The sequence below is a fragment of the Buteo buteo genome, chromosome 3 (genome assembly GCF_964188355.1).
Source record: "Buteo buteo chromosome 3, bButBut1.hap1.1, whole genome shotgun sequence".
In the NCBI taxonomy this organism is placed as follows: domain Eukaryota; kingdom Metazoa; phylum Chordata; class Aves; order Accipitriformes; family Accipitridae; genus Buteo; species Buteo buteo.
Genome location: NC_134173.1, coordinates 78658868 through 78767452, shown reverse-complemented (window position 1 = coordinate 78767452; position 108585 = coordinate 78658868). Strand labels below are relative to the sequence as shown.

Genomic DNA, 108585 nt, shown 5'->3' with positions numbered 1-108585 from the left:
GCAATATGCAGCATCCTAAAAGTAGACATAGAAGGAAAATTTCAAAAGTGATGGGGTACAGGACAGGAAAGAATTAAAAAATAGGGACAGAACTGGTTATCAGAGATAGAAAATTTTAAAAAGTGACGGAATAAGGAAAAATGGAAAATAATGAAAAATAGGGACAGCAAACTAAAAAAATGAAGATGTAGAAACAAAATCTAAAAAGCAACAGGCTACAGGACAGACAAGAAAGTATTAAACAATAGTGACAGCAAACTACATCAAGAAATAGAAAGGAAATTTAAAAGTGATGGAGTGCAAGACAGGAAAAAGTGAGATGGTACAGGACAGAGGCTAAAATTAAAAAAACAAAGACAGTGAATAGGTTAAAGTAGGCATAGAAAGCAAATTTGAAAAAAGTGACAGGTGTCATGGTTTAACCCCAGCTGGCAACTAAGCACCACCCAGCTGCTTGCTCGCTGCCCCCCTGCAGCGGGATGGGGGAGAAAAATCAGAAAAAAAAGTAAAACTCACAGGTTGAGATAAAGACAGTTTAATAGGTAAAGCAGAAGCCGTGCACACAAACAAAGCAAGACAAGGAATTCATTCCCTGCTTCCCATCAGCAGGCGGGTGTTCAGCCATCTCCAGGAAAGGAGGGTTCCATCCTGTGTAACGGTTATGTGGGAAGACAAATGCCATCGCTCTGAATGTCCCCCCTTCCTTCTCCTTCCCCCAGCTTGATATGCTGAGCATGACATCATATGGTCTGGAACAGCCCTTGGGTCAGTTGGGGTCAGCTGTCCCAGCTGTGTCCCCTCCCAGCTCCTTGTTCAGCCCCAGCCTGCTCACTGGTGGGGCAGGGTGACTCTGTGCAAGCACTGCTCAGCAATAACAAAAACTTCCCTGTGTTATCAACACTGTTTTCAGCACAAAACCAAAATGTAGCCCCATACTAGCTACTGAGAAGAAAATTAGCTCAATCCCACCCAAAACCAGCACAACAGGGTATGTGACAGAGACAAAAGAATTAAAACATGGGGACAGCCAACTAAACAGACAGATATAGGAAGAAAATTTAAAAGGTGATGGGCTACATGACAGACAGGAATAACTTAAAGACAGTGAATAGGTTAAAGTAGACATAGAAAGAAAAAGTAAAAAGCAACGGGGTACACAATAGTGAGGAAAGAATTAAAAAACAGTGATACACACCTCGATACAAGTAGACATAGAGGAAAAATTTAAGAAGTGATTGGGTACAGGACAAAAAAAATAAAATTAAAATAGCCACAGTGAACTAAAACTGAGAAATATAAAGGAAATTTAGAAGTGACACAGAATATTTGCAACAGCTGGAGCCCAGCAGGAACAGGGGGGCACGGCCTGACCCCCCCAGCGCCTCACCTTCTCCTCCTCCCCTGGGCTCCCTCACGGCCCCTCGCCCCGTGCAAAGGGAGCGCCAGAGGGCTTTGTGCCAGAGGGGCAGCTCTGTTCAGCAGGAAACGCCGCATCCCGGCGCACCAGATGCCAGTGGCCCACCTGCAAGCGAGCGATACCCTGGGGCTCGGTTGGGGTGGGCGCACCTTTCCTCACCTCCGTGCCGCCAGAACTCCGCTCTCCCAATCCTGCACGCACGCAAGGCTTCTTGTGCGGGGCTCGTCTCTTATCGAAGAGACGCTGCACGGTGTTCCTTACCGCCCCGCCCCCCGGCGTGCAAAGCAATTAGACGCGAAGCAGGGAAAGCAAAGAGGCCTGTCGGGATATTAGATGTCCTCAGCAGAGGACCATAGAGCCCTCGAGGTTCCATCTTTGCTCCCTACAGGAGCGTGGCTCCGCACTCCTTGCCGCTCCCGCCAGCAAGCGACACAATTGCCCTTTGCTGCCTGCAACAGGCAGTACCTGCACGGCCCCAGTACTGCCGCTTACAGAGCGAGAGGCGCTCGCTATAAAGCGGCAATGAAGAACAAGGACGGCCCGTCAAGATGGCAGGACGAACATAGAGAGCCTCCAGCATTAGCCAGGCAGGGCTTGCAACTCACCTCGTGTCGTGGTTTAACGCCAGCCAGCAACAAAGCCCCACGCGACCGCTCACTCGCTCCCCCGCCCCCAGTGGGACGGGGAGACAATCGGAAGGGCGAAAGTGAGAAAACTCATGGCTTGAAACGAAAACAGTCTAATCATTAAAAAGAAACAACAACAACAACTTGCAAGGAAAAGAAGAAGAAAAAATGACAGAGAATGGGGTGCAGGCAGCATGCCAGGGGTCTGGAGCCTGACGGATGATGGGGGGGGGGTGGTGGTGGTGTGGAATATGGAGGAGGGAAAGGAAGAAGGGGGGGACGGGGGGGGGGGCGGGACAGGAGACAGAAGAGCAGGGGATGCAGGGGGAAACAACTCGCATGGGTTAAAAAACTCGCATGGGTGAAGGGGGCGGGCTGGAGCAGCAGGGGGCATATGGGGGAGAAACACATGCGGGGGGGGCGGGTAGGTGAGGGTACAAAGGTGCATGGGGGGACACGGGTGGGGATGACCTACCCCAGGGAGTCCACCCAGGATGATCCACAGCAGGTAACTCGCCTGGGATAACCCGCAACAGAGCATCCACAGCAGATAATCCACACTGGGAGGACCCCCAGCAACACCCCTCAAACTGCCTGTGCTTCACCCCCAATCTTCCCCAAACTGGGGAGTTTTCTGCTTTTTCAAAATACTCAGTTTGGGGTGTGTTTCAGTGCTTTTCCACAACATAAAAAGGGGTGATCTTTTGGTTGCGGTTTTGTGCATGAAAATGGGGTGGGTTTTTTGCTTTCCAGCTGCACAAATCCAGGCGGATTTGGCTTTCCCAGGACTCCCAAATTTGTTTGTTTTTTTCCGTTGCAGACCCAGAATCAGGGGGTTTGGGGTTGTCCTGGTTTCGGCTGGAATAAAGTTCATTTTCTTCTGACTAGCTGGTACAGGGCCATTTTGGATTTAGAATGAGAAAAATGTTGACAACACCCCGATGCTGTAGTTGTTGCTAAGCAGCGTTTAGACTAAGTCAGGGACCTTCCAGCTTCTCATACCGCCCTGCCAGCAGAGGCTGGGGGTGCACAAGAAGAGCCGCTGAGCTAAAGGAGGATTCCACGTAAACAGGTCAGCTCGAAATACACCACCTCCTTTACAAGTTTAAGAGCGATTTGAGCACTTAAAATCAGCACTTAGGCTAATCGATACCATTTTGAACACCTTCTTAGCATACAAGTAAACACTCTCGCCGGTGTTGGAAAACGTCTCCTCCCTTCCTTACAGCACTGCTGCAGGGAGATAACCCTGGGAGGCTGCGGGACGAGGTCGTACGCAATCAGAATCTACGCTTACGGATCCACCGCAACAGCTACAGCCCTTGCACTGCTGCTGCTGCTGCTGCTTTGCATCTTGCTTGTTTGGTGAATAAAGCTGAAAGCGAAGTGGAAAACTTCAAAGAGCAAAATGAAAAATAAAGAATAAATCTCAATCATTCACTTTACACTAAAAAGGTGTGCCCATGTTTATATACATCCAATAAAAATACTTATACTGGTAAAAGTATTTGATTTTCCTTTTCCATTACCTTAACTTGCACAGCTCTGAATTCATACCATTAAATTATCTCTCTCCAAAGTACACGGTTTTAATGGGACTAGGGGTTTTTGTCCGTGTTGCGTAACGCGGAGGGACACCTGGCCAGCTGAGCTGCCCAAGAGAGGTGCTACTGAACTGCCAGGGAAACGCACCATTGAAAGCCAGACAGAAAGAAAGTACTTCAGAGCACTCCGTCAAAACATCAGAAAAAAAAACCCATAACATTCAGTTGCCTCTCTTTTTAAATGTTTAGACAAAATACCTAACTGCTTACATACACCTAACAAATCATATACTACAGCTATTTGGCAGTTACAGTTTAAACAATGCAAGTCAATTTGTAAAATCCCCACTGCTGCAATACCTCAGACTACCAAAAAGGACTGGTGGGTTTCCTAATGCTTTTGGCAGTCCTGAAGCATGCAGAGCAACACGTTTTCATGTTATCTCGACTGTTACAACTGAGAAACCAAAGACCAGTGATGCCATCAACTTTAGGAAGATGGGCTGTGCTTGGGTCTTTGGAAGGAAATTGACTTTTTTTTTTTTTTCCCCCTCTTTTTTTAAAGAGAGTGAAAAGTCTTGTTACTGATGACTTCTACTGTCAAGTCAATCACCTCTGAAGATCCACTCTGATGGGAAGTTCATAAAACAAAATTTCTTTGAGAGAGAAAGACTTCCCTTTTGGAAAATCTCTTTCCAACTGAAGTCAAAATTACACACTGTAGGTTAAAGGAAAAAATACATTACTGAAGCAGTAACTCATCAAAACCACCTCAGGACTCACTGTCACTAGTTACAAGGCTACTAATGCTTCCTGGGAAAGCCTGGAAAACACACAGATGCGACGCCCATTTGTCCTGTTTTGCCCGCGTCTCTTCTTTGACCTTGACTGCTTTTAGTACAGATGCTAATTATCTCCGTAACGTTTTTGAGTACTACTAGAAGATATTTAAAAAAAAAAGAAATCATTGACTGTAAAAGCATAAAGGTTTTATCATGAAAACAAAGTCTGTTTCTTCTGAACAGCTGAACCCTTACGAACAGTTTCTTCCCTCTTTTAGTACAAAATTAGTTTCACAGTATCATTTACTAGCAAGCACACAGAAACAGAAGATTATGCTTTCAGGAAGAGAAAACAAACTGCGGGAAGTAAACTTTGTATAGGTGTAACATGCTCCAGAACAGAACTTATTTTTAGTATTTGTGTTAAAATATTTCATGTAAAAAAAAGTAGAAGGAGAGCTGGCACACTCTCAACGTTAAAGTCCGTACCGCAAGTACCTTTGGAAAAACGCAGACACACATCGTAGGCGTACCTTGTACTTGCAGGCCACTACGGAATCTTTCCATCTGTCTCGTACCGTCATGGCAGAAGAAAGGGCAACCACGGCAAAACGGTGCCAGCTGACATCCAGCTGAGAGAAGAAAAAAAAAAAAACATTAGCACAAAGCTGGGTAGGAATCCAAGCTGCCTTTTTTTTTTTTTTGTGAAGGTTTGTGAAGACAGTACGACTGAGCGGAGGAAAAACTATTTTTGCGTCATCTTCGGTACGGTTGTTGACACGGGCCACTAGAGCTTTTGCATTTTTCAGACAACTGTGCCTTTTCTTTTTTTTTCCCTTTCTTTTTCGACTCACTGGCAACTTTACTTTCACTAGAACTCACTTTCCTAGATACACGCAGGTGACAGACATAGAGACCTACCTACATTTTCTCAAGCCTTAGTATAGCCGAGCCTTCATCACCCTATACGTCCCAAGCTGAGTATTTTTGCTAAGGAGCACAGCAACACATCTGTCCTTGTGAACTGCCTCGTTGCAAAAAAAGAATCCTTTTTTCCAGGCCGTTGCTCCAAACGGGCAAGATCTTTTAAAACCGCAGTTGTGCCACCAAACCCGCTCAGGGTCCCTCCTAGCTTTTGACCGCCCTGAGATTTAACAGGCACACGCTCCATTCCATCTTCCAACAGCAAAAATACGTTAACGCTCTCGGACCCAGAGCGCAACCCTACGGATGTCCACGCACACAGCCTGCCGTTTTGATGAGGAGCCACCGAGCACCCCTGCGAGCACAGCTGCACGCGCCAGATCGGTTTCCCCTACGCCGCGAGTTACCGGTTCCGGTGAACGTAGTTTCTGACGCTTTAAACCGAAAACCGTATCTCGACGCTTCGCCACAGTAGAAACGACCCATCGCTAGAACGCTACAAAAACGCAGTAACACCAATTGCAAACCCACAGCAGGAACAGCTCCAGAAATATTTAGACCAGGAACAAGGGAGAAAAATAAAACAGCTTCATCTCACGCACAGGGGAGCGGCAGGCAGAGAAAAGGGTAGGCATTCTGAGCCCTTACAGAAAACGGGCATTCTCCTTCCATTCCTCAGACCGTCCGTGAAGGTCTAAATACCGCAACACTACCACGGCAACGTCGAGAGCAGGGAACAGCAGCCCGGCCGCTGGACTCGCCACTGACCCACGCTATTTCCGTAGCAGGACGCGTACGCAGAGGGACGCGTTTTGCCACACGCAGCCCTGAACTTCCTGAAAATTTACGTTTACCAAAAAAAGCCACTTGGAACATATTGCCAAACAACATTCGGCAAGAAAGCTTTGATGCCTTTGACACACGCAAGTTTTTGGTCACTTGCTATTTGCTTCCTGTTGCTGCTGCTGTTCTTCCTTCAGAAATTCTACTCGTAGCCCAGTTATTCACTACCGGTTCAAGCATTTGCCTTCCTGGTATTACCAGCACATTCACAGAGGCAAATAACTTACTTGCTCTTCTACAGTTATCCAAACGACAATTACAGCCATGAAAGAGAAGGAGAGGTCAGGCAGCAGAAGAGCTCTGCAGGCTGGCACCAGTCAATATTGCACTCTCAAAGAACAAACAACAACAAAACAAAACCGTGACCCTGTATCCTTCTTTCCCCCCCCCCCCCCCCCTTCTTCTTTCAGAGCTCATCCCTGCCTCAGCATTTTGTCTTGTCAGAGCATGAAGCGCAGGTGATCCGTACCCTGGCGACTTTTGCTTGTGATGAATGCCTGTTCAGAAATAGTCCAGATCTGCAAGACTGGTGTCATTTCTATGGTTTTAATCATCATAACTCACATTTTATTTACTCACGCATTTGTGAGGAAACTAATTAACTTTTAGACACTGCCTCTCCTTTTTTTGAGGGGTGGGGGTGGAAATGTGTTAGAGACTGAAAAACATTACGATTCAGAGCTCCCAACCACGAGGGAGTGGTGGAGAAATCAATGAAAGCAAAGACCAACAGCAGCAACATCAACTGAAAGTTGGCTTTCATTCCGATCACGTACTTAAGCGACTCTCCTTGCAAGTCTATGCCTCGGTCCTAGGAATGACTAGTCCCTTTTTGGAAGGACAAACTTTTTCACTTAAAAGTCCTAGACTGAAGACTCCGCTGAACGGAATGGGGATTGTGCCACGGGACAACATGCCATCAACACTCTTAATGGGGAAGGGAAAAAAAAAAAAAAACAAAAAACCCAAATAAAAATCAAGTACCAGTTCCCATCATGTTTCACTCATTACATTTCTACTGGCATCTAGGTGCTCAAAAATGAACTACAGGGACACCACATATTCCTAAAAATTCAGTTATACATAAAAAAGTAAAAGGCTATTTCCAACTTGCCCATAAAATCAGTATGAACAGAGAGAAGAGAAACACTCGACCCCCTAAAGAAGCTAACAGGCAGCTCTGAATTTACCAGACAGGACATTTCATTCTTTCACCTGAAACAAAAACACATCAAGAGACCAGTTCAGGAACAGGGCACGATCTGCTAACAGCAATTTTTCCATCAGCTTTTCGGCACTAGCAGCAAATTTGCCTTCTCTGTGGGTTTAACGTGGAGCATCTGTAGTGCCCTCGAACTCGCAAGTGTTTCTCTCCGCTCCCCCAGCCCGATACGTGCGATTACCTGAGCAGCAAGCGGAATTAACCAGGCAGGATTTTCTTCGTGTGACGCGGAAGGTGATGCTGCGAGAAGAGGAGACAAAGAAATGAACCTGCTTGTCACACCCAGCCAACGGTGAAAAGACAGGGGAGGATTCTGCCGGAAGGGCTCTGCACCCCAGGATCTCCCGCCGGCCGGTTTCTCTCCCCTTTGCCCGGTACCGAGGGGACGACGACACCTCGCCCGCGCCCCCTCGCGGTGGGGGGGGGCGGGGGCTGCCCCAGGTGAGCCGGGGGACCCCCACCTCGCTTCTGCCCGCGGGAACGGACCGGGAGAGACACTCCACGCAGAGAGAGGAGCGTGGCGTGGATTGCATGCCCGAGGGAAGAGGCCGGGCTCCCCGCTGGCAGAAGGACAACTCACCTCCCTGCTGCTCGGAGCTGCTTGCTGCGGACAGCCCTGCCTGCGCCCGGCCGCTCTTCCGCCGTGCTGGGAGCGCAGTCCGGCCGACGGACGCTCCAGCGAAAAGACGCTCCAGCTAATCGCGCCCCCTGCTCGTTACAGCCGCAGGTACTTTTGCCTCTGGCTAATGCACGCTCCAGACAGCGGACACCCCGCCTCGTTCCAGCTCCCGCTTGCTACAGTTCTGGCTCCTTGAAGCCCCAGCTCCGCACTGAAGCTCCGCCTGATTTCAGCTGCTTCTCCTTACAAGCTCCAGCTACGTGCAACGGTCTGGGCTTTCCATAAGGTTGCATATCAACTGCTGTCAGAACTGGAGCATTAGGATTAAACATCAGAGTTACACGCCAAGTAAATATTCGTTAAGTTTGGGCGATTAATTACTTAATAACTATTCTGAGCGGCGCAGAAAGAAGAGCTGGACTCAAAGAGGGCACGTGGGGTCTGAAAAGCGCCTTCCCCCCCCACAGACCATCGCAGATGTTGAGCTCGGCCGGCTGCGTGCCGGCCTCCCGAACTTCGGCGTCCGACACAACCAGATCCCCATCTACGGGGAGGGACCACGCACCCTGCCCGCCCCCCGCTTCCCCCAGCAGCCCCCAACACCCTCCCACCCACCTGCAAAACCAGCCAAGCCGGCTCCCGCTTTTGGCCCCCACACCAGCTGACTCGGGGCCCATTTGGGAGCCAAAAAACCCGGATGCTGAGCCTGTTCTCAAGGCCCAAACACGCAGGGCCGGACCTCTGTTTCTGGGCCCAAAGCCGCGCAGCTCGGTCTGTTTCCGAGCCCCCGAATCAGCCACGCGAGCCTGCTGTCAAGCCCCAGGAACAGAAAACTTGTTCTCCACTTCTGACCCTGCATTGCCCACGGGCGACGCCGAGCGTAGCCACCCCACGGCCCTGCACCCCCGGGGCCCCACGCGCAGTTTCGGGGAGTGCTCAGGACCTGCAGAGGGCCCGGCCCCACGCCTCTGCAGGGCAGCCCCAGCACAGGCAGGGCGTCGCTTCTCGACTGCCGTTTCAGGCTTTATTTCCCCGCCATCACCGGCACGGCCAGGCCCCCCACCCCAAACCTCCCAGCCAAAGCACCCCCGCGGTTAGCCGGGCCCAGCCACCCGGAAAACAAGAAAACCAAAGAGGGAACAACAAGACAGACAACGTGGGGAAAGGCAAGGAGAAGGACACAGAAACAGAGAGAGCGCGGGAGGGATAGGGAGCAGGACAGAGAGATGGAGAAAGAAAGGAAAAAAGGACGGGAGGCAGAACCAAGGGAAAGAGAGACAAGGACGGGGAGCAGGACAAAGGGACGGAAGAGGAAAAAAAATTAGCGACGGGCTGCAGGACAGAGAGGAAGGGATTAAATAGACACAGGGAGCATGACAGAAGGACAGAGAGGAGACAGACAAAAGGGACAAAGAGCAGGCCAGCAATCGGAGGGGAAAAAAACCAACTGCGAAGGGCAGTGGGAGAGAGAGATGGAAAAAAGAAAAAAATACTGAGGAACAGAAAAAAGAAAGCAGCGAGAGCTAGCTGGACAGGGGGACACAGTCAGAAAGGGCGGGAGAGGGAACCGGGCAGAGAAAGACAGACAGAAAAGGTAGCGAAAGAAAGCAAGGCAGAGTGACAGCAAGGCGGGGCGGGGGGGGGAAGGGACAGGGGTCTGGACAGAGATGGAGAAATAAGCAGCAGGGACAGAGGAAAAGCGACAGAAAGAGGGACAGGGAACATGGCAGAGAAGGAAAAATCAGGACAGCGGCAGGACGGAGATCAAAAACTGGGACGGTCCTCAGGACAGAGAGGAATACGAATACGAGCAGGGAGCGGGACAAAGGGATACAGCGAGAAACGACGGGACAGGAAGCAAGACAGAGCGACAGACAAGAACGATGACAACGAGAGAGAGCGCGCGAGAAAGACAAAGACCGTGAGAAGCACGGGGCGGTGGGGAATTTAGAAAGAGAGGTATCAGGAGCCCTGCAGAGAGAGGGAGGGTGAATAAAAAAGGGGCAGGAAGCAGCACAAAGGGTCACAGAGAGTAAGAGATGAACGGGAAGAAGGACGGGGACAGCGAGATCCAGAATGACAAAAATAAACAGCAACAGCGAGCAAGACAAAGGGAGAGAGAGAGAAACACAAAGTAGGAAGAAGAGAGATAGGAAGGCAGGGACACAGAGCAGCACATAGAGGCGCAGAGAGGAAAAGAACGCCAGGGGAACAGGCCAGAGAAATTGGGAGGCGGGGAAGAGGCGGATGCAGATCAGGACAAGGAGATGGAAAAGGAAAAAACAGCAACTGGCTGCAGGACAAAGACGGGGGTGGGGGTGGGGAGAGGAAGAGGGAGCAGGACAAGAGAATAGACAGAAGAGGAGAGGTACAGGGAAGCAAAATAAAAAAAAACCAAAACAAAAAAAAACCCCAAACGTCACAGCAGCATGAGAAAGCGAGGGGGAGGCAGGGAGGGACCGGGACGCACAAGAGGAGCGACAGGGCCCCGAGGGCCCAGGACTCACCACAGCTCTCGCTCTTGGAGCTGCCAGGAGGCCTTGCCAGCTCAGAATCTTCCTTCTCCTTCTCTCCTGCCTTCCTCTTCTGTAACTCCAGTCGCTTGGCTGCCCCCCACATAACGGAACACGCGAGCGCCTCGCAGCTCTTACGAGATGAGGCCCCCTAGACACGTAGCCTCGCTCGCTCGCTCACTACGTGGCCGTACCGCGCTGCTGGTCATGCATACAGACCCTGGCGGTCTGACCTGCTGTGGACTACGAGGAGGGATCCTCCCACACCCAGAGAGGCAGGCTCTCTCTTGCCTGCAGCGGGAGGCAGCTGCCAGCCAGATGGCCTTCCGTTTCTTCTTGTCTACCTTTCTGTGGCCTCTCCAGCTTCAGCAGCTCCCGTCCACAGCCAGCAAGCGCTCCGCCTGTCCCTCTGTGCTCCCGCGCCGCGAGGAGAGGGAGGCCAGGCAGAGACAGCCCACGCGAGCCTGAGGCTGCTGCAGTCAACGGCATCCCCGGGGACGAGCGGACAACCGCACTCACAGCGTGGCCTCTGGGAGAGGGAAAGAGGCAGCAGTGACCGTTATTAGCGTAGCTCGACCCTGGCCGGAGCCCCTCCTTCCGCAGGGGCTTCCGCAGACGCCGCTCGTTCCCCGCGCCGCTGCTAACGGCGCCCACGTTCAGGGAGACTCGAGAACATCGGAGGGCCAACTTGCTGCCCTCACGACAGGGCTCGGGGGCTGCCTGCGGCTACAGCACAGGCTTCAGGGGAGGGGCTGGAGCTGGGGGCAGCCGCACGGGCCGAGCGGGGCCGAGCGGGGCCGGGGAAGGCGCCGGGGGAGCTCCGGCGATTCGGGGAGGCGCCCGCCGGCCGCGCCTGGGGTTGCCCGCCTCCGTCCCCTCTTCCCTTCTATCGGCTCTCGGGGAACTGCCCGGCGCTGCCCTGGCCCGGCTCGCCTCCGGCGGACCGGGAGCCTGCCGCAGCGGCCGCTTTGCAGCTTCCCGTCCCGCCAGCCCCGGGCGGCCGGCGGGCAGGAGGCACCCCCCCGCCACCGCCACCGCCCCGGCCCCCGCCGGAGGGGATCGCTCGCCTCACCCGCGGTCTCGGCGACCGCCCGCCGCCGCCACGCTGCTCCCGGACACCGCGCATGCGCCGGAGGGGCCGGAGCCGGCGCGCGAACGCCGGGCTGCCCCACGCGCAGGACGGCGCATGCGCCCGGGAGGCGCGTCCGCACGGCTGGTCGGGGAGCGGGCGCAGCGGAAAGCCCCCGGAAAACCACGCGAAACCGGCAACGCTCCTGAGTCTGACCTGGTCGGACTCCGGGGGCCGCGGCGGCAGCGAGGACTACGCCGCGCCCGAGAGCCGCGCTGCTGCCCGGCCGCCGAGTCCGCGAAAACTACAGCTCCCGGCATGCCCCGGGAGGCAGCCCGCCCTGCTGCCTGACCCCGAGGGGACGCCGCTTCCGCTTCCGCCCACCCCCACGCCGGCGCAGCCGCAGTCCCCGCCGAGCCCCCAGCGCCGGTCCGGGCGGCTCCAGCGCGCTCCCGCCGCCGCCGCCCCGGCACGGCGCGGCCCCCCCCCGCCCGGCTCCAGCTTCGGGCAGCGCCCGCCGCCGCCGCCCCGGCACGGCACGGCCACCCCCCGCCCGGCTCCAGCTTCGGGCAGCGCCCGCCGCCGCCGCCCCGGCACGGCACGGCCCCCCCCCGCCCGGCTCCAGCTTCGGGCAGCGCCCGCCGCCGCCGCCCCGCCACGGCACGGCACGGCCCCCCCCCGCCCGGCTCCAGCTTCGGGCAGCGCCCGCCGCCGCCGCCCCGGCACGGCGCCGCCCCCCCCCGCCCGGCTCCAGCTTCGGGCAGCGCCCGCCGCCGCCGCCCCGGCACGGCGCCGCCCCCCCCCGCCCGGCTCCAGCTTCGGGCAGCGCCCGCCGCCGCCGCCCCGGCACGGCGCCGCCCCCCCCCGCCCGGCTCCAGCTTCGGGCAGCGCCCGCCGCCGCCGCCCCGGCACGGCGCCGCCCCCCCCCGCCCGGCTCCAGCTTCGGGCAGCGCCCGCCGCCGCCGCCCCGGCACGGCGCCGCACCCCCCCCCCCCGCCCGGCTCCAGCTTCGGGCAGCGCCCGCCGCCGCCGCCCCGGCACGGCGCCGCACCCCCCCCCCCCGCCCGGCTCCAGCTTCGGGCAGCGCCCGCCGCCGCCGCGCCGGCACGGTGCAGCCCCGCTGCCGCTCCGTGCGTGCGACACGGACCCCGCCGTCCTCCTCGGGGCTTTCCCCGGGACCCGCCGGGCGACTGCGCAGCCCCGCCACGGGGCCCGGTGAGCACCCCCCCCACGCGCACGTGCTCCCAGCCGCCCTGTGAGCCGCCCCCCCCTCCCCCGCGCGCACGTGCTTCCAGCCCCTCTGTGAGCCCCCAGCTCCCCCCCCCGCCCCCGGCCTCGGCACAGGCGGCCCCCACCTCCCCCGGGCCACCCCCGCCTCCGACGTTCGCGGTCCGAGGGGCGCCCGGCCCCGCTCACCTTCTCCCGAGGGGCAGCCGCAGCCCGGCCACCGCTCCGCTCCGCTCCTGCCTGGGCTCCCACCGGCCCCGCCCCGGCCCCTCCCCCGGCAGCCCCCCTTTCCAGGGAGGGGCCGTCGCCATCAGCCTCACTGCCCGCACCTGCGGCTCCTCCAGCCCCGGCCCGCAGCTGGGGGACCGAAATCCGGAACAACACTCCTCAACAGCCATGGGAAGTTAAGCAGCAGGCACTTCCTTGATTGAATGAAAGATGTCAAGAGTCACCTCATTTGGAAGAGGTGTTAACTGGGGTCAAAATACAGATTTGAATACCCATCATATTTTAGTTCTAAGACTTGGCGATTGCCAGGTATCATCTTTTCCATTTACCCAGGTCCACCAGCGAGGCCACAAGGGAGATTTCTTCCAGAGAGAGGATAGAGTTATTAAGTCTAAAGTCCACGATTTGCTTTTCTCCTTCATGAAAAGATGAGTGGATCATATATCATCACTAGTCCCCCAAACTGTTAACCCTGAACTTTTCACCTGTCCTTTAATACAGTCAACTCCAAGCTAAATTTTTTCCGTCATTAAGAGGGGACCAAAGATCATGTAAAATATTATTATACTTTCTACAAATACATCCCCATCTTAGAGCTTTAGCTACTAGAGAAAGTCGTTGGAGTTTGGGGTCAGAGGAGCTGCAAGTATAAACTTTCATACAGCTCTGTTTAGGATGTGTGATTTTTCTCTGGTTGTCTAAAGCAGTCTAAATTTCCGTAGACGGTCCCGACTCTGGGTGGCTCTAACAAGGATCCTGGAACTCCAGTAAATTCTAAACAGCGTTTTATATTTCAAATATGATCCCGAGTTCCTTTTTGCACTTGTCTCTACGGTTTTGGCAACTGACAGCCCCAAGGGGTGCCTGTACAAGTTTCTCCCGAAGGGCGATTAAATTAGTTCTTTTGTCCATGAGGTGGATGGTTTGGTAATGTTATAATTCACAACGCTATAACTCCTTCTTTCAAATTTAAAAAAAACAATTGCCTTTTAAATCCATCCCATTTAATTTGCTAAAATGATTCTCATTGTTCTACATCTGTTCTCAAGTTTTGGTTAAATTCAATGTCAATATTCTCCACGGAACTCGATTTTCATCTGACTTTGGAATCAGAAGGCAGGCTGTTACTGAGGTTAAATTTTGTGTCTTTACCAAACTTTGAATCAATTACAAAACTAGATTTATTTTTTTTTTAATCCAAATTACAAAAACGGTTAACATCAAGATTAATAGCTCAAACAATAATTGTTTCATTTTGTTTATCTCATGTTTAGAACCCCTCAAAAAAACCCACATAAACCCTCTAAACACACAAAAAGATTACTGCCCTCGACAATATTCCTAATAGCAACCCCAATAGTATAAACTTTACACAGCTGTTTTCCCAAATAGATAACGTGAAACTTACTTATAGATTTTCAGGTTTAAAGGGCCAGTTTCTTTAGACTTCCAATTTCTTGTTGGTGCTTTCTTTATTCTTGAATAATGAAGCCAAGGTTCTTCTCCCAGACCTTTACTGCTATAAGGGTTGTTAAAATGACTCGATACGGTCCTTTCCACTTCTCCGTGATTTTATATATATTCAATCTAATCTCCTGGTCGGAAGGGATGCGCTGCTACGTCCAATTCTAAGGGTCCAGCTGTGGAGACATACTGACAAAGTTCCTGAAAAGAACTGCTTAAAGAATTCATAACGCCTTTTAAAAACCTATCTCCAAAGGCACTCAAGATACTCAGAACATAGGACTCTCAATATGGTCTTTCATACAATATTTCATAGTGACTTCAATTTTCTTTCTCTTCTGGCTATACTCTGATTCTTAATAGAGCCATGGGTAATGCTTTAACCCATGTGAGTGAGGTTTCCTGACAAATTTTACTCGACTGTTGCTTAAGGGTATAGTTCATTCTCTCCCCCCCCCCCCCTTGCTTGTGGTCTATGTGGGGTGTGATAGTCTCAATCTATAGATAATACTTTGCTCAACTTGTCTCCTAATCTTTGCTATAAAATGAGGGCCATTGTCAGATGACATTCTTACAGGCACCCCATATTTTGGTATTATCTCTTTGAGCAAGACTTTGACTTCTTCCCTTGTGACAAGGGAAAGCCTCGAGCCACCCAGTAAAGATATCAACTAAAACTAGGATAGATCCTTCTTTTCAAGGCAATTCTATAAAATCAATTTGCTAATATTCTCCTAAAAAAATTTCCTTCTTTAATAATCCCAAAGATGATCTTATTACTGATTCGGGGATGATTTTATATATAAATTTCACATCCGCTTATAATTGTTTAAGCAATCTTTGTCATATTTCGCTTTCTGTTCCCCAGTATACTTTGTGAGGTTCAGCTCGGGCAGCTTCTCTTATTATTGTGGGTGGGACTATTATTTGACCTGTCGGTGTTACAGCCTATCCTATTTCATTTTGTTAGCCTGCAATCTAATAATTAATTCTTCATCTTTTTCATTATACTTTGGAGTTTCTTTAGGCAACTTTATACTTTCCTCTGGAACTAGTGCTAGGATGCCTTTTTCTGCAGCCTCTTTAGCAGCTTTATCAGCCAGTCGGTTACCTGCGTTCAGACCGGTCTTACCTAACTGATGTGCTTTACAGTGCATTATCGTGACTGCTGCTGGTTTTTGAATGGTTTCTAACAATTCCGGTATTTGTTCTGCGTGCTGAATGGTGGTTCCTTGCGCAGGTAACAGTCCTCTTTCTCTCCGCATCGCTCCATGTGCGCGTACTGCTCCAAAAGCATACTTTGAGTCTGTCCAAGTGTTGACTCGCTTTCCTTGACTTAGTTCCAGAGCTCGAATAAGAGCTATCAATTCAGCCTTTTGGGCAGATATCGTCGAAGGCAAAGCTGGCAACGCAATTACCTCCTCAGTAGTTATTGTCTATCTTGATAAACGTTTTCCTTCACAGATGGAACCGCTTCCGTCGGCATGTAGTTCCCAATCCGTTTCTTCTAGCGGCACATCTCAGAGATCCAGTCGGCTGGAGTAAACTCTTTCGATTGTCTGCAAGCAGTCACGTTCCAGTTCTCCTTTAACTTGAGCAGTTGTTGAAAATGCAACAGGGTTAACGGTGGTAGTAGTTTTTAGGTAAACATCATCTTGTTCCAGCAACACCACTTGGTATTTCAGCATCCTGCTAGGGGATACCCAATGCCCCCCTTTCTGTTTTAGCACAACCGTTATCATATGGGAAACGTACAGTAATCCTTTGTCCTCAGGTTAAACTTACGAGCTTCCTGGATCAGTAGCACAGTTGCAGCGACGGCTCTCGGACGACCAGAGCATCCCAGACTCACATTATCTAAGCGCTTCGAGAAGTAGGCCGCAGCTCGCCCACTTGGCCCTAAATATTGGGCCAGGATACCCAGAGCTATACCTCTTCTTTCACAAGCAAAAAGTTCGGGTGTCTTTGTGAGATCTGGCAGGCCTAGGGCTGGCACCCCTATTACAGCCTGTTTCAATTCTTGGAAAGTAGCTTTCTCGGCATCGGTCCAATCCGTTGTTTGAGGTTTTGAGCTGCTCCTATAAAGGTCGGGCCAGCAAGCCACAATTTATCATCTACAGGTGACACCACTCGACCATTCCCGGAAATGCTCGTCATTAATTTTTTTCGTCTTAGGTTCGGGGAGATGACAAATTGCCTCTTTTCTCTCAGTTCCCAATTGTCTCTGCCCTTTTAGGATTTTAAAACTCATTTACATAAGTTTCTTCTTTCTGGGTTATTTGTTTTTTTTCTTTTGACGCTCGATATCCACTGATTCCCCAAAAGTTCAAAAAGTTAATAGTTAACTTTGTGCATTGTTCTTCCGTCTCAGCTACAATTAACAGATCATCCATATATTTCAGCAAGATTTCTTGATTATTTTCTTTCTTCCATATCTCTAATTCTCGTGCCAATTGATTTCCAAAAATGGTAAGACTATTCTTAAAGCCTTGAGGCAAGACTGTCCACGTATATTGTGTTTTTCTCCCAGTCTCAGGATTTTCCCATTCCAAAGCAAAAACCTCTTGACTATTGGGATCCAAGGGAATACGGAAAAAGGCATCTTTTCGGTCTAACACTGTGAACCATTCTGGTTTCTCCGCTAGGGTTGCTAACAAAGTATAAGGATTTGCTACTACCGGATGAATATCTTGTACTATTTGATTTATTGCTCTGAGGAGGTCTTGAACTAATCTATCATCTTTTTCATTAGCCTTTTAACAGGCAAGATCGGGGTGTTATATCTGGATTCACATTCTGTTAACAATTTGTATCTTAAAAATGTTTGTATTACCATTACTAACCCTTTCTGACTTTCCGGTTTTAGGGGGTATTGTTTAATTCTTACCGGATTCCATCCTGGCTTTAAATCAACTCTCACGGGTTCTGCTTTTCGGAGTTACCAGGAACTTCCCAGTCCAGACGATTGGAATTACAGCATTAGACTTTGACTGGTATAATCTTCTGCTGTCGGTAACCATCCTGTTAACAACAAAACCAATGCTTCGATACGTTTAGTTTCTGGAATTAAAATTTTAATCTCTCCATTTTTAAATTTAATTTCTGCCTCTAAGTTCTCAAATAGATCTCTCCTTAACAGGAGTTTAGGAGAATTTGGCACATACAAAAACTGCTGAGTGACCCGTTGCTTTCCTAATTTCATTGTTAAAGACTTAAAGAAGGGTCTAGTTTCTCGTTCACCTGTTGCACCAACACCACCAATTTCTTCAAAACTTAACTCTCCCTCTAAGGTATTTAAAACTGAAAAGGTGACTCTAGTGTCAATGCAAATTCAATTTTCTGTTCTCCCAGTTTAGCTGTAACCAGAGGTTCTGCTGGGAGACTCCCGTCCGGTCCCCGTCAGATACGTTCACTTAAAAAGAACAAATCTACATATGGCACTTTATTCCAGTTACTCTCTCTCCTACAAAACGACAGTAATTGCAATATAGTATTGTAACTCAAAGTTCTGTTTGTTTACCATTTTTCCTGCAACTCACCCCAACATGCCGATAAACATCCCGACGCTGATGTTTTTGGTATCTTTTCATCAGCAGTTCCATTTCCTGCACTCTCATTCTTAAACAATTTTGCTAATGCCATTATACTTATATACATTCAAATACCAAATACCAAACAAATGCAAATGACAACTGTCCCAAATAATACACAAAGTCCAACCCAGCAATAGCTTTCGCTTATGACTTACAGGCAGACGCCTAGGCTTCCACTGCAGACGGGTACCCTCCAAGCCCCAACCCTGCGAAGCTTTCGCCACGCCTCACGGGCAGGCTTTCCAGACAAATTCCAAAGCAGCAGCGCCTCACCTTTTTTGCAGGGAACGCTGCAAGGAGCTTTGCGAGTCGAGGGTGACGGTTCTCCCCGAGAATGCCTCGGTGCCGGCCGGAGTTCGATCGACACTCGATCTCGTCCAGTCTCACTCGCAAGGTCCCATCTGGGTCGCCAAAACCGTTACCAAAATCCAGAATAAAACTCCTTAACACCAACGTGAAGTTAAGAAGCGGGCACTTCGTTTATCGCAGCGCTGGGGACACGGGGGATCGCTCCTCCAAAGGCGTGCCCCACGTAGTATCAAAATCCACCAGTTTTCACAGACTTTTTCTGTCAGGTCATTGTTACCTAAGCTCCTTCTGTAAAAATGCATACTATGCTCGTTCTTAAATTTAACCTTTATAATGATCGGTCCTTTGATTATATAACCTTATCAATAGCCTTATTTAAAAACAATCATTGGTCAGTTACACTTAGCTCTGCTGACTGGCATCTTCGATCCTCAAATCGAGATGGGAAGGGTAAGGGGGTTTCCAAGCAGCAAACTGGTGTCCACAACAGTTTCCTTAGTTTCCTGAAACAGAACGTAGAAAAGCCAGTAACTTCCTGGTGAGGTTTCTAGGGTTAGCTCTTTCAAACTTTAACAATATTAAGGTTCCTAGAGTCACGCGTAACACAGCTCCTAAAGTTTCTATGGCTACGTTTCAAACTTGACAATCCTATACGTTATGCTTCACAATTTTACTTCTTAATCAAACCTAACTCTTCTAAGTGATTAAATTTTGATTTCTTTACCGGAATATTTGCAACAGCCGGAGCCCAGCAGAAACGGGGGGACACGGACCGACCCCCCCAGCGCCTCACCTCCTCCTCCTCCCCTGGGCTCCCTCACGGCCCCTCGCCCCGTGCAAAGGGAGCGCAAACGCAGCCCGGAGGGCAAAGAGGACGGACGGCCAGCGTTTATTCAGTCAGTCGCGTGCCTATCGAGTCCCGCCAGCGAGTCTGCTCCGGGGCTCGGGGCGCCCCCCCGGCGCTCCCCCTGCCCCTCAGACACCTCTGATAGCATATTTCCATACATTCTGTATGGCCCGTCTAAATATTGGGATGGTTTTAGTATTTTGTACCAGCTGTGGAAACTGGTTTGCTGCTAGGTGACTGCAAAAGTGAGATTTGGTAAATAATTATTAGAAATCTTATACTAACACTACGATTGAAACCATAGACAAAAGTATAGCCAAGCAATCGACTAGCAGAGGTAGGTACTCCTAAGTTTTGCAGTTCTTTGCTCTTATGACTAGATGTTCCTGTACGCTAGATGAGAACAATGCTGAAACTGACCACACGTGATTGAAACTGCGTTAAGCTTCAAGATCAAAGAACAAGGACAAGAATAAAGACTTCAAGGACAGCCAGCAAGAACTTCAGATGGGTCGGTGGTCGCAAAAGCAGCCCTTCGACTCAAATGGATCCTTCATTGCGCGTGATCGGATGTAGGCAGTACTATGCTAATCGGTTGCCATCGTTTTTACGTATATGTATTCTAATCTGATTAACATGCAATTACTTATTCTGTATAACCTGTTTGTGCTAAAGCTGTGGCATGCACGCTAGGTGGAACTATCCCCCGTGCATCCAGCGCTGCAATGAAGAATGCCTGCTTTCTAAAACTCCAAAACGAGTCTTAGGGAGTTTCTTCGACCGGCTTTTCAGTATCAGAGGTACAAGGGAGGAAAGAAAAAGAAAAAAAAGAAAAAAAAAAAGGCAGCAGTGTGGGAAAGAGAGGGGACCAGGGGAGGGGCAGGGAGGGACCAGAACGCAGAAGAGGGGAGTCAGGGCCCCGAGGGCCCGGGGCTCACCACAGCTCTTGTTCTTGGCGCTGCCAGGAGAATTTGCCAGTTCAGACGCTTCTTTCTGCTCCTCTCCCGCTCCCCTCCTCTTCTGTAACTCCGGCGGCACGGCCGTCCTCCCCCTAGGAGAACACGTGTCTCATAGGTCTTGCAAGACGAGGCTTCCCAGGCACGGAGCCTCGCTCGCTCGCACACTACGTGGCCGTACCGCACCGTCGGTGCTGCATACGGACCCTGTGGCGCACCTCGGCGGTCTGACCTGCTGCGGACAACAAAGAGGGATCCTTCCACACGCGGAGAGGCAGGCTCTCTCTTGCCTGCAGCAGGAGGCAGCTGCCGGCCGGCTGGCCTTCCATTTCTTCTTCTCTACCTTTCTGTGGCCTCTCCAGCTTCAGCCGCAGCAGCTCCTGCCCGCAGCCGGTAAGCGCCCCGCCTGTCCCTTCGTGCTCCCGCGCTGCGAGGAGAGGGAGGCCGGGCAGCGACAGCCCGTGCCAGCTTTCCTTGCCGGCGGCGTTTCCTTACCGGGAGGAAGCAACGAGCGCGGCGGCACCTCCCGCCGGTGCCGCGTTGCCGTTACCGTCGGACGGCACGTGCAGGACCGGGGCAGCCGCGCGCACTCGCAGCCTCCGAGCTGCAGTACCGAACATTGGTCGCGGGGTGGCAGCGGCGAGCGCTTGGCACAACGCGCCAGCGCGCATGCGCGGCACCCCAGCCGCAGTACCGAGCTCTGCTCAATAGGTGGCGGAAGAGAGCGCAGGAGAAACGCGCTGCTACCGCGCATGCGCGGCTCCCGAGCTGCTGTACCGCGTTTTGGTTGCCAGGCAACAGCAGGAGGGCGGCAAAAGGCGCCACCGCGCATGCGCGGCTCCCGAAAGCGAGTGCCGCGTTTCGGTTGCCAGGCAACAGCAGGAGCGCCGTAAACCGCGCAGCCGCGCATGCGCGGTGGCCGAGGCGTCGTGTCGCGCTTTGGTTGCCAGGCAACAGCGGCAGGCGCCGTAGAAGGCGCACCGCGCATGCGCGGTTGCCGAGCTGCCGTAACGCGCTCCGGTTGCTGGGCAACAGCACGAGCGCCGTAAACCGCGCCGCCGCGCATGCGCAGTGGCCGAGGCGTCGTGTCGCGCTTCGGTTGCCAGGCAACAGCGGCAGGCGCCGTAAAAGGCGCGCCGCGCATGCGCGGTTGCCGAGCTGCCGTAACGCGCTCCGGTTGCTGGGCAACAGCACGAGCGCCGTAAACCGCGCAGCCGCGCATGCACGGTGGCCGAGGCGTCGTGTCGCGCTTCGGTTGCCAGGTAACAGCGGCAGGCGCCGTAAAAGGCGCGCCGCGCATGCGCGGTTGCCGAGCTGCCGTAACGCGCTCCGGTTGCTGGGCAACAGCACGAGCGCCGTAAACCGCGTTGCCGCGCATGCGCGGTAGCCGAGGCGTCGCGTCGCGCTTCGGTTGCCAGGCAACAGCGGCAGGCGCCGTAGAAGGCGCACCGCGCATGCGCGGTTGCCGAGCTGCCGTAACGCGCTCCGGTTGCTGGGCAACAGCACGAGCGCCGTAAACCGCGCAGCCGCGCATGCGCGGTGGCCGAGGCGTCGTGTCGCGCTTCGGTTGCCAGGCAACAGCGGCGAGCGCCGTAAAAGGCGCACCGCTCATGCGCGGTTGCCGAGCTGCCGTAACGCGCTCCAGTTGCTGGGCAACAGCACGAGCGCCGTAAACCGCGTCGCCGCGCATGCGCGGTGGCCGAGGCGTCGTGTCGCGCTTTGGTTGCCAGGCAACAGCGGCAGGCGCCGTAAAAGGCGCGCCGCGCATGCGCAGTTGCCGAGCTGCCGTAACGCGCTCCGGTTGCTTGGCAACAGCACGAGCGCCGTAAACCGCGCAGCCGCGCATGCGCGGTGGCCGAGGCGTCGTGTCGCGCTTCGGTTACCAGGCAACAGCGGCAGGCGCCGTAAAAGGCGCATCGCGCATGCGCGGTTGCCGAGCTGCCGTAACGTGCTTCGGTCGCTGGGCAACGCCAGGAGCGCCGCCGCGCATGCGCGGTTCCCGCCACGCCGTTTCGGAGCTCCGGCGACTCGGGGGAAGGCGCCCGTTGGCCGCGCCTGCGGGGTGCCCGCCTCCGTCCCCTCTTCCCTTCTATCGGCTCTCGGGGAACTGCCCGGCGCTGCCCTGGCCCGGCTCGCCTCCGGCGGACCGGGAGCCTGCCGCGGCGGCCGCTTCGCAGCTTCCCGTCCCGCCAGCCCCGGCCGGCCAGGAGGCACCCCTCGCCACCGCCCCCGCCGGAGCGGATCGCTCGCCTCACCCGCGGTCCCGGCGCTCGCCCGCTGCCGCCGAGACCCGCGCCCTGCGCGCCGCCACGGTGCTCCCGGACGGCGCGCCGGAGGGGTCAGAGCCGGCGCGCGAACGCCGGGCTGCAGTACCACACTTTGCCCACAAGGCGGCAGCACCCGAGGCGGTGGCGCTGCTGTTCCGCGCTTTGCGCGCTGAGCGCCCGCCCATACCTCGCGCGTGGGGCGGCAGCGGCGTTTCCTTACCGGGAGGAAGCAACGAGCGCGGCGGCACTTTCCCCCCGTGCCGCACTGCCGTTACCGTTGGACCACAGGTGCCGTTACAGGGGCACCACCGCGCCTTTGCAGCCTCCGAGCTGTAGGACCCCATTTTGGTCGCCGGGCAGCAGCATCCCCACAACGATCCTCTTCGGAGCAGCGGCTGGATGAGGGATGACTGACAGCTCAGCCCAGCAGAGACCAGACACAGGCGGCAACTACTTACTGGGGGCACAGGGCTTACGTTGCCCTGCCCTTTCCCCACTCGCAGCCCGGGCAGTCATCTTCAGCGCCTCCGTTCCAAAAAGCACCCGAGTGGCTGGAGCGTTTACAGCAGTCAAGTGCAAAGAACAGACCATTCAGGTGGTCGCTTCTGCCCCTGCCCCCTCACCCCATTATCTAGAGAGGAGAAGCAGCACAGGGAGCCTGCAAATGGCAGGGGGGAGCGGGGGGTGGTCCCCTGGGCCAAGCCCCCAGGGACTGCTGTATCCCTCTGCATGTGGCATCAGCGTTGCGGGAGTGACAGCAGCCAGTCAACAGATGCTGGCGACAGATTTTAAAAACAAAAAATAACGCCTGGTTCCGGTGACAGCCTGAAGGCAGGCCACAAGAGACCCAAAGCTGCTCTGTGCCAGAGGGGCAGCTCTGTCCAGCAGGAAACGCCGCGTCCCAGCGCACCAGATGCCAGCGGCCCACCTGCAAGCGAGCGATACCCTGGCGACCCTGGGGCTCAGTTGGGGTGGGCGCACCTTTCCTCACCTCCATGCCGTCAGAACTCTGCTCTCCTACTCCTGCATACACCAAAAGCTTTCTGTGCAGGGCTTGTCACTTATCTAAGAGACACTGCACAGTGTTACTTACCACCTTGCCCTCCAGTGTGCAAAGTAATTAGACATGAAGCAGAGAAAGCAAAGAGACCTGTTGGTATATTAGATGTTCTCAGTAGATGACTGTAGAGCCCTGGAGGTTCCATCTTTGCTCCGTACAGGAGCGTGGCTCCACGCTCCTTGCCGCTCCTGCTAGCAAGTGTCACAGTTGCACTTTGCTGCCTGCAACACGCAATACTTAGTAAGCTGGACAGGCCGTTCTGCCAATGTGTCAGCAGCTCTGTTCCTTTGGCTGCCTAATTTGCCTCCTTACACACTTCAACACTCGGTTTCTTTAATTCAGACCCCTCTAAAGATCGCCTGGCCTGCAAGCCATTTTCAGCTAGCAACGCAGCTGAAATACACTGCTGGTAGAAATCTAGCTGTCATCATGCTTTGATATCAAAAGGCTTTTGTAGAACCCGATTGTTTTGGCATCAAGACTGCAAGGCAAGAAATATGCCTCTACTTGAACAAGCAAGACGCCTGCCAAAAAGCTGTGCAGAGTGATATGTGCCTGCCTGTGACCGACACCTTTTTCTGCTAAAACCAGAGCATGGTTCCTTTGTGACGAGCCATTGGCAGTGCAGAAAGTACCTCATCATTCCCTGCACTGGGTCCCCAGAGAACAGCGTCTTAGGCTGACTGGAGCAGCAGCCTGTTTTCATCCCAGCCACTTGCCCTTGACCAAGCAGCTGCCTGTAGCAGTGGCAGGATTGCTGCTGCCAAAGGGGAAAGGAATGACTTGGTGTAAAGCGCTCCAGGGTGCCTGTGTCCCATGCAGATGTTACCGTAAGTTGGCACTTCAGAAACTCTCTAAGACTCAATTTTGGAGTTTTAGAAAGCAGGCATTCTTTATTCCAGTGCTGGATGCACAGGGGATCGTTCCACCTATCGTGCATACCAATTCTTTCAACAGTTGAGATTATATACAAAATGGATATACATATTCATGATTTTTCCTAGAAATAATTAACATACTCATCTGAATTCCAGGAGCTCATTAATATATGTAAATGTCCTTGGCACAGGCGCACTCGAGATCTTTCGTGGTCTTCAAGGGTCCTCTGGTGGTCTTCAATAGTCTTCCTCACTTCTCTGCTAGTTGACCCTCTTCTAGTGATTCTCCGCAGTGGGACACTTTACATGTTTGATACAACTTATCCTAAAGAATGTTTGTTAGTAACTCTGCTACCTATCTTTTCTTGATTTACATTATTTTGTCACAAACCATATTGAGACTCTAAGCTAAGTTAGCTGAAAAGGGCCTAAGGGCTTTATCTTCTCAGGGAATTTGCAAGGTCAGCCAGAAGTAACTTTCTCTGGTATCTTACACATTTTGCAACATACAGGATTTCTTATTCACCACTAGTCAGTATAACAAAACCACCGTGTTCTTTTCTTAACACAAGATGTAAAACATCTTGTATCACAGACCCGATGACCTCAGCAGCCTGTACACAGGGCCAAGCTAACAACCTGAGAAGGAGGCACAGGGCATAGCAGTTTCTGCAACAACCGTACTTTCCAGCCCAGCTGGACAGAGTAAGAGGCGAGAGAAAGGGGCCTGCTGGGTTCCTCGAGAGGCAGAATTGCTGTAGATTGTGCCGTGGCTGTTTTGCTCTTTGCCTTTGGCAGAGAGACTTCCCAGCGGCTGGGAGATGGTAGGCTCCCACGGTGCGAGTACTGCTGCTTACAGAGCAAAAGGCACCCACTATAAAGCAGCAACGAAGAACAAGGACAGCCAGTCAAGATGGTAGGAATAACATGGAGAGCCTCAAGCATTAGCCAGTGTCCTGGTTTCAGCTGGGATAGAGTTAATTTTCCTTCTAGCGGCACCCAGATGGGACAAGGCTTCTGAGACTTGATGGACACGTGATCGCAGGACCTCCAGCCGGCACTGAGATTTCTCGGGCAGACCTTTGATCCCCCATTCCCCGGGCTCACAAGCCAAGGCCACTGGTAAGATTTTATTCAAAGGCATTCTTTTGATTAACCTAGTTCTGGTATTCTGGTCTGATATTCTGTCTGGTACTCTTACCTGTAAGCCTGACTAAGAGAAGACAGCAAGGAAGAAATGTAAAAGGATCCTTAAAAATCTGGCACTCTGGTAGAAGTACTTTTCTGATAAAAGGTAGTTGACTCACTGATTGAAGACAGAGATACCCATCTGGTTTAGTTTCTGAGAATTGCTCTATTCGGTACTTTGATTAAGGCTTTGGGATTTGATTATTGATTTTGGATTTGACCTTACATCTCTGATTAACTCTGCTTGGTACTTTGACTTAGGCTCTGATATTTGACTTTCCGATTTTTTATTTCTGTAAATTGAAGGTATTGATAATGGGAACAGGGCAATTGAGTGAAATCCCTAAAAAATCACCTTTGGGGTGCACTTTGAAACACTGGAAACAGCTGGGGGGTGTTCCAGGTGGCAACATGCGGAGAGATTTGATTAAATATTATAATCATTGGTGGCCTCTGTATAAGCTCAATGAAGGGGAGAAGTGGCCTGTGAATGGGATGCTAAATTATAACGCGAGGTTACAACTTACATTATTCTTGAGATGTGAGCAAAAATGGGATAAAGTTATGTATTGTAATTTGTTCTTTACCTTAAAGAATCATCCTGAGCGGCAAAAGGATTGTGGAACTAATATACCACCCAGCAATCCTTTTGTGTTATCTTTAGAAAAAGAAAGAAATAAAAAAGTTGACAATAAGCTCAAAAGGTGTTGTTCTGCATGTAGTATTGGGCAAAGAAGTTTAAAGTTATACAAGCAAGAATGAGAGGATGATACTGAAATGATAATTGGATCTCAAAGGGCCCCACCTAGAGCTGTTCTCAGAAGTAGTGATGAAAGAGAGCCCGTGAATAGTCCTGTCGCAGGGCAAACAAGAGCTAAACAGAGCGAAGTTATTCAAGCTCCTCGTCAGGCGCTTGGGACTGACGGTGTGGCAACTATTAAAGTACCCTTTTCTATTGTGGATTTAAATAATTGGAAAATAGAAGCTGGGAGCTATCCGGAAAACCCTGATCAAACAGCCCATGCTTTTGAAACAATGATTCAGACTCAGGATCCTGATTGGAAAGTTATATAAGTAATAATGGATGTCCTTTTTGATAGTGCAGAAAGAGATATGATCCGGAGGGTTGTTAAAACCCAGGTAGAAGCACAAGTAGCTTCTGGAGTATTACAAGGAACAGTGGAACAAAATTTTCCACCTACAGAACCCAGATGGGATCCTAATAATTTGGCTCAGAGAAGACTGTTAGATCAGTATCAAAAATGGGTTCTATTCAGAATCAGAACTGCTATGCCTAAGGCAATTAACATGTCTAAATTATATGAAATTAAACAAAATAGAAGAGAGTCTCCCAGTCGATTTCTGAGTAGATTAAAAGAAGCTGCTAAGAAATATACTAATCTGGATCCTGAGTCTGAAGAAGGAAAAGCTCAACTGGCTCCATTATTTATAGGACAATCCTCTGATGATATCAAAAGAAAATTACAAAAATTACAAGGAGCAGATTCTCGAGATTGGGAGAAATTATTAGAGGTTGCTTGGGTGGTATACAGAAATAGAGATGAAGTACAGAGTAAAATGAATGCAAGGTTAGTGGCTGCTCTAGAAGTAGGAGCTGGCACAGGACAAGGCAGAGGAGTTACCCTCTGAGGAAGGGGACATGGTCGAGGAATGGGGCGAGGAAGAGGAACTGGATTGGGCTCGCCAGTGGGATTAAATCAGCCCCTTGGACCAAATCAGTGTGAATACTATAAATAAGAAGGACACTGGAAATGGGAATGCCCCTTGAGACCTACAGGGTCACAAGTGATCCCAATTCCAACCGCACAACCTCAGCAAGTTCCCCCATTCCTGGGAAAGTTGAGTGAAAGTATTTGACGGGGACCGGAAGGGAGGCAGAACCTTGGGTTACAGCTAAACTGGGAGAGCAGAAAATTGAATTTTTAGTTGATGCTGGAGCCACCTTTTCAGTTTTAAATACCTTAGAGGGGGAATTAAGTTCTGAGGAAATTAGTGTTGTTGGTGCGACAGGTGAACGAGAAACTAGACCCTTCTTTAAACCTTTGGCAATGAAATTAGGAAAGCAATGGGTCACTCATCAGTTTCTGTATTTGCCAAATTCTCCCAAACCCCTGTTAGGGACAGACCTACTTGAGAAATTGGAAGCAGAAATTAAATTAAAAAATGGAGAGATTAAAATTTTAATTCCAGAAACTAAACATATCGAAGCAGTGGCTTTGTTGTTACAAGACAACTACTGAAAGCAGAAGATCATACCAGTCAAAGTAAATAATGCTGTAATTCCAATCGTCTGGGCTGGGGAAGTGCCTGGTAAATCCAAAACAGCAGAACCTGTGAGAATTGATTTAAAGCCAGGATCGAGTCTGGTAGGAATTAAACAATACCCTCTAAAACTGGAGAGTCGGAAAGGGCTAGTACCGATAATACAAAAATTTCTAAAGTACAAATTGTTAATAGAATGTGAATCCAAATATAATACCCCAATCTTGCCTGTTAAAAGGCTAATGGAAAAGATTATAGACTAGTTCAAGACCTCAGAGCGATAAATCAAACAGTACAAGATATTCATCCAGTAGTAGCGAACCCTTATACTTTATTAACAACCCTAACATAGAAACAAAAATGGTTCACAATGTTAGAATGAAAAGATGCCTTTTTCTGTATTCCCTTGGATCTCAATCGTCAAGAGCTTTTTGCTTTTGAATGCGAAAATCCTGAGACTGAGAGAAACACACAATATACATGGACAGTCTTGCCTCAAGGCTTTAAGAATAGTCTTACCATTTTTGGAAATCAATTGGCACAAGAATCAGAGATTTGGAAGAAAGACAATAATCAAGGAATCTTGTTGCAATATGTTGATGATCTGTTAATTGCAGCTGAGACAGAAGAACAATGCACAAAGTTAACTATTAACTTTTTGAACTTTTTGGGAATCAGTGGATATGGAGTGTCAAAAGAAAAAGCCCAAATAACCCAGAAAGAAGTAACTTATTTGGGTTTTGAAATCCTGAAAGGACAATTAGGAACTGAGAGAAAAGAGGCAATATGTCTTCTCCCCGAACCTAAGACTCTAAAAGAATTGCGAGCCTTTCTGGGAATGGTTGGGTGGTGTTGCCTGTGGATTGCAAATTATGGCTTGCTGGTCTGACCTTTATACGAGCAGCTCAAAAAGTCAAACAATGGGTTTATAGATTGGACTGATGCCGAGAAAGCTGCTTTCAAAGAACTGAAACAGGCTCTAATGGGGGTGCCAGCCCTAGGCCTGTCAGATCTCACAAAGACATTTTAACCTTTTACTCATGAAAGAAGGGGTATAGCTCTGGGTGTCCTGGCCCAATATCTGGGACCAAGTCGGCAAGCTGTGGTCTGCTTCTCGAAGCAATTAGATAATGTGAGTCTGGGATGGCCTGGTTGTCTGAGAACCGTTGCTGCAACTGTGCTATTGATCCAAGAAGCTTGTAAGCTCACCTTAGGACAAAGAATTATTGTGTATGTTCCCCATATGGTAATTACTGTGCTGGAACAGAAAGGGGGGCATTGGTTACCCACTAGTAGAATGCTGAAATACCAAGTGGTGCAGCTGGAGCAAGATTATGTTTACTTAAAAACTACCACCATTGTTAACCCTGCTGTGTCTTTAACAACCGATCAAGTTGAAGGAGAACTGGAACGTGACTGCTTGCAGACAGTTGAAGAAGATTACTCCAGCTGACCGGATCCCTGAGATGTGCCACTGGAATAAACAGATTGGGAACTATATACCGACAGAAGCAGTTTAATCCGTGAAGGAAAATGTTTATCAGGGTATGCGGTAACCACTGCTGAGAAGGTAACTGAATCATGAGCTTTGCCTTTGAATGTATTTGCCCAAAAGGCTGAACTGATAGCTCTTACTCAAGCACTGGAACTAAGTCAAGGAAAGCGAGTCAACATTTGGACAGACTCAAAGTATGCTTTTGGAGTAGTACATGCACATGGAGCAATATGGAAAGAAAGAGGACTGTCATCTGCATAAGGAACCACCATTCAGCATGCAGAACAAATACTGAAATTGTTAGAAGCCATTCAAAAGCCAACAGCAGTCATGATAATGCACTGTAAAGCACATCAGTTAGGTAAGACAGTTCCTGAAACAGGTAACCAATTGGCTGATAAAGCTGCTAAAGAGGGTGTAGAAAAAGGCATCCTAGCACTAGTTCCAGAGAAAAGTGTAAATTTGCCTAAAAAAGCTCTAAATTATAATGAAAAAGATGAAGAATTAATTATTAAATTGCAGGCTAACAAAAATGAGACAGGATGGGCTGTAACACTGACAGGTCAAATAATAATCCCACCTGCAATAATGAGAGAAATTGCCCAAGTGGAACATAACAAAATACATTGGGGAACAGAAAACCTTGTTAAACATTTACAAAAGTGTATTTTGAATAAAGATATGATTATTCAAACAATTACAACTAGATGTGAAATTTGTATACGCAATAATCTCCAAAGCAGTAATAAAATCATTTTTGGAATTACAAAGCAAGGAAATTCTCCAGCAGAATATTGGCAAATTGATTTTACAGAATTGCCTCAAAAAGAAGGATATCAATATATCCTAGTTCTAGCTGATACCTTTATTGGGTGGCCTGAGGCTTTCCCTTGTCTCACCAAGAAAGCACGAGAAGTAGTTATCATCATTGTTATAATCTGTGTCGCTTTTGGCTGTCTTAAACGAGCTGTGACATGATCTAGTTCAAGTGAAACTACTAAAAGAATTAATAGCCTCAAACAGAAAGGGGGGAATTGATAGCATATGTCCATACATTCTGTATGGTATGTCTAAATATTTTTATGGGTTTAATATTTTGTACCAGCCGTGGAAACTGATTTGCTGCTAGATGACTGTAAAGGTGAGATTTGGCAAATAATTATTAGAAATCTTACACTAACACTATGATTGAAACAGTAGACAAAAGTGTAGTCAAGTAATTAACAAGTAGAGGTAGTTACTCATAAGTTTTACAGTTCTTTGCTCTTATGACTGGATGTTCCTGTACATTAGATAAGAAATAATATTGAAACTGACCATATGTGACTGAAACCATGTTAAGCTCCAAGATCAAAGAACAAGGATGACCAACACAGACTTGAAGGTCAGCCAACAGAATTTCAAACGGGTCGGTGGTCGCAAAAGCAGCCCTTCGACTCAAATGAAGAACCATTGCGCATGATCGGACGTAGGCAGTACTGTGATAAACAGTTACAGTAATTTTTATATATCTATACTAATCTGATTAATAGGCAATTAGTTACTCCATATAACCTGTTTGTGCTGAAGCTGTGGCACGCACGCTATGTGGAATTATCCCCCGTGCATCCAGCGCTGCAATAAAGAATGCCTGCTTTCTAAAACTCCAAAGAGTCTTAGTGAGTATTTCTTTACAGGCCGTGAATTTCAGTATCACTAGTAGCTGGTATAGTGCTACGTTTTGGGTTCAGTATGAGAAGAACGTTGATAACAAACACTGACGTTTTCCGTTGTTGCTGAGTAGTGTTTGTACTAAGTCAAGGATTTTTCAGCTTCTCATGCCCAGCCAGCAAGAAGGCTGGAGGGACACAAGAAGCTGGGAGGGGACACAGCCAGGGCAGCTGACCCAAACTGGCCAAAGGGGTATTCCACACCAGGTGATGTCATGCCCAGTATATAAACTGGGGGGAGTTGGCCTGGGGGAAGCGCTGCTCAGGGACTAACTGGGCATCGGTTGGTGGGTGGCGCGCAATTGCATTGTGCATCCCTTGTTTTCTATATTCCAGTTCTTTTATTATTATTATAGCCATTTTATTATTGTTATTATTATCATTATTTGTTTCTTCCTTTCTGTCCTGTTAAACCGTTCTTAACCCACGAGTTTTACCTTTTTCCTTCGATTCTCTCCCCCATCCTACTGGGTTGGGGGGGAGTGAGTGGGCAGCTGTGTGGTGCTTAGTTGCTGGCTGGGGATAAACCACGACAGCCAGGCAGGGCTTGCAACTCACCTCGTGTCATGGTTTAATGCCAGCCGGCAACGAAACCCCACGCAACCGCTCCCTCGCTCCCCCGCCCCCAGTGGGATGGGGGAGAGAATCGGAAGGGCGAAAGTGAGAAAACTCGTGGTTGAACAGCCCCCTCTGCCAACCTCCCCTCTAGTTTTATTACTGAGCATGATGTCAAATGGTCTGGGATATCCCTTGTGCCAGTTGGGGTCAGCTGTCCCAGCTGGGTCCCCTCCCAACTTTCTGCACACCCCCAGCCGCCTCGCTGGTGGGGCAAGGTGAGGAGTGGGGCGAGTGCAGGGAAGTGTGGGGGGGGTGAGTTTGGGGAGGGGGGCAGAGTTTGGGGAGGGGGGCAATTTCCACAGTGGTTGCTTTATTTTTTATTAATTTTTAGTTGTTTTTGCTGTTAATGTTGGACCATTTTCTATAGTTTTGGAGGGGTGCTGCCACATCAAGTGCGATTCCTGGAGGACCAAGGGGCACTCCTGGGCCTTAGGGCGGCTTTGGCACGCACGGAGCGCCTTTTCTGGCACGCGAGCAGGAGGCCCCGGTGCCAAGCGCCAGCCACTCAGCCGACCGAGTCCAGCCACTGGCACTTGTGGGTTGGCCGTCGCTCCGGGACGGCGGGAGCATCCATTCGTCGCCGAGAAGCCAGCCCGTGTGCTGGGGAACCCGCCGGAGCCCTGGAGGTGCCGGTTAGTCCTCCGGGTGCAGGTCTCTAGGACCCGGCGCCCGCTTTCCTGCGTGATTTCGTTTCCCCACGCCCGTGGAACCTCTGGCGCGGGCTGCAGCCATGACAGCCAGCGGAGCACGGGCGCCATGGTGGCGCTGCCGTGGTTGCGGTTCTGCGTCCAGGTCGTTTCCCTTCGGGATAAGGGCTGCGGCCCGTGATCAGCAGGGGTGTTTGTGGGGAGGGCACTTAACTAAGGGGTGGGGGTGGTTTTTAATTAGGAGGTGAGACTCAGGCGGTGTGTGCTGGGGGGTATAATCGCGTTCCTTGCATATTTAAGCAATAGTTGTTATTTAACCAATTTTGCTAATTGCAGGTTACAGTAACCTCCTCTCATGATTATTCTGACCAGTAGTTACTCCAAGTTATAACAGCAAGTACTAGTATACGAAAGCATGACAGTCTAGTAAGAAAAAAAAAAAGTATAAAAATGACGAGTATTAGCACTGGTGCAGTAGTATTAAATGGAATACTCGTTGGCTGCAATTAATTAATTCCTTATATTATCTCATTATTCAATTGGCTAACATTATATTATCTAAATGGCCTAATTAAATAGTTTAATGTTAAAAAATACAGTGAATGAGTGGCTTGTACCCAAAGAGTGTTCCATTTACTACTGCTGCAAGAAAAATGGAAGAGGAGATAAAGCACAAAAAACAAGGGACTGACACAAAAGAAAAGTTTAATTACTACTCTAAATCGGGATTTCAGATTATGAATTAGAAACCTAATTAGGAATGCTTTAATTACCATGTATTGGCTTTGTATGGCAAGGTTTTGGTAGCACGGAGGGTTACAGGGGTGGCTTCTGTAAGAAGCTGCTGGAAGCTTCCCCTATGTTCGAGAGAGAGCCCATACCAGCCAGCTCCAAGACGGACCCGCCGCCGGCCAAGGCCAAGCCAATCACCGATAGTGTGGTAACACCTCTGTGATAACATTTTTAAGAAGGAAAAAAAAAGTTAGGACAGACGGAAACAGCAGCCAGAGAGAGGAGTGAAAACATGTAAGAGAAACAACCCTACGGACACCAAGGTCAGTGAAGAAGGAGGGGGAGGAGATGCTCCAGGCGCCAGAGCAGAGATTCCCCTGCAGTCCGTGGTGAAGACCATGGTGAGGCAGGCTGTCCCCCTGCAGTCCAGGGAGGTCCATGGTGGAGCAGATATCCACCTGCAGCCCGTGGAGGACCCCACGCTGGAGCAGGTGGGTTCCCAAAGGAGGCTGTGACCCTGTGGGAACCCCGTGCTGGAGCAGGCTCCTGGCAGGACCTGCGGATCTGTGGAGAGAGGAGCCCATGGAGCAGGTTTTCTGGCAGGACTTGTGACCCCGTGGGGGACCCACGCTGGAGCAGTGTGCTTCTGAAGGACTGCACACCGTAGAAAGGACCCATGCTGGAGCAGTTCATGAAGAACTGCAGCCCATGGGAAGGACCCATGTTGGAGAAGTTCGTGGAGGGCTGTCTCCCGTGGGTGGGACCCCACGCTGGAGCAGGGGAAGAGTGCGATGAGCCCTCCCCCTTAGGAGGATGAAGCTGCAGAAAATAACGTGTGATGACCGTAAACCCCATCCCTGTCCCGCTGTGCTGCTTGGGCGGGGGGTGTGTGGTAGAGAATCCGGGAGTGAAGCTGTGCCCGGGAAGAAGGGAGAGGTGGAGGGAAGGTGTTCTGAGATTTGGGTTTACTTCTCATTACCTTACTCTGGTTGATTTGTAATAAATTGAGTTAGTTTTCCCCAAGCTGAGTCTGTTTTGCCCATGATGATAATTGGTGAATGATCTCTCCTGTCCTTATCTTGACTCACAAGCTCTTTGTTATATTTTCTCTCCCCTGTCCAGCTGAGGAGGGGGAGTGATAGAACGGCTTTAGTGGGCACCTGGCATCTAGCCAGGGTCAACCCACCACATACCATAATTACAATAAGATTATTTTAATAAAGGTTTTATTTAATAAAATCAAATAAAAGATATTATTATAATAAACTACTCCCAATTAGTATTCTACTTCTACTTTGTAACTGGAAATTTTTATTGTGGTAATACTGTTTGGGCATTGTTAATGCATACATTTTAACATTCCTATTATTAAATAAGTAACAAGCATTAATGATGCCCAGTTAGCAATCTGTATGTTTTTAAAATTCAATTTAACTTTTTATTAATCAAACTTAATTTGCATTATTTTCATTTTAGCTCTACTTGGGACCCTATGATTCCAGCCCCCCCACCAAATGGCTCCTGCCAGGAGCCTGCTGCAGCACAGGCTCTTCATGGGGCTCACAGCTTCCTGCAGGCACATCCACCTGCTCCAGCATGGGGTCTTCCACAGGCTGCAGGTGGATATTTGCTCCACTGTGGACCTCCATGGGCTGCAGGGGGACAGCCTGCCTCACCATGGTCTTCACCATGGGCTGCAGGGGAAACTGCTCTGGCGCCTGCAGCACCTCCTCCCACTCCTTCTTCACTGACCTTGGTGTCTGCAGAGTTGTTTCTCTCATATATTCTCACTCCCCTCTCTCAACTGCTGTTGCACAGCACTTCTTACTGCTTCTTCAATGTGTTATTACAGAGGCACTACCACTATTGCCAATTGGGTTAGCTTTGGCCAGCCATCCAGCTCCAGTCCTTGGAGCCATCTGGAACTGGCTCCATCCAACATGGGACCAGTGTCTGGTATGTTCCCACAAAAGCCAACCCTGCAGACCCCCCTGCTACCAAACCCTTGCCACATAAACACAATACAAGGGTGCTTCACTTTCACACATTTTCATGTGAAACAATCAACCACTGCAGCAAACAAACAAAGGAAGTAGTGTAGTCTCTGTTATTATTGTATTCAAGCTTAGCTGCCTTTCTAGAAAGTTGTAATTTAGTCACAAATAGCCAGGCTAGATGAGTAAGTAAACCAGTGAAATTCCATGCCCTATGCCATAGAGATGCCAAGTCTATACTGTTACACACCTAGAGAAACAAAATTTCTTATGTACGAAGATTAGCTTGTTTTCCCTAAAAAATGCAGGAAATGCCACCCAAACTATTCCTTTCAAAAACAAGAAACCCCTCCATAAGTAAGGACTGCATTTGCAAAAATCCTTTCTAGCATCTACCTTTCAAATGTCACAAACATTCCCATGTATACACACCCCTTCCTAACTTTGTGGGACATGGGACTCCTTGCCAACCTGTTGGAAAGAAACCCCAAATATATGAACCAGAAATGCTTGAGTCGATATTGGCACCTAATTCCCAAGGAGGACCATGTCTCAAGTCACACCTTTTCCTTCAGTACATCCTAATAGCTAGCTTAGGCTGTTTCCCTATTAATATAGCAACCACTATAAATCATATTCCTATAAGCCAAACTGCCTTTGTGTTTCTGCTTAACTGACGCCAATAGGTAACAAAGCACATCACAGTCAGGCCTCACAACCAAGCTGGGAACTGAAATGGGTCTGAGAATCTCACTGCAGAGCTTCCCTTGTGACTTCACGTGTTTCATCACCATGGAGACGCACAGCTTACAAACACCACCATTCTTCAGAGATCACAGTTTGGCTATCAACAAATGCTGTCCAGGAAAACCAGGAACAGCAAGCCAGAAGCAGTTATTTGGAAAATCTGTGAAGACCACAGGAGCAGGAAAGGTCAGTGTTTTTTTTAAAAAAACCCACACTTTGTATAATACCATCTTTAGCAAGGCCTGTTTTTTCCATGCCGATTTAGTAATTTCTCTAACATTCATACAGCTCTACAATTGCCTTTCCCCTATAACTACACAATTAGTATTAAGTCAGTTCTACTACTTGTCCATTGTGACACCCTTCTACCTCTTCAAGTCTGTTTTCCAAAACAGAAGTGCACAGATTTCTGTACAGATTCTTATGTCTCCCTATACCCACTCTATTTCTGATGCAACTGCCACATTCCCAGCTTGAAACCTGTTCTGCTATTACTATGACAGGCGATTTCAGTATACTTATTCTATCTTGTTCACCTACCTACTTGAATTTTGCATATTTTCTTTAAAAAAGGGCCACCAGCTGTATTAGGATACAACTTTTATTAGGATGTATTAGGGTGCAACTTTTAGTTGCAAATGTTGATTAAAACCATTAGACTGAGCAGACTTCTCTCCAGTTCTAAATCCTTGATTGCATTGTTCCTCTTTTGAGTAAGTAGTTTAGAAATTCAGCACACAAAGTACTACTCACTCCTTTATTTTCTGATTATGTCTGCAAGAATCATTAATACTGATGCATTTTCCTTCCTTTAGTATCTGTTGTAGACTGAACTGTGCCTCTTATATTGCAGGTATCTCAGCACTTTTAAAACATAATGTTACATGTCAAAAAAAATTAATCCCCTCCTGAAATGAATGCTTAAAAAAAAAAATTAGCAAATTCTTAATGTAGGATTGTAGGCATAGTGCTCACACTGCCTGAATATATATTCAAATAATTATATTACCACTTACTGTTATTTCAACAATTCCTTGCCTCATTCAAATCACAAAAATTATGTCTAATTACTAGACACCCCTTTCCTATGATGTATTATCTTTTAATAACAATATATACTGAAGATGGATTTTTAAAAGCACTACATAGGCATCGACCATTATTCCGTCACCTTCACTTGGTGATCTCACAAATGTTTCAAAACATGTATTAACTTATTTCTCAAATTCAGGAAGCATCTAGCTGTATCTACCAGCGTGAACCTGTGCCACACAGACAACAAGACCAACAAAAGCAATATTCTGAACCTAAAGGAAAAAGCGTGGATTTCAGACATGTACAGCTTCTATCTTGTTGCTGCGCTTCATCATTTGTTATTCAGTAATGTTTGACCCTTCCGAAAAACAATCCTGTGCTCTAAACTTGCATCTTACTGTGGCCAATTTTACTAGCAACTTGGTAAGTTTTACCATTATTTGCACTACACGCATGTTTTCTCATCTGGGATGTTGTTCTCTTACCATGGAAACCTGGGTGTACATCTAAGAATAAGCACAGAGGTCCTATCCTCATGTATATGGTACCTAGTCCAGAGCTGGCTCTTCCTGCCACCTGCAGTCCCAACCTCTCTGATTGGTCAAAGTTATCTCACTGAGTCTTTTGCACTCCATTACAAGTTACCCTCATAATTTCCTGCAGAACAGATAGCTCTGGCACACTACAAATTAGCTTCTATCTTTTGGCTGCTATGATGAACGTACATGAAACAAGGATCCAGGGCACCATTATCACCCTTTCACAGAATCCCAGAGTCACAGATGGTTGAGGTTGGAAGGGACTGCTGGATGTCATCTGGTCCAAACACCCTGCTCAAGCAGGGTCACCTGGAGCAGGTTGTCCAGGATCATGTCCAGACAGCTTCTGAATATCTCCAAGATATTTCAGTATCTTTATTCTTGCTCTCTGGGGCCACTGAAGTTTCCCAGGATCCAGTAGGGGTATCCCTTCCATAGATGTTCAGTTTTCAGATGTAAAATAAGTGGAGATTTATATAAGGCACTGTGGGGGTGGGGGGTGCCTTTGCAACTGAGTTCACTTCCCTCCTTCCTCTCCCAGTCTACAGCTGTTTATCAGTACAGACAACTCCTAAGGGGATGCACACTGCTGGGGAGGGGGGGAAGACAGGATAACTGGAAAAAGGTAACTGCCTGTGTGCACTAACACTAGCACTTGCTCAGCACTGGTGAGGCCACACCTGTAGTGTGTCAAGTTCTGGGCTCCCCAGTATGAAAGACATGTAGCTACTGAAGAGAGTACCAGGAACATGGTTAAGGGACTGGAACATCTCTCATCTAAGGAAAGGTTGAGAGAGCTGGGACTATTTAGCCTGGAGAAGAGAAGGCAAGGGGGGATCTTATTAATGTATATTGATAACTGAAGGGAGGGTGCAAAGAGGACAGAGCCAGGCTCTTTTCATAGAATCATAGAATTGTTTAGGTTGGAAATGACCCTTAAGATCGAGTCCAACCATTAACCTAGCACTGCCAAGTCCACCACTAAACCATGTCCTTAAGTGCCGCATCTACACCACTTTTAAATATCTCCAGGGATGGTGACTCAACCACTCCTCTGGGCAGCCTGTTCCAATGCTTGACAAACCTTTTGGTGAAGAAACTTTCCTAATTTCCAGTCTAAACCTCCACTGGCGCAACTTGAATCCATTTCCTCTCGTCCTATCACTTGTTACCTGGGAGAAGAGACCAACCCCCACCTCGCTACAACCTCCTTTCAGGTAGTTGTAGAGAGCGATAAGGTCTCCCCTCAGCCTCCTTTTCTCCAGACTAAACAGCCCCAGCTCCCTCAGCTGCTCCTCATAAGACTTGTGCTCCAGGCCCCTCACCAACTTGGATGCCCTTCTCTGGACATGCTCCAGCAACTCAGTGTCTTTCTTGTAGTGAGGGGCCCAAAACTGAACACAGTGTTCGAGGTGTGGCCTCACCAGTGCCCAGTACAGGGGAACAATCACTTCCCTGCTCCTGCTGGCCACACTATTTCTGATACAGGCCAGGATGCCGTTGGCCGCCTTGGCCACCTGGGCACACTGCTGGCTCATATTCAGCCAGCTGTCAACCAACACCCCCAGGCCCTTTTCCACCAAGCAGCTTTCCAGCCACTCTTCCCCAAACCTGTAACGTTCCATGGGGTTGTTGTGACTGAAGTGCAGGACCTGGCACTTGTCCTTGTTGAACCTCGTACAGTTGGCCTCAGCCCATCGATACAACCCGTCCAGATCCCTCTGTAGAGCCTTCTAAGCATCGAGCAGATCAACCCTCCCTCCCAACTTGGTGTCATCTGCAAACTTACTGAGGGTGCTCTCGATCCCCTCATCCAGATCATTGATAAAGATACTAAAAAGAACTGGCCCCAAAACTGAGCCCTCAGGAACACCACTTGTAACCGGCCACCAACTGGATTTAACTCCATTCACCACCTACCCAGCAAAGAGTACGCCTGTGCAAGCCATAGGCAGCCAGTTCCTCCAGGAGAATGCTGCGGGAAATGGTGTCAAAGGCTTTACTGAAGTCTAGGTAGACAACATCCACAGCCTTTCCCTCACCCTCTAAGCAAGTCACCTTGTCATAGAAGGAGATCAGGTTAGTCAAGCAGGACCTGCCTTTCCTAAAGCCCTGCTGACTGGGCCTGATCACCTGATTGTCCTGTACGTGCCGCATCATGGCACTCAAGATGATCTGCTCCATAACCTTCCCCGGCACTGAGGTCAGACTGACAGACCCATAGTCCTCCAGATCGTCCTTCTGGCCTGTCTTGGGTGTCACATATGCTAACTTCCAGTCAACCAGGACCTCCCCGGGTAGCCAGGGCTGCTGATAAATGATGGAAAGTGGCTTGGTGAGCACTTCCACCAGCTCCCTCAGTACCCCTGGATGGATCCCATCCGGCCCCATAGACATGTATGTGTCTAAGTGGTGTAGCAGGTCGCTAACCACTTCCTCCTGGATTATGGGAGATTCTTTCTGCTCCCCGTCCCTGCCTTCCAGCAGCTCAGGGGGCTAGATACCCAGAGAACAACTGGTCTTACTATTAAAGACTGAGGCAAAGAAAGCATTAAGTACCTCAGCATGACCTGATAGGACAGATTCACAGAACCACCAAATAGTTGAGGCTGGAAGGGACCTCAGGAGATTGTCTAGTCCAGCCCCTTGCTCAAGCAGGGTTAACCAGAGCAGGTTGCTCAAGACTGTGTCCATGGCACACATTCCATAACCGGATCTGGGAGGATGTTTCTTTAGCCATTATCCCCTTTATGGTCATTCTTTGACTCTCTCTGTATTCATAAATACTTAGTTATCTGTGTCATATCTCAAATGACATTATAGTCAAGACGATGTCCAAGAAGATACCAGTTTATGTTACCTCAGGCAGCAGAAGGATAAGAATGTGGTCACTCTCCAAAGTGAGTAGATGCCTTGATTGATCATTGAAGCCCTAGGTTAAAATTGGTGGCAACATTTCCTTTTCTGCTCTCATTTTGTAAGACAATACTGACTTAACTTTCTAAATCCAGGAAAAGGATGCAGCTATCTCTTCAAATACAAATACAGGAATCTAACATTGATGGAGGGACAGGGCTTAATGTGTACTACTGTCCATAACATTTTCTACAGGTAGCTTCCAGTCCAGCATGATGACTTAGCAGTTGTATTTTAGAATTTGCTTTATGAATTTCTAAGTTTCAGGCATGTCTCTGTTAGTACTTCAGTACTTACCTGCTGCTGAAGTTTTATGGACAAGATCTACTGCCTACAGAAAGACAGTACACAATACACAGCCATAATAATTCACCAGTGGAATTTGACTTTGTACTCCAAACTACAGAAATAACACAACTTTATATGACAAAAAAGAAGTCTTAAAAAGATGTGTATTTTTAGATTAGCAGAACTACTCCTCCATTAACTAGGAATGTAAAAATGCACATGCACATGTGCATGTGTGCTTCAACTCAAGACATAGACCAGACATGAAAAATTTTAGGTGAAACATTTTAGCTGCCAAAATGATCAGTTGAAAACATAAGAACATAAGAGGGTATGACTGGGGAAAAAAGCAACAGTCAAACATGTGGCATAAATGCTCGCTTAGAATTTGTAATTTTTCATTCTGTTACAGCTTGCCAGAGTTTGATACTCCCAGTGTGGAATATGGCATCCAAGACAAAGCAGATGAAACAAGATACCACGCGTGCTGGGAAAAACAAGCAAGAAGCAAGAACCAAGAATGGAGATATATCCAAAGGAATAAGTGACATGGAAACACTTGTCAAAGAGAGGAAATTGTACTTGCAGAAGGAATACAAGATTCTCACTGAACATATGAACATATACATGGGAAGACTGGAGCATTTCCTGCAGGAGAACAAATTTCTAGAAAAGGAAGCCCAACGGAATCAGGAAGAGAGCAATGCTTACCTCTCTTACATAACAAAACACAGCCAGAAGTGCCAGAATCTGATAATAACACTAAATGACCAGAATCACACTGATCTGTCTCAAGTTCGGATGCAGAAAGAGAAGGTAATCTCACAGTATACAGAAAAAGAGAAGGAGGTAAGGAGCGCTCTGATGAACATGGAGACAAAGTACTCTCTTATGAAAAAGGAGGTTGAAGACCTGCAGCCTTTCAAAGATCCATCTGTTCAGCTGGAACAGATGAAAAAGATTAAAGAGCTGGAGAAGGAATTGTTGGTCACAAAGATACAGCATTCAGATGAAATGCAGAAAATCAAGAGCAGATTTCTGCACGCCAAGGCTGACTGTGAGATGGACTTTCATCAGAAGATCCAAGTTCTCACCAAGAGAGCAGAAGAAGCAGCAATACAATCTCTAATTCAGTATATCAAACAAGTAAAAGCAGAGAATTGGCATCTGCACCAGGAATTGCTCAGACTCATCCAATACTCAAAAATCCTTAAAGAAACCAAAGTTCAGCTGAGAGAACAGCAGCAGCAGCTTCTTCGTGAGAACAAATACACTCAGGACATGGCACACATGCACCACTGGTTACACCAGCATGAGGCACACAACACAAATGGCGAAACCTCCAGCTCTCACAGCCTGTTCAGATGTGCCCATTAACCTAAAAAAACACTTCTCCACTCCTTGCTCATGCCAATATATCAGTAGACATAGCTGGACTGTCAGCTGTTGCCACTATTAGTTAGTTAGCAGAGTATACAGAAGTAAGTGTTCTGCAGGTGGATGAAAGGATTGATTTACATAGCTCATGCTCAGCATGCAATCCAGATCTTAAAAGTAACCTCAGCTTTAGCTTTCATGACATCTGTATTAAGACATTTGAAACTGCAATCCTTTCACATCCCAAAATAAACAATGACATTTTCTCTTTGAGATCAGACTTTGATGTTTCATTAATTAGTAATTTACCATGGGCAAATTATATTCTTAGACATAGTGAGGCAATCTCTATGTTACTTTTCACTACAAACTACATCTACTGATACCATAGTATGAACCAATGTCGGCCAGCTCTTCCTTTCAGCAACGTTCATTTTCCCAAATCTTCTACATGGCAAGGACTTTATTTTACCTTCTGCTAGTCTCCAAAGGACAGAAAATAAATATGCAAGCAACCAAATCCTTTAAACAATATAAGCAGTTGAGGTATTTGACCGTTGGTCATAACTATCAATAAAATACATTCACTGAATATATTCTTAGCAACTTTTACTTTCTTCTCATTCTTTTCTTGCTTTAGTGTTTCACTTGAGAAGCAAGACGTAGAGAGTTCTGTTTCTAATAAGCTGCTGCTACCTTCACTTTCCAAGTTGAACACTTCTGGATTTTGATTACCTCATCAACAATGACACCAGAGGTCGCCCTTACTTTAAGTTTTAACACTCACACAGGGATCTTTCATAGAGAAGCAGACCTTAGCTGAGATTGGAAGAGACCTCAAAGAAGGGTCAAGCAGAGCAGGGCCACTTTCAGTGGCTTTTGAGTATCTCCAAGGATGGAGGTTCCACAGCCTCTCTGTGCAGCCTGTTCCAGTGTTTGACCACACTTAACAGTAAAACAAGTTATTTCTTACATTTAAATGGAATTTCAATTCCATCACAAATTTCAATTTCAGAACAGTCCGGCTCTGTCTTCCCCCCCTGCTCTACCTGATATTTAAACACTTTAGTAAGATCCCCTAAGCCTTTTCCAGGCTAAACAATCCCAGCTCTCAGCCTCTTCCTGTATCACAGATGCTCCAAGCCTTAATCATCTTTGTGGCCCTTTGCTGGACACAATCCTGTATGTCCACATCTGTCTTATACTGGGGAGCCCAGAAGCATACAAGATACCCTAGGTGTGGTCTCTCAGTGCTGAGTAAAAGGGAAGGATCACCTCCTTCAAACAGCTGGCAAGGTTCTTCCTAGCACAGCCCGGGATGATGTTTGCCACCTTTGCTGCAAAAGCATATCTGCTGGCTCATGGCCAACCTGGTGTCCACCAGGACCTCCCGGTCCTTTCCTGCCAAGCTGTCTTCTAGCGTGATAGCTGCCAGCCTGTACTGGTGCAGGGGATTATTCCTCCCCAGCTGCAGGACTTGCCTTTTTCCAGTGATGAAGCTCACAGGGTTCCTGTTGGCCCATTTCTCCAGCCTGACAGGGTCCCTCAGAATAGCAGCACAACCATCTGCTCTGTCAACCACTCCTCCCTGTTTGTGTCATCTGCAAACTTGCTGAGGCTGCACTCCAGCCCACCATCGAGCTGATTAATGAAGAAACTAAACAGTACTGGCACCTGTATTGACCCCTTGGGTACACTACTAGCAACTGACCTCCAGCCGGACTTCACGTCACTGATGACAAACCTTTGGTTCCAGCAGTTCAGCAAGTTTTCAGTCTGTCTAACCATGCACTTAACTAGACTGCACTTACTCAGTTTGTCAACAAGGACATTGTGGGAATCAGTGTCTGCCAGAACACGCTGCTAACAAGAAAAGGTTTGCATTGTTGGCATTAGCAATAACGATTGCTAGATTAAAAAAAAGTAGGAATTTTTTTTACAGTGCATTTGAATGATACCAGGTGCTGAGAGCAATGTCTGACATCCCCTGCTGACACTAGCACACTTTAAAGTTATCATGGTTCAGCCCCAGCTGAGAGCCAAGCACCAAACATCCACTCACTCAGTCCTCCTGCTCCCAGTGGGATGAGGAGGGGAAATGAAAAAAAAAGTAAAACTCGTGGGTTGAGCTAAGAACAATTTAATAACTAAAGTAAAATAAAATATAATATTAACAACAATAATAATAAAATATAGTAGTAATAGTAATGAAAAGAAATATAACAAAAAGAAAAAGAAAAAAAAAAAATAAGAAAAGACAAGCGATGCACAATGCAGTTGCTCATCACCTGCCGAGCGATGCCCGAGCAGCGATCCACACCTCCCGGTCCACCCCCCCCAGTTTATATACCGAGCATGACATGCTATGGTATGGAATATCCCTTTGGCTAGTTCGGGTCAGCTGTCCTGGCCGTGCTCCCTCCCAGCTTCATGTGCCCCTGCTTGCTGGCAGAGCACGGGAAACCGAAAGATCCCTGACTTCGGATAAGCGCTACTCTGCAACAACTAAAACACCAGTGCGTTATCAACATTATTCTCGTGCTAAATCCAAACCACAGCATTGTACCGGCTACTGAGAAGAAAATTAACTCTGTCCCAGCCGAAACCAAGACAAACGCTTATCAGATGAAGGCAGAGGACGCGCGCTGGAGAAGTTTTACCCTTGTCCTGCGCCGCTCCCCCGCCGCGCTCCTAGGAGCGGAGAGCGGCAGCGCGGTCACGGCCCGCCGCCGCCCGAGGGGAGTCGTCCGGCGGCACGGTGCTCCCCCAGCAGCCGCCCACGGAGCCAGCAAGCGCGGCCGAGCCCGCGGCAGCACCTCTGGCCGCCCAGCGCAGCGGAGCGGAGCAGAGCGCCCGACGGGGAAAGAGAAGGAGGAAAGGCCGCGGTAGCGCCGCCAGCCGCCGCCTGCGGTAGGCCCAGCGTCACGCTGTGCGCCCGCGCGGCCTGGGGCCGCTTGGCGCACGCGTTGTGCGGCGGGGCTGTTTCCATAGCAGCAGAAGGCAACGGGAAGAGCGCCGCGCGCAGTCTAGCGTGCCGTGCGGCGGGGCGCTCGTCCGCTCGGCGGGCGCGGCGCCCGCCGCCTCAGCTTGCCTGCCATGAGCGTGCCGGAGGTGGAGGCCCTCGTCTCCCAGAAGTATGAGATCAAGAGGCGCCTGGGCAAGGGGGTGAGTGCCCTGGGGAGGCCTCGGGAGCTCGGGGAGCCGGGCGGCGGGGTCCAGCGCTGCCCTGCGGGTCGGCCCGGCGGCGCCTTTGTCTGCGGTCTCCCGGTCCCTGCCGCGGGCCGCCGACCGCCGACCTGAGCCGCGTCTAGTGCTGGAGGTCTAAGAGCTTATAGAGCCGAAGAAAAACTGGACTCTGAAATATTTATTATGCCTAATAGAGAAAAAAGATCGTTAATCGTAGCCTGATAACTTTCTGTGACTTCTTATAGTTGCTTCGCAGCTAGATTTCAGAGGAAGGTAAGTGTTACAACGTAGTATGTGGAAATGAAAATACCTTTAAATTCCCCATCAGTTTTTTTCCCTGTAATTTACTGGAGAGCTGCCACACAAAGCACCGACCTTGCATGTACACCTGGTTTATAGCCAAATGAATCTGAGTCTCAAAGTCTATTCTGTTTGTGCCTGCCAGATTCTTTCACATTTACAGTAACCCCATTACTTCAAGTATTGTGCTGCATCAAGTAATTTTTCCCCATAAAATCATGTATTTTTATATGTGAGCCAACATTAATTTCTAAGATCTTTTTCCTCAGGCAGCCTCTAAACCCTTCCTGATTATCTGCTTTTCTATTCTGGCAGCTCTTTGCCATTGTTTAGTTGTGTTAATACTAGTAGTTAAGTATTTCATGTGCAATTACAAGGGGCCACTTGAGAGAGGCTCAATTTCTTCATTATCCTCTAAGACAATGTTTTGTTTTTCTCCTTTTGAATTCACACTGATCGTTCTTATGGCTATATTTAATTCTAAGTTTGGCTCTGACTTGCAAGGTTTGCTGCCATCTTGTTACTAGTTATCAGCTTTCTCCCTTTGACTGAATGTAATATATTACATCTTTTAACATGCTAGGTTCTTTGAACAGAATGACATTATTCTTTCATCTGAAATATCAAATTGAGAGTTCTATTTGGAGACTGTTTCACAAACATAACTACATACATTCAGGTCTTGAAAGGACTTTAGTGGCTTCAGGTCCATCATGTAGGCATCACTGACATTATCAAAACTACTAGTCGAGCTCTTAACTCAAGTGGTTCCAGCCTCCTAAATACCTGTGTTTTCTGCCTCTTGTATGCAGAAAGTTCTGTATGTATTGTGTATGTACACAGCTGATGCGCGTACCTGAGCACTTAAAAGGCTCTTGGAGTCCCTGAAACATGTGAGGACTGCCCAAAAAATAGAACAGAGAAGTGCAGCAGCAAAGGAGATAAGCTGTTCCTGTATAGTGAGGGAATTCAAAGAGTTCTTTTTTCACTAAAGGAATGGGAACTTCTACCCGAGTATTCCCTATTCAGATGACTATGTGATACTTGCAAATGGTGATTACTCAGTCTCCCTTGTGATACAGATCCAGTTTTCTTATTTTTAGGTCATAGATTTGAATCTTAACTTTCCACATTCTAGGAGATGCCTTACGTCTGCACAATGGGATCATTTCTCACTCAGAAATGCCCAGTTAATGTTTAAATACTCATACAAAGTAAAACAGCTACAATGTGTGATATTGAGTGATTTTCATGCTTAAATACTCAGATAGCGACATCAAGGCAGACTTCCCAAGAATACATGTGATCCTGGAGTATGGGTTCAGGTCCTTTGCTGTGCATCAGGAAGTATAAACAGTTGGCGTATAAGTGTCTCGAGTAAGTGCTATAATACTACACTGTTGGCAGTTGGGATGTCTCTTTTCTTTTTACCCAAGTAACAAGTAATAGGACGAGAGGAAATGGATTCAAGTTGTGCCAGAGGAGGCTTAGGTTGGATATTAGGAAAAATTTCTTCACCAAAAGGGTTATCAAGCATTGGAACAGGCTGCCCAGGGAAGTGGTTGAGTCACCGTTCCTAGAGGTATTTAAAAGACGTGTAGATGTGGCACTTAGGGACATGGTTTAGTGGTGGACTTGGCAGTGTTAGGTTAACAGTTGGACACCATAATCTTAAAGGTCTTTTCCAACCTAAATTATTCTGTGATTCTATGATACTGTCACTACAGGCCTTGGTAAAAAGTCTCTCTCCATCTTTCTTGTAAGCCCCCTTTACGTATTGAAAGGCCGCAGTAAGGTCTACCCAGAGCCTTCTCTTCACCAGGCTGAACAACCCCAACTCTCTCAGCCTTTCTTCATAACAGAGGCGTTCCAGGCCTTGGACCATTTTCGTGTCCCTCCTCTGGACCTGCCCTAACAAGTCCATGTCTTTCTTGTACTGGGGACCCCAGAGCTGGACGCAGTACTCCAAGGAGGGTCTCACCAGAGCGGAGCAGAGGGGCAGAATCGCCTCCCTTGACCTGATGGCCATGCTTCTTTCGAGGCAGCCCAGGATACACTTGGATTTCTGGGCTGCAAGCACACATTGCTGGCTTGTGTCCAGCTTTTCATCCACCAGTATCCCCAAGTCCTTCTCTGCAGGCCTGCTCTGAATCCTTTCATCCCCCAGCCTCTGTTGATACTGGGGATTGCATCAACCCAGGTGAAGGACCTTGCACTTCACCTTGCTGAACTTAATGAGCATGTACATCTGCTATTGGCTGCTTTGGGGTCCAGGATGCTTGACCTTGTGGACCTTTGGTCAGACTCAGTGTAGACATTCTTAGTCCGTGACTCAACCAAGTATTGCTCATTGGCCTAACCTCTCTTTCTTCTAGGTAGCTGGTAATTACCTCTTCCTTCAGTCTCTCTACTTAGTATGTTCTACTTCCATACTTGTCGTGGTTTAAGCCCAGCCAGTAACAAAGCACCACAAAGCCACTCGCTCACTCCTCCCCTCCCCAGCCGTGGCGGAATGAGGAGGAGAAAATACAAAGAAATGTTCATGGGTCAAGACAAGGACAGGGATGGATCACCCACCACTTATGGTCACGGGCAAAAGACAGGCTCAGCTTGGGGAAGAAACAACATCAATTTAATTTACTATAAATCAAATCAAACCAAGGATAATGAGAAGTAAACCCCAAATCTTAAAACACCTTCCCCCCACCCTTCCCGCCTCAACTCTGCTCCCAGTTTTCTCTACCTCTTCCCCTCCAGCAGCGCGCGGCACAGCCAGACAGGGAATGGGGGTTGCAGTCAGTTCGCCACACATTGTCTCTGCCTCTCCTTCCTCAGGCAGAGGACTACTCACTCTTCCCCTGCTCTAGTATGGGGTCCCTCCCACCGGAGACAGTCCTTCACGAACTTCTCTGGCATAGGTCCTTTCTGTGGGCCGATCTTCAGGCACAGGCTGCTCTAGCACAGGCTTTACCATGGAGTCACAGCCATCTGCGGGGGCATCTGACTGCTCTGGCATGGGGTCCTCCATGGGCTGCAGGTGGGCATCTATTCCCATTCACCTCCATGGGCTGCAGGGGCTTTGCCTTCATGGGCTGCAGGGGCACCACCTCCTCCAGCACAACTCTTCCCCCTCCTTCTTCACTGACTTGGGTATCCGCACAGGGTTTTCTCTCACATTGCAATCTCCTCTCCCACTGCAGGTTTCCTTTCTTAAATGTGTTCTCCCAGAGGTGCTACCACTGTGGTTGATCGGGTCGGCCTTGGCCAGAGGCGAGTCTGACTTGGAGCCAGGGAAGCTTCTAGCAGCTTCTCACAGGAGCCACCCCTGCAGGCCCCTCCCCTGCTACCAAAACCCCTCTACGCAAACCCAAAACAACCCTGAAGGTCTGAACTGTGCTTAAGATGTCATAGTACACTTCATCTGTCCTTTTTTCTCCCTAGGCTTATGGCATTGTATGGAAAGCAATCGATCGCAGGACAGGAGAAATAGTTGCTGTTAAAAAGATTTTTGATGCTTTCAGGAACAGAACAGATGCTCAGGTGAGAAATCGTTGTTCTAACATGTCCTGAAAGATGTAGTGGGTGTTCATAGATATTTTCAGGATTTATATCTCTGAAAGATGTTAGTTATTTGACAATATGCATGTAGTAATACAGTCTACAGCTATATTAGGATAAAAGGGAGTAATAAATGTCAAGCTTTGTTATATCATGGCATCTACAAAATACTGTTTGATGTCCCTGAGGAAAAAGTGTCTTTATAGGCATGCACAATTTGATTCTCCCTTATGTTGTTATGCTATAGTGCCTAAGCACACAGAGCACACTTGTGACTCTCTACTGAGCAACTGGGTTTTTGCTAGCCGGTCTACCATGTAAGGGTTTCCTCTGCTTTAGAGATTAGAATGGATTTAGCCCTCTCATTGGAAGTCCATATTCTGTTCAGTCATTCTGTTGAGGTGACAATAAACTTTTTTTTGTTTATTTCCAGAGAACATTTCGAGAGATTATGTTCCTGCAGGTAACATCCATTTTTCCCCTTCCTCTGATTTTTAATCATCTCTGATAGTGTTCACATATTTTCTTCCCATTCTTTTTCAAAATGTGCCGATCATTGCTGACAATTCGATTCACTTCTTTTCTGCACTATCTTGGCAAACTGTCTTTCCATCACTGAGCAAAAACACCTGAATGAAATGGAGAGTTGGTCTTATTTTTTCTTTGAGACATGCTCTGTCCTTTCACCATTTTTAGCAGTATGTGTACTCTAGGATACTGTCGCTTTTTACATCTTTGTGGACGGAAAGCATTTTTCTTAAATTTTAAATGCCATGATTGAGAGGTGGGACTGGGGTGTAGAAGAGAATTTACATGCCAAAATTTTCTTCCTCTGTCATGTGGGAAATAACTTGACCACTTGAAATAATCAAAGCAAAACTAAAAGAGATGTTCTGTATGGAATTACTTAAGGCTGCTTTTGTTTTGATATAATTGACCCCACACTACGCCTTATTACTTTATCAGTGGCATTAAGATTACCTGTCCATTACTCCACAGACTTACCATGTAGAAACATCAATGTTTTTGAATAGTGATAATGTTGTTATAACTATGATTTTCTAAGGACACAAGGAAGGCAGGGCTCATAGGAAGAGGTATTTCCTAAGACTGTCAAGTTTAAGTAGGAAAGAGATGGGGTTTTTTTACTTTTTAATCATTCTTTAAGCCTGAAATAGAAGCTGCAAACTTAAGAGCTAAAAACGTATGAGAACAATTCCTTAGAAGTTAATTACCTGTAGGTTAGATTGTCTCTGAAGGTATAGCAGTTGTGGAGTAGATGGGTGGAGGAGGAGTTGGGAGAAGAAAAAGAAGGATATTTCTCCTGAAGGAAAGGATGAGTCATTTGGGGGGAGGGAGGTTAATGTGCCATTAAGCCCTTACTTTCATGACTTTAGATGCTCAATAGACTTAAGAATTTTAGTTCCCCCCCTATTTTTGAAGGTATTTTATAGCTCTTTCTTGAGGTTCAGGACTGAGAGATCAAAAAGGGAAAGACGTAAGAAATACTCTTTCATTGGTGACTGGATGTTTGTCTTAATTTGCTTGTTTGTGCAAATTCCTTCCTGTGCATAATGATTGCTGAGTTTAATCTGTGTGTTTATCATAAGGGCATTTCATGGACTGGATGAAGTTTATTTTAATTGAGAAGTGTTGATGTAGAATCTAGGCATTTTGATTATTTTCTTCTGCGTAATACATAGTATGCTGCTCATTATGCTGCTTGCAGTTTTTATGCTTATAGTTCAGTATGGCTGCAGATCCATTTGCTGTATTTTGGACCACATTTTAGAATGTTATTTTTGGTAATTACTTTAGTGAGAGTGTTGTTCTGTAAGCAAAGATAAGTAGGACTGGCTCTGACAAGATTTTTTTCAAGGTAGGATTTTTTTTAGTATAGGTTGAAACTTTTTCATAACTTTCCATTATCAGTTCCAGGGCAAGACAGGGTGAGACAATGGGGTTTTCCTTCGGTGTGAAGTAAGTTCTGAAACAATACTCAAGTAACACTGTCAAGACTGACCTGCATCTCTGGAAAAATATCCCTTTTGGGTAAAAACTTTCTTTAGATTATTTGGATGGGCATTCTGAATATTGTCCTCAGAATAAATGCAAAGGTATTTGATGGCCTGGGTGTATATTACTGCTTTGCAAGTATATTTTCATGAGTCGCTGCAGGCAAGCGTGTTGGTTTGTGGATTTTTCTAGACGATGTACATTATAACCAATTCTTTTCTTGGCCTCAGCATCTAGGAAAGTGATGGTGTTGTAAGACTCTGCTGGAGATAGCTTGATATTATGATTTATGATACTGTTTATAACTGAATTTGTGATAGAAATAGATAAAGAGTCTGTATTACTGGTTCAAATAACAGAAAACCCATTTATGTATTTTAGATACAAGCATAGGTTTTATGGTGCAGCTATTTATAATTTTATACTTGGGGTAGTTCATGAAAATGTTGGCATATTGTGAAGTGTTCACAGTGCCTCTAGCTGCGCAGAAATGTTAGCTATAGGAAATAAAAGTTGTTAAGACTGAGGATGAAGTAAATGATCTTGACAGTATCATCAGTCTGCAAATGTGAGGATAGAATTCACCTACAGTTTAAGATACCTGTATTTAGGTATCTCTTTGTATGCTGACTGTCTGATCTCCAATTACAGTCAGTTCAATCAATGCAGCCTGTAGTGTTTCAGCCTACCCTCAGATAGACACTTCCTGGTTGGTTGGGTTTTTTAATTATGAACGTTGATGGCAACTTTGTTCTATTTTCACTGCCACAATATTTCTTTGCGTTCAGTTGGAAATATGAGGTGAGTAAAGTTGACTGGATTTTATTCAGACAATGGTATGGAGGGATTTTTAGAACTAATGTCTCAGACAACAGAGATTTTGGGTTTTTAGATTAACTGGCTGGTTTCATGCTGTGGAGCAAGTTTAAATCCTTTTTATTATTATTTATTTCATTAGAAACATAATGAAGGAAATAGCATGTTAACATTTGTTCTAGACAATAATACAAAATGCGATAGGTTATTTTCCTTTTTTATGATTCACAAGCAAGACACTTGATTTTGACAGTTGGGTCTCTTCCCTCCGCAGGAATTTGGAGAACATCCAAATATCATCAAGCTGCTTGATGTTATCCGAGCTCAGAACAACAAGGACATCTACCTCGTCTTTGAGTCCATGGGTGAGACTTAGCATTGCATCAGCCATTTAAATACAGTCTGTCTTATGAGTTAGTTACCTTTGTTCCCTACTTTGATAGTAGTGTGTTGATAATTTACATGAATATTCATGTAAGTAGACATATAAGTAGGAGCAGTACAGGTTTTTTTAATATATATCGGTTGTGATTAGATGGGAATAGCAGTGAAACTTTTAAAGGACTAATAATTACATGAAAAGTGGCTGGTTGAGATGAAGATGGCAGAGAGCAATAAATTGGAAGTCTTGCAGAGACAGAAGAGTTGCATGTGGAACAGACTATGTGCAACTTTATTATAACAATAGTATGCAATAATAGAACAGTAACTGTAGCATGAGCTGCGAGTCAAACTGATAATATAGAGAGATTGCAGTACTATTAATAATTACAGTGTTAACTTCTGTTGAGAATGCTCTTGAAAGATGACAGTTTCGACTATGATCTATTCTGGCCTTGCTTTGAGGAACTTATGTTCACAACTGGGTAATCCTTTACTGATGTAAATCTATTACTGATGTAATATATTACAGAGACAGATTTACATGCTGTGATTAAGAAGGGGAATTTGCTGAAAGATATCCACAAGTGTTACATTCTCTACCAACTCCTGAAGGCAACTAAATTCATCCACTCCGGAAATGTTATTCACAGAGATCAGAAGGTATATTTCAGTCATAGTCTTTATCCTTCACTCAAGTTTTCTGTTAAACACTAAATTTCTGTTAAACACTAAATTGAAAAATATGAAAAGGGAGACTAGCAAAAGAACCTTGATAATAATCTTCTCCCATTCAAAGAGTAAAAAGCTTATTAATTTTCCTTTTTTCAATTCAGCCTTCAAATATCTTGCTGGATGCAGACTGCTTTGTTAAACTTTGTGATTTTGGGCTGGCCCGTTCTTTATGTCAGATGAATGAGGACCAAGGCAACCCTGCTCTAACAGAGTATGTGGCAACACGCTGGTACCGAGCCCCTGAGATCTTACTTTCCTCTCGGAGGTAACTGCTTAATATGAGTGAAGGGATGGGTTTCTATAATTTCTTCACCACTGGGAAGATTTATTGTCTAAAAGTCTTAAGTCTTTTCATTTTAGATGTCACCAGATGCAATGTTATGTCAGCAGTCCATTTTCTCAATATGCATTTAAACTTTAGTTCTGCAACATAAAAATCTCTCATTACATGTACATTTCCTTCCTGGCTTCTTAGATTGTCCATTTACATACATTATCAGCTCATCTGTTTGTCATCCTTTCTCCCCTTAAATCTTCATCTTTGCAAAATTTGGTTGAGTACCTTAGTCCTCTTCTCCAAGTTTAAGGAGAGTTTTTTGATAGACATTCAGAAAATATTCTGTAATCAAATGTTAAATCAGCTGTCTGTTGGTCAGGCTTAGTCCTTTTTTTGACTTAAATATACAAAATCTTATTGATCAGAAAAGAAAATAAATATAGGTTGGGTTAGTATCCCAAATTTGAAATGTGGATGTTTTGCAAACTGTCATTTACCCTTTGTTTGGCATTTACTTTGCTTAAGTAATTGTAACTACTTTCTAGATACATTATGCCCTGAAAAGTCAGCTGTTTCCAAACAGCAACTTGTATCTTCACTGTTGGTCATATGAAAAGTATATGTTACCTTGTCCTGGCATTTATCTTTAATATACTTCCTTTTATGGTTTCCTAGAATAGGCTTCTAGTAGGATAAATCTCCTTTCTGTTTTATGATTGCCAATTTCATGATTCCCGAATCTCATTCACTTTATAATTAAAACCTGTGAGCATTCGTATTCAAGGAGTCATCAAGCTTGTTTTTCTAGCAAAATAAGCTAATGTAAATGATGTGAATACCAGGTACAGAAAAATATTTGATTGATTTAGTCCTAACTCTGTTCTATTCTTATTTGTAGTTACACTAAAGGTGTAGACATGTGGAGCATTGGCTGTATTCTGGGAGAGCTGCTACTTGGAAAACCTCTTTTTCCTGGAACATCAACAGTGAATCAAATAGAGCAGATCTTGAGGGTCATTCCTGCCCCATCCCCAGAAGGTAGGACTCTTCTACGGGAAAAGGTATTTAGAGAAGAGATTAAAAGAGTGAAAGAAAGCAGCCCAGCTGGATCAGGGAAGAAGGTATCTCTTGTGAGTCATTCTAACATATTTTCAAGGAAATTAAAGACTTAATTGTGAAATGTTAGTGTCAGAGGAAAATAAGCCCATACTTGATTACATGAGAAACAAGAACCAGGCCTTCAAAACATTTTTGAGATTTATAAGAGGATGACAGTTTAAAACAGAAGTTTAATACTTCTGTGGGATTTGCATAGTAAAGGTAAATTGGACTTTATGGTCTGGAAATCTAAACACAGAAGTGAAAGCTGGAGTAAAAATTTGTTAAATCCAAAAGAGGGGATGATGATGATTATTAGTATTGTCTTCCATGAGTTCCAGTCTAACAGCCCATACACTTTATAAACTTTTACAATATTCTATGTTCTAACATATGCTCTATGTTTTACAATATTCAATGTTCTAACTGAGCTAGCAAATAGTTTTTAGAAAAGTAACTACCTTCAGTTTAAGGACATCACAGTTTTGGAGATTTCCATTTGAGCTTAAAGTTACTTATAGTTTTTATTAGAGATTTGGTCACTGTGAATGAAATATGAATGGAAATGTGTGCGTGAAAACACCAAAACAGGAGTTAGAAGAACAGCCAGCACTAATAACAAAAAATGCTATTCCATTCTCAGCAATACAATTGAGGAATGTGTTGATAATGTCAGAACCAGAAGGTCTGCAGTCTAAGACAAGACCACAGGACAAATGACGCAGTAGCAGAAGGTCCTGTATACTTACCACAGGACAATGGCTGCAAGGTTGCAGCATATCACAGGCACAATTTCTTTTTCTTTTAGCCAAACAAGTGAAAACAGGCACTTGTTCAAAACATTATTGCAAACAAGGAAAACCAAACTATGAGCAGCAACTTTGCCTAGGATTTATGGGGACCAAAGAAGCAAGATTCTGAAGCAAAAAAAAAAAAAAAATTCCATAGCAACTGTTGACTCTTTGAGAGTATGACAGATATGTTCAGAAAAGAATTCATCATCACCAGTCACCCCAGTGGATGTGATGAGGAAATCAATAGCTGGTATTCCTTGTTCCCTGTGTCCCACACAAGTGATCCTGGCCAGATCATTTGGCCTCGGATATCTTGGAGCTTCTGCTTATGTGGGTATAAGAATGCAAGTTTATGAAATCTATGATAGAATGAATAGGAATTGAGAAAATCAGCTTAGAAAATTTCTAAGTAAATATTCCATCCCCCCTTCCATAGGATCTCCCATTGAGTTTTATTAGCATGATTTCCTATGTTAATATCAAATATTTGCTTTCCTTCATAAACTGTGTAGCTCTGGTAATCCTAATCTTGGCATTAACAGTATCTTTTCATTATTGCAGATATTTTGGCTATGCAATCAGATTACAGGGCCTCAGTTATTAACCGCATGAGTTTCCGGTAAGCCTTGAATGTTCAGTGTGTCTCAGAAGTCAACAGTCTACTGTATGACGTTGACGAAAAGTTCCCCTGAAGTTCACCTTCCAGTGTTCACCAGTAGAAATTATTTCTGCTCTCTGCAGATTCAACCTACCTCTAGGGAAGGGATGTAAAGTTTAAAAAAAAGAAAAAAAAAGAAGATGAGAAGACCAATGACAAAATCAGGGAATAACAAAAAAAAATTAGGTTGGGCCTACATTCCAAGCTATTGTCATGTTTACTTTCTCAAAATTAGAATATTTTCCTATCCTGAGTCATTTGGGTATCTGCTGACATTGGTTCACACATGGAAGGCCCGAATCTGTTCAGCCTGACTGCCTCATTCCAGCTGCTTAATGACTCTCGCTGTGATTTTTTTTTTTTTTTTTTTTTTTCCCCCTCCTTATATCTGTCACGGTTCTTTCGGATCCTCCAGTTATGTACACAGACTACCACATAATTCTGCATTTATTACATATCTAATTAGTAAACATTAGTAAACTTAATGCTTTTACACTATCTTATAGCCACAGCAAATTACTCACCAGTCTCTAAGTATTCTCCACTTGTATCTGCCATGGTACTCAGTGGGCATCCCTTCTCACTGGGGAGTCTGCAATATGCATAGCCCAGCTATGTGTGCTATGAGTTCTCTGAATGTTTACTGATAGGTTTTTATAGGTTTAGCTTAGGGCGGCTCAAACCATAAGCTCTAGCAGGTCCCTTGCTGTTCACATGAATAGCATATGCCTTTTCATGATGACTTTTGCTGACTTTTTCAGTTGGCATCCTGGAGCATTATTCCCTTTCATTCAGGGATGCCAGGATTCCTGTATCAATCTATGCCAGGTAGCTGAGGAACTGAGACCCTTTTGTCCCTGCTGATTCAACTGTCAGCACAGCATGTGTGTTTGACCTTGTCAGCAGGAAATGGACGGTCACAGTATCCCATAGGAATTTCCCTTGATGCACTTGGGAATGTTGCTTCTCGTCCTTTTGCTGTGCACCTGTACTGGGTTTGGTTGGAATGGAGTTAGTTTCCCTCACAGCAGCTTGTATGCTGCTGTGTTTTATATTTGTGACCAAAACTGTTGATAACACAGCAGTGTTTCAGCTGTTACTTAAGAATGCTTGCACAGCAGCCATCAAGGCCATCCCTGTTTCTCGCTCTGCCCCCACAGTGAGTAGGCTAAGGGTTGGCAAGAGACTGTGAGGGGACACAGCTGGGACAGCTGACCCTTCTGACCAAAGAGATATTCTATATAATATAGTGTCATGCTCAGCAATAAAGTGGGTGGGGAGGAATTTCTCCAAAGTAGCTATTGCTTGGACACTCGCTGAGTATCAGTCTGCTGGTGGTAAGTGATTGCTTTTGCACAGCTTGGGGTTTTTTTTCCATTTTTCCCTTTTTTTCCCCTCCACTTATTGAACTGTCTTTATCTTGACCCATGAGGTTTTCTTGCTTTTGCCCTTCCGATTCTCTCCCCCATGCTACTGAGGGGGAGAGAGTGAGTGACTGGATGAGGTCTTAGCTGTCAGCTGCAGTCAACCCACCAGAGTCCTTTTAGGTGTCCAGCATGGGGCCAAAGTGTCGACATCTTAATAGATTTGATTGGAGTGTACTAGACAGGATTTTATAGTAGTTACACCTGTTTAGCTGTTGTTGGTCATAATATTGATGTATTTGTTCTCAGCACTGGTTTATTTGTTCCTTTACCTGCTCCATGGCATGCTGCCTCTCTTGCTGTACATCAAATTTGAGGGCTTGTAATGGCTGCTTTCAGCTTTTGCAGTTTGCTGTGCTGTTTAGCACTTTTTTGTGTTTTGCCTGGGAGAGTTATGATAAAAGCACTAGCCTTGAGCCTAATCTGGTATTTAGGCCCTGCATTGGTTCTGTCCCAGTACTTTGGGAACCATCCCATGGAGAAAATTAACAATTTCTCCTCTTCTCATCTGAGAGCAAGTTTGTAGAGGAAATGAAGAATGGTACCCCCCCCTTCCTCTCTCCTGGGATAGATTGTTCTTCTGTCTTGTTACAACAGCTCTTCAGTTTCTTGAACATCCTTGGGTAACTAGAATGCTTATATTGGTATATGTCAAGAATCTGATTCTGGCTTTTCCTAAGGATAACCAACTATTTGTGAATGCCACACAGGGATGTGCCCTGAGGTAGTCAGGTCATGGGTCACAAGTTGTGTAGGAGAATTTGTGCAGGTACCTAGACCAATTTTCACATCCAATGGTGTGAGACTTCACACCTGAATAAGCATGGCATCCTGTTGAAGTGACAAAACACCTGAAGAAAGAATGCCTTGTCTATGTCAAAGAGACACAACTTCTCACGCTGTGCTGGGGCCTGGCCTACACCTATCTCAGCGGGGTGAAAGGGTCTCTGGATCTGAGGACATAAAAATGGACACTGTGGCTAAGTCAGAGAACCAACCCTTGAGGATAACAGTTGCTCCTAAATAGTGGGAGAGGAAGTCAGTTTGGTTTGTAAGAGAGGAAGAAGCTTCTAAGAGGGAGCAGGAGGAAGAATCAGAAGAGGCAAACAGTTCTGCAGTAGAGCAGCCACAAGGACAAGAGGGGGAGGAGACAGAAATCATGAATGAGTGTAGAAACCACCCAGTCCCTATCCCTGAACAAGCTGCAAAATATGCGGAAAGATTACAGCTGTCATCTAGGTGAGCAAATTATCACTTGGTTGCTATGATGCTAGGATACTGGGCCCAGTGCTGAGTCAGGAATTAGAGGGTAAGAAAGCCCAGCAACTGGGATCTCTCGCTAAGGACCGGGGAACTGGTGAAGGCATCAGAAAAGGGGCAATGATCTGCGGCTTCTGGAGGCAACTTCTGTCCAACATGAAGGCAAGGTATCCCCTCAAGGTAGATCTTATAAACTACTGAGGCAAGTGGATCACCATTGAGGGAGATATCCAGCATTAGGGAATTGGTGGTGGAGGTGATCTACAGCAACCTGGGCAATAACCAGAGCTCCATAGATCCAGGTGAAATCCAGTGCACACGGTCAAAAGTTTGTACAGAGCACACCAACATTGTATGACAGCACCCTGACAATAATTGTACAGACATTGAGGCACCAACTGTGGGCAGACCGGCTGGCCAGCTTTGGCAATACGAAGAGAATCTCTCTACCTCCCCAACGCTACGGTCCTGTATCTCAGCTGTAGAAAAACTGCCCCAAAAGTTCCAGCAAATTCAAAGGGAGTTATGTTTTCCTCCTTACCCTTACAGGTTGGCATCTTAGCTATGAAGAGTGTCACATGGAGTCACCCTTTCTCTGCTCAAAGGAAAGGGAACCATGCATGCCACTTTGTGGTTCTACCTGCATGACAGTGGGAAGGACATGAGGAAGTGGGACAGTGCATCTATCTCAAGCCTAGAAACTTGTGTATGTGAATTGCAAGGAAAAACAGCAGCCAAAAAGGGTCCGTTCAGAAAGATGACTGCTCCAATTGCTGTTAAGCAATTGCCCAGACGCAGTGGAAGGACTGATCCTACTTCTGATCCTGGTTTGCAATTACAGGAGTCGGGTAATTAATGCTCTGACCAGGAATAGACGGGCCATGCATCCAGCCAGGCAGAGGAAAGGCATAACTTGGGTTTATTGGACTGTATGGATTCAATAGTCTGGCACATTGTACCCACAGGAGTATAAGGCTTTGCTGGACACCAGTGCACAGTGACCCTAATGCCATCAGGATGCAAGGGGATGGAACCCACCTGGATTTCTGGAGCGACAGAATGATCCCAACAGTTATCTGTGTTGGAGGCTGAAGTGACCGTAACAAGCAACAAGTGGCAAAAGCATCCTATTGTGACTGACATGGAGACTTGGTGCATCCTTGGCATGGACTACATCAGGAGAGGCTACTTCAGGGACCCAAAAGGGTACCAGTGGGCTTTTGGTGTAGCTGCCGTGGATACAGAGAGCATTAAACAGCTGTCTAGCTTGCCCATCCAGTCTCTTAGTGAATCCGTCTGTTGTAGGGTTGCTGCATGTCAAAGAGCAGCAGCAGTGGGTGGGGGCTTAGCTGCCAGTGGGGGTCAACCCACCACAGCACCTCTGAGAAGAGCTCTCTCATTTCTATAACCCTTCTCTGAGTAGTGAGAGACAACAGCTGGAACTCTCCATTCATTCCTGGCTGAAATGCACTTTTATTTGACAGCCCTACTCTTTGGATGTTGTCATCTTTTTTTTTTTTCTTTTTCCCTCAAAAAATGTGAAAGTCAAGTGGCTAAGTTCTGATAGATAGTTCCAGCTAGGTAAAAGAGCAAGTGAAATCTTAGTCTTCAAAACTGAAAAGTTTTTTTTCTGAGCCACTCAGTCCAAATGCTATGTTCAGTGATGGATCATTTTTCTAAACTAAAAGAAAGTTGTCATGGAGTAACAAAATTATTTAAAATATGAGTAAGAATCATGTTTTAAAACTGATTTTTCAAATGTATTGGATATTCTCATGTTTCTTATGTTAATTATTACCTTTAGGATTTCAAAATGCAAAACCAGATCTTTAAACTTCATCTTCTCATTGCAAATTATACAGAAATATATTTCTGTGGTCTCAGGGCTGGATTCATGGGATCTTTAACAGTTCAACTGAAACATCCAAGTTAGGAGTTTGGGCTTCCTGCATTGTCAAAAGAACAAAAGAAGAACTTGTTGTCCAGAGGACTCATTACTCCCCTGTGTCTGATACTGTCTGATATCTCTCACTCTTTCCACTGAAACAAGAGAAAGACTAGACTTGCAAGTTAGGCACTTCACGTAGGTTCCTAGTGCAGGGAGGGAGGCATTCAAACCTAATCAAAGGGGTAAAAGACTTTAACGTACTCACAGGCCTATACTTTAGAGTGTTCTAGGATTATGACACACTATTTGTGAGTGAATGCTCAAAAGCAGTCAGGTGTCACCTTGTTGTGATTCCCAGGACTGTAATTCATGCCTTCACTGTAAATTAGACACTGGGAGCTTATATCATTGTTTTCTGACTTCTAGGCAGCGAGTAACATTTGAGGAGATTTTACCATCCTCTACTCCATTGCCTGCCTTGGATCTTCTGAAGAAACTTTTAGTATTTAACCCTGATAAACGACTCACAGCAGAGGAGGCTCTGCAGCATCCTTATGTGAAAAGGTGAGAGTAATACCAACGTGCAGTTTCCCCTGATGTCTTCTGAGATGTTATAGACCTGCTCTTGGCACAAGTTTTCTTTATATGCATGATAGAAAAAAAAAGACAAAGCTAATTCTTGATTTTTCTCTAATGCTATTTACACTAGAGGTCACGCTAGATGATGTAACAATCCTTTTTAACATTATATTAATCTGTGATGCTGTTCTTAGTCTTAGTGAATTACATTATGTGTTATCATCTTCTTAGATTTCACTGTCCTGCCAGGGAGCCCTCTCTGGATTATGATGTGATTCTTCCTTTAGCTGATGATATCCAGCTGTCTGTGGCAGAATATCGAAATAAATTATATGAGGTACTTTCTCTTATCCTATTTTCCAAAATCCTAATCCTTCAGGTAACCTGCCCTTCTTGCACATACTTAATGAATTCTGAGATTTTCTTCTATTTGCATTCCCATAGGCTTTCCATACATGTTTACAGTTACATCTTGGTGCTTCCTATCAGTCAGTTCCATACTGTCATAATTTTTGACAGGTCTTTAAATCTAGGTTCCCACTGGGAAAAGAAAAGTCTGTAAAGCATGATGACTGAGAAAGACTGTGTTAGAGGAAAATGTATTATGCTGGATCCAACAGCCCTAGAGGGGCAAGGCTGCTGCCACTCTGTGTCCCCAGGTCCAGCCAGTAGCAAGGCTGAAGATGTATTCTCAGTAGGCACATGCTTACAGAAAGCATGTATACACTACGTATATACATATACACAGGGCTGGCCACGTGGATCACAGACAGGCACTCGGAGCACTCACACAAACATAGGCAGCACCAACAGCCTCATCCTGCTCCCTTCTCTGGCTGAGCAAGGTAGAACTCCACTCATGAGAATATATATACATATGTACAAGGTGGATCCCTGGGGCAGCTGGTCTAATACACTCAGTCTGATCCCAGTCTCCTCAGCTGCTGGCTCTTGGATATACAAGCCCCCAAGGCTGCAGCCCCATTCCAGTTGCTGGTACAGATCACGCAGGCAAACAGCTGGCCAGGACTTTCCAGGTGTCTTAGCTGACCTCTGTCCCCCTACCTCTAGTGTTCTCACCCCTAGAGATACACAGGTGCTCTCACACCCAGAGCTGGTCCTTAGAGGCCTGCTCACCCCCTTGCTCCAAGGCCACTTGATCTTTGCTAGGGATCAGACACTCACTCGCACACCTGCACTCTCTTCAGTTGCTGGCACCATGGACACACAGGCCCTCTGACCTGTGATCTGACTCCAGTTGGTGGCACTCACACCTGCATACACACATGCAGACAGAATAGACAGCCTCTCTTCCAGGAAAGAGAAAGGAATTTAAGAAGATAGAGCAAACTGCACTGATCAGGTGCAGGGCATTGCCATACAAGGTTATTGACCAGCCAGCTATTTACACACAACTGACCATTTTTATACCTCTTACCCCCTATTTCCCGCACTCGTTCCTCCCCAAATCACCTACACCCCTCTCTTTTCCTGCTTCTGGTTCCTACCCTAAACATCCCATAGTAAGTCCTGTGTGATCCCAAATGGCTTTCCCCTGCATCCCATAATGTGTGCAACCCCTAGGCAGCAACCTCCACTCCCCCCCATACCCTGCCACCCTTAGTCCAGAAGGTGATCCAGAGAAATCTGGATGACTCATTGTAATGAGTTTCATGCCTGGACAATGGGGCTGATAGCTTTGCTGGGACAGCCCTGGCAGGGGCCCAGACAAGGTGTTGAGAACCCCTTGATTTGGGTTCCCATCTGCCATGGTGCATCCCTGTGCTCCTCAGCCTGTGCAGATGGCCCTTTGATGGGCTGATGGCTTCTGTGAATGGGTCAGGGTGTAGCTCCGCAGACTATTGTTTGGGCTTCCCATCCTGCCATTGTCTTTCTGAGCTCTGTTGTGGGTGTGCAGACAAACTGTTATCACATAACCTAACACACTGAGTTTTTTTGCTGGACCATTGTCAAATGCAATTCCATGCCGCACCACATACAGAGAACTATCAGATTTCAGAATAATTAATTAACAGAGGAGGAAGACTAAGTGAAGGATCAGTGTAGCTGATGTGCTAATAATAAAGGACAGTGATGTTTTAGGAGACATATTTTGAATGCATTAATGTGGGGAAATAGTAGTACTTGAAAAATCTGGAAATGGTGTTATAATCAAGCAAATAAATAAAAAAAAGCTGATGCAAAATCTTTAGTTGTACAGGGAAAAGGAAAGAAAGTACTTTTGATGCCATTTGGTATATGCAATAAGATCAAGAGAAAAATTAAAAGCTGTACTTTCCCTGTAGACAGTGGGATCAAGTGCACCCTCAGCAAATTTGCAGATGATGCCAAGCAGAGTGGTGCAGTTAACACACCTGAGGGACAGGATGCCATTCAGAGGGACCTGGACAAGCTTGAGAACTGGGCCTATGTGAACCTCATGAGGTTCAACAAGGCCAAGTGCAAGGTCCTGCACCTGGGTTGGGGCAAACCCCGGTATCAATACAGGCTGGGGAATGAAAGGATTGAGAACAGCCCTGTGGAGAAGGACTTGGAGATACTGATGGATGAAAAATTGGATATGAGCCGGCAATGTGCGCTTGCAGCCCAGAAAGCCAAGCGTATCCTGGGCTGCATCGAAAGAAGTGCGGCCATCAGGTCAAGGGAGGGGATTCTGCCCCTCTGCTCCGCTCTGGTGAGACCCCACCTGGAGTACTGCATCCAGCTCTGGGGTCCTCAGTACAAGAAAGACATGGACGTGTTAGGGCAGGTCCAGAGGAGGGACACGAAAATGGTCCGAGGGCTGGAACACCTCTGTTAGGAAGAAAGGCTGAGAGAGTTGGGGTTGTTCAGCCTGGAGAAGAGAAGGCTCTGGGTAGGCCTTATTGGAGCCTTTCAGTACTTAAAGGGGGTCTATAAGAAAGATGGAGAGAGACTTTTTACTAGGGCCTGTAGTGACAGAACAAGGGGCAATGGTTTTACACTGAAAGAGGGTGGGTTTAGATTGGACATGAGGACGAAATTTTTTACAATGAGGGTGGTGATACACTGGATCAGGTTGCCCAGAGAAGTTGTGGATGCCCCTTCACTGGAAAGCGTTCAAAGGTCAGGTTGGACGGGGCTTTGAGCAACCTGGTCTAGTGGAAGATGTCCATGTCTAAGGCAAGGGGGATGGACTAGATGGTCTTGGAATGTCCCTTCCAACCCAAACCATTCTATGATTCTACAAACATTTGAATAATGTCTAAAGAAGTGAAAGAAGAACAAAGATAAATACAAATCAGAACTAATTATAAGAGACACTGAACTGATCTGGTTGGTGTTCTTGAGGCAGTAGATGGAGGATAGCCAGAGTGCGTGCTCTAACAATGAAATATGAGGAGCAGCAAAAGTGGAAGTAAATCAAGCCTTCAGAAGAGAAATTGGTTTTGGCTTAGTTTGGAGGGGCGGGGGGCTGGTTCCCCTTTTTGCAGTGAAAGAAATTATGTAAATGCCATGTTATGAGGCAAAGGAACTGGAAGATGGTGGAAAGAGCAGGAGTTGGCATGTAAATGTAGTAAAAGAGGCATTGGAAAGAATGACAGTGGGAAGAGAAGACTGAAAAGGAAGCCTAGAGATCAGAAAATCCAAGACTGGGAAAGACTGATAAGCATGTCCGCCTTCCCAGAGAGAGATGAAAAGTATTATTACTTCTATTAACAGCAATTTAAATTGAAGAAAGAAAAAATAAAATTGAATTTAAAAAGTTGAACCTACTTAAAATTTCTTTTAAGGTCTTTAATAGAAGGAAACTAATAAACTCTACTGTGTTAGAGTGTTAGGAGTCATGAGCAGATGAATTAGTAAAGTGAATACTGAGCACAGATAGAAAAGATATTCTAAATGTCAGTAGATTGGTCACAGATAATCTAGATATAAGGTTAAGAAACAAGTGAATAGTTTTGAATAATCTTACTGATAGGGTGTCAAATTTGCGATGACTGTGATTACAGGAAGTTGAGAGCAGATTGTATGCACCAAGACCCAAAACCTTGGCAAGAATTCTATTGCTAGATAATAGTGTGTAGAGGTAGGTGAGAAATAATTATGAACAACCCGGAATGAATGTTGCTTTGACCATTAAAAAATCAGCTTTGCAAAGTCCTAGAAGGGGATGGTAAGAAAGAACATAGTGTTAACCTTTTGGGCACGCAAATCCTGTCTTTTCCAAGGCTAATGCCCATTTTATTTAGTCGTGTTCTCCCTCAAGATATATTGAAATTGCCTATTTACCCAATACTTTTTCTTAATGCTCCAGCCTATTCTTTCTTTCCACTGAGAATATTATTTCTATCTTCTTTCCAACCCTAAATTAATTTTAAAATTATACTTGTTACCTATCCTGTGAAATAAATTGAAGTTATTTGTAAGTCTTTCTCTTCGTTTCTATGTTTTGTTCCTCTGCTCTGCTGTGTAGCTGTGTTGAGTCTAACCAACTTCTCCTTTCTGTAGATGATCCTTGAAAAGAAATTAAATACCCATCGAAAGGAGCAAGTGCGGAGAGAAAATATTCAAATAAGTCCGTCTGAATCCAGGCCACTTCTTCCAAATTCCAGTTCTGTGAATTTATCTACCAGGAAAGGCCAGAGAATACCAACACCACCTCTTCTAAAAACTTCAGATGTGCATGCTGGAACTACATCTAGTGTCCAGCCAGAAGCATCCAGCCAGAGTGAAGATCTAGCAAGAACTTTATGTCAGAGATCAAAGATCAACGTGATATACAATCCCATAACACATACTGCTGTTCAAAGTAGGTGCTACCCTCCTACAGTGGAATGTGATCCACCATGAGGCATTATTATGGGTAGAAAGAAGAAAAGAGATTGAGTGGGGAAAAAGAAATAAGGGGAATTTACATGGCAAAATGAGAGGGTGAAAGTGTGGCAGGAAAATCACGTAAGAACAAAACACTGTTGAATGAGTTTTGAGTGTACGACATTCTCTTTGGCTTTTTCCTGCCTCAGTCTTGTCTCTATGTTCCTTTCTGTTTTCTCTCTGCTTCTCTACTGCTATTATCTTTTCCCATGCCCATTTGAACTGGTTTTGTTTGCTAGTACATTCTAATTTTATTCTGAATATTTTTGTTCTGTTTGTGAGATGAAGCGAGGTGGCAGGGGCTGACTCAGTTTTTATGTTCTATCCCTGCGTCAGTCAGTGTGTTCTCTGTCCTCATGATTTTCCTACTTTCTCTCATGTTTTTTCTTCTGCAGGTAATGCAAATTCTGGTGCTGTGATCAAGAACTGTTCTGCACCACCTTCTCAACAGGCCAGAATCTCCAACAATAGGAGACTGGGGAGACAAATCACATGGGCAAATGCAAATGCTCAGCTACCTCCTACAAGCGTACAGAGCCTTTATAATGTGAGTAGCAGTTCAAAAAAAAAAAACCAAAACAGCCTTTATAATGTGAGTAGCAGTTAAAAAAAAAAAACCACCTTAACTTTTCATGGGCCAAAATGATATAGACACAAAATATCTTAATTTGCAACTTTGTAAAGATACTTAAATGAGAGGCAAGACATATTGCTCTGTGAGTGACTAAATTAATAAATTTGTACTAGTTAAAATTACTTATGACAAAGATATACACTGCAATTTCATTGCTTGTATGTATTGTCAGTCAAATGGTACCAGTAACCTAGTTTGATAAGGCAGTTGGGCTTGTATAGAGTATGTTCCCATTACTAGAGAGCTGAAGAGTGTGCTAACTGAAGAGTTTTTGCTAGTAGGGGAAATAACTAGACATAACTTGCCTCTAATATGGGGTAGATTCATATAGGAACTTGCATATTGCAGTCTTCAGTGTTGCAATGCCTACGTTTCAGGTGTTTTGTCCACTAATGAAGTTTGTGACCCTGAGTTAAGTTCTGTGCATGAGGCAGAATGTTGAGAGGAAGACCATCTAATAGTAATCACCAGGAAATGCCAAGGGCACAGATGTGGCTTAAACCTTACATGTCCAGCATATGTAATGCTGATCTTCAGCTAGTCTGGGTTTATAAACACTAACTTTCTCCTGGAGTTTTACGTCTAACCCCAGTCTTTCAAAAAACCCTATCACCTGTGACTTGAGGAGCAAGAGTATTTTGCTGCCGATAGGATTAGGCAGGAGTTCTGTGAATGGCTGTTGAATTGAAGTACGGGAATTAGGTGTTTCAGGGAACATGAAGTAACACAGCCCTTTTGTAAATTTAGGTCTCTGCCTCATTAGCAGTATTTTTTTCACAAAGATTAATTGTAATGGATCATATATGTCAGCTAACTGTAATCAAAAAGAAAAGTAGAAATATCTCCAGATTCTCTGCCTCTACTTCTTTTTCCCCATCTTGAGTTTTTAATGCAATGTCTTTGAGATGTGCTGAGATACATGACTTTTTTTCCACTGCCCTTTTCCTAGAGGACAGGCTAATTTTGGACTCCATTCTACTTTCAATTTTATCACTTCAGACAAGTGAGGATTTGAACACCATTTCAGATTATCACATTGTTCAGGTTGTCAGCAGCACCAAAAACTCCCTTTGACTTTGAGAATCACAGATCAGTTGCTTTTACATTGTCTTCAGTGATGGCTTGTCCTGTCCAAAGTGTGTAGGTAGAAAATTCTTTTTTAACCAGATTGAGAATGTTGGATATTCCAAACTTCGCTGGAGAATTTGTATTACCTCTGGAATCAATCTAATGGATTGCTGTTGCTGAACAGTGAAGGCTTCAGTCCTGTCCTCTCTGCTTGTCCCTCTTCCCTGTTCTTGGCCACGCTTCCTTGTAAAAGTTGTTATGCTCGCTGGGTTCTTAAATGACCTCCTTGCCCCTGCTTTTTCTTTTTCCTGAGCTAGATCAGAGGAAACTTATGGCAGAGGAAGAATATGGAAGGAGGGACCACAGATTACCTTTTTTTGATACTCAAGATTGACTTGTTTGTCATGGGACTTTCTCACATCCCCACAAAAAATACTTGAGTGTCTATGTGCTGGAGCTCCAAACCATTCAAAATGTGTGCTGAGCACAGTTGTATGAAGGGATTTCTGACAGACACCACTATCAAAGATGAGTTGGGTGGGATCACCTGCTTCGTGTCAGCATGCAATATCACATTTACCTTAAGGCAAAGCATTTCTTTGAACACAGCTCTGGATGATCTGAACCATTTCAAGCCAGAAACAAGCTGCAGACACTGTTAAGAGTCAAACTTTTTCCTACTGGATCTCTTCTTACTGTTGTGACTGATACAAAAATACATATGAATAACTGCTAAAAGGAGACATGATTGCCAGTAACTTCCAAGTATGTCCACGTGCACACTTGCAACTCATCTTTCAGCCCCTCTGCTTTGGAATCCCATTCAAAATGTTTTGAGAGTGAGAGGAACCGTTTATTCCACAAGTGTGGAAGCCTTTATTCCACAGTAAGAGATTGTGGAGGTTGCTGCATGTGCAGATGTACATATGAACAATGCATTTTGAAGAATCTTTAGGTTATTGTGAACAACTTCCTGTTAATGGAAGAGCATAATAGGGAGAAGATCACCCTACACATGCCTTGTGCTTTATATTTGTTCCCTGAGAGGCTAATACTGACTAGTGTCAGAGACAGGATATTGTGGTAGAAGGTCATCAGCATTGTGGCTGATCTTACGTGAATCCTGACTTTTCCATCCTTCTCATTCAGCCTCAGCAGAAGCTGAAAAGTTCTGACATTCCAGTTTGCTCTGCATTCAGTCTGCGTTCATTTTCAATATCCTAGCAAGCTCATGAAACTCTTGTTCTCAGCCATTTGACCAGGAAAGACTCCTGTAACAGCTGGGGTGACAGCAGCCAGTGCCACAATAGTGAGTGGACACTCTTGCCTTTCAGTTAACTATAGAGGTTCACAAAGCATAAGCCACAGTGAAACAGCTCTCCTCTTGAACTGCAGATTCAAATGTATTGTAATGTATTACGTATTGTAATGTATTAATAACTTTCCCCACAGGGGCTGATAAACACAGTATCCATATGTAGCTTCCAACTCAGAAAGTCACCAAGCTATTTGATTGGCAGAAGCCAGGAGGATATACTGGGGAATGATGATGATGATGATTTGTCTTTTGTACATATATTTAAAGCATTCACTACTGTTGGAAACGAGATATTAGCCAAACAGGACTTTGGACTTTTGCTCCTGTGCAGGATTAGTTTGTTGTATTTTGCTCCTCGTTCTCAATACGCCCATTCTTAAACCCTTCTCCCTCACATCATTCTCACCATCCTATTCTTGGTCTTACAAAACAGTCTGGTTTTTTATTATTCATATAACATTCATGATCTGTCCTGCTCCTCAGCTGAAGCAAAATCTGTGTTCCTTATTTGTATTTTAGAAAGCTGATTACAAGTTACTAACTATCTTGGCTTTACTTTCTCACACAGAATCCAAGAAATACTCAGTTTCACAGCAAAGATGTTCATCCACTTCTGAAGTCCAGTAAAAAGATGTTCCAGATTACTGCAAATGTGGGAGCTGCTGGTGATCCAAAAGCATCAATGGGCAGTTACTCCCAGGCCTATGGAACCATATATAAATCTGCACTGCAGAGTCTTCCAATATCAAAATCCTCCCAACAACATGAGCAGGGAATATGGAAATGTTCTAACCAGGTGAAGTACAGCTCATCTTACGAGTCCCCTAACTGAGCCAGTAACAGCAAGTGAGAGCAAAATATAACAGGCATTTGACAGTTCCGCCAGCTAAAGGAAAATGTTTTATTCATTGTATGGAACAAGGGACTACTTTCTTCTGGACAAACCAACAGGAAAGAAAATCTAATCCCTTTGCCTTCTGGTCTTACCAGACAAGGGCACAGCACTATTTGCTCCCATACTGTGAGAACAATGAATGCTGTCAGTTCGTATTCCTCATTTGAATTATTGCAAAAAATTACAGAAAACTGCAATATTGTGATACTTGAATGTATTTAGACATATTCAGAATATTCAGGGCCTTTAGATATACTCAGACACATTCAGGGCCCGTGTAAACCTCATGAAGTTCAGCAAGGGCAAGTGCAAGGTCCTGCACCTGGGTTGGGGCAAACCCCGGTATCAATACAGGCTGGGGAATGAAAGGATTGAGAACAGCCCTGTGGAGAAGGACTTGGGGATACTGATGGATGAAAAATTGGATATGAGCCGGCAATGTGCGCTTGCAGCCCAGAAAGCCAAGAGTATCCTGGGCTGCATCGAAAGAAGTGCGGCCATCAGGTCAAGGGAGGGGATTCTGCCCCTCTGCTCCGCTCTGGTGAGACCCCACCTGGAGTACTGCATCCAGCTCTGGGGTCCTCAGTACAAGAAAGACATGGACGTGTTAGGGCAGGTCCAGAGGAGGGACATGAAAATGGTCTGAGGGCTGGAACACCTCTGTTAGGAAGAAAGGCTGAGAGAGTTGGGGTTGTTCAGCCTGGAGAAGAGAAGGCTCTGGGTAGGCCTTATTGGAGCCTTTCAGTACTTAAAGGGGGTCTATAAGAAAGATGGAGAGAGACTTTTTACTAGGGCCTGTAGTGACAGAACAAGGGGCAATGGTTTTACACTGAAAGAGGGTGGGTTTAGATTGGACATGAGGACGAAATTTTTTACAATGAGGGTGGTGATACACTGGATCAGGTTGCCCAGAGAAGTTGTGGATGCCCCTTCACTGGAAAGCATTCAAAGGTCAGGTTGGATGGGGCTTTGAGCAACCTGGTCTAGTGGAAGATGTCCATGCCCAAGGCAAGAGGGTTGGACGAGATGGTCTTGGAATGTCCCTTCCAATCTATTCCGTGATTCTATGATACTTTAGCACAGCCTAAATGCAGATTTTTTTTTTAACAGAACGGATAACTAACTGTTCTCTGAAGACCAAGAAGACTAAACTCTTCACAGATAATCGTAAAGCACTTCATTTTGTTTTCCACTAATTTCTATGACTCTTCTGGGGTAAATTACATAATCAATGGTGGCTTATTTTCATTAAAATCAAGTAGAAGATCATTTTAAATATAGGTGGGTTGTGCTACAATATTTAATAGCTTACCTACCATGTAATATTGTAAATATTGTAATAATAAATACTTTATATGGCACTACAGAAAATCTTTGTCCTTCAATGTTTGCTCTGTGTGAAAGGGAAAAATACAAGGGTATCTTGTTCAATGAATAATATGGTAAATTTTTTTGGCTTTCAGAAAGCAGTGTTCCAAGAGATACTGTTGCTGAAATGTCATGAAGTTGTTATCAGGCAACAGTGGGACTACAGTAAACTTTAAAACTATATTCCTGTTTAATGCTGATTTTTTGTTCATTCTCCTCCTTAACTTGAAGTTCTTATAAGAAGTCTCTGTCCCTGAAATTTTACTTCACCTAAGATAAATGATTGTTATTCCAGAACATTGGGACTACAGTTACAGAGGGGAATCAGGCACTAGATTCCGACACGTGAGTACCACTGCCATTGATAGAATATCCATTTTATCTTTTAGTACCTAAACACCAAAGGGTAGTAAAAAAATAGTACATTCACTTCTGGTACCAAGTGTGGTCACTTAAGTCTGATAATACTAGGGAGCTGGGAATACAGCTCACGGGAAGTCCTGGTTTATTCTGGTATATTCATAAAATAGGCATTTCCTGTCTATCTCAGGTACAGGTAGATACAGGGGACAGCAATGACAGGGTGAACATGTTGTGCAGGCAGTGCTCTGTGCAGCACGTTGGCTCTTGTGAGGCCAGTTCTCATGCACAGAAAAGGGAGTCTGCTGCTTAATTCAGAGTTGTGACTTCCACTAAACGCCTAGCACCTAGCAATTTGACGATACAACGTGACATCTAAGATCCTCTGTGAGCTTAGTCTCAGACTGAGAGGTGATGGGCTGTAAAGCTAATTTTTTATTCTTAAAATGGCTTTTGCTATTACCAAGTGAATTAGTTATTCTGCAATATTTGTATACACCTACAACATCTGGTAATCAATGTATCACTAAAAGAGTCATTCTAGTTCTGGTCAGGAACATACTTTTACACTGAATGCACCATGCTGAGCAAGATCAAATTCTACAAATCTGAACAAATACAGCAAAATTATAAATGTTAATGTAATCTGTGATTATAGAAATATTAAATTTCTAACTTGTCTGTTACAGAATGATGCCAGAGCAGGTAGGTTTGGGAAGGGCTGGGGAGGTATGGAATGATGTAAGAATTACACAAAATAGGGCTAGCATATATATATATAATAGTATATATATATCTATGTCCTGGTTTCGGCTGGGATAGAGTTAATTTTTTTTCTAGTAGCTGGTACAGTGTTATGTTTTGGATTCAGTATGAGAAGACTGTTGATAACACACTGATGTTTTCAGTTATTGCTAAGTAGTGTTTAGACTAAGTCAATTTATACTAAGTTTATACATAAAGTCAAGGATTTTTCAGCTTCTCATGCCCAGCCAGCATGAAGGCTGGAGGGGCACAAGAAGTTGGGAGGGGACACAGCTGGGACCGAAGACCCAAACTGGCCAAAGGGGTATTCCATACCATGTGATGTCATGCCTAGTATATAAACTAGGGGGAGTGGGGCTGGGGGGAGCTGCCACTCAGGAACTGGGCATCGGTTGGCAGGTAGTGAGCAATTGTATTGTGCATCACTTGTTTTCTATATTCCAATTCTTTTATTTTATTATTATTATCATCGTCATTATCATTATTTTTCTTCCTTTCTGTCCTATTAAACTGTCTTTACCTCAACCCAGGAGTTCTACTTTTTTTTCCAGTTCTCTCCCCCATCCCACTGGGTGGGGGGAGAGTGAGCAAGCGGCTGTGTGGTGCTTAGTTGGTGGCTGGGGTTAAACCACATCAATCTATATAGCCTATCTTCCTCTCTAGAGTAAAATAATCTCTATCTGCATCATCTGGCAGAGAACAACTGTATTTATCATTACAGTTCATTTGGGGACCCACCAATAACTGGATCTGATTCATTACTAAGAGCAGACAAAATAAGTATACATATAGCATTAATTTATGAATTTGTACGTATGTAACAAATTATGGGTTGTATGTGAAATGGTATACATTTATACAACATGGAATAACTGTAAGAAATCCATTTCAGCTTTTTTTCCAATGTTGGCCCTTCTTCCCTCCCTTTTTTTTTTTCCTCGCTTAGCTTTATTTCTAGGTTTACCTCCTCATGTTAAAATGATAATTCCTCTTGATTCTTGCAGATTTTTACCACCATCTGTATTAATATAGAAATCAGCTTAATTTTTTTTCAGATCAGACAATCTATCTTTCTGCACATTCACTTCCCAACATTTTCAACAAACAGTAAAATAATCGTTAATTGTTACAGATATGTAAATTATATAAAGCCTGCTAAATTATATAAAGACTGCTACCATGGGAGCTGGCATCCTAAAAATAGAGCTGAAGTTTTAAAGACCCTGCTGAAGTTACCTTCAGGAACCAATGCAGCCTCTTGCCTCCATCTGTCAGCCACGTACCTGAACTGGTTTGCTGAGCTTGCAGTTAGCATCACAAGTGGGTAATCATGAAACCCAAGCTAATGGGAATGGGAAATTCAGAAGCCTAGTTCCATGTGAAAGCATTCTTCCCTGCCATCTCTTTAGACTATGGCACAAAGATCAGGGGCGGGGGAAAAATCCCAATTTGGCAATGCTGCTGGATGCCAAGCAGAGACAGTCCAAGCTGAGGAAAAAAAACCCAAACAGCTAAGTAACCAAACATTATGTACAGCATTTTCTCGACAGCCTCTGTCTCTACGTTCAGTCCTGCAAGACACTAACACAACAGCATGAACCTACAGGCTAATCTGGAGTGTTTTAAAGCTGCATGGTTAAGCTTGGTACCAAACTACTACAAGAAAGTTACATGAGATGAAACACTTCTGAGCTTGTAAATTCCAGCAGCCTTATTCCTTCCATTGTTATGAGTCCCTTCTTTCCTTGTCTTCACATGGAAAGATGTGCTAGCAAATGAACGTCCCCTCCTCCCCACAGTCACCTAATGAATTGGAGTTACATTGTCAAGAAAGTTACTACTTGGCCAAGACAGCATTTTAGATACTTAATTAAACTCACCACTCAGCTAAAAAGGAGCCCTAAAAACAGGTCTTTCTCCATTAATAGCGTGTCAATTTCTTTTTTTATGGCCTTTCAGCTGCTTCTTTCAGCTCACCCCCTAAAGCAATACTTCCATTATACATAAGGAAACAAACCAATAACAAAACAGAACCAATAGGCTTAGAAAATGGTAAATACGAAAGCTGAGCATGTACTGCTGGACAAGACCATAACCATAGATAAGGGCAAAAAGTTGTTTACAATATTTTTTCTCCTGTAAACCAAAAAGGTGCCTCCCATATTTGATTCATTATTACATACAAAGAAAAGATAACTGTACCTGAGAAATAATTGGGTTTTGAACAGTTTTTCCAGTTAATGCGCATGTGCGCCGTGTCTGTGTGTATTTTTCTTTCCTGGACCGCATCGAAGTATTGAATTTTCTATTTTTCATTCTTCCCTTCTGAAAGTGGTATTTTTTTGTCTGCTGAAAATATTTCCTGAGCATAACATAAAAAGACTCTTACTTTAGTTCTTTGTTTTAAGCATCTTGGCAATTTAATAATTTTATTAGAAACATACTGTGATAAGGTTGCCTGATACCACATGACTTTAATGGGCAAATTGTGCCATAGGAGTCTAATGCTGAACATTTCCACTCACTAACCACGAAGAGTACTGCCTATGGTGCTTAGAGGCATCATAAACAAGTTACTTTCTCATTCCCCTTTGACAGTCAGTGATTATATGGAATTAAATAGTATTTCTATGATCATTTTTTGGTTTTGAAGGTCCCCAGGATTTTGGGCATGAATTTTCCCATCTTCTTGTCTTTGGCATCTGTGTCATATTCCTCTTCACTTGGACTTGTATGTTCATCCTTTTTGCAGAAGACCTCAAATCTACTGTAGACTCGCTTCTCCTTCCGCATATTCTCCATTTTTTTCAGAAGGGTATCTCTATCCTCTGATGGTTGCCGCTGAAGATTTCGTTTCTGGCTCCCAAAACTCTCTGACCTGTGGATGTTACAGCTTTTCTCCTTCTCGCCTTTCCTTTCCAAGCTTGTAGTTGACTTAGAAAGATCAGGATTACTAGTGGATGGTAGTTGCTTGGCCAGTTCAGCTCTGTTCTTCTGACTGTTTGCAGAGATTTGTTCCAAAATCACCTTGGTATCATCACGGAGGTTGCTGCTGTACAGGATGTTAGCTGTGGATGAAGGAAATCTCCCCTGTGTTAGCTGGCTGCTTTTGGGGGGAAGTGGTGTTGCAAATTTAGGCATTTTTTCTTCCTCCATCATTTCCTGACAGTCCCCTATGGAAGACCGTTTGAGAACCACAGCCTGCTTGTCAGATTTTCCACTCTCAGAAGTGGATTCCTCCTCCAATTTCTTTTCACCTTTTGGGTTCAAAAGCTGCTTCAGCCGTAGTGACCCTTTTCTTAAAAATTCCATTGGATTTTGTTCTTGTTTTGAACAGTCTTCCTCAGATTTATTGAGAGAGCTGTCAGATCCTTGACTTCTAGATAAGTTTTCAAGAACTGATGTGGTACTTGTCCTGATCTGTGGTTTCTTCAGTTCTGTATTGACTAATTTTGGAGAGTCTTCTTTGAATGTCACTCTTTCCTTCTTCTCTGGAAGAGTCAATTTCTGAGTGTCTCCTACAAAGATAAGACTCTCCTTCTCTGGAAGAGCAGGTTTATTCTCTATGGGGTAAAACCGAGATGATAATTTGTCCACCTTAGTGCTAATGTGTGCCAGGGGATCTTTACTCAGTGTGTCAACAAGCTGGGGCATTGATGAGGCCATTCCAAATGGTCTATCAGCCTCTCCATGCACTTTGTAAGTACTGCAGGAGTCTTTGGAGTCTAGTATCCTACTCTCCAGAATCTTATATTGTACAGATTTGGTACATTTCTTCTCTGTGTTCTGTGATTCTTCCTGTAGATAACTGGAAACAGCTTTGGTATGCGTGACTGCAGCTCGCTCTGTGTCTTTGCCCACAGCTTTATACTTCTCTAAAAGTTCTGCCACTTTAGATGAGGCAGCCGTCTTTATAGTTTCATTGTCTTTTGTCAACTCACTGGACATCTGTTCTTTTTGGATCATCTGAACCTTTTCTATTGCGGTGTTAGGCTGATCTAGCTTGGCAGCACTGAAAATCAGAGAGGACCTGAGTCTTGAGCTCCTCTGGATCAAAGGATTTATTCTGGACCTAAAAGCATCTTGTTTCATTATAGGGGTTTCTTCACCTACTCTATCAGGATCTGCAAATTCTTTGGCACTTTCAATTCCCAGTGACTTGCTATTAAAAGACATAGGGGATTTGAATGCTGGGATGAGGTCAGTGGGGTGCTTTGTGAGGGTATCCCCAAGAACATCATTATATGCCTCTGATTCCATAGGCATTGGAAGACCTTCTTCTGGTTCAGACTGGTATGCACTAAGGTATGAAGAAATCCTCCAGTTACGTAAACCTGTTCTATTTTCCTGTGTGTTCTTGTCTTCATCTTGGTCCTCATCTTTGTCTTGTAGGAACAGGCGTTGTTCCAGACTTTGCTTCTGTGTAGGAGATGTCTGGCAAATAAATTTCTGTCCTATATTCTGCCTTCTTAACATCATTCCCATTGGGCCATTGCCTGCAGGATTCAGCTGATCAGAGCCATGTCTCACTTCCCTGGAAGAATTTGAAGGTACATAATCCAGCCTTAAGGGGAAACCCTCCTGTGGAAAACTGGATTCAAGTTCAGGGTATCTGGGTCCCTCTCCATAGTCTTCCAGTTCATTGAATCCTGGCCTACCACCTCGGATTCTCTCAAAGAGTCCCTGAGGTCTGCCAGAAAGATGGGGATGTTCAAACTGATACTGGTAGAACTGATCCTTCTGAAAATGACTAGACTGGATTTTAAATTCATCCATATTGTTCATGAACATCTGCCTGGCATACTGTTTAGAAGAAGCAAAATTTTCAAATGTTCCTTCTGCAAAACTGTGTCTCTTAAAAGCATCCAACTCCAACTGCTTGGAACGGAGAAAACCCCTGACAGGATCCATCTGAGCATTCTCCATTTCTACCTTTTTATACATTCGCATGGCTGACCCCTCAACAGTATGGCGCAACATGTCATCCCGCCTGAAATTTGACAGGAAGTACCTGTCGGGATCAATTCTGTCCATAAAGGAGGGAAAAAGATTGTCATCCCTCTGGAACATCAGGGGTGCTTTTTTGGGAAAGAAAGGCATGTTACTGCCAAACGGAGTCATGGCAAATGTGTTCTCTGCCTTTGCCAAGACGTTGGCTGGAGGAACAAGAGGTTCTGACTGTGCAAACAAAATTCGGAATTCTTCATCAAAGCTGGCCACCAGCTCGCCCTGAAAGATGTGTGCAATGCTTCTGTGAATCTTCTCAAAAGACCACATAAAACTACAAAGAGAAATAGAAGTAATGATAGTGCATTAGCATCAAGTAACTCAATTGTACCACTTTACATTAAACCATTTGCTTGCCTGAAGAAAATTCTCCTGATGTTATTTACTGCTCAGGCAACCATTCGTTACACACTATTGTTTCCAAGCCTCATAGTTATGAATTGATTTGGCATCACATCTTTGCATAGGATTTTACAAGGCAATAAATGACTTCTGTTCTAAAAAAGCCAGTCAGTTGTAACAACAGCAAGAGAGTGAGCTGATGATAATCCTTATATGAAGTAGATCTTCCTGCAATTACTTTGGGTTGTAATTGGGTTTTATAACTCAAACGTTGTGCCCATCTTTGAAAAGAGCAAACGGATCAGCTAGGAACTACAGCAAGTCAGCCTTACCTCAGTGAGGGAAAGTTGTGGAGCAAATCTTCCTGGCAGCCATTTCCAGGCACAGGAATAACAGAAAGACAACTGGGATCAGACTGCAGGGATTTACCAAGGCAAACCATGCCTGACCCAATCTGATTGCCTTCTACAAAGAGAAGCCTGGCTGTGTGGACAAGGGGACAGCCGAAGATGAGGTTTTTCTTGACTTTAGCAAGGGTTTCCACATGGTCTTTACGTATCTTTGTAGCCAAATGGTGGTGGTCAGTGACTTGAAGTCTGACTTGTGGACAGTTACAAGTGGTGTTCCCTGGGGGTCAGGGCTTGGGGAAATAGTCTTTAACACTGTCATTAATGGCATGGACAACAGGATGACACCAGATTGGGAGGATGGCACAGCTGATGTGCCAATCAGGGGGACCTCAACAGGCTGGGGAAATGTGCTAACAGGAACCTCATGAAATTCAGCAAAGGCAAATGCAGAATCTTGCAGCTGGGATGGAACAACCCCATACACCAATACAGGCTGAGGATGACTATCTAGAAAGCAGCTTGGCTGACAACGACTTGGGGGTTCTGGCAAGCAACAAGATGAAAAAAGACAGCAGCATCTTTGCAGCAATGGTGGCTCAACATGTACAGGGATGCAGTAGTAGAAGTGCAGCCAACAGGTCAATGGAAGTGATTATTCCCCCCTAGTCAGCACTTGTGAGACTGTATCTGGAGTACTGAGCCCAGTTTTCACAGAATCACAGAATGGTTGATATTGGAAGGGATCTCTGGCAGTCCAACCCCCCCCGCCCCCATCACGCAAGGCCACCTAGAGCCAGTTGTCCAGATGGTTTTTTAATACTTCTAAAGAAAGAGACTCCACAAGGTCCCTGGGCAACCTATTCCAGTGCTCAATCATCTGCACAGTAAGAAAGTGTTTCCTTATGTTCAAATGGAACTTCCTGCATTTCAATTTTTGCCCATTGCTTCTGGTCCTGCCACTGGGCACCAATGACCAACCCTAATCCAACAGCTCCCTTCAAAGCAGAACAGTTAAAGAAACCAAGGAGTAGGCATTTACATTTCAAGAGCAAGTTACTTGTATGGAATTACCCATGCCTTTATTGTTAACAACTATACTATACCCATGTTATGCCCGAGTATCTCAATCAAGGGGTGTATGTTATTGTGTCTCATTTTCTATTGTCAGACCAAAGCATATCTTATATCCTTGCTCGTAACCAAAATCTACTCCAGTCTGTCAAAGTCACTGGAATAGGTTGCCCAGGGACCTTGTGGAGTCTCTCTCCTTAGAGATACTCAAAAACCATCTGGACACAGTCCTGGGCAACTGGCTCTAGGTGGCCCTGCTTGAGCAGGGGTGCGTGTAATGAGTGCTGGAGGTGACTTATTGGTACGTGTCCCCCACTTCTTAAGTGGAGGTAAACCTCCAGGGTGGAATTCAGTGGATATGCAAGGAATCTGTTCCATAATAATTCCCTAAGCAACATAACCTGCAACCTTAGATGTTAGCAACACCACGGGAGCTTGGTGTGCTGACCCTAAGAGAAGCAACGCAGAGGGTCAAGCGGAGTGGAGATGCCACGGCCAGGCTCTGTGATATCATCCCAGGGACAGGGAACCACAAGGATAGGAACAAGAACAGTAGGTCCCTGCATTGAATCCACTGAAGCAAGGAGGTGAAATAATGGGGGTTCTGTCAATGCTACTATCTTACTTCTGATTTATATCATAAGTGCCCAGTTCTGGAGTAGTGACATGCTAAATCATGTTCTCTGGGTGAACTTTGCTCATTATAATACCAAAACACACCCCCATCCCAAAAGCTACCTGCCTTCTAAGTGTGACCACCCCTCACTGAGCATGTGCTCTGAATTTTCTCTAGCATATACCTTTAAAAGTAAAGCAATAAGATTTTACACCAACCATAATAAAGGTATGTATGACTAGAGTCACTCAAGCTCCACCTAAAAATAAGAAAATATAAAAGGGTTTAAGAGAGGAGGAATGTCAGGGAAAACACCATCATAGACAAGTTGGGAAGACATCACTGACTTCTGGGATCAGTCGATGGGCCAAACTTCTCTTCCCTGCCATAGGGATGCCTATTGGGTAAGATTCGAACCCTCAGTTATACTGAGTGCTTCCCCGGGAAACTTAGAAGTCTCTATAGAGTTTTTTCCATAATTTAGTGTGCTTGTAGTCAAGTGTATTATTATTTGCACGTGCTTTGCAGACAGTGTATTTATCACCGGCAATCCAAAAGAACCTGTACTCCTGTTGCTTTAATAAACTGTATTAATCCAGCTGTGATAGTTCATTGAACGCAACCAAACTCCCTAAGTCTGGCAATTCTAGTCCATTGAATGTGGCTAAATTGAAAGTACAGGGCACTATTAGCGCATCCGTAATCACGATAGTTCAATATATTGAACGTGACCAGACTTACAGCGCTGAATTGGACATCACTCAGAATTTAAACCTAGCCACCCCCAGCCCCTCTGACATTTGAGGATAAGCTGGAATGCAAGGGGATTTATTTTCTGCCAAACTTCTTTACGCTTTAATGCAACAGGGGGGTTGGACAAGATGACTGCCAGAGGTCCCTTCCAACCTCAACCATTCTGTGATTCTGTACAGGAAGGAGGAAGATGTTCAGTGTTATGGTGTTTGTCTTCCAAAGTCAAGCTCTGCTTTCCTGGAAATGGCTAGATATCTGCCTGCCAATGGGAAGTAGTGAATGGATTCCTTATGTTGCTTTGCTTGCATGTGCAGGTTTGCTTTAGCTATTAAACTGTCTTTATTGCAGCCCATGAGTTTTCTCACATTTGCCCTTCCAATTGTCTCCCACATCCTGCTGGGAGCAGTGACTAAACATCTGTGTGGGGCTTAGGTGCCTACTGGGGTTAACCCACACCACCTTATAATTACTGTATCTTTTTTACAGATTGTTTAGACTCTTGATGTGAAGGAAGCTTGGCTTTTGGTGTATGGGCTTGAGGGCTTGTTTAATTGGTGTATCTACCTCAGTTGCAAAATAGCGTATTTTTCCTGAAAATTGCTGCTTAGTATCCTTCAGTGATAAAAACTTTTGCCACTGACGTTCATTTGGAAGTGCCAAAGCACCGCTTTACCAATTAACCAGCCTCTTTCTCACTGAGACTGGAACATGTAACATTGCAGGGCTTCTCACCTGTAGTTGCCACTCAGCACCACCATGCAGTCCACCAAGAGGAATTTCTCTTTCACATGGCCTTTGAAGGACATCCCTGTGCGGCAGTAGTAGGTTGGACCAGAAACTGTCCTCACCCTTAGGAACTGCAAACCAGACAAGGCACTGACTCAGTTGGAAGCTGTTACTTCCCTCCACCTGCCCCTCCTTCTTCCCCTTTCTCTTTTAATTTCCATCCGGCCACCATTTTTATACTTCAGCTCCAGTGATTCTCTCTCCATACACAATAGATAGATAAACCCATTTATTAGCGTGTCCCCAGCCTTCAGCCCTGTATTGTTGTGCCAGCTCTCCTAGCTTTCTTCATACTCATCTTTCCCTAGGCTCTGACCCATTTTCCCCTTTCTCAGGTTTTTACTGTGGTAACAGCCCTCTGCTTCCCAGGACATATCCCCCTCAGGATGTGAATTAGGAGCAGGGCAGGTCTTTGGTTTGCTCACCTCCACATAGTTAAGATTGACTCTGCATTTAGCAGCTGTATCGAGAAAAAGTTGAGAGTTCATTTCATCCAGCAAGATGTACACAGGCACTCTGCGAGCAGCAGCATCCAACACCTCAAAAAGCAGATCCACATCAGTGAAAATGTCCATCACAATGGCTACCACCTAGGAAAAAAACACAAGAAAGATGTCAGTGATCTGTGCCTGCTCCTGCCCCGACTGATCATGTTGCCCAGCACCTCACATTCCAAAGCTGCACTGCTGCACCATCTCCATTTCAACTTCCTTTTTAAGCAGGGACCTTCACATTTAAAGGTTCCTTTAAACATTGTGGGCCTCAGAACCAGAAACAGAATTGCTATCTAAGGCACATATTCTGTATATGAGGGTGAGAAGTGAGGGTAAAATGTCACTGCCACTGAGCATTCCCTTACTTATTCATCCAATGATAGCAGGTTTTTTTTTTGGTCACATAACCACACTGGAAGGCTGTATTGAGCTGCTTGGCCACTACTTGCTTGCCCCCTCCAACACACCCATGCCATTTTTAGATACCTTCCTGGCCAACGTTTAGTCAGCCACTATATAGCTGCATCTATATGCTGATAATATGGGAAGTAGCTTCAAAGCTCTATCTCCCTCTCCTTCCCAACTCTTATTTTATCAGTGAGTATAAAATACCTGATGGAAGGGTGTAAGGAAGATGGAGCCAAACTCTTCTCAGTGGTACCCAGTGAAAGGACAAGTCACAAGACACAAATTGAAATACAGGAAATTCCAGTTAAACATAAGAAAAACCTCTTTTACTGTAAGGGTGATTGAACACTGGAACAGGTTGCCCAGAAAGGTTGTGGAGTCTCCATCCCTGAAGATACTCAAGGACATGTCCTAAGTAACCCTCTCTAATCAACCCTGCTTTGAGCAGGGGGCTGGACTAGACCTTCTCCAGAGGTCCCCTTCAACCTCAACAATTCTGTGAACTCTTGGTATATTTTAGCATGGCTTTACACACTTTTCCATGAGATCAGAGAGCAGAGAGTAACAGTTAGAATCATCCTTCCCCTCTGTCAGGTCCTGGGAGCAAAGTAAGGGAATTAGTAGATGACCAGATGCATTCTGATTCATCTTTTGCACACATATAATTTTATATCTGCTCTAGCTGGGCTCTTCACTGTCTCACCTGTTGAGCTGCTCGAATCATTCTGCGAGCCTCCTCCTTAATGCTGGGATTGTCAGGGGGTGGTGGTTGCACAAGGGTTGTCACCTCTGTTCCCCTGAACCCAAAGACCATTGGCCAGCCCAGGTCAAGCTCAGGAACAGCAAGGTCTGAGTTCATGGGCCAGTAAGTCCCAGAAGATCCATCCATGTCATTGTCACCTGTGGTGTCTGTGCTACCTTCCTGGTTGGCGTACTGGGGTTTCTGGAGATTCTGTATGATGTGATCCACCTCTGAGTTGCAAAGAAAATCAGGGGCTGCTTCATCTGCCAGGAAGCGTTGGTAACTCTCTTTGCCCTCTTCAGTAAGCACATCCAGAGCTAAGCGGTAATACTCCTTGTAATGGGGGGGAAGATAGTTAGGGTCAAGGGGATTGTCCCCCTGTGAGGAGCTTTGAGATCGACGAGCCATGAGGGGAGGGAGAGCTGCAAGAAAAGAATAACCAACAGTGAGAGCAGTTTCACTCCAGTGACACATCCATCTTCATAAATGGTGAGAGTTGGGAGTTCATGATGGCAAAATCAAAAAGGAAGAGATTCAAAGCACACAGACTAATGTTGGAGAAAGTTCATTCCAAATGGATGGGGAGCCTTAAATTAGGCAAAGGCAGTAATCACTTAAGCATTACTTTAACATAGTTAAATGGTTTGGGGCAAAATAAGGAACAAATTGAATCAGGCAGCAGTGTGATGAACAAGGATGATGCATCTAACCGAATGCCCAACTTTCTTTTTTAGGCTACCAATTGCTAAGCTTAAATTTATCTTTTGTTTTAAAGCTACCTTTTTTGTGGGTTTTTTTTCTCCTCTAAAGAATAATGCTGCTGGTTATTATCTGGGCTCCATTAAAACTCATTTCCAAATGCTACAAAAAATTATTAACTGTGTGTAATATGGCACTAACCAAAAAGCATATGCATGTATACAAATGCACCCTCTGAATCCTTATAAATTGAGTCTTATAATCACCTCAGCATATGAATAGAAGCAGGATATGAGTGGAACGTAGGTAAGTATAAGGGTATCCTGCTGTTGTAACATGGTCAGAAGTCAGACAAGCCTTCACGAGCTCCATGAAGAAATAAAAAACAAGGGACATGATTGCTTCTTCAATCTCTTGATGTTAGGAAAAATCTGAGCTGAAGGGGCTCATATTCAACATTTGACAATTGTCTGTAGGGAACCTATTATTTGAGACTAAAGACAAATTTTATTTTTAACCAATTTTTGGAAAAAAAGGTTGTCGTGCCAGAAATACAACTCAATAAATAATATCCTACTGATTTGCAAAGAACTCCATAGCACTTTGGCTTCTGACCCTCAGTTAATGTCAATGCTCAGACATACTTTTCCTGGGGCCCCAGCACTGACATGCCAACAGAGGCTTCCTCATAATCAGAAAAAGAGCATGGCTGTCCTTGACCACTCATGCAAAGTTACAGTAATAGTGTAAATACAGTAAAGTGTGAGTATAGAGGGTGAAAGTGGATGCTATTGTCATTGCCATCCAACACTTCTGCTCCCAAAATGGAAGGGATTGCCATGGATGTGGGAGGAAGAAAAAAAGACTTCAGGCCCGTACTATCACTCTCATTAATAGCTGTCAGTATAAAGCCAGAATAGTTTCAAGATAAAGCCTAGAGTGGACTTTCTTATCTGACTACCTGCATAGCACTGATAAGTGCTATGTTACTCCTGCCTCAAACTCCCACAAGTTACTCCTGCTTAAGACTATAACTCCTAGTAGAGCTGCATGATACAATAGGAATAAATATGGTCTTAATATAAAGATAGCACCTGAATCTAACAGGTCCCCGTGCAAAGTATTCCAACAGATAGTTGTCTTTATAGCATACACATGTAGCCTTACTTGTAGTCGAATTGTCTAGATTTATCTTCCCACTCTAATATCTCATTCTATCTTTTTTCTCTTAAAATAAAAAGCAGTCCACTATATACCTCCATTTTGGTGTGCTCAGGTCACCTATTTACCTGCTCTTAACTATTTTAGTAGTCTTTAGCCTTTCATTTTAAGGAAATGCTCCCAGCGTTCCATTAATTCTCGGATATGAGACCAACATATTCAGGTATAACCCGCAAAGGGGATGAAAGGTCATGCAGACAGCAAACTGCTCATAATGCTAGCTTGCTCAGAACAGTAATGATAAGAGCCAACTACAGAAACAAACAAAGCAGCAGCAGCAGAACCTTATTATACTGACTGGACAATTAAAATGGCAGAGGGAATATAATGGTGATGAAGTGGTGAAGCAACCTTAATTTTGTATTTTATTGACTAATATGATTATTTCAATACTGTTATAAATAAAGGAGAAGATGGACCTTTAAAGGAAAAGGGTCAGCTAATGCTAAGCATTATTAGGTGAGGAATAGAGAACATAATACCACTACACAGGTTCAGAGGGAACTCACAATCTGAGTGTGCTGTGACTATGAAAGTCTCATTCCTCACATCTTGAAAAAGGCTACTATAAATCTGAACTATGACTCTTTAGTCTAGAGAAGACATTTACAAAATATGACCAGGGACAGCTGTCCATTTTCTAGTCCAGTGGAAGAACTAAAAGGGCATAAAATTAAACTAGCAGGTAGTGGGTTCAACTTGAACACCAGGAAACACTTCTTCTCAATTGTACCTGCTCTGCAGAACTCCTTCCCACAGGATGTTTTAGGATGGTTAGAGAAAGAATGTACAAAGAGGACAGGTGCGCAATACTTTGTCAGAACACTTTTCGACCATCCCACAATTTGTGGCTGGAAAGGTAGGTCAGGAAACATAGTGGGGAGGCTACGTGGGGTAGCTTTTACAATAGGAGAAGTCACCGAGGATCCGTGGCAGTCAACGTATTCCCGAATAAGCAGGAAAAATAGCACCAGCGAAGAAACAAATTTGATGCAAAAGCAGAACGATCCTGGTGGTTTTCTCGAAGCCACTGGCCCCAGGGAGAAAACAAATGCGGAGCAGGAGGGTCTGCTGGCACGACTGAAGATGGCGGTCGTAGGTGAAGCGGGACAGAGGGTGCCAGGAGCATCACCGGCCTGTGAGGGACCCTGGAAGGGGACCTCTGCTTCTCCCGTAACGCCGGGGGACACCTGCGCCTGACCGTGCTGCCAGAGTAGGAACAGTCTCTCGGGAGGGCGCTGCCCCCCCCGCCTCTGTCGGAGGGTGTCATTTCGCCGTGTGTGGACGGAGGAGCGCCAGCCGCCGGCTGCCCGCTCCCCTGGGCGCTGGGCGGGCTGGGCGCGGCCGCAGTGGCCGCGGGGCGGCCAGGAGGCCGGTTTGTCAGCACCCAGCCTGGGACGCTTTTTGGGCCACCGGCCTTCACGCTGCTCGGCCCAGCTCCCACCTAAGGCCGTGCCCAGGAGTCTCCGGCCTCCGGGGAGTCCGCCAAGAGCGCAGCACTGCCCGGAGGCAACCCGGCCCCCCTGAGCCTGAGTGGCCGGGCCGGGCCGGGCCGGGCCGGGCCGAGGCGAGGCGAGGCGAGGCGGCCAGGCCTCCGGACGTCACCTTTACCTGCGAAAACAGGTCCCGCGGGCCGCAGCAAACACCCGAACTGGATTACACCAAACACCGGAGCACGGACAAACCTCTGGCTGACTAACAAGGCTGGAAAATCTGCACCGTCACCCTCTTTGGCTCACAAGGAGAGAACGAAGGAGGGAGATGCTGCGTCCTACTTCAGCCAGCTCCTTCTTAGAAGTTAATGCTGAGAAAGCACCATCAGATCCTGCTTGGAAAGAACCTGCAGCCTGCTGAGTGTGCCATTCCTGTGTTTGCCCAGGCAAGGTTCTAGTCATTAAGCCTCCTCACTTCCTTCAGGTGGTTTTAGTTTCTTCCAAAATAGATGCACAAATCTCAGAACTGTGAAATAAAAACCAGAAATTATGTTTCTGCCTCCATAAGCCTAAGCAACTCGTGACCTGCAAGGATGTAAGGACAAGGCCCCAACCAGTGGGCACGGTAAATTTAAGAGTAGCTACAGGAAGTGCGGTTGACCACTATGTGGTTTCTATGGAAAGGCAGGAAAACTGGAAAAAATGTATCCTCCCCCCCCGCCCCGCAGGAAGGCCCTAGATTACCCTGAGCCTAAGTGTGAAGAAATTCTAGAGTTGCTCACTTTTAAAGTACAGCTGTCATGTACTTTGATTCCCCTGAATAGATCCTCATTTTTCAGGAAGAATCTGAAGATTTCATACTTTTGTCTGGATTGTGTGACAACTTGTTTGCAGCAGCAGTTGTAACTCTGAGTGGGCAGCCTGCTATGCATGCATAGATGAACTCTACAGTGTCTTCACAGAAGTTCAGTGCCCCCAGGTAGTGCCACAGTAATAGCACTAGTGCTACACAGAAAGTCTGTGCATATGCAATGAGGTGAATACTCTCAGGACACTTGTCATAGCTGCATGGACAGTATAGGTAAGAAGAGCAGCAATTTCAACTACCCACACACACTGCACTTGCTGTGTATGCACTGGAGTATATCTCTTCATAGGATCCTTGATAGAATTAGATCAATTCTGTTTTGAAACAGCTTACATGATAACTAAGCGGGACTTTAATTTAAAGACTATCTTAAATATTCTGCAACTCTTAAGAGAAAACTAACTTACTGAATAGGATTCTAGAGAGTGAAAGCACTTGAGAGTTCTTGGGAATTATCTGGAATGCATTCAAAAAGATATGGTCCTGTTTGCACTTGTGATGTATCTGCTGGTATGCCAGAAGTGGAACAAGCATCTGCACCTTATGTGTGTGCAAAATGGGAAGCCAATGGTCTACTGATACAGATTTAGAGTCTGGGGAATAAAAACAGTTTCAAGAGTGACTGCTTGTGTCTACATCCGTAAGGAAAGATTACCATAGACTCTGGATACAAACAAGAGTTGAAGAGGCTGAAGTTTCTACACATAAGGAGAAAAAGCCTGAGCTACTCAAGGTATGTTACCTCAAACACACAGGCAGCTGATTTCCTAGACCAAAAGGACACTATATGGGCAGGAGTTTGTTTATAGAAGCAGAGAGGTATGCTACAATGTTCCGTTTTATTCCATATGGCAGTTTTCCTTACAGCTACTCATCTAGAGTGCTTACTAGTTAGTAGCTATTACCATTTATACAGCTAGAAAAAATTTTAGATAATAGGTAGGGCAATGTGATGTGCTTTGCATGTTTTCTTCATGCTGCAGAATTAATATCTTCATCAATGACATGGAGAGTGGGATTGAGTACACCAGCAGCAAGTTTGCTAAGCGATGCAGTTGATCTGCTCAAGGGAAGGGATGCCATCCAGAGGGACCTTGAAAGGCTTGAGGAGTGGGCCCATGTGAACCTCATGAAGTTCAGCAAGGCCAAGTGCAAGGTCCTGCACATGGGTCAGGGCAATCCCAAGCACAGATACAGGCTGGGGGATGAAAGGATTGAGAGCAGCCCTGTGGAGAAGGACTTGGGGATACTGGTGGATGAAAAACTGCATATGAGCCGACAATGTGCACTTGCAGCCCAGAAAGCCAAGCATATCCTGGGCTGCAACGAAAGAAGTGTGGCCAGCATTTCAAGGGAGGGGATTCTCCCCCTCTACTCAGCTCTCGTGAGACCCCACCTGGAGCACTGCATCCAGCTCTGGGGTCCTCAGCACAGGAAAGACACAGACCTGCTGCAGCGGGTCCAGAGGAGGGACATGAAAATGGTCCAAGGGCTGGAACACTTCTCCTGTGAGGAAAGGCTGAGAGTTGGGGTTGTTCAGCCCGGAGAAGAAGAGGCTCAGGGAGACCTTTCAATACTTAACTAATACTTTAACTAATTTGATATCCTTCTACGACAATGTCACCCACCTAGTGGATGAAGGGAAGGCAGTGGATATATTTTTTCTGAATTTTAGCAAGGCTTTTGATACTGTCCCTCACAGCATCCTTCTGGACAAGTTGTCCAACTGTGGGATAAGCAGATACATGGTGTGCCGGGTGAAGAACTGGCTGCACAGCAGCGCTCAAAAAGTTGTAGTGAATGGGGCTACATCTGGCTTTTGACCAGTCACCAGCAGTGTTCCTCAGGGTGCAATTCTAGGGCCAGTCCTGTTCAATGGATTTATCAAAGATCTGGATGCAGGAGTTGAATGCACCATTAGCAAGTTTGCTGATGATACTAAACTGGGAAGTGCTGTTGACTCTCTCAAGGGACATGAGGCCTTGCAGAGCAATCTAAATAAGATTGGAACATTGGGCAATCATCAATGGCATGACATTTAACAAGAACAAATGCCAGGTGCTCTACCTGGCACAGAGTAACTCTGTATAAACTGGGAGAGGAGTGGCTGGAGAATAGCCCTGCAGAAAGGGGGTGCTGGTCGGCAGCAGGCTCAACAGGAGCCAGCAGTGTGCCCCGGCACCAAGAGAGCAAACTGCATCCTGGGGGGCATCAAACACAGTATAACCAGGTGGCCAATAGTGGTGATTATCCTCCCATATTTAGCGTTAGTGCAGCCTCACCTTGAGTACTGTGTGCAGTTCTGGGCCCCACCATTTAAGAAAGATGTGAAGGTACTTGAATGCATCCAGAGGAGGGCAAGAAAGCTGGTGACATGGCTGGAAGGCATGCCCTATGAAAAGTGGCTAAGAACTCTGCGTTTGTCTAGTTTGGAGCAAAAGGGGCTGAGGGAGGGCAACCTCATTGCTCTCTGCAGCTTCCTGAGCAAGGGAAGTGGAGAGGGAGGTGCTGATCTCTTCTGCCTGGTATCCAGGGACAGGATGACTGGGAATGGCTCAAAGCTGCATCAGGGGAGGTTCAGACTTGACATTAGGAAACATTTCTTTACAGACAGTGTGGTCAAACACCGGAACACCTAGAGAGGTGGACAATGCCCCATGCCTGTCAGTGTTTAAGAGGCATTTGGATAATGCCCTTAATAATATGCTTCAACTTTTGGTCAGCCCTGAATTGCGCAGGCAGTTGGACTAGATGATCATTGTAGGTCCCTTCCAACTGAATTATTCTATTCACTCTACTTAAAGGGGGCTTATAAGAAAGATGGAGAGACACTTTTTACCAAGGCCTGTAGTGACAGGACAAGGGGCAACAGTTTTAAACCAAAAGAAGGCAGGTTTAGATTGGATGTAAGGAAGAAATTCTTTATAATGAAGGTGGTGATACACTGGACCAGGTTGTCCAGAGAAGCTGTGGATGCCCCATCGTTGGAAGTGTTCAAGGTCAAGTTGGATGGGGCTTTGAGCAACCTGATCTAGTGGAACGTGTCCGTGCCCAAGGCCAGGGGGTTGGACTAGGTGGTCTTTAAAGGTCCCTTCCAACCCAAACCATTCTATGATTCTGTTAATTGGTTGGCATGCTTTAATTCCCTGGTCTGCAACAAGAACTATACTAGGTTGATGAATTCTCAGTTTGCATGAAGAATGCTGGTTTATATATATATAAAAAAATATATATAATTCATACAGTGCATTTGTATTACACCATTTCTAAGCCTTAAAAAGTATGGGTAATTTCTGTGAAGAAGTCTCTCAGGAACACTTAGCATTAGCATCATCCCAATAATCTCCTTCTAGCTTCTCATGTGCTGCTGTCTATCTACAATAAATATATTCTATGCTTTGCATGACAAGAGATGCACAAAATGATTGATACTCTTTCAGTAGTCTTTCAAACTACTTCCCTGTCAATTTAAGCAGAAGGGGAAAAGTTAACTGGAACCTCAAAGGTTATTATCGTTCATCAGTATGGTAAGCATGAGCTGATCTCAGGTCAATGAATAAATAAAACTTTGCAAAAGTGATCTAGGTAGCTCCTAGGCAGAAGCTCTGCTAAGAATGCTAATTCACTATGAGGAAGCAGAGTCACCCGAGCTTTTGGATTCCATGCACTTGCTTGCAGTCTTTGCAAGTACACTCCTGCTACTGTCCATCTTGCGGAATTCATCTAGATTCTGCATTTAGGTAAGGTATTTTTTATGGTTTTTTTGCTAAGTTGCAACTCCTGGGAATAGCTGTCTGCAACTGGCAGAACTCTGAGATGCTGGTTCAAATTTGATGTTGTTAAGCTGCCAACTGCAAGGCTGTGTCTCTAGTTCTAGGTCAAATAATCCATCATTTGATAAGTAATTCCCCTACAAATTAGGTGAAAATTATAACATACCATTTATGGCCAATATTTATTTGCCATAGTGAGGTTTCTAAGATATAATTGTTTTTTTAAACTATTGCCTCTTTACATCTATGTTAACTAGTTTTGATCCATTCAAAATGTGTCAGTTACCACAGTGCAATGCTGGATTTTGTGGAGTTACCACTTCACATGCCTTAGAGAAGATAAGATATATTATTAAGTATGCAGTGTTCCCTTGTTATTGTTTGACTCTAGAACTACATATTCGTTTATTTCGTAGGGCATTCAGGATGTATAATGCCAGGAAGGGCAGCTGAGTATAAGTACTTTCTCATTCTCTCTTAAACCTTTGGCTGTTGTCATGTAGGAGGCCTGGAAAAGCAAAATGAAGGAATTATTTGGCAGAAGCAGCAAAATTTGCGCGAGAGCTCTGTGACATGCATAGCCCATGTGGGCCCTTACTTCCTTTGAACCGATTGTCAAAGGCTCTCATTAAAGTCAGACAGCAATTCTTTGCTTTTATGCCTTGGTTCCTTTAGCGGGAATTCACTGAACACCTTGTCAGATTTCTTCAGTCCAGAGTGACATAAGATTAGGGCACACATTATTTACTAGTATTCTTGCGTGATGGCTGTATTTTCCTAGATTATGGTGGCATCTAAAACAAAAGAGGGACTCCAAGAAGTTGCCTCTTTGCTTGAACTTCACCTGCAAATCTATTTTCTGCAGCATCATTCACCCCAGAAAAAGACAGATGTCATATTTTTGAAAATCTGAACCACTATAAGTGTCAAAGAAACTAAGCCACAACTGGAAATATACCAAATGTATATGGAAGCCTGTAACTACTGGTTAATAGAGAATTTCACTTATTTATATGCTTGTTTATTTTATTTAATTAGGAATTTAATTTTATTTTAATTGCTAGTCACAGTTTACAAATTTTTATGACACAAGCTATAGGGAATTCAGTGAAAAATGAAGATGCTAAAAAGACTAATGTGTGGCACCCCTACATTGCCCTTGAGGGTCTTTATAAAGGTTATTAAGATATTCTGTAGTCCAGTTATAGTTCAGGAACTGAACTGTATATGGTTACAGGAGGAGAAGAGATCACATAAATCCAGCATCTGCAACTGTGAACAAGCTATGTGACATATGATCAGTCCAAAAGGAACTACTGAACATCCCTCCTTCCATTTACATGACAAGTACTGGAAAAAGTAAGACCCTAAAGACCCTTAGTACAAAAGCTCCAGAACCATAAAACCTACAATGTACTACCAGAAGAGAACAGGAAAGCTCAAGCACACCACCGATGTCTCTTATGGCTTCACCAGCTGCAACTTTATCAGGAAAAGCATCCCAGGAAGAGTACTGCCCCTATATTGTACAAGAAAGCAGAGGACTCCTATTACATCCTGCCAATATGACCTGGAAAAAATACTAGCAATTGTTTTAAACTTGATTTTATGAGCAGAACACACCAATATGGGACCTGAGAAGTTCTCTGAGACCACTAAGCATACTGGCATGTGCCAATACTTATCCTGCTGTTCAGTCCCTGTTATCTTAAAGGAAGATGAAAGAAAAATTCCAGAAGCCAAATTAGGTAGCAAGGGGAAAAATTCTAACTTCTTCCCAGCACCTAGCCCTTAAGCCTTGGGTAAATTAAATATAAATAAAGTGCAAACAAACTATAACCAGGGGAGCAATTCAGGTGTCTACACACAGGTGTTTAATGTCACTTCAGATGCCCTAAGGCATCTTGCCTGGCCTCCAGCTGCTGGTCAAGAAGGGAGTGAGTCTCTCATAGGGCTTGTGCCACATCTGCTGTGTTTTGGATACCCTAAGGCACCTAAAATGACACTAAACACCAAAGTCTAGGAACCAGGATTGCTCCTCAAGGGTCAGATTCATTAAATAAATGCAGGTGTATAACATGCCTACATGCAAGCTAATTGCCTTGTGTTCCCCTTTATACTTGATGGAGAATAAGTGAATAAAATCAGAGCATGGGTTGAGATTCATCTTCTAATATAGATGCTTACATTTGGCCAAGTCTTCTCTTAATCTTTCTCCCAGAGACATTAACAAATCAGTCTTCCAAAGCTTCAGTGCTCAGTCTTCAATTTTTTTAACTCCAAGATTACCTTTATCCTCTCAGTTGTACTTTCAAACCTAACTTCTACAGTACGACAGATCAGTCTCACTCAACTTCAGGCATCTTCATTGCAGAACATCTCCATGAATGTCTGATGTCCATACTACTATTGCCAACCACCAAAGTCTAGTCAATACAGTGAAGTGAGTAATCGTCTCACACTAAAGTAGACACCCTCATCAATGCTGATGAATCCTACCATTACTGTACAACATTTTGTGACACATCAAATTGTACTAATAGTTCTTCTGTACTCTGTTGCAGGTCCATTTTAAAGTGCAGGATCACAGCTGAACACAATATTCCAATGTTTCTCTTACCAATGCTGTATTTGAGACAAAACTGCCTCCCTATTCCTGCTTGTACATCCGTGGATGTTGCCATGGCATTGCGCTGCAGCTCATTGGCTACTCTGCTACCCATTAGTTTTTGCAGTGGTTGTTGGGATACAGTTTCCTTTTTATAAATAAAAATGGATTCTTAGTTAGTACGTGTAATAACTAATTGTGATGCATCAGCTTATCAAGTGATCTAAGTTGCTCTGTACACCTGCCCTATCTTCTGTCTTTACTTACTTTCCCAATAACCAAGTACCTAAAAGCTTTATCACAAGTGTTTTTATACTTCATTGATCAAAATATTAGAGATAAAATGTAACACAGAACTTTGTGCAAGTCTGTTAAAAACAAATCTATCCAATGATGATTTTTTTGAAACAAAACTTCTTAATAATTTAAAGTGTCTATTTTAATTTTGAACTGTCTGCTGTCTAGTGTATATCACAACTGCTTTTTAAAAGATTAGGAGTACATGAAGGGGGACTATTATATCATCTGATGTAATACTGCAGACCATTAGCTTAGGATTACCTTTTTACAAGGGCATGTAGTGATGGGACAAGGGGTAATGGCTTTAAACTGAAAGAGGGCAGATTTAGATTAGATGTAAGGAAGAAATTCTTCACTGTGAGGGTGGTGAGGCACTGGACCAGGTTGCCCGGAGAGGCTGATGGATGCCCCATCCCTGGAAGTGTTCAGGGCCAGGCTGAATGGGGCTTTGAGCAAACTGGTCTAGCAGAAGGTGTCCCTGCCCATGGCAAGGGGGGTTGGAACTAGATGATCTTTAAGGTCCCTTCCAACCCAACCTGTTCTATGATGCTATGATTCTATGAATATTGCAAGTCAATGAGTAGCTGGCTTGCATATTGCAACTCAGCATTTCACTATCCCATTCTGCCTCTGTACCTGTGGTCAGCTGGGTCAAAGGAAGATGAAAAGCCCTAAATACATTTACCCAGTTGTGCAATGAGGAAAACTATTTCCTGACTCCTTCAGAGAAGTCCTACAATATGAGACTTGGTTATCATTGCTATTTTAATGTATAGATGGAAGAGCAGTAGCCATGATTAGCATGCAGCACACAGTCCTACTCTACAAAAGGCCTGACTGATAGAGTAGAGAAAAGCACAGAGGAGTAGAGTAGAAGAGTGCAGACATACAGGGCAAAAAAGAGCCAAACAATCTTTCAGCCTGAACACCCTAATCACTTGTACACACAGGCGATAACATTCCTCCCAGTAACTATATTTTAATATATATATTAGAAAGATTATTAAAAAAACATAGCTGTGAAACAACCTTTTTCTTAGCAAGTGACTTCAGCGTTCACTTCCTTTCATTGCAGTGAAAATACATCTTATTTCACAAAGTAATCTTTAACTTCACATTTTAACTGTATTATAATGCCTCTATTCACACGATTGACAAATTACCTAATACCAGCTCTTTTTGTCTGTTCAAATGCAGTGTAAATCACTTCTCAGCTTTCTCCATGATAGATTGAACAGACCTCCTGTTGGTAGGACTTGTCTCCTGTCCCTGGACAATGTTTGTGGCTTTTCCTTAAGAATTCTATGAACTTTTTCTGGTAATTTAATTCATCCTCACATCACTGAATCTTCAATTCTATAATTGCAACCTTCATTCTGGATTTCTGTGTATCATTTTATATCTGACAGTATTAAAATACATTCAGTCAGATAGCAGCGTTGTGATTTTTACTGTTATTCAGTAAATATGAGATTTATAAACATATTTACTGTTTCCTCAAACTTTGTGTTACCGTTGAACTTTACTAGACTATTTACTGGTTACGTAAACATTTTATTGAACTCCTGAGCAGCACTGGAGAAGGACTCAATTGCTGGTAAGTCTGATAAAAATGAACATTATTAATAACTTCTCTTTAATGATTGATATTATAAATTACTATTTCATTAACTACCTAATGCAAGACCTGTTAATTTAGCATAATGTAGGATTTTAATCACATTTCAGAAAGCATTTATTTAGATGATTTGGAGAAGTTGAAGCTTATTAAAATAAGTCTACTTACACCTTCACCAACCAAAACTGTGTATTTCCTTGAATCCCAGAGGCCACGCAATTAGTTCAGGGTTTTTCCTTTGTATAAATTACCTTGCACTGGCAGCATATGGTTTCATTTGCATTATCTTGGCCTTTCAGCTCACTTGGTTAGTTTTTTTCCAAAGTTCCCTGCAATTATCTCTAGATTTAATAATTTCAGTGTTTATTACCACTTACTTTCAGTAAACTTCATGAGAGATCTTATTAATGGTCTTTTGAAAGTAATGCACTTTTACTCCCTGAAACGATTTTAGCATATTTATCCAGCTAACAACTGGCCATTAGGGTATGGATTTGTGATCAAATTACTGTGAAGTAAACTAAGTTTGCACAAACATAATGATCCACAGTACCCACCATACACGTTCCTTGTCATGAATGAAAGACAATTACTTCTTCAACAAAAGTGAAATGTAATACCTTGCATTTACCACAGGGTATTATAAAGTAAAGGTACATGCATGCAGACAGCTGCTATGTAATCATTACTCTGTGATGACACACCTGTGCGTACAGCGTTTTTGTGTGCACCCACATCCTTAATCTGAAACTGTATTCAAAATAATGTAATTCCATCAATTTTCTCTGTGTAAATTACTGACATGTCTTTTCCTCACAAAAATCCTGATGATTTAGATTATAATACTCTGGAAAGAATATAGGTTTTCCCAATCCCATCCCATGCAGTATACTATACTTTATACTCCTGTGTATTGTCTTCTTCTATACTAAATGTTTGTAATGTAAAAGCCCCTCTGAACATCTTTGCATTTTACCTGCCATTTACTCATATCAATTTCTGTATTTTCTTTCTGGTTTCTCTAAATAAAGAGTGCACCAATTCTAAGTCTCTCCAGGCTTCATTCTCACTATGTCTGAACTCTCACTTTACTGTATGTTCCTGGGAGAACAGAACATAAAATCAGCTGTACTGGATCGGATGAAAGGTCCATCAAGCCTAGAAACCCATCTCCAACAGGGACTAAGAACAGATGATGTGGAAAACATATAGGGACAGGCCAAGCATTTATGATGCTTCACCAGCTTCTCTAAGTCAGTTTTAGCTACTTGAGGCTCAAGAACCTCCTGACCCAGATATGCTTTAATGACTGTAGATAGCTTCAAAGGATTTTGCTATCATAAACTCACACAGAGTTTCCCTAAACCCATATAAAATTTCAGCATCTGTAACAGCCAGAGGCAAGGAGTCCCATAGCTCAGCAATACAGTCAAGAACAGTCTCCTTCTCTTTTGAATCTGCTGCTTGTACTTTTGTTTTTTGCTCTAGATAGGAAAATCAACATCTGTTGACCTGTGTCATGCCACTCTGATTTTATACTTCTGTCAACTCTCCTGTCACTCATCACCTTTCCAGATGGAGAACCCTAACTTACTCAACTGTTTCTTACATGGAAACTGTTCTGTGCCTCTGATGATCCTCCAGTCTAGTTTCTTCTCCGAATTTGTTTCACTCTACTGTATTCTTTTTTGAGATGGTGGGACTGGAACTGCAAGATGGAAGTGAAATATATTGTGTTTACATTCCAGTCCTTTCCTAATATGTCATTTGCTTTTTGACCACTAAGGAGCAATGAGCAGCCTGCTCATTTATAGGATAGGATTACTATGCTTTGTGTTTTTTTTCTTTTAGTCCTGTTGTTGCTGAACTGCCCCAGTGACAACCAATTGATTTTCCTGAATCCCAAGAGGCTATAGTCAAACAGCCTTGATGGTTTGGTTGAATACACAGTTACAGTAAAAGATTCTGATGAAGAGTCAGAATCCCATTGTACTAGATGAAGTACCAGCAATTATTAAATTGGGTCTTGCTTAAGATGGTCTCATAATCTAGGCCCCATTAGACATGATAAACAGATGAAAGAGAAAAATGAGCCGAGAGGTACAAAGGAACAACTGGCAGATGTGCAAATTTAGTATTGTACATATAATCAGTTGTGGAATTAAGTGGTCTGTAGGCACTGTACTACAGATAGCTTCTATAAGGACATTTGAAAAACAACTTTTGATGGAGTTTCTTAACGTAAGGAGAAGCATGGGAGAACCATCACAATGCCTAAAGGACAGGCATCAGTAACTGGCATCAGACAGATAAAGAAAAAGTCTGTTAAGGAACCATGTGCATGGCCCATGTGGTCCTCCATGAAGAGCATATGGACCAAGATGAAATATTTGTGAATTTATTTTTACAGGGATTCCAGACCAGCTTTCATTTATCATTTGACAAGTCACCACACGGGCTCCCATCTTCTCCATACAAACCCTGCAGTACTTTGCATTTACTGTTCCTCTGATTTTGCAGTCACTCTGAATTGGTATTTCATTAGGTCAGGAAAAAAAGCACTGATCCACAGTATCTTCTCTCCATGCATTCTAGAAGGCTGTTATCATTATTTGGCATTTCATGCAGCTCTCTGCTATCCTAAGCAATTATTTCATAAAATCATGTTCATAAATTTAGAAGTATCAAGAACACCAGTAATAATCAGAACCTCACTATATTAGATAATGAATGAACCGAAACTACAAACTTTAGTTCCTTCCCAATAAATCCTTCCTCTAAGTATAGTAGATGGGACAATGACAAACACAGACAGGTACACAGAAGGCTATAGAAAGAAACAAGTACTCAGTACACCAGTTCTTCAGAACTTACTTTTTAGCATGCTAATATAGGATAGCTGTTGGGTTTTTTTTCAGGAGGAAGCTGAAGGAGAAAAAGAAGGTAGGCTTTGTAGCTGTTTATGAGTAACTCCTCCCATGCTTAGGGGCAGTGGATAAAGGAGAGCACGAAGAAGCTTGTTGAAAACTTAACAAGTGGGAGATGAAGGCTGATATAATAGGCTGATGAGAGGCAGAATTCAATCTCTCAGCAGCAAAGGTCTCCTCCACCCGTCTGCCTGGGCTTTCCCAAAGACACTGGGTTGGTTGCTACTGTGCCAACGCACCTCTGCACAGGGAGTACTAATGCAATCGCTCACCTCCTCGGCCAAAAAAACATTAGCAGGGGAGAAACAGGAGGAGAGAAAGAAGCATGCAGCTATCCATGTGTAATTATCAAGAGCTTTTCTGGAGGAGGGAGTCTCCAATGGAAATTTCCTTTTGGCTTGGCCTGGGGCCTGCTTCTGTTCACATTGGTGTAATCAGGAGTGACTTTACTAGCTTTGATACTTATCACAAGCATTCGGTTTTTGTGATCTGCAAAAGCTATCAGACCCTCTTAATATTTGAAAGAGTAAGCAGAGGTGTGATCACAGTCTACAACTATCTCTGCACAGAAAAACGTTCAACCATAAGGAAATGTTTAATGTAGGCAGAGCAGGGAAAAGTAACTGACAGATGAAGCTAGATGTAAAAATTCTCCTTTTACCTCTGGATTAACACTAAGAGCAGAAACTGGAAAAAGTATAGACCTGTTGGTTTGTGCATCATTTGCTGCCTGTCCATATTATGTTCCATTTCAATGGACTTTTAACTGGTTTTTTTTCCTAAAAGACTAGCATGAAATTCTAGTTTCAGCTATGCTGAGTGAATGCCTTGCAGATTTAAAAAAAAAAAAAAAAAAAAGGACCTGCATTTTTCTTGAGTCTTTGTGCCAGGTGTGAATCAAGAGCGATGGACTGTATTTATCCAGTCTAAGCAAAAGGAAACTGGCTCAATGTTTCCTTTCTCTCTCATCTGCTGCTGCCTGATGTCAGCCCCTGCTGATGTCTCAGCACCTCAGGCTGGCTCTATCTTCCTTCCCAATGCTGACTCCAGTGCTTGTTGTTACGTGTTTTGCCTGCACAGCAAGTTCCCAGGCTGCCTCTCTCAGATGATCACTTCCCTGGATGGACCTGCTTCTCTGCTTCAAGACACTCCCAAAAGCTGAGGCCTTTGTCGGTCTTTATGCACCAACGGAGGGAACTGCCTGAGAGGAAGCAAGGCTGTATCACTCCAGCTTGAAAAGGCTAGTAAGATATGATCTCTGCCTGAGACCCCATGCTTATGTGCAACTATAGGCACGATTTGCTGGGCTTAAACACCTTGTCTTTTCATTGCCCCGGATACCAGCAAGAAGAGAAAGGCAACACAGACAGAAGAATTTACTTTAGCCTGATGGACTCCACAGCCAGCCACAAAACCCCTCTGTGCTATTACCATTTGAAGGATTCCCAAACCCTGGTCAAGAAATTAATCAAAATGATTTTGAGAGTCAATGAAGCAGCAAATGGCACATCCATGAGAAAAATGTAAAGCAGCAATTTCCAAACAGTGGTCCAGCAGGCAGGAGCGTGTGGGCCACAGCTGGGCCATGCACCATGTTTGATGACATCACTTACATCTCTTATGGTGGGCTCTGAAAAATTTTCAGGTTTCCAAAACATCTAGAACCCCTGGAGTTTAGAAATCAATTATTTAAAAAAAAAATTATTTGGCCTGATAAAATAGAAAATATTATATGAAAACGGATTGCTAATATTCTGGAAGGGTCAGGTTTAGAAGAGGACAGTAATGCCTAAGGTAAAACTACTTGAGCAGACATTGTGACAATAAGACATGGAAAATGTTGCTTTGCTCTCAAGAAAAGGTTGTAGTAGGTAAATGATTTGGGGAGGGACCTATCTCTTGGCATATGGTTTAAGGTGTGAGTTTTTTTAATTCTGCATTGGGTGATGGAGGGACAGCTAGTGCCTTCTAATCCTGCTACAGCAGACTGAATAACCTATATTAACAGTGACAGATATGCTCATCTTTTCCAGAAACTACTCCTACATGTGCTAGCTTTCTGTACTACGAATTGGACTTGTGCTGAGAAAGGATCTCTCAGTTTAAGGCCTCTCACTTGCCAAGCTCACAGTGATGTGCCTGTAGCACCTTTAGTTTTCAAGTGTACCCCAGAATATCCTGGTTTAGCCATAACACATTGCCATGAAAATTTTACAAGAGCTGTGGCAAAGGATGCTGGTTACCCTCCTATTACCTGCTCTTCTCACCAAGCAAGGATCAGATACATTCCCCAGAACAGTACGGTGAAATTTGGGTAATAGTCTGAATTAGAACCCTCTCTCAGCCACCACTGTGTCTGCTAAGTCCTCACAGCAATTATTTTTCCTTTTTCGAATTTCCTTTCTGTATTTTCTGCTGAATTCTCTGTGTTCTCATTCTCAGTGTTCTTTCAGTTTTAGGCTGTAGGCTCAAAGCCTGTTGTTACTGTTAAAATTTCTGTTTGAAAGATGAAAATATGGAATTTGTTATTCCTGTTACAATGTCATGTATACAGCCCCCAGGCCTTTTCTTTTGGTCACCTGGCCAGCCTCTACTGATCACCCTGAGTGATTGTGATCCTGTTCTTTACTCTAGATGGTCTTATAAAGATCTCAGTCATCATTTTAAAAAATGGTATGTCTGCCTGCTGTAGTCTAGGAGTTTCACTTCATCTGAAGTCACGGTCATCAGATGAGAAATTGCTTCAATTAATTTAATCAATTCATTCACTGAGCTTCCAGGGATTACAACCTTATCTTCCATATTACATACATTTGTCAGAAGACCCTACAAATTGGCATAATAAACTCTTTTTGTGTCTAAGGTGAGTAGTAAATGGACTGAATGCTACAGGCATGTGGCAGAGTAGAATGGGAGCCCAGTCAGCACCTCAGAACACCTACTGGACTCCCACTCACCCCTGCTTAATAGTCAGTGCAAGAGATCCCACAAAATATTCTTTGCTGGATAATCAGAAAATTAGCCAGACATTCAGAATGTCCAGGGGATCTTCCTACAGGCCAGAGGAAAGGAAAAGTAGCAGAAAAATTACATGTCGTAATTTTCCTTGTGAAGTGGTTATTGAGACAGCCTGTCAGCGTGTCCATCTTAACTGTCCTATGCAATAAAGGGAATGGAGTGGCATGTGTAAATCCAACCTGTAGAGAGTCACTAGGACAAAACCTGTTGTTTACAGCTACTCAAAAATGAAATGTGATCCTGCATGCAAAAGGGGCCTCTTACAGAGAACAGATTACCTGAAGAGATAGATTCATAGAATCATTTAGATTGGAAAAGACCGTTAAGATCACTGAATCCAACTGTTAACCTAATAATGCCAAGTCCACCACTAAACCATGTCCCTAAGCGCCATGTCTATGACAGCAATGCTCATGCCAAGCTTACTCTGTCTCAATCAATCCCTTTCCTTGGATTTTTATTTACTAGGTAGCAGGTATGAGGAAGTCTAAACCAGAGAACCTCAAGAAAAAGTCCAACAGCGTAAGGTATAATTTGGAGGAGAACTACATGCCGCCCTTGACTTTTACTTTCCCCCACATCCTGATTTTAGAAATACAGTCATGAAATTCCTATTCCTCATTAGGGTTACAAAAATCCAGCCAAACGGGGCCTGGTAAGCGGTCCAAAAGTGTTCCATTTAACCGAAAAATACAAGGAAGTCCAATACTGCAAGGTGTGGAGGTGAATTTCAGTTGCTTGGAAAGTTGTGATTGCCTGAAAAATGATTTATAGAACAGAGGTGTCTCTGTCCTCAAGCATGACACTGCTCTGGCACAATCATACCAGACTCTGGTACATGACATTTTCACTTTTTCTTTTGACATGCAATTTTCCCTACAACCACACAAAGAGCATAACTTTTTTTTCCTCAGAATACTACTATTTCCACTGCCAGGTGACAGGAAATACACGTCTCTCTTAGTCCCTCAAATACAACTCTAAAGCCCTTCAGACAAATGGGCGTTAGGCCCAAATGAAAAAAACTTTCTCTCCCCAAACTGCAGACCTTCTGTGGCCTTGTAATAGGGTGAATGTTTTCATGCTATCTTTTTTCTGTCTGCTTGCCTCTTCAGCCAATGAAAGCACATGCTATTGTAGGCTGTGCAAAGGGATCCCAGGCCACCAGTGTTCTGCACCGCTTAATTGTCACTGCTCTGTTTTGGAGCTAGTTTGTTGTCTAGAGTTGTTACTCATGTATGTTTGGCCTCTATCACAGACGAGCTTATTGCAACTTTTCATGAATTAGATGTCTTCAGCAGAAGGATGCTATAGGCACTTCTGTCCCTTTCCAAGTGCCTCCTCTCCCTCTAACTGTTTTAGAAGATAGAGAACCTCGCTCCTCAGGCCAGACAAAAGCCATAATTGACCTCTATTGACATTAGTCAATTTAGAGTGATGGGAACACAAGACTTTCCCCTTCCTCTCTGCTCACACACAAAACCTGAGGTCTGTCAGACAGGCTCACATCTGTGGAAAAACTTAGTGAGTATATGCACGTGTGCCTGTGCACGCATGTGTCCACACGCATCTGTCTGTGCTTTTGCATGTACGTGCATGAATGTCTGTGTCGCTGCTTGCACGCCATGTCGGCAGACAGCTACACACCCATGCGTGTGGAGTGAGGTCAAAGCAAGTAAAGGCGCGGTGGGCCTCAGGAGCTGTTTCTTGGCTCTTAGCCTACTGCAGACCTTGGCCTTTCCAGCACTACCACCAGTGAAGTCCTCTTTGTCCCAATCTCTTGACCACACATCCCTACAGCGTTTCCCACCCAAGCAGAAGGCCAGCTCAGGCTCTATCGTGGGAAGCTGTGCCAGGCTGCAAGATCTCTTCCCGAAGACTGGGATAAGTTCGGAAATATCCACTCCTTGGGGCTTTCTCACAGGAGACGGGACACAAGTTCGGTGAAGCGTTCACTAAGCAGTTTTGACCAGGCTACCTGAAGACTGACACGTCTCTTCCCTCACCAGCCCCAAAGCCTGCTGTCTGTGCTGGGACGTTCTCCCTCCCCCCTTGCCTCTCCCCTCTCCTCCTGGGACTCTCCTTTCTCCCACGGGGGCAGTCATGGCGTGCCTGGGAGCTCCTGCTGCTGGAGCCTTTCTGCATTGAAGCAGCCACCTCCCGCCCCCAGACTGCCTGCAGAAGTCCCTGCCCCAGATCCCGAGCGCCCAGCCCTGTGCAGAGGAGCAGGACAGGACCTCCCCGGCTCTTTGCCCGCCAACTCACGCGGCCATTCAGGTACCCCAGGAGGTGCCGGCACTTCTCCTACCTTCCCAGGTGAGCCAGGGCAGGTGGTGGGTCGTGCTCGCCGGCTCTCCGCTCCCCTGGACGTGCCTGCAGCCTGATTCACGGGCACCTCTGAGCCAGAGAGAATCAAGCTCCACCCAGGGCAGAGGGTGAGTAAGTGCGAGAGAAAGGCAAACTCCGGAGAGTTATTCCCTCCCAAGGATTGCAGGGGAGCCAGAGATAAGGGCTGCACATTCCTGAGCCGCAGGCGGCCTCTCCCTTCCCGTCTGCCCTGAGCCTGTCAGACTAGCTCGGGCCTGGCTGCGGAGCAGGCCTGGGAGCAGGCTCAGTGCTGGCAGCTGGGCATGGACCCAGGCCACCGGTCCCGAAGACTCGTCCCAGCACACCTCAGTCCATCAGCCGCCCAGGGAAGGAGGGTTTGGGCTCATCAGGGACTTCTCATGCTCCGGGGTCCATTTCGGGGAGGCAGCGGCATGCTGCAGCAGTAGCTCCTGGGCAAGGGCACCGTTGCAGCAGGAGCAATCAGGGTGCAGGGCCCTGTGCCTCCCTCTTCCACAGCAGTGTGCTGGTGATCCTGCAAAGGCTACCTGTGCCCCTGCCCCATCTCCCTGGGGACGCCGTGCAAAGGGTATCTGCGGCCATACCCGTGGCCCCCCGGCTCCCTGGGGGTGCCGTGCAAAGGGCATCTGAGGCCGTAACCGTGGCCTCCCTGCTTCCCCCTCATAACTGCCACTCGCGCCCCGGCCTCGCTGATGGAGGGGCAGCCTGGCTGGCAGCGCAGCCTCCCCTGCAGCCGGGCCCACTGCGGGCGCAGGCGGAGAAGGGTTAAGCGAGATTCCCCGCAGCCCCGGGCGTGGCAGCTCCTGTTATTTCGCCTTTCATGTTCTATCTTATTCAGCCTGGCAACCGCCGCGGCTGTTGTGTGCCGGGCGGTGCCCGGGCGGCTAGGAGGGCGCGGCGGGAGGTGGCTCGGCGGGAGGCGGCGGTGACTCAGGCCTGGCAGCCCGGTTCTGGCGGGCCCGGGCACCGCGGCGGGTGAGGGCGGGGCGGGGGCCGGGACGACACGGGCGCCGTGTGATGGAGGCGGGGAGGGGAGCGGTGCCGCTCGGCCGGCCTGGGGCGGGCGGCCGGCCTCCCTCCGCGCCGGCAGAGCTCGGCCGACGGGGGCCTCCGGCGGGAGGGCGTGACGGGAGGAGTCCGCGCGTTCGGCGGCCGAGGGGTGAGCGCCGCAGCAGGGCCGGACGCGCGCCCTGCGGCGCTAATGCGTGGTGGATACGCACGTACGGCGCAGGCAGCGCGTGCCCACACGTCCAGTCCTCTGCGCTCCGTAAGGCCCTGTACTTGTGTGGCCATTTGGTGTATGCATTATAAAGAAGTAATTTAATATTAAGGTGCCAAGATGAGAGGGCGTGTCCTCAGAATTCGGAAATAAGCATGGTGATACAGACTTCAATTACATATTTGTAGGCTATTTTTTCTGTAGGAACTTCACTCAGTGTGAAGGATGGAGAGTACCAACTGAGGAGGTAACCAGTCAATACTGCTTTTAATCATCCTTCACTGTGTTGCCCTGGGCATTATTCACCACATGCCACTTAAACGCCACATTGAATGGAGTTACTAACTTCCACGTAGGTGTTGCCATGCAGTTCACCAGTATCCTACTGGAATGCTTCACAAACATCAATTAACTTCTCAGTACTCAATTGGGCTGTGATGGTGTGATTATCCCTGTTTTGGAGGAAAGGAACTGGAGCAGGAATATTACATTTAAAATGCTCCACTTGCTGTAAGTAGTTCAAGGTTTCAAGAATCACACCTTTTAGGGTCTCTGGCAGTCGAGCATGTAAGGAATGCAGGTTGGATGGCCATCTATACACATAAGACAATCTTAATTCCGTAATTCTTTTTTCAGTGATTTCAGCCTCAAGTACCTGCTCTCCAGTAGCACATTATTGTGTGACTAATGTCTTTTCTCTGCCTTGTTCTATTCTCTTCCTCTCCTCTTTGGTATAATTCTGTATGTCCTGGAATATTTTGCTTTGATAGGGTTTTTATGTTCTGTTCTTGTTTTTAATGTGCAGGTTACTATCTGTGTTAGAAAAGATCAAATAAGTGTGTTTTGAAATACAAGTAAGCATAAGCAAATTTGCACTCTGATAGACAAAGTTCTATTGTGCCATTAGGATGATTATAGCAGTCTTTATCATAATTTAGAACATCAGATGAGCTTTGTATATTCTGTGTGCACACAACTTAGAATTTGGGTGTTTATCCAATGAAAAGCCAGTGCAAATAGTACTTGGTCATTTAATCTTCTTGGGGTTAACACACTGCTGAGGAAATATTCTGCAGTGTTCTGTAAAGTTAAGGTCTGATTGGTTAATCCAACTCATCATCCAGTGGGATAGGACTGAATCGTCTAGGAGAAAGTGTTATTCATTAAGAAAGAAATAATAGAATAAAGTCAGAATAATTTTGGTTGGAAGCATCTCTTGGGAGTCATCTGATCCAACAGCCCTACTCCCTGCAGATCTCATTAGATTTAAGTTATTCAGTGTCTTGCTTGTTTGTTTTATGAGTGTATCCAAGAACAGAGATCCCTGTGGGCTCCTGTTCCTGTGCTTGACACCCTCACAGTGATTTTTTCTTTCTAATATTTAACAGGAGTTTTCTTTAAAGCTGCATATGTCTGAGAGTCTGACAATGTGTCTAAAGTACACACTGACTGCTCCAATTGTGTGTACCTTCAGCCAAGGAAGCGTACATGTGATAGAAAGCTTTCCAAAATACTTTTAATTTACCTAACATTATAACCACTTTCTTGCTCAGGTTCTGCTTTGACTAACTGGTTTTCATCCATGAGCTGATCTGAATCTTCAGTGCTGTCTTGATAATGTAGGCAGGCTGTGGCAAAAGACAGGTAGGGCTGTGTGCATCGCTTGCATGCTGCTTGTCTTTGAGTTGTGTCATCTGACCATCTTCCCTAAGTACAAAGAAAACTGACATTGTAAGTGAAAGGTCTGTTACAGAGATGCAGATGATTCCTTCCCTGACTGAAGTTATCAGCAGTTCAGTCATAACTGGCACTACAGTTTTAATGCAGCATCTTTTAAGAAGGATGTATGTCAGACTCACAGACAGCACAGCCTAGGATATACTTCCTGAGTTACCCAGTTCTCTGCTGCCAATGCTGAAAAAGCAGTTTTAGCACCCTTGTCTTAAAGAAATTTCAAGGTCCTTTCATATTCAACTCGTAAGTCTGAATAGTTACATTCACCTCTTAATTTGTCAGAATTTCTCCCTTTTGTAAGTGAGCAGCTTAGATACAAGCCTGTTTTTATTCGTCCTTCCATTTAATTTAAACTGAATCAACATTCAAATGGAGGTTGGTTTTTTTTTATGGTCAGAGTTACAATAAAATCTCTCTTAGCAAAACAAAATTTTAAAGTATATCCCTTTCTACTGGTTCTAGGATTATTCTGTGAGGAAGTTGTTAGCACCTGTGTGACTGCTTAGACCCAGCCATTGTTACTACCATCTGTTTTCCAATCTGTGTCTGGGAAGTTAAGGATTTTCATAATTTTCAGTAGCATCATTCCTCTTTTAATACCTCCTGATAATGTACATATGGATATAAACCTTTTTGATGCTCTTTGCAAACTCCTGGTAGGCTCTCAAATTTACGTGCACCTGAAGAGATCACTTTATCCATTATTTGGTTTATTTACATTATGTGCTTGCACATATAATTGCTGCCCTATGATCTTTACCTTCATTTCCATCTTCCTATGCAGAAAATATCTTTTAAAGTCGTGCTCCAGTTACAATTATTATATTTTTATTGTCATCTTACAGTGCAGAGTTTTATGCTTAAAGCTTGGCCTCTGACTATATTTTGTGCTTCTTAGGTCTCCTAGATGACTGAACAGATAATTACATACTTGAGTTTGGGATACTCATGTCCAAATCTGTCTTTAGGGTACCTGAAAGCAGACTGGAAGGCTTCAGGCGTGCAACACAGCTTCTGCGTAGATTTATTTTGTTTTATTCAGCCACTGTGTCTTCAATTTCTTCTTCTTTGTATTGATCTCCTGCAGGATGCTAGAAAATGGAGATGCATAGACAGTAGGGAAGGAAGAAACTACCTGAAGGCTAACACATTCACAGTTGAGGCAGATCTATCAGGTAATGATTCATCAGTTTCTTGGGTTCGCTTCCTGTGGACAGGGCATTTTTGCTCTCTAATAGAATGTAGAATTTTATTTGATTATTTGAATGTTTGAGATAATGTATCTTTTCTGTTATCAGGAAACTGCAGAGGATCTCTTTTGAGGCCTAAAAAAAGTGATGAGATTGCTGGTAGTGTCTTGGCTATGATATGGATGTTTAAGGCAGAATTTACCAGGCTGAACATTGGTGACTGCTACGTAGGTGTCTACATCAGGGCAAGTCATCCCATTCTCATTTGATAGTGTTTGGAGGGCTTGTCAATATGTCTGTGAATGCAATCCAGGCCTTCAAAACCAGAAAGATGAACTGCAGCTAAACCCCACTGGGTACAGAGGGAGCCAAACCATCTATCTTGGATATAGACAGCTAAATTTAGATCGGATAAATAGCACTCCTAGTTTGAAGATGAGATTCAGAATGAGTTGAACCAAACATGATTGTAAGGAAAGCAAGTTTCAATATGAGTTTGGGGCTTTTCCATGTATGATATTGGAAATATGAATTCTTGAAATCCCCCCGAAAGTAAAATCTAGATTGTTTCACAAAAATTTTCTACAAGGTTTCAGCATGTGTCTTTACAAACCTTTTATTCCTTAAATAATAATGATTTGTAATAGAGCCTAAAATTATCTGTAAAGGAACTTAAAAATCCATGTGAACTTTGGCTCTAGATTCTATCAGCAAGCAAGGTCCTACTTGAATTACTCTTCTTGGATATTTGTTACTTGAGGAAAATCCCAGTATAATGGCATTTGCCTTCATAGAGTTTATGGTCAAAACAAACTCTTCTGTTTCAGCCTTCTATGTCATACCATACATAGAATTTAATCTAGTTAATTTT

The 108585-nt window shown here is 45.2% G+C and overlaps 3 protein-coding genes across 9 annotated transcripts; 2 read left to right on the top strand and 1 right to left on the bottom strand.

The window, feature by feature from the left end:
* The first annotated feature begins 35883 nt into the window (after nt 1-35883).
* CCDC166 (coiled-coil domain containing 166) lies at nt 35884-42491 on the top strand. The gene is made up of 3 exons (XM_075024455.1): nt 35884-35987; nt 37033-37259; nt 40992-42491. Exon 3 carries the CDS (start codon nt 41024-41026, stop codon nt 41954-41956), a length of 933 nt encoding a protein of 310 aa, XP_074880556.1. The 5' UTR covers nt 35884-35987; nt 37033-37259; nt 40992-41023; the 3' UTR covers nt 41957-42491.
* Nucleotides 42492-44982: 2491 nt separating this feature from the next.
* MAPK15 (mitogen-activated protein kinase 15) lies at nt 44983-71069 on the top strand. 5 transcript variants are annotated; one of them, XM_075024256.1, is made up of 14 exons: nt 44983-45121; nt 48884-48982; nt 49434-49463; nt 52107-52197; nt 52746-52876; nt 53050-53213; nt 54124-54263; nt 55679-55736; nt 60774-60911; nt 61158-61263; nt 65418-65718; nt 66179-66330; nt 69372-69599; nt 70809-71069. In XM_075024256.1, the coding sequence occupies exons 1-14, from the start codon at nt 45053-45055 to the stop codon at nt 70815-70817; spliced, it is 1716 nt and encodes a 571-aa protein (XP_074880357.1). In that variant the 5' UTR covers nt 44983-45052; the 3' UTR covers nt 70818-71069. The 5 variants fall into 5 exon arrangements, with proteins under 5 accessions (XP_074880357.1, XP_074880356.1, XP_074880358.1 ...); XM_075024255.1 differs by having other exon boundaries at nt 69372-71069; XM_075024258.1 differs by lacking the exon at nt 44983-45121 and adding an exon at nt 50933-51052 and having other exon boundaries at nt 48905-48982; nt 69372-71069.
* FAM83H (family with sequence similarity 83 member H) lies at nt 71018-103704 on the bottom strand. Of its 3 annotated transcripts, none has more exons than XM_075024252.1 (5): nt 103534-103704; nt 82722-83182; nt 81542-81706; nt 81063-81187; nt 71018-77472 (listed from the first exon to the last, which is right to left on the bottom strand). In XM_075024252.1, the coding sequence occupies exons 2-5, from the start codon at nt 83166-83168 to the stop codon at nt 74826-74828; spliced, it is 3384 nt and encodes a 1127-aa protein (XP_074880353.1). In that variant the 5' UTR covers nt 83169-83182; nt 103534-103704; the 3' UTR covers nt 71018-74825. The 3 variants fall into 3 exon arrangements, with proteins under 3 accessions (XP_074880353.1, XP_074880354.1, XP_074880352.1); XM_075024253.1 differs by lacking the exon at nt 103534-103704 and adding an exon at nt 99070-99278; XM_075024251.1 differs by lacking the exon at nt 103534-103704 and adding an exon at nt 85414-85604.
* Nucleotides 103705-108585: the final 4881 nt, after the last annotated feature.

Coding starts and splice junctions, on each gene's coding strand:
- CCDC166 (XM_075024455.1), top strand. CDS start 41,024: ATGGCATCCAAGACAAAGCAGATGAAACAAGATACCACGCGTGCTGGG.
- MAPK15 (XM_075024255.1), top strand. CDS start 45,053: ATGAGCGTGCCGGAGGTGGAGGCCCTCGTCTCCCAGAAGTATGAGATC. Junction 60,912..61,157: donor CAGCATCCTTATGTGAAAAG/GTGAGAGTAATA, acceptor TCATCTTCTTAG/ATTTCACTGTCCTGCCAGGG. Junction 66,331..69,371: donor GCGTACAGAGCCTTTATAAT/GTGAGTAGCAGT, acceptor TTTCTCACACAG/AATCCAAGAAATACTCAGTT.
- FAM83H (XM_075024251.1), bottom strand. CDS start 85,555: ATGTTTCCTGACCTACCTTTCCAGCCACAAATTGTGGGATGGTCGAAA. Junction 81,188..81,541: donor TCAATCTTAACTATGTGGAG/GTGAGCAAACCA, acceptor TCTGGTTTGCAG/TTCCTAAGGGTGAGGACAGT. Junction 77,473..81,062: donor GTGCTGAGTGGCAACTACAG/GTGAGAAGCCCT, acceptor TTCTCTTTGTAG/TTTTATGTGGTCTTTTGAGA.